Source organism: Staurois parvus, unplaced genomic scaffold, assembly GCF_062004578.1.
Source record: "Staurois parvus isolate SC_StPar_1 unplaced genomic scaffold, SC_StPar_1.0 ptg000717l, whole genome shotgun sequence".
NCBI lineage: Eukaryota > Metazoa > Chordata > Amphibia > Anura > Ranidae > Staurois > Staurois parvus.
Genome location: NW_028318513.1, coordinates 278,306 through 392,837, shown reverse-complemented (window position 1 = coordinate 392,837; position 114,532 = coordinate 278,306). Strand labels below are relative to the sequence as shown.

The 114,532-nt window shown below is 41.8% G+C and overlaps 1 protein-coding gene across 1 annotated transcript; it reads left to right on the top strand.

Moving 5' to 3' along the window:
• The first annotated feature begins 16,903 nt into the window (after positions 1–16,903).
• On the top strand, positions 16,904–105,681 carry IPO9 (importin 9). The gene is made up of 24 exons (XM_089653628.1): positions 16,904–17,229; positions 25,231–25,292; positions 33,856–33,942; positions 34,034–34,235; positions 41,902–41,990; positions 48,897–48,983; positions 49,106–49,225; positions 55,943–56,043; positions 56,163–56,221; positions 58,101–58,249; positions 58,452–58,550; positions 58,781–58,887; positions 62,506–62,645; positions 63,449–63,608; positions 63,683–63,909; positions 64,064–64,212; positions 79,528–79,656; positions 79,807–80,082; positions 80,177–80,343; positions 80,663–80,796; positions 84,505–84,633; positions 101,243–101,335; positions 101,627–101,703; positions 103,646–105,681. Exons 1-24 carry the CDS (start codon positions 17,082–17,084, stop codon positions 103,754–103,756), a joined length of 3,102 nt encoding a protein of 1,033 aa, XP_089509754.1. The 5' UTR covers positions 16,904–17,081; the 3' UTR covers positions 103,757–105,681.
• Positions 105,682–114,532: the final 8,851 nt, after the last annotated feature.

Genomic DNA, 114,532 nt, shown 5'->3' with positions numbered 1-114,532 from the left:
TTCAGAGGGGAGTCAGTGTGTAAAAGAGCCCAAAAGTGTAAACGAGCCCTAAGGCAATGCATCTTTTACCAGAATGCAATACCATGCGTTGTGGCACCTTATGTTAGAAGGATGCTGCATGACAGTTTTGTCGGTTCTCGTGCATTGGCATCCTATACATAAACATGGGGCTGGTCCGGATGGGAAGAAATCAAAGCTGAACCTATCCATTTATGCACTGCCTGGCCATAGCTCTACCTCACACATGCCACTTTGTTAAAGGGAAACTATAGCCAAAGCTTTTTTGACCCTACTTCTCCTGTAGGTTACAGGACTACATTTTGTTCTGCACTCCTGTGACCCATTTTCAGCCAACAGTGGGCTAATGTCCGCTGTCAGCTGATGTCGCTTAGCCCATCCAGGCTCTGAAAAGATCCCATCCAAATGGTCAGGATCTTCCCAGGAGCCTGGACTGGCACCTGGCTCAGCCTCTCAGCGATCCGTCAAAAGCCTGAGCCAGCCCCTCCTGCCCCCTCCACAACTCAGGGCTCCAGTGAGCGGTGGAAAGGCAGAGCAGAGAGCTAGTAGCTAACAATTACAGCTCTCCGCTTAGCGCAGGGTGGAAAACTGAGCGATCAGCGATGTCTGATCACTCATTTCTCACTGCAGGGCCAATAGGGGACAGCTGCAGCATCAGATCAATGCTGCATCCACCTAGGTGAGTATAAATATTTTATTTTTTTATGTACATATTTCTCCTTTAAATTTAATAAGCTTTGTGTATTGTGAATGCTTCTGTGTATTTCCTTGTTTTTTTTGTTTGTTTGTTTTTTTTTAAATTTTCAGTGGTTTTTGGTTTGTTTAAGAAAAAATAAAAATCCCAGAGGTGATTAAATACCACCAAAAGAAAGCTCTATCTGTGTCTAAAAAATGATAAAAATTTCATATAGGTACAGTGTTGCATGACCGCGCAATTGTCATTCAAAGTGCGACAGCGCTGAAAGCTGGAAATTGGCCTGGGCAGGAAGGGGGTATAAGTGCCCTGTAGGCTAGTAGTTAAATAAAACACACTGACACCAATTTTTTTTTTTTTAAATCCTGACCTTTGACCCTGACATTTTGGCCTTGACTTTTGACCCTGACCTTGACCCAAAGACTAACCCTGGCACTGAACTAGATCAAACCTTGATCTAGGTATTTTTTATTTTATTTTTTAATATTTATCTTTTTTTTCTTTTTTACAAACCTTTTTTTCCCTCTATGCCAGGAGTTAGAGAGATACAATGTATCTCTCTCCTCCATTCATAGAGAGAGAAAAAAAACAAGGGGGCCGGGCTGTACAGTGACTGATCACTGTGATAGCCAATCAGAGGCTATCACAGCGATCATGTGACCCGGAATCAGGAGTCCTGGGTCCCGATCGTTAGAACGGGACCCGGTGCTCTCAGTGACACCGCGGTATTTGTGCTGGGAGCTCGCCGTGTGTGGAAGCATTCGGGCAGCTGTGCTGCCGCCTGATTGCTTCCACAGCCGCTGATAACAGTCCCTCCCCCCTGCACACACTGTCCCGCCATGTATCTGGGCCCCGCTTGCCCATCTGCAGGCCTGAGGAGTGGCATGATGGGTGCCTTCTTTCTGTGACCCAGAAAGCGACGTGTGAGACGTCACTTCCAGGTCACCCCTGTCACTTTCTCGACTAGCATAGCTGAGAAGCAAAGTATTGCAAAGTGGTCTGCATTGCAATACATCCAGTGGAGCCCAGAGGAGACATGCAGGGTCTTTTTTTTTACTGCAAAAAAATAAAGTTACACCCAAGCACATAATATCTCCCCACAAAAAAGTTTTGAGGCCCCCCCACCAAAACATATACGCAGGTATGAATGTAAATGCACACGTCAGGGCACCTACGTGTGAAATTGTCGATTGCAAAAAACCTGTTACATATCGCTGAGCGCGCTGAAGTGGGACCAAAATTTCTAGTACAAGACCTCCTCCATAACACTAAATTGATGACCTACAGGGGCTTTGGAAGCGTCACCTATAGAAAATATAGGGTACTGAAGTTTGGTGCCATTTCGTAGGTACGCACAAAGTTAAGGTTTGGCATGTTAGGTACTATCTACTTTCTCAGCGCAACCTCGTCTTTTATGTTTTAGCAAAAATGTGGGTAATCTATTGCGTTTGTTTGCCCTAAAATTCACTTTAGTGTGGTTTTTATTGAAATTTTGCATTTCCTAGACCTTTTGCGGTAATATCGTGTAACATAAAAAATTTAAACTACAGTGAGGAACAGAAGTATTTGAACACCCTGCGGTTTTGCAAGTTCTCCCACTTAGAAATCATGGAGGGGTCTGAAATTCACATTGTAGGTGCAATTTAAAAACAAAATTCAGGAAATCACATTGTATGATTTTTAAAGAATTTATTTGTCTTGCACTGCTGAACATAAGTATTTGAACACCTGAGAAAATCAGTGTTAACCACTTCCAGTCCGGATACTTTTACCCCCTTCCTGACCAGGGCAATTTTCAGCTTTCAGCGCTATCACACTTTGAATGACAATTGCGTGGTCATGCAACACTGTACCCATATGAATTTTTTGAGACAGATAAAACTTTATTTTAGTGGTATTTATTCACTGCTGGGATTTTTATTTTTTTTGCTATGTAAATGAAAATGTCCAAAAATTTTGAAAAAAAGTGTTTTTATTGCAAATAAATAATATTTCATCATAAATCTTGGCCAAAATTTATTCCGTTATCTTTTTAGTAAAAAAAAAAAAAAAAAAAGCCAAATTAGTTTATAACCAAAAATTATAATTTTTAAACATTTTTTTTACATTTTTTTTATATTATTATTTATTTTATTATTTTTTTTTTTTTTACATACTGTCACCCTAGCAGTACAGTGTCACCATGGTGACACTGTACGACTTTTGGGGGGTAATGAAGATTTCTTTTTTTTTTACACTGATTGCTTTTACACCCATATAGGATGTAAAAGCAATCATTTCTCTTTCTCTCTGTCTGCATTCTTGCAGCCATTGAGAACTACTGAGTGAGCTGTGATAGGTCACAGCTTGTCATATGGTACAAGGCTGTTGTGAATAGCCTTGTACCATGTGACCTCTGTGATCATTCACAGATTTCACACATAGTAAGCAATGATGTCAGAAGTGACATCTTGCTTACTACTTTGCATGTGATCACTGATTGGCCAATCAGTGATCATATGATCGGGACCTCGTACAGAGGTACTGTCCAATGATCGGTGTTTCACTCTGTCCGGAGGACACAGCGGGCAGCGGATCGCGGTGCTGCGCACTCCCGGGGAGCGCGCACAAGCAGGGTGCGGGGAGGCCATTTATAAACGGCCACCCGACCCTGCAGTGCCACTGTCTGGCCATTGATATACAACGGCCAGTCGGGAAGTGGTTAATATTTGGTACAGAAGCCTTTGTTTTACAGAGGTCAAACGTTTCCTGTAGTTCTTGACCAGTTTTGCACACACTGCAACGGGATTTTGGCCCACTCCTCCACACAGATCTCCTCTAGATCTGTCAGGTTTCGGGGCTGTCGCTGAGCAACACAGAGTTTCAGCTCCTTCCAAAGATGTTCTATTGGATTTAGGTCTGGAGACTGGCTAGGCCACTCCAGAACCTTGATATGCTTCTTATGGAGCCACTCCTTGGTTATCCTGGCTGTGTGCTTCGGGTCGTTGTCATGTTGGAAGACCCAACCACGACCCATCTTCAATGCTCTGACTGAGGGAAGGAGGTTGTTGCTCAAAATCTCACAATAAATGGCCCCATTCATTCTCTCCTTAATACAGTGCAGTCGCCCTGTCCCCTTCGCAGAAAAGCACCCCCAAAGTATGATGTTACCACCCCCATGCTTCACAGTAGGGATGGTGTTCTTGGGATGCAACTCATCCTTCTTTTTTCTCCAAACACGACGAGTGAAGTTTAGACCAAAAAGTTCTACTTTGGTCTCATCTGACCACATGACTTTCTCCCATGCCACCTCTGGATCATCCAGATGGTCATTGGCAAACTTCAGACGGGCCTGGACATGTGATGACTTGAGCAGGGGAACCTTCCGTGCAATGCATGATTTGAAACCATGACGGTGTAGTGTTCTGCTGACAGTGACCTTTGAAACTGTGGTCCCAGTTCTCTTCATGTCATTGACCAGCTCCTCCCTTGTAGTTCTGGGCTGATTCCTCACATTTCTTATCATCAGTGATATCCCACGAAGTGAGATCTTGCATGGAGCCCCAGTCCGAGGGAGACTGACAGTCGTCTTTAGCCTCTTCCATTTTCTAACAATTGCTCCAACAGTTGATCTATTTTCACCAAGCTGCTTGGCAATTGCCCCATAGCCCTTTCCAGCCTTGTGGAGGTCCACAATTTTGTCTCTGGTGTCTTTTGACAGCTCTTTGGTCTTGCCCATGGTAGTAGTTGGCATCTGACTGACTGTGGGGTGGACAGGTGTCTTTAAAGAGCTCAGACAGGTGCTACTAAGTTAGATTAATGAGTGGAGTAGAGGTGGACTTTTTAAAGGCACAGTAACAGGTCTTTGAGAGACAGAATTCTTGCTGTTTCTTAGGTGTTCAAATACTTATGTTCAGCAGTGCAAGACAAATTCTTTAAAAATCATACAATGTGATTTCCTGAATTTTTTTAAAAAATTCTGTCTCCCAGAGTGGGAATGCACCTACAATGTGAATTTCAGACCCCTCCATGATTTCTAAGTGGGAGAACTTGCAAAATTGCAGGGTGTTCAAATACTTCTGTTCCTCACTGTACCACTATTTTATTCTCTAGGATGTCTGCTTTCAGAAAATATATAATGTTTTGGGGGTTTGTGTAACCTTCAGGCCTAAAATTATTTTTTAATCACTTGCCCTCCAAAGGATCTGGAGCTGCATTACTTTAACTGACAATTGTTCATGCAACACTGTACATAAATAAAATTTATGTCCTTTTTTCCCCACAAATAGAGCTTTCTTTCAGTGGTATTTGATCACCTCTGCAGGTTTTTGTTTTTTGCACTATAAACAAAAAAAGACCGACAATTTTGAAAAAACAAAAATTATATTTTTGTTTTTTGCTATAAAACATATCCAACAAAAAGTTTTTAAAAGTTTCTTCATAAAGTTAGGCCAAAATGTATTCTACTACATGTCTTTGCTAAACAAAAACCCAATAAATGTATATTAATTTGTTTACGTGAAAGTTATAGCATCTACAAATGTATATATACTGGAATTTTAATTTTTATTACATTAGTAATGGTGGCGATCAGCGACTTATAGCGGGACTGCAGCGGGCATTCTGACACTGGTTGGGAACTGACTAACTGCCACTGACATCCCCAGTGACACTAATACAGTGATCAGTGCTAAGAAAAAGCACTGACACTACTTATGACGCTGGGCAGGAAGGGGTTAACACCTGGGGCGATCAAGGAGGTAACAGTGTGCTCTGTGTGTTTTACATTGTGTGCTGTTTTACTTGAGAGACATGATGACAGGAGAGAGATGTGTTGTTTACACACAGATATCTCCTCTCTCATCCCTGCCAACGATCACTGAGTCCCAGCTGGGAATCGCCGGCCGGGACCCGGTGATTGACATCCCCAGCAGCCAATAGTGGAGTGAGTAGGGCAGTGCGTGCGCCCCCCCTACCCAGAAATTAAAATCACATATATATATATATGTGATTTTGCAAGTTGTGCCACCCTGTAGCAGTGCTTCTGCTATAGGGCAGAGGGCAAGTGGTTAACCATTAGCCGCCCGGCCAATGGCCGTTTGGCGGCTTCAAAAGTGTTGCTGCATTCCGGGTGCACGCCATTTGGCGTGCTCCCGCACATGCGGCGTGCTCCCGCACATGCGCAGTTTGCGCTAATGCAGAGCGGTGCAGCAGCGCGATCTGTCACCGGCCGTGCACCTCGGACACGGCCGATGACAGATCCCAATACCGGCTCCCGTTGCTGGTACCATGTGACCTGCTGTGACCAATCACAGCAGGTCACATGACAGTTGTATACAATGGATGGCTTCATTCATGCCATCCATTGTATACTAGTGCCTAGCTGTGAATGGTCACAGCTAATCACATGCACATGTCATGTGATTAGCTGTGACCAAATCACAGCTAAGCACAAAAAAAAAAAAGAAAAAAGCTGATCACTGCCATGCCAGTTATATGATGATGCTGTACTGCACTGGTGACAGTATGTAAAAAAAAAATAGTGAAAATAATTTTTTGAATTTTTTCATTTTCCGAAAAATTATGACAAAAAAAAAAAAAAATACAACTTCAAAAAACTCGCCATGCCTCTTATGAAGTACGCTGGACTGTCTACTCTGCAAAAAGGGGTCATTTGGGGATATCTGTACTATTCTGACATTCTTGGACCTCAAGAAATTAGATTGGCTGTCGGTACTTCAGGATTGATCAATATTCAGATCTATACCATAGTTTGTGAACTCTATAACTTTCCTACAAACTAAATAATACATCCTAATTTGGGTTATTTTCACCATAGACATGTAGCAGAATACATCTCGGCCTAAATTTATGAAGAACAATTATTTATTTGTAAACTTTTATAACAGAAACAAAGAAAAATGTGTTTTTTTTTCAAAATTTTTGGTCTTTTTTTGTTAATTTAGCAAAAAATAAAAACCCCAGCGGTGATTAAATACCACCAAAAGAAAGCTCTAGTTGTGTGAAGAAAATGATTAAATTTTAGTTTGGGTACAGTGTTGTATGACCGCGCAATTGTCATTCAAAGTGTGAGAGCGCTGAAACCTGAAAAATGGCCTGGGCAGGAAGGTGTAAAATTGCACGGTATTGAAATGGTTAAACGTGTGCAAAAATGGCTCTGGCAGTAAAAGGGTTAAAGTCAGGATTAACCCCAGAGCCTGGAGCAGCACCTGCCTCAGCCTATCAGCGATCTACTGAGACCCTGAGCCAGCCGCTCCCCCCACCCCCAGGCAGGCAGAGCAGACAGTGGTGACTGACAGTCGCCACTCTGCTCATAGTGGCAGTAGGAACTCAGCAATCAGTGTTCATATGATTGCTGAGTTCTCACACTTAGAGCCGGCGGGGGACAAATGTAGCATCGGAGCGATGCTGCATCCACTGAGGCAAGTATAATTTTGGGGGGAAAAACCCCCAAACCTCTCTTTTATAAGGATCTGAATAATGGGAGGAGGAGTTCCTCATGTGACCTTTGTCATTTACTGCTACATAATTTGGAGCCCCTCCTGTAGCAATCGTACGTAGAGATGGACTCAGTCATCCATCTTGCTCAAGACCCTCCCTCTTGTATCTCTCTCTCCCTCCAATCCCCCTCCTCTGGAATGTGGTCTGTGTGTGCATGCTGAGTTCAAAAGGCATCAGGCCTCAGCTAGAGCGCTTCATGGTTATAAACCCAAATTAGATGGTGCCCGGGTGTCTGTTAGCTTCTCAATCCGAGATAATCATAAAACCATAAACCAGTCCTTCACTGGGCTTCAAAGACATTCCAGCTAGCCGTAAAACAAACCTCACATTTAAAACCCACTTTTCCATATAATTTTATATCTTAAGGTAGGAAATAATTACATAAACATAAAGCATATATTCGGATAGCTCAGTTTAATGTGAGTCGTCTGATATCTTACACCCTTAGTGGAAGTCTACAGGAGAGCATAAAGCCATATAGTTCTAGCTGGAATAGTCAAATATGGCATGTTTGATATCTAGACGTTCAGCAGATGATTCTGCACATTAATCTACCTGTGGATAGAATGTTATATGTACCTAGGGAAGGTTATTGCCCTGGTATAACTTGTGAGAGATCTGGTTCTAGCCTGAGTCCCCCGCCTACAACACCCCTCCCCAAATGAGGCGATTGGTTCTCTGCTTTAAGGAGACGTCCTGCTGAGTTCCTAGAAAAAGGCTGTTATGCTTGAAGTTAAGTTGAAGAATTCTCCCTTTTTAACATCAGAACCAACTTTGGGAGACAAGGCACCCTTTTGCTCAGGACACTGGAATCTGCTTAACCCAGGACTTTTGGCAAGTACTCTACCTCCCTAAACTTCTTTCTGCTATCTCTTTGCTGTGTTATTGCGCTCTGTATTTATATATATATATTGGCTATATCTTTTTCTGTAAATATTGTTATTGCACCCTTTTGACCTTTTTAGTAATAAATTCTATTATCTGAAAAGTGTTGAACTATTTCTAAAGCTCTTTAATGCAAACTAAGAATCCCTGTCTCTGAAGAGCGCTACTGTGTGTTTTAAAACTCCTTATCTCTCTGCCTGTGGTGACAGTGGTATACAGACGATTATTCAAACATCATAGTTTTATTGCTAATATTGGCAACTTTCCTCCTTTTCTCTACAAAAAGTCGGTGGTGGCAGTGTGAAGGGTTAATTGCGTAATTAACCTGACCCAGTAACAATCGCTCTCAGGCTGCTGGCACATAGATTGTGGTCCATTAGCTGGAAAATCTTTGTGCAGGGTGTAGCTGTGCGTGGCATTGTTATGCACGTGACAGCACGGTTTTAGATTGGCTAGTCCTTTGGTCAGGAGTTGGTGAGAAGGGCTAGGGTCTGACGCCGCGATCGTCACACCTCCTACTGACTCCTTAACAGAAACTGGGAGCTATCACTGACAGCTCCCAGGTGGAGCACACTTTTAGCATCTAAGGGTGGAGCCGCACAGATATTTTGCCGCACTTGGGTGTTGAAGGCCAGTCAACCTACTACCACGACATATGCATGGGCCAGTCGGCAAGAGGTTAAAGAAGACTAATAATGACTGGGCTTGTGTGGGAATCTAAATAATAAATGGTTTATTCATAAGAGAGAGTAGATATCACTATCAACTCTTATATTCTACAGGGTTGTGCACGCCATGGCACCCAGATATGAGCAGTGGTGTGAAGTTCTTTTTGCTTTTCATCCAAGAAAGCTGCCATCTAAAGCCTAGTACACACTATGAGAAAATCGGATGAACGATCGTCCGATTACCCATAAATGTGTGTTTCACGATGTAACTGGCAATGGTATTAACTTGTATGAAAATTTTGGCCCAACAAAGACAATGTAGGCTAACATTCCTTCTTGAGTACGATTTCTATTTTTGTTGCCACCTTCTTCCGGGGTATTATTTGCTTCTGATCATGTATATTTTTTCTATTTGATTATTTCCATATGGTTACTGCACACATTGAATGAAAACTGGATGATGTGTTCACATATAATAAACATTTTCTAGCTTGCACCTTCCTTTTTTTTCGTCCGAACAGTTGGAATCGGCTGCAATCCAAAGACAAACAAACGAAACCAGCGCTCAAATCTTCATGCAAACTAGATGAAATTCGGAATGCCAACCGAGGAGGTGCAGCCCTTCAAAGATCGGGAAATCTGGATACTGTTAAACAAACGTAAACAAGGGCGCACTCTCATCATGCATTATTTATTGTGTAAACAAAAAGATGTATACTCACAAACCAAAGGTAAAATAAAAAGCAGAATATGTAATCCGCAATGGCAGTCCATACAATGCTGTGCCCTAATTAGGGATAAGCTGACACGTTTCGGGAGACGAACCCCCTTCTTCAGAGCTAAAACTTTTTTTGTTTACACAATAAATACGTGGTTTACCACGGTATTGCACTATGAGAGTACGCTCTTGTTTGCTTTTGTTTAACAGTTGGAATTGGCTGTTGAAAGCACTATACTAAGGAACAGATAATTGACCAATCGTTCCTTGTACAGAAATTTTCATTTGATTTTCTTATCATGTGTACGAGCCAGGGGCGGACTGACAACTCATGGGGCCCCCGGGCAATAGGGGATCATGGGGCCCCTGTGTCCTTGCCCAAACTCAAAAAAGCCTATGAAAAAGGTACCAGGGACATCTCATGGGGCCCCCTACTGACCCTGGGCCCTCGGGCAGTGCCCGAGTTTCCAAATGGTCAGTCCGCCCCTGGTACGAACCTTTAGCCTCTGAGCTGCAGTTGCCATGGTGCATCAGTTTTGATGTGAACAGTCATCAGCCATTTTTATGGCTGAAGGGCCAGATCACACTACATGCGTTTCAGTGTGCTTTTTCTCTGCATCCAAAACGCAACAAAAGTAGGTTATATGGTTGTCAATTACATAGTTCACATCAGTGCTTGCAGTTCCAGTGCGTTCTGGTTGCAGAAAAAAAAAATATATACTGCATTTTTTCTGCACAGAACTGCACTGGAACTTGGTAAAACGCATCAAAAATGCACCAACAACGCAAGGAAACGCACATGTCCCTATTTAACTTAAAGAAAAAGAGAGGGGAAATAATTAACTGGAATGCATAAAAAACGCACCAGGACGCTACAAAAAAGCATAAAAAACGCACATGTGGAAGCACATCCAGAACGCATCTGGTCTGCGGTTCTATAGTGTGAACCGGCCCTGAAAGTTTGACTAAGAGCTGACATAAGCATACTAGGATCTAAAACAGTTGTCATCAGAGACATACCTTGAATGTAACTGTTGTGGGAATCCGTAAATCAGTGGGTTTATTACCACTTTACCACAGCAAACAGAGCTCCATGACTGGAAAAGAGCTGCTCATGTAGCATTTTTTTTTGTTCAGGGCTTGTTACCACAATATCCATTGAGCTGCATTTTTTCTGCACGCCACTGCACAGGTATGGTGTGAACAGGGCACATAGAAAACAATTGTTGACTTACTGGCTGCACTACTTATCTTAATTTTGTTGCAGAGCAATAATTGCAGAAAAATCTTATGCATCTGACACGCTTTCAGGTGTGTGGGATGCCCAGATCCCTGCCGAGCACAGCTGTTGCTTCCACTGCACCATATATCACTAATACATTCTGTAATGACATTGGGGCTGGAGGATGCAACCACAGTGCCCAGAGTGGGAAAAGCATCCAACTCATCTGAAAATGTTAAATGCTGAAGATTCTTTAGAAAGCCTATCTATTCTCTGCAACATAGTGACGATCATCACCATGGATGGCAGAACAGGGAAGGATTGGTTGTTTTCTGTACTGGCTGGGCTGTTTAATTTTCTTTAGCTTGCCAGATGCTTAGCCACTTTCCTGCTGCCCTATAGTAGAAGTACTGCTACAGGGTGGCAGGGCTGCACAAAATCACGTGTGTGTGTGTGTGTGTGTGTGTATATATACATGATTTGCATGTTTAGGTAGGGGGCACACGTGCGCACACCCCCGACCCGCGCAGCTATTGGCGGCTAGGGATGTCAATCACCGGATACCGGCCAGCGATTCCCAGCCAGCACTTGACGATCGTCGGGTAAAACTAACGGAACAGACCTGTCTCTCTCCTGTTAGCATGAACATACTGTTTTGTAGCTCTGTGCACAGCAGAGAGGTACAAAGCAACATGTCTCCAAGGTAAACCACAGCACACAGTTAAACGTTTGATCACCCCAGATGTTAACCCCTGTCCTGTGTCATTAGTACAGTGTGCTTTTTATTAGCACTAATCACTGTATTAGTGCCACTGGGGATGTCAGTGGCAGTTATTCAGTTCCCACCCAGTGACAGAATGCCCACCGCAGTCCCGCTATAAGTCGCTGATCACCGCCATTACTAGTATAAAAAAAAACTCCAGTATATATACCGACATTTGTAGACACTATAACTTTCACGTAAACCAATTAATTTACACATTTTGGGATTTTTTTTAGCAAAGACATGTAGCAGAACACATTTTGGCCTAAATTTATGATGAAATTTGATTTTTTACATTTTTTAATTGAATATGTTTTATAGCAAAATTCAAAAATAGATATTTTTTCAAAATTGTCAGTATTTTTTTGGTTATAGCACAATAAATAAAAACTGCAGAGGTGATCAAATACCACCAAAAGAAAGCTCTATTTGTGGGGGGAAAAGGACATAAAGTTAATTTATGTACAGCATTGCATGACCGCGCAATTGTCAGTTAACCTCCCTAGCGGTATGATTATTTCCGATTTTTGGTGCTGAAAGCGGTACCATTATTCTGCATGGAAATATGTAGTTTTTTTATTGTAGGCTGTAATATTTAGGAATAACTCACTGAAATCTGTCCGAACAAGAGTCTATTAAACATCCCGGGTATGATAAAATTTGAAACACAAAATCATAAATTATAATTTAATAAATAATCATAAAAAATAACAATATAATAATGTTACATTTAATTCAAAAAAATAATCAAACCAAAAACACTGAAATTTGAAATATAGCGCCAAGGTCGCACATTGCTGAGCAAAGTCGCAAAATTGTTTTCAGTGTCTGATGACAAATTTCTCCACGAATCATTATCACTCAATTCTGCAAGTGGTTCTGATTTACTATCGCTGTTCTCTAGCTGGTCTAAATCTGCTTTTGACCTAAAGGGACACTTTTTGGACGCCATGGACTTTTCTAAGTTTCCAGGCAGAAAGATCATTCAAAATGCAGACAGGGGACAGGACAGAGCACTCGGGACAAAATGTATGTGAAATGGGTTGAAACAGCAATGTTTTACTATGAAAAATCGTTTTGAAAAAAATTATTTTTTTTTAATTTTCAAATTTCCCGCCGCCGCCGGCGGCGGCGCCCGTACGTCCCGACGTCACATGGACCGGAACACAGGAGACGGATGCCGGCATCTGCCAGAGGAGATGGCCGGGGACACACCGCGGGAGCAAAGGACAAGGTAAGTGCTGCAGGGACCCCCTGAGCAACGCCGCATGGTAAGCCCGAGTGTAGCTCGGGGTTACCGCTTTTGGTATAGAAATTTTACCCCGAGCTACACTCGGGAATACCGTTAGGGAGGTTAAAGTAACGCAGTGCCGTATAGCAAAAAATGGTTATTTTAACTGACAATTGCACGGTCATGCAACACTGCACCCAAATGAAATTTATGTCCTCTTTTCCCCACAAAAAGAGCTTTCTTTTGGTGGTATTTGATCACCTCTGCGGTTTTTACTTTTTGTGCTATAAACAAAAAAAGACCAACAATTTTGAAAAAAAACCTAGTATTTTTTATTTTCTGCTATAAAACATATCCAATAAAAATTTTTTAATCTAATTTCTTCATAAATTTAGACCAAAATGTATTCTGCTACATATTTTTGGTAAAAAAATCCAAATAATTATATATTGATTAGTTTGCGCAAATGTTATAGAGTCTACAAACTATGGTACATATACTGGAATTTTTTTTTTTTGATAGTAATTGTGACAATCAGCGACTTATAATGGGACTGTGATATTGCACAGGGGCGGACTGACCATTTGGAAACTCAGACACTGCCCGAGGGCCCGGGGTCAGTAGGGGGCCCCATGAGATGCCCCTTGTACCCTTTTCACAGGCTTTTTTGAGTTTGGGCAAGGACACAGGGGCCCCATGATTCCCTATTGCCCGGGGGCCCCATGAGTTGTCAGTCCGCCCCTGATATTGCAGCGAACGTTTTGCACTAACCGACAATTTGTGGGAACCAGTGACGCTAACACAGTGAAGTGATTAAAAGAGTGCTAGTGTAGTTGGTATAAACATTGCTGCGGGCCAGCCAAAACGCGTGCGCTAGATGCAAGTGCAAGAAAAGAGTGATGTGAAACTCTATGGGACCCCAAACCCTTAGTGTTTTTCTGGCACCCCTGGGCCACCACCCCAGGGGGCAAATCACTAGGAGCCTCTTGTGCCTCACAGCCCCTGACCAGACAAATGCAGTTACCTTACCAAAAAGGCATTAGAACAGAGGGAGTGCCAGCCTGTGGGTAGGTGTAGTGTGGTGCGGTGGCAGTGAGCACACTGAGTCCGGTTGCAATTAACAAAACTTGTATTAGCCACTTGCCCTCCAGAGGATTTACCCCCCTTCCTGACCAGGTCATTTTTTTGTGTTAAGGTGCTGTGTTACTTCAATGGACAACTGCGCGGTCAAGCAACGCTGCACCCAAATTAAATTTACGTCCTTGTTTTTCCACCAATAGAGCTTTCTTTCAGTGTTATTTGATCACCTGTGCGGTTTTTATTTTTTGTGCTATAAAAAAAAAGACTGGCAATTTTGAGAAAAAAAATATTTTTTGCTTTTTGCTATTAAACATGCCTAGTATAAAAAATGTAAAAAATCTAATTTCGTCATAAATTTAGGGCAAAATATATTCTGTTACATGTCTTTGCTAAAAAAAATCCCAATACGTGTAAATTAATTGGTTTACATGAAAGCTATAGCGTATAGTATAGATACTGAGTTTTTGTTTTTTTATTTTTACTAGTAGTGGCCGCGATATTTGACGTATAAACGCGGCGGACATTCTGACACTTGGGGGAACTGACACTGACATCCCCAGTGACACCAATACAGTGATCAGTGCTAATGAAAAGCACTGAGACTGTACTAATGGCACTGGGCAGGAAGGGGTTAACGTGGGGCGATCAAGGGGTTGACGGTGTGCCGTTTTACTATGTGTGCTGTGTTAGTGCTTCACTGTAAGCACACTGCTTTGCATGGCAGTGTGCAGGAGCTGACATATGTGATTTTGCACACAGCTGCCGACCTGTAGCAGTATAACTGCTATGGGGCGGCGCTAAAGTGGTTAAAGGAAAGGCTCAATTATACAGACAGCCCAGCAGGACAAAACCATGCTGGAAGCCACTCACAGTTCCGTGAAACTTGGGAATGCAGTAGGTTCAAATGCACTAACAGTGTCTGTCTCAGAGGGTTGAGTACAGCCTGGAAGGTCTGGTCTCAAAGGGGGGGTCCCAATGCAGAATGGTGTGTCCCTATTCATCTGGAACCTCTCCCTGCTCTTTTCCTACACTACCCACTTTGCAAAAACATAGGGGCAGGCACTTAAAAAGCCTCTGCTGACCCAAGATGGCCTCCAGGATCTTCTGAATGCTGTGTAGCCAACCTGAAGCACTGCCTCAAGGGACCAGGAAACCATAGAGAAACCAGGTTTCTCCTGACTTCTTCTCCAGCTGTTGCACGACTCTGGTCAAGCGCCACCCACAGTGGAGAAAGTAGACTGCACCTGCCTACAACCGGGGACAATACTACTCAACCAGGCCAAATTCATCACGGGAGGAAGAGATCCCATCCCAGTATCCAACTTGATACATCAAAAATTACTGACCAGTGCCACCAGTCAAAGGGACACCAGTGTTCTGTCCCCAAAAACTGATATCACACTTGATTTTAGCCAAAAGGCAATGTTTACCTATGAGGTAAGCATACCCCCTATGAATAGGTGCGGTTGCACGAAATGCATCAGAGAGGAGCTACAGTGCAGAGACGTCTTGCCGCCGGCACCACGTGGGTCCCGGCGGCCATCTTGGATACCATATACGGTCAGTAGCTGTTATTTCTTGTTCTGCTGAATAAATTCATCATATTGGAAGCAACATTACGCTATTGGGCCTCCTTTTTTTCTGGGGCTCCCTGGGAGCCTCTCACTACCCACATACTATTAAACCAGAGCCATAGCTGAGCAGGCAGAGGACAACAGAAAACCTGACCATATCCTGGAGGGAATTCCTGAGTTAACCTTAAGAGGGGTATCTCTTACATGCGCATACTGATTGAGCATTTGGTGAGTGCGCAATCTTTTATCAGTTTGGACACCATCACCCTCTTATCATACTGCTGGAATCCCTTTTGATTTTCCAATCACCTAACCCACTGGACTATATTTTCACACTTATCACTTGGTCAGTCACAGCAGAGTGACACTAATGATATTTATATATGTGGACTATATATAAATTTTTTGGCACTTTATATGCACTTATATATGTTATGCGTGATAATTGAACACACTAAGTCACGTTTATATCTATACATTTTTCTGAAGCACTTTATTATACTCTTATCATATATCTCCTAGATTGTAAGCTCAAAAGAGTAGGGCCCTCGATCCCCTCATGTTTTGCATTGTATTGGTATTGTTCTGTCCCCCTTTGTAATGTGCAGCGCTGAGCGAACCATTGGCGCTTTATAAATACTGTATAATAATAATAATTTATGTTATATACGTGATTTGTGATATTTTAAGCGCTGCACCTTCCGTTTACATGATTTCCTGAAGGTTTTTTTGTGATACCTTTTGGTGTTCAGCGGCTGTAGTGACCTTTGAGCGCTCACTTACCTATTACGTGCAATGCATTGCTACTGACTTTTATGGGCTTCACAATGCAATAAAGTGAATGAGCTTAAAGCGGAGCTCCAATCAAAATGTAAAAAAACAAAAGTCAGCAGCTACAAAAATTGTAACTTCTGACTTTTAAAAAAACGATATTAGCCTGTCCCGCAATCCAGTGGTATCCACACCGCAGCCGGTTTCACTGGACGTACTCGGTCATTGACGCTGACATTCGAATTGTGGCTTCACAGCCGGGAGCCCAGTGCACTGCACTTTGTGAATGGTGCCGCAGTCTTCTGTGAGTTGGGAGGACAACATTCGCCTCAGGGAGCATGTACCTGTAAAAATTGGGTACCTGCTACCCAAAGGCGTCAATCCTTAATGGAGAGTGGGGGAGGAGGCCTTTAAGTGGAACTTCCCCTTTCGTGTGGGGCTCCGCTGTAAAGACGTGATACAAATGGAATATTATTGTTTCATTACTCTACCAGAATTTTTGTCATGACATTGACCCTTCTATATAGAAGTTAGGTATCATTCTATAGCTATGAGGGTGGACAAAGAAGCGTCTGAACGTTCTCCTCAGAGGAGCCAGGCCGGTCTATTACCCCACAGACCAAGGAAGGGCAAACCACGTGACCCCACACTCGCATGTTCCCCAAGTTCCGCCAGCAACCTGTCGCTGAGGAACTACAAGTTTCATGCTGTCAGCTCGTCACTGCATTGTTGTGAGGGTGGTCGCCATGAGCCCAGGACAAAGCCAGCCATACGTGTGCCCATGAGACCATTTCACCCATGACCCTAGCCTTGAACGTGCGTGTATCCGCCTCTTGTCCCCGGCGTGATCCCTCCCTCTCTCCCTTCGTGTGAAGCTTGGCGGGCGGCGTTGGCGCGCTAGGCTTTGCGGTGTGTCGGCTCTGTCTCGCAGCCTTTACCTCGTTGTTCCCGGTGTCATGGCGCAGAGCACCGCCGGCCCTCTCCCTACCGTTCAGGCAGGCCTAAGGGAGGCCCTGCTGGAGACGCTGAGCGGTATTCTGTCCCCGGGACATGAGGTGCGGGCAGCGGCGGAGGAGCAGCTGAAAGTGCTAGAAGTGACAGAGGGTGAGTGCGGTCCTCGGGTGACGAATGAATGGGATGATGGCAGCCAGGGCTGAATGCGCTCATTATGGGCTCATAGGGTGCCTGGATGGTGCACTACAATCACCACAACTTCCCATACAGGATGTGCACCGGTCCCACAGGGAATAGGAACTGTGGCCATCATAGGGCTGGGCTACACCGATGATCGCTCCTTCTTGAATTATTTCTAAATAAATGACTGTATTAACGAAGGTGCAGGTTTTCCAAAGAATGTTATAAAAGACTTTCCCCCTGTAAAGCTGGCCATACATTACAATCTGATTCTATGATAGTACTGCACTATGGAAGTTAGGAAGCTTGGATTATACACCCCTTGAGGGTTAGGGACTGATGTGAATGTACAATATATATGTAAAGTGCTGCGCAAATTGACAGCGCTATATAAGTACCTGAAATAAATAAATGAGCGTCAGCATATAGGAAAAGACCTTGACGGCCAGTTCACACTACATGCATTTCAGTTGCTTTTTATTCTGCATCCAGAACGCACAGAAAGTAGGTTATATGGTTGTCAGTGTCCGTTCACATCAGTGCTTGCAGTTCCAGTGCGTTCTGGTTGCAGAAAAAAAGTAGAACATGCTGCATTTTTGATGCACTGGAATGTGGTAAAACGCACCAGATATGCGCTGGAAAATACATGTCCCTATTTAAACAAAAAGACGGGAAAAATGAACTGGAATGCATTAAAAACGCTCCGGAATGTTTAAAAAAACGTGCATTCAGAAACGCATCTGGACTGCATTTCTATAGTGTGAACCGAACCCGAGAGCTGATTCACACGTGCGGTGCGGATTGAAGCTCAAGTTTCACAGCTAATTGATACAGTAGTTGTTCATATCAGGTTCAGGACAGGATTAGGTCAGGATTTTATCTAGTGGCGCACCGAAATAAAAATTCTGGTAGCGAAATTGGAAATTCAGGATGTACTTGGCCAAAAACCGAAATGGACAGTTTTTAAAAATTAATATATTTTTCAAAGGCAATTTTTTTGGAAAAAAATACACTTTAATAATGGAAAAAACCAAAACACAATATATACCCCCAATTTTTTTTGTAAAATATGAAAGATGTTACGCCAAGTAAATAGATACCCAACATGTCATGCTTTAAAATTGCGCATGCTCTTGGAATGGCGTCAAACTACGGTGCTTAAAAATCTCCATAGGTGACGCTTTAAAATTTTCTACAGGTTACAGTGTAAAGTTGCAGGGGAGGTCTAGTGCGAGAAATATTGCTCTTGCTCTGACGTTCGTGGCGATACCTCACGTGTGGTTTGAACACCGTTTACATATGTGGTCTCCCTATACGTTCACCACTATGTGCGAGGACAGGGGCACTTAAAACTTTTATGTAATTTTTTTTTTCACACTGTCCCTTTAAAAAAGAAGGTTTAATCACTTTTTTTCCTATCACAAGGAATGCATGCATCCCTTGTGATAGAAATAATTAGTGACAGGTCCTCTTTATCTCTCCTCTACAATGTAAAGCATTAGATCAAAAAAAGCAATGATCTAGTGCTTTAAAAACAAAAAGGGCCTTGTTTATAAGGCGTTGGAGCCGAAAGTGACATCACTCCGGTCTTCCAAGGGCATAGAGATGAGTGGAGGCCATCTTTCCTTCACTTAGCTCTATGCTCAGCGTCGGGATCATTCGGTGGTTTCTCAGGTAAGGCTGAGAACTACCAAGTGGTGGCAGGAGCAGTGAGGGGGCAGGGTTATTTTCATATCGGCCAATGGCTGATAGGGGTGGTTTTGGCCACCGAAATTTCGTTGCATCCCTAATTTTATCCTGTTCACACATATGCGGTTTAGAAACCGTTCCCATAGAAGTCAATAGCCTGTAATCCACACCTGAACCTGAAGGCACTGCTCAGAAATCATACAGGACTCTTTTTCAAACCGCACTGAATCCGCACCGCCAGTGCAACAGACATACAGTGGATATAAAAAGTCTATACACCCCTGTTAAAATGTCAGGTTTCTGTGATGTAAAAAAAATGAGACAAATCATTTCAGAACTTTTTCCACCTTTAATGTGACCTATAAACTGTACAACTCAGTTGAAGAACAAACTGAAATCTTTAAGGTGGAAGGATGAAAAAATAAAAAAATAAAATAATTAGGGTTGCATAAGTGTGCACACCCTTAAACTAATACTTTGTTGAAGCACCTTTTTGATTTTATTCCAGCACTCAGTCTTTTTGGGTATGAGTCTATCAGCATGGGACATCTTGACTTGGCAATATTTGCCCACTCTTCCTTGCAAAAACACTCCAAATCTGTCAGATTGCAAGGGCATCTCCTGTGCACAGCCCTCTTCAGATCACCTCACAGATTTTGGATCGGATTCAGGTCTGGTTTCTGCCTGGGCCTTTCTGAAACTTGAATCTTCTTGTGAAGCCATTGCTTTGTTGATTTGGATGTACGGTATGTTTTGGGCTGTCATGCTGAAAGATGCAGTTCCTCTTCGTGGTCCGCTTTCTAGCAGAAGCCTGATGGTTTTGTGTCAATATTGACTGGTATTTGGAACTGTTCATAATTCCCTCTACCTTGACTAAGGTTCCAGTTGAAGAAAACCAGCCCCAAAGCATGATGCTGCCACCACCATGCTTCACGGTGGGTATGATGATCTTTTGATGATTGGCAGTGTTATTTTGTGCCAAACATCTTTTGGAATTATGGCCAAAATGTCCAACCTTGGTTTCATTAGACCATAACTCTTTTTCCACATGGTTTTGGGAGATTTCAGATTTTTTTTGCAAAATTTAGCCAGGCTTGGATGTTTTTCTTTGTAAGAAAAGGCTTCCATCTTGCCACTCTACCCCATAGCCCAGACATATGAAGAATTGTCACATGTACCACACAGCCAGTACTTGCAAGATATTCCTGCAGCTCCTTTAATGTTGCTGTAGGCCTCTTTGCAGCCCCCCAGACCAGTTTTCTTCTCATCTTTTCATCCATTTTTGAGGGACATCCAGTTCTTGGTAATGTCACTGTTGCGCCATATTTTCACCACTTGATAATGACTGTCTTCACTGTGTTCCATGGTATATCTAATGCCTTGGAAATTCTTTTGTACCCTTCTCCTGAATTATACCTTTTAACAATGAGATCCCTCTGATGCTTTGGAAGCTCTCTGCAGACCATGGCTTTTGCTGTAGGATGCGACTAAGAAAAAGTATTTTGGTTTTTTTTTTACATCCCTCCACCTAAAAAGATTTCAGTTTGCTGTTCAACTGAGTTATACAATTAATAGGTCACATTAAAGATGGAATAAGTTCTGAAATGATTTATCTTTGTCTCATTTTTTTACATCACAGAAACTTGACATTTTAACAGGGTGTGTAGACTTTTTATATCCACTGTATGTGAACAGGCACCATAGGAAGCCATGCTTTTTCACATCATGCAGATTGGATGCGGTCCAAACTGCATCCAATCTGCTTACATGTGAACCAGCACTGAAGGATGAGCACAGGCGTAATCAGATCCTAGTGTGAACCCACCAGGAAGCCGTCAGCGTACCAGGTCAATTAACTGCAGCTAGGGAATTCCCTGAAGTCATACATATACAAGAGGCATATATGCATGCTGCAGATAATTGGCCCAGAACAATGACAGCTTCCTAGTGAGCTCAGTCACAAGGGTTCAGACTGGGATCCAAACACGCCCAAGCTTATCTCCACATGCCGCAGCAAACATGCCAAGTTTGATAGGCGACACCACCTGTCAAACGTATTCATTGGGAACTTTGACAGGTCAGTGGAGCAGCGCTGCAACTGCAAGTCAAACCTTTGGGCAGTAGTTGCAACACAACGGGGTTGATTTACTACCTGGAAAGTGCAAAATCTGGTACAGATATGCATGGCAGCCAATCAGCTTCTAACTTCAGCTTGTTCAGTTAAGCTTTGACAATAAAACCTGGAAGCTGATTGGTTTCTACTCAGAACTGCACCAGATTTTGCACTCTTCAATTTTAGTAAAAGTTTCTATAACAAATTTCCCCATTTGGCTGGGGAAAAAAAACAGCCAGAAAAAAACAAGCATTTCAGAGGTGACAGGCTCTTTTCCTAAACACCTAGAAGCCACTGATCCGCTGATCAAAGTGATCCACTGCCAATAATTTTTTAGGCTGCATTCACACTTGGGCGATTTGTAGCTGGAAGCTTGAAACTCCAAAAATGTTCAAACTTTAAAAAAAAAAAAATCAATTGTTCTCTAGGGTGCCTGTTCACACTTCATCACACGAACAGGCACCAGAGAGAACGATTGATTTTTTTTCTTTTTAAGTTTGAGTGTTTTCCAGCTTTAAGCTGCAAGTTGCTCAAGTGTGAATGCAGACTTATGCAGGCCATAGATGGGTCGAAAACCGGCCGTTTTAAAAAAAAAACAAAACAAAAAACGAAAAATCGGTCGTTCAATAGGCCGACGTTACCACCAACAGTAAAAAAGAATCGGCCAATTTTTGTCCCGTCTACGGCCGGCATTTAATTCTGTCCCTTTAGAGAGCTCCGCTATTATATTTGACATGAAAAAGTATTGCGGTTGCAACATTGTATCTATTTGTATCCATTTTGGATACAGATGGTTTTATTCGGATACAAATAGATACATTGTTGCAACCGCAATGCTTTTTCATGTCAAATATAATAGCGGACTGGAATTCTTCTTCTACTCCTCCCTCCCCCCTCCTATATTTTTCCAACTTTACCGATAAAAAAAAAATGTGCCAAAATCCAGAAAAATGGCCGACCAATTAACCCAATAACGGTGTGAAAATCGGCGGTTTTTTTTTTTCGACCCATCTATGGCCTGCATTAAGAGGTTGATAGAAACTACCACCAGCCTGAAAGAGGCCTAATTAGGAATGCACGATACCAGTTTTTGAAGACTGAGTACAAATACTTTTTCTTAAGTACTTGCTGATACCAATTTTTAGAGTCATGTGACAGTTTTTTTTAGACTAATGAAAAATTATTACCAACTCAAAAGACATTGCCATGGTGATGCAGTGGTATCCCAGCAGTGTATGAATTTATATATTTATTTACAAGTTAAATTTAATTGTTTTTAGTTTTTTTAAGAGATGTATTGCCAGTTTAAAAAAAGACACATAGGTAGTGTAAGGGCATACCCAATTGGATATACAGTGAACTAAATGTTATTGTAGCGTTTTTGCATTACATAGTTAATAAATCAGATTGAAATGTGTGTGACCAGCTTGCATCAGTTTTTGAAGCATCAGGGTACAAAACATTCATTATGTAGAGGCTAAAGTTTTACTGACCCTAATAAGGCTTACCCTAGTATGTGTCCACACAAGACTTTGGCTATTTTAGATACAAGTCCACAGAGCAGGGGTGGCCAATTAATTTTTCCAAAGGGCAAAATGATTAACTGGGAATTTTGTGGAGAGTTGAACTGCCTATCAAATGCCCTCTAAAAAGCACTGTAACTGAAAGGAGAGAGCCAGAGATTGGTGCAGTGGGGATTTCTGCAGATCCTGCCCTGGAGTGAAGAACAAGTGCATGGTTCCAGGGGTTTGGGGCAGCGTGTAGACACTAACATGAGGGTTACCACCTCATCCCTTTAAAACCGAACATATTTATTACACAGGTTCTGTGGCTGAATAAGTAGGTAATTAAATTCACTTAGTGCCCTAAAATAGCCTCAGTACCTGTGTAATTAAAATGTTCAGTTTTAAAGGGATGAGGTGGCAATCCTAACTAACAAAGGAAGAATTTGGCAGAGTAACAAAGTAGCAGAAGAGCGTTGGGACATCTAGGCAATGCTCTCCTGCCAGAACCAAGTCACCCCACTGTACTGATCAGGTCCTAAGGCTCTCTCCTTTCAATTCTTGCAGCGGTCTACATGGACATCTGTCAGTATACCTCCCTGAGCATGATGGAGGAAGCTGACAGGCTCAGAGAGGCATATTGACAGTGGAGGCATCGAGGGCCGGATAGTTGAAGCCAAAGAGCCAGATGTGGCCCTGGGACCACAATTTGCCCAGGTCTGCAATAGAGGATAGTGTTTTTTACTGTCTATATCATCTTTGAAAGCAAATGTAATCAGCCCCAGGGTTAAAGCGTTACTAAGGCTACTTTCACACTGAGGAGTTTTGGAAGCATTTTTGCGGTTAAAAAACAAAACAAAAAAAGAGCTGGAAAAGCTGAACAAGAATGCTTCCCTGTGTATGTGAATGTATATCTATGTATGTTTTCACACTGAGGTGTTGCGGTGTGGTGTAAAAACTCCTGCAGCATCTTTGGGGCATGTTTGGTGAGTTACAAAAAAAAAAACGTCCCCAAAATGTCTTTCCATTGATATCAATGGAAAATGCCTGAAAAGCGCCTCAAAAACACCTTTGGTGCAGTTTTTAAGTCACGCATCCTTTAAAAAATGCTCAGCGCAGTAAAACACCTATGCATTTTTGCTGTTTTTTTATGGCGGATCAGTATGAAAGTAGCCTTAAGGCTTAAAGCGGAGCTCCACCCAAAAGGGGAAGTTCCGCTTTAAGGACTGCTCCCCCGCTCCCCATTAAGGATTGGCACCTTTGGGGAGCGGGGGGTACCTGAATTTGACAGGTACCAGGTACCCGCTCCCGATCCGATTGCCTAGGCGTTTGGAAACGGAAGGTGTACTCTCTCCCTCACTGTAGTCTTGTGGGACACGTGACAGGTCCCAGAAGACTACAGGACTATTCATGAAGTGCAGCGCTACTCGCGCATGCGCAGTGGGTGCCTGGCTGTGAAGCCGCAAGCTATTACAGCTGGGTGCCCACAGTGAAGATGCCGGCCTCCTGGGGGCACACCACGGGACCGAGGGACAGGTAAGTGGCTGTTTTTTAAAAGTCAGCAGCTACAGTTTTTGTAGCTGCTGACTTTTATTTTTTGATAGGTCAAGTGGTACTCTGTTTTAATTTTTTTTTTTTTCCTAAAAAAAAACCCAAACATGTCTATACTTGCTGTGTGTAGTGGTTTTGCACAGAGCAGCCCAGATCTTCCTCTTCTTGGGTCCCCTGCAGGCTCTCCAGGCTCCTCCCTCCAAGAAGCTTGCTATGGAGCACCCGCTGTGCTGTGTGTCCATTCACACACGGACTTGTGGCTTGGCCCTGCCTCTTCTCTCTTCTCATTGGCTCACTGATATGATTGACAGCCAATGAGGAGAGGGAGTCCTGGAATAGCCAAGACTCCAATGCACATGGCTGGATCGAGTTTGGGCTTAGGTGAGTGTTAGGGGTGGCTGGGGGCCCTGCTGCACAGAGAAGGTTTTTTTACCTTCATGCATAGAATGAAGGTAATAAACCTTGAGATTTTACAATCACTTTAATAGAGCTCCATACCCCCTGCCTAAATGATAAAGTAAGCTTACAGCAAAAGTACTTTAGCACAATCATAGGGGATGTGAACATTAAGGTGGTATTAAAGTTTAAAATTAAAAAAAAAAACCCTGACAGGCAGGGTTTTTATGGCAGAAGAGTCTCCTTCAACCTCTTCTGCTATAAATGCTTCCTCCTACTTGTTAGCGGTGATGTACACTGAGCTGTGCATGTGCAGCTCAGAATACATTCTGGCACTCGCTCTACAATGTGACTTGTGTGCTTGTGCAGGAGTGACGTTAATGCATCCTGATCATTCAAGCTGCTGAACAGAGCGAATCCGGAAGGAAGACCAGGTGAAGATGGAAGTGCCCCCGCACTGACAGCGTAGTGCTGGAGGACTTCCTTTGTAGTATGCTTGTATACTGGCACATTATGTCATAAATCTGCAGTGGGCTCAGATTAAAAAAAAAATTACTAGTTCACTACCTCTTTAATTTTTTTGTCATATTGAGGCTATATGCTCACACACTCAGAATCTTTTGTCAAGTGTAGTCAAGTGTAATTGAATTTAAATCTGTAGGTACATAATGCTGCCATGACGTGGTTAGTGTTTGCTCACTGTTTTCTCTCTCTTATCAGAGTTCGGGGTACATTTGGCTGAGCTGACAGTTGACCCACAAGGTGCCCTGGCCATTAGACAGGTAAACCGGTGAATGCGAATTCATCTTAGTTTACAAACTTTCTGTGACTCTATTGCTCTTAAAGTGAATGTCCTGCCAAAATGTTTTTCTTAGTTTCAGACACAGTGCGGCAGGGTTGTTGTAAGCCCTGTGGGTTTTATTGCTATTCAGGGGAGAAACTGTGTTTTTTTTCAGGCAAGTAGGGAAACTGCAACACAGACAGAAATGAAAACATGGTTTTAGCGGATCAGACTGGACCACCTGTTACATTTTTTTTTCTTTGCCTGTGTATCTTTTGTTGATGTTTCTTCATATACTGCCCAGTGAAAGTTCACTGAGACAGAAAGTAAAGAAAATGTCTCTAATAGGCCCCAGACAGCAATAAAATCCCGATATTCTAAATTTTCCCCAACTATGCAGAAAAAAACTTTTTTGGTTTGCCATACACTTGGATGTAGATTGGTGACTGGATGTAGTTGAACCAAGCTGCAAGTTAACATGGCCAGCCACCATGTTAATACACACTGTTGTGATGTGGAAAATTTATACCACAGGTGGCGCTTTGTAGGCAGTATTGCTTGACAACCGTGACCCACTCAAATGAATGGGGCCGCAGCAAACAATAGAAAATCCCCCTATGGCTAAAAAAAAAAGGCATTCCGGAGGCAGCAGTGTCTCTTACATAATGCTGGGCAGCCTCTGCATGAAAAGCAATCTACAACTGATCTCTTTTCAGAGTGGTGGCAGGTAGTGCTACTAATGTAAATAAACCCATGATGTGTGTATTGGGGGGTAGTGGTTGTCATTGTTTTGAAATACAGTAAGGAGAAATGCCACGGATGTAATTTATATGTTTTATTTTGTCATTATGTACAGTATGATGCCCAGTCCATCTCTTTAAAGTAAACTAGATTTTGTTTTGTCAAATCAAATGTTTAAATGTGCACCAGTTGAGCTCGAGTCATTTTAACTTTTCAACTGTAGGCTCCTCTTTTATGGGGGGGGCATTCAAACAGAGTTTTCTATTAGTGGTATTGTCTTTAGAGATTTAGTTTTTTTTTTATGATTAACTTTTTTATTACGGTTATGTCTTCCCAAAATAATGTTTGCAAGCAAAAATCAATTACTATAGTAGGAGACCAGCCTCATTTTCGACAATAAAGTGGAACAAAGAAATTAACTGAATAGGATCAAAGGCTTAAATTGCACATCACAGATTAATTTCACTTTACATAATACAGACAAAATTAAATCAAATAAAACAAACTGCTGCCCCTAGAAAAATAGAAAATTTTGTAATGCAGTGCAGCACAAGGAGGAACATCCCTGAGCTCCAAGCTCACAATAATATAGCAGTCCCCTAGAGCAGTGGTTCTCAACCTTAGTGAGACCAGGGCTTGGTAACTTCTTCCAAATCCCTCCATGCTCCAACAGTAAAGGCCCAATAACTTGTTTTCAGATGCATAATTCACATGCATTAGTGCATGTCATGACTTATTAAAATGGATTGTGTTAACATGGATTACGTGCCTAAAATCATACTTGACCCTTTTTTGTAATGCAACCCACTACTGTGTGTTGTGGTGCCACTCAAATAGATTGGCACCACAAAGCAGTAATGCATGTTGGCGTGCTTTACTTCATGTTGTGGTATAGCATGCTTTACCGTAATGTGGAAGTGTGAATCTGGACTCATGCAAAATATGTACACCGCTATCCAGCTGCAGATAACCGTGCAAGGTGTGTGTCATTCAGTGTAGATCTCCATTTACCCATGCTGCCACTGACTTCCCTGGTCTCTGTACCACTCCTGTAATCTTTGTGATTGCTTTGCTGCCACAGATGGAGTGGGGATGCTGGCGCCATCCTACAGACTGACTTCATGCAACCCCAGCATTGAGATCACAAGGGGAAAGTTTTTTTTTTTTTCAAGGAGTGTCTGCTGGACTGCCACTTACATGCTGTGTGATCAGTCTGAGACAAGGTCCCCTTGAGAAAATTCCAAAGTGTACCCCTTCCCTTGCTCTTCAGCTGAGACAGGTGGAGCTTGCACATACAATGGTGGGGCTGACACAGGGTATAGAAATGACAACTGATGTCTGCTGCTCCTAGGGTTACCTGGAATAGCAGGGGTATTTTATTAAAATTTACCAAAATTCAGTAAAATTCTTTTTCAGCAGAGATCCGAATATCGTGTTTGTGTGATTATTCAGGTCCTTCACATCACAGCCTCCCTCTCCTCTTAAGCTAGGTTCCGGTTTCTGCAGCTGGGGAACACATTCAAAATTGTGTGTGCTTGACCTACAGAGGAACGCTTTTTCACTTTAGCAGAAGTGCCATTAATTGTTAATGGCACCCCCACACGTTGGCACTTGTGCCGCTTTACTGTGTGTGCCCAACTGCATGTGGCTGCAGCACCATGCGGGTTGGTGCAGCGCAATCTTTTAAAAAAAAAAAAGTTTGGGGACTTCTTTCTCCGTATTTTTTGCTGGTAGTGCAGCCCATTAAAACTACCCATGACATGGGCCCCAAATGCACATGCACAGATCTGAACCCATTTTTACATCGGTGTATTCAGTCCCCCCTGCACATCGGTCCCCTCTCCTTTCAAATCAAGATCTCCTCTTGATGAGTGTCCTCAGCTCCCTCTTTACATCCCCCCTCCCCCCCACTCCTTTCATAGTAATGTTCTCACATTTCCTTGACATCAACCCCCCCAACAGTACTATCCTCTGCCCCTTCACATCATCCCCCCACATTACAGTTCTCAGCCCCCTTCCCCCCAACTATAACGGTCTTCAAACCCCACCCCCACATTACTGTTGAGAAAATTGTTGCAATAAAGACAGTAAATTAGTTAGTCTCCTGAGGGGCGGTAATATACATAAGAGCATCGTCAGCAAAAAGAGCACACTTGTGTTCACACTGACCAAAAAGAATACCATGGATTTTGTGATGTGAATAGATCGCCAACAGTAAAGGTTCAATTGCCAAATCAAAGAGCAAGGGAGAAAGAGGACAGCCTTGCCTAGTACCTCATCAAATGCGGAATGCTGACCTCTTTTAAGAAGACCTTTTGCTTCTGGCTTCATACTTTATCAATCACCTGAAACAAATATGCAATTTTAAATGTCATATTGAATTAGGAACTGATGTACATACTTTTTCATGACATTTTCCATAACCATTGGATCAGCATGACAGTTGGGCAGCTAGCATTTTCCAAAATCGAGGTCAGCAATAAACCTTTATTTTTTTTCAGTATAGATTTCATATAAATACAGTGGAGAAAATAATTTTTTGATCCCCGGCAGATTTTGTTAGTTTGCCCACTTACAAAGAATTCAAGGGTCTATAATTTTTACCATAGGTGTATTTAAATAATAGAGACAGAATATCAACCAAAAATCCAGAAGAAAACACGATACAAATGTTATAAATTAAGGTGCAGTTCAGTGAGTAAAATAAGTATTTGCTCCCCAAGCAAAACATGACTTAGTGCTTGGTGGAGGAACCCTTGTTGGCAAGCACAGAGGTAAGACTTTTCTTGTAGTTGGTTACCAGGTTTGCACACATCTCAGGAGGGATTTTGGTCCACTCTTCTTTACAGGTCTTCTCTAAATCCTTATGGTTTCTTGGCTGTCGCTTGGCATCTCGAAGTTTCAGCTCCATCCATAACTATTTTATAGGATTAAGGTCTGGAGACTGGCTAGGCCACTCTGTGACCTTTAATGTGCTTCTTCTTGAGCCACTCCTTTGTTGCCTTGGTGGTATGTTTTGGGTCATTGTCATGTTGAAAGACCCATCTTTAGTGTTCTGGCTGAGGGAAAAAGGTTCTCATCCAAGATTTTACAATACATGGCCCCGTCGATTGGCCCCTCAATGCGGCAAAGTAGGCCTGTACCTTTAGCAGAGAAACATCCCAAAAGCATAATGTTTCCACCTTCCTGATTGACTGTAGGGATGGTCTTCTTAGGGTCGTAGTCAGCATTTTTCTTCCTCCAAACACACTGAGTCGTGTAAATGCCAAAGAGCTCAATTGTGATCTCATCTGACCACAGCATTTTTCTCCGTCCTTCTATAAACCATTTAGATGTTCACTGGCAAACTTCAGATGGGCCTGTACATGTGCCTTCTTGAGGAGGGGGGACCTTGCGGGGGCTGCAGAATTTCAATCCATGACGTCGTATTGTGTTACCAATGGATTTTTTTGGTGACTGTGGTTCCAACTGCCTTGAGATCATTCACAAGCTCCTCCTGTGTAGTTCTGGACTGATCCCTCATTTTTTCATGACCATCCTTACCCCATGAGGCGAAATCTTGCATGGAGCTCCAGGACGAGGGAAATTGATGGTTGCTTTGTATTTCTTCCATTTGCAAATAATTGCTCCAATAGTTGTTTCCTTCTCACCAAGCTTATTGCTGATGGTCTTGTAGCCCATTCCACCCTTGTGCAGGTCTACAATCTTGTCCCTAACGTCCTTTGACAGCTCTTTGACCTTGCCCTGGTGGTGCCCAAGAAAGAGATTCTGTGAATAGTTATATTTTTTGCACATTCAGTAACAAGTTGTTGTTAGGAGCACCTTCTTAAATTGACATGACTAATCTGTGTACCACATGAGCACATAGACAGTCTGTGGGAACCAGAATTATTGTTGGTTGGTGGGGGATCAAATACCTATTTTACTCACTGAACTGCAACTAAATTTATAATATTTGTATCATGTTTTTTCTGTATTTTTGGTTGTTATTCTGCCTCTATTATTTAAAATACGCCTATGATGAAAATTATAGACCCTTAATTTCTTTGCAGGTGGGCAAACTTACAAAATCTGCACGGGATCAAATAATTATTTTCCCCATTGTACTTACATAAACGGCAACGATCTAGTGATCTTCACTTGGAAAGAGGCTGGTTGGGACACACAGCCAAGATAATGTAAGCCCTACCATTTTAGGAAGTACAGTGATCAGCATAAATGGGTACACCCCAACAGATTTGTCAGAAAACCTTTCCTTTCAGAATCAACGTTTTCTATGGAACACTATACTACTAAATACTGCCACAAATGTGGGCCATTGATTGCAAACAAGATTTGTTAATTTGCACACACAAAGTATTTTTCCTAACAAATTCATTCAAGACCATGTTTCAAAAATGAATACACTTCAATGAAAGTCTTGGGAGCAAAGCTAACAAGAATTCAACTTGGAAAATGCAGCCATCTCACAGAGACGTCCAGGCCATCCATGGAAGCTAACACATAGACAGAAGCGTTTTTGGATGAGAAGGGTTGAAGAAAATTGACATGCAAGTTCACTGCAGTTAGCTAAAGAAGTAGAAAGCTAAACTGGGGTGATTGTTTCTCATGACACAATATGGCATACACCGCAGAGGAATGGCATGCATGGGTGTCGACCACGATGGAAGCCTCTCCTAAAGCCCATGCACAAAAAAGCCCACCTAGAATATGACAGGACCCATGCTGAAAAAAGAAGACAACTACTGGGACTCTGTACTCTGGAGTGCTGAGACCAAGATAAATGTTTTTGAAACTGATGGCTTCAAAACTGTGTTGCGTCATAAAGGTGAGGAGTACAAAGAAAAATGCATGGTGCCTACATTGAAACGTGGTGGCAGTGTTTCTTCTGTGGGGCTGCATGAGTACTGCTGGTGTCCGGGACCTGCATTTCATTGATGGTATCATGGATTCACAGATATATTTCTCTATATTGAAAAAGAAGATGCTACTATCACTCCGTGCATTTGGTCGTCATGCACTTTTCCAACATGACAATGATCCAAAACACACATCTAAGGCCACTGTTGCATTTCTGAAGAAGAGGGTGAAAGTAACTCAGTGGCCAAGTATGTCTCCTGGTCTGAACCCACTTGAACCTATGGGGAATACTGAAGAGACAAGTTGAGCCATCACTGTCCATCCAGCGTCCAGGCTTTAAAAGAGGTCGTTCTTGAAGAATGGAAAAAATATAGATGTTGCAATGTGTCACCAGCTTGTTCATTCCGTGCCTAGAAGACTTGGTGCTGTCCTTAGAAATCATGGCGGTCATTCAAAATACTACATGTAGTAGTTTTTGTTGTGGGATGTATTCATTTTTCATCAACTAATTTGAGTAAAACTGAATATTTTGTAATCTAAGTTATATTATTAACCATACTTTCATTTAATGAGCTAAACAAATGTTCTATAAAACTCAGTGTTGTCAAAATTTTGTAAATTGTTCTTGTATTTAATTGAGAGATTGATTAAAATCTTACTTTTCAAAAGGGGTGTACTCATTTATACTGAGCACTGTATATACTATTGATAAAATGATCAGCCCCCTTCCCCACCACCTAAGGATAACTGATTTTAATATTTAGGCCATTCACACCAGTGTTTGGAGCTGACCATGATTTCCTGTAGCTATGTTTCTTGCGAACAACTGTGGGCTGGAAGCCTCCATCAAAGCAAAAAGTGGCTGACCGCACCCATTGCAATTCGCATGTAATGGAACAAAACAGCGATTACCTGGGGATGATCATCTCCAGGTGATCGCTGCATGTTCAGTTACATAACTGTGGGTCCTGTCAGCTTCTCATTGCTTTGAATGATTCTTCCCACCCGCAGCTGCTCTCAGGACACACCAAGAGTCTCGCACAGGAAATCGTAGTTGGCCCAGAACACAGGTGTGAATGAGGCCTGAAGGCATAGAGCACACTGCCATTGTTTAACCGCTTGCCGCCCTGCCACTGTATATATACGTGTGCAGGGCGGCACTCAGGCGCAAAACCACGTTTTAAAACGGGTTCCTCGCTCCCGCCGTTCTCGCCGGCAGGGGGCGCACGCTCCCGCCGACCCGCGGGTGACACCATTCGATCCCGGAGGGATCAATCATTAGATTTCAGCCAGTGATGTCTGCCTGAAATCAGATGATCGGTCCCTGTCCTATCCTGTGTTGACATTTACACAGGACAGGATATGATGTCATTCTTCTCTGCCTGGACACATTCCGTTCCAGACAGAGAACGGTATCCGTGTCGCTGGCGACTTCCGTTAGAGTTAGCGCCCCTCCCAGATAGCGCCAGTTTGCCCGCCAGTACACCAGTAATCCCGTTTAACCCCTTGATCGCCCCCCCCAGTTAACCCCTTCACTGCCCTGTCGCCAGTGTCACTGATCAGTGAACCAATTTTTACTGCTCACTGTATCAGTGTCGCTGGCGACTTCCGATCGTGTTAGCGCCCCTCCCAGATAGCGCCAGTTTGCCCGCTAGTGCACCAGAAATCCCATTTAACCCCCTGATCGCCCCCCCCAGTTAACCCCTTCACTGCCCTGTCACTAGTGTCATTGATTACAGTGAACAGATTTTTACTGATCACTGTATTAGTGTCACTGGTGACTTCCGATAGTGTTAGCGCCCCTCCCAGATAGCGCCAGTTTGCCCGCTAATGCACGGGATTTTTTTTACCAAAAACATGTAGCAGAATACATTTTGGCTTAAATTTATGACTAACTTTGAGTTTACGATATATTTTTTATAGCTGAAAGTAGAAAATATTGTTTTTTTAAAAAAATTTCATGTTTTTTTTGATTATAGCGCAAAAAATAAAAAGCGCACAGGTGATCAAATACCACCAAAAGAAAGCTCTATTTGTGTGAAAAAAAGGACGTAAATTTTGTTTGGGTGCAGCATTGCATGACCGCGCAATTATCATTTGAATTAATGCAGCGCTGTATAGCAAAAAAAGGCATAAATTACAGTATCTATACCATAGTTTGTAGACGCTATAACTTTCACACAAAGCAATCAATATACACTTATTGGGATTTTTTTTTACCAAAAACGTAGCAGAATACATTTTGGCTTAAATTTATGACTAACTTTGAGTTTACGATATATATTTTTTATAGCTGAAAGTAGAAAATATTGGGGTTTTTTTCAAAATTTTCGTGGGTTTTTTTGTTTATAGCGCAAAAAATAAAAAGTGCACAGGTGATAAAATACCACTAAAAGAAAGCTCTATTTGTGTGAAAAAAAGGACGTAAATTTCGTTTGGGTACAGCATTGCATGACCGCGCAATTATCATTTGAATTAGTGCAGCGCCAAACAGCAAAAAAAGGCCTGGTCATTAAGGGGGGTAAATCCTCAGGAGCTCAAGTGGTTAAACTTGCCATGTGAATGCTGACCTAAAGAAAATGAGATTCAGAAAACAACTATCCTAATACTTTATGGGCTTTAAGCAGCTTTTTAGAATCTTTTTAACCAATCCCAGTTTTGCATGTCTTGAAAGGTTGAGGGTTACTTACAAACATTGGATTGATGTTTGAGCCATCTCTAACCAGCTTGATTGGTCAAAGTTGATCTTATGTTTTAGATGCCATTTAGATAACTAAACTCAAGAAGAAAAATTAAATATTACAGTTTACAGGTCCTTATGTCTGGTGTTTGCCTATATTTTTTTATTGCTAGTCATGGGGAGCTTCAAAATTTTTAAGGGTATCTGAGTTCTGGAGACGGTGAAAAAGAAATCAATACGTTTTTGCTTTTTCTGTTACTTTACTGACTTTGTGTGCTTTCAGCTGGCATCTGTGGTTTTGAAGCAGTATGTTGAAAATCATTGGTGTGCTCAGTCAGAGAAGTTCAGATTGCCCGAGACTACTGAAAGGGTTAGTAACTTTGAATTGTAATCTTTGTAGCCTTGAATATATATAGCCACATCTGGATTTTTAAGTTGCTTTTATTTTATTCTTTATTTAGGCAAAGGCAGCAATCCGTTTGTTGCTTCCTCGAGGTCTGCGGGAGTCAATAAGTAAAGTACGTTCCAGCGTTGCATATGCTGTGTCTGCAATAGCACACTGGGATTGGCCTGAAGCCTGGCCACAGCTTTTCAATTTGCTCATGGAAATGCTAGTGAGTGGTGAAGTCAGTGCTGTTCATGGTGCTATGAGAGTTTTGACAGGTATGTAGTATATTACGTATAAATACATTTATATAGACTGAGTATGTTTATAGCTGTGTTAAAGCAGGTGCAAATTAATAAAAGGCACACTTTAATATGTAATTGCATTAAATATTCAAAGCCCAACTCCATGAAAAAAAACTAAATTCAGTAGTGCATTTTGCTTTACTTACCTTACGCTTTACTTGCCAAACACATCTTTGCAGTTCATTCCACAGTGTAATCACTGACAGTCATGTTCTATGGGGAATCGTGATATCCTGCTCTGGTAACCAGCCACTGTACTTCACTTGTTATCCCCTTGGGCAGAGAACGACAAATTCAAGGTCGCTATGGCAACTAGAAATTGCATCCTGGCGCCTGGGGTCTGCCTGCAGTCCGCTGGCAGGCACCGGAACGCCGCTTCAGAGATCCAGGGATATCCGTGTGGCTTAATCGCCTAGATCTCCCTCTCCAGCCAATCACACCTTAGGGATAACACAGGGGCACGCACAGCCACCTCCTCCCCTCCATCCAATCCCTGGCTGGCGCTGTGTGTTAAATATTCTGGCTCCGCCCTCTGTCTCTGGCAGACAGTGATGGCGGCTTCGGGGATGTGTTCCGGGACTCCAGCAGCTCTGAACAGTGCGGTGGTGAAGGTTCACCTGGTCCTGGTCTCCATAGTTAACCACTATGGGCAGAGGAACGAGGGGCTGGCCAGGGTGAGCGGGACTCTGCTAGGGGGGGGGGGGGTGTCTGGCGGCAGAGGGTCTCACTGATCATATATGGGGCCCCTGTATTATACCTATTGGGGGGGGCACACTGTTTCTCTTTGCTCTAATCACATATTGAGCATGTGCGAGGCCCCTATGTTGTGCTGATCATATGGGAGGCCCCTGTACTGTACTGATCATATTTGATGTGTGATATGGGGGAGGGGGTGGCTTTGCTGTGTGATATGGAGTGGGCTGTAATGCGTGATATGGGTGGGCAGCTGTACTTTGTGAAATGTTGGGGGGCTGAATTGTGTGATATGAGGGGGGCTGTACTGTGTGGCATGGGGGGGGGGGTTGTACTGCGTGCTATGGGGGGGGGGTGTGTTGTACTGCGTGCTATGGGTGGGAGCTGTATTGTGCGATATGGCGGGGGGATTTGTACTGCGTGGTATGGGGGGCTGTGCTGCTTGACAAATCCCAGGTCGCCATGAAAAATTGCTTCCTGCGCCTGTGTTTTTGTCAGCCGTCCGCTGTCGGACACAAGGACGCCGCTTCACTGCTCCAGGGATTTGAAATCTCTACAGCTTAATCTCCTATCCGTACCTCTCAGTGTACGGACAAGAGGCATTCTAATTGGTCAGCACCATCACATGGATAGCGCTGACCAATCAGAATCAGTCTAGCCCGTCCTGTCAGTGCTGGGAGGAGAGAACGCTGCGAGGATTTTAAATCCCTGAACCAGTGAAGCAGCGACTTGATGTCTTTCCTTTCTTTTTGTTCATTTTTTTAAAAAACTGGCTCCCAACTTTTTTAGCTGGCTCCTAGATTCAAAGAAAATTTGTCAAGCCCTGCCCTCGGGGACCAGTTCCCCCACTGCCCCTCTCTACCTCTTCTGAAGCTGATAGCTTGGTCACTGCCTTTAGTAAGCGTCCAAGTCAAGCAGGCAAAGACGTGGACTTCCTGAAGAAGGACCAGTCAAAAGTAAACAATCAGAGGAGATACTCTGGGTGGCAGATCACAGCTATGAAGTGTAGGCCAGCGGTCCTGTGGGTCTGAGTGTAGTTGGCTGAGCAGGAATTGTATTTTTTTTTTCTGGTTTCCTCAGTGTCATGTTGTAGTGGGGTTTCTCATTCCTTATTTGGAAAGCATGTTATCTGCGGTTTCTTCCATGGATGCTCTATTATCAGTGCTGCGTGATCTGTTGATGTGTCCAGATCTACCTTTTTCATAGAGAGTTCTGGCATTAATGATTTGGCCATGGTATATGGTCCAGATTGATGTCTGGTGTTCTTATTTTGTACTGTAAAGTTTGGCCATCACTGTGGAGAGATGTAATGCAAAGGAATGCTGTCAGAGAAGACATGCAGCATGAGCTGTTCAGAGAATGCAGACATACTATATGAGTAGTTTGAGACTGAGTACATGCTTCAGAAAACAGACATATACTACTAGGTACACTTTACATAAGACTGCAGATTCTTTACAAGTCAATGCTTTCACATCTGTGTTCCTCAAAGCCTTGTTAATGTTGTTGTGCCACATTTGATATTTCTCTCAGAAAGATCCAGTGTGAAAGATGAGATAAAAAAAGAATGGACAGAACAGAAAAAGTAAGATGGCATGAAAGAAATAACACAAACCATTAAAGAAAACCTATGACCACAGCAAACGCGTTTATACCATCAGCATTGTAATAGCAATAGTAACAGTAGTTATTTTGACAATGCAGTCTAAGCTTACTTGATAAATTTCCTATTTAGCTGTGAGTTCTGTCTTTGCTGGTAATCTCTTTCCACAACCTCCTGGATTCCCTGCATGCTTTGCAGCCTCTCCTCTACTATGGACTACATATCCCATGATACCTTGCTGCCTGCAAGACGTGATTCCTGTACTGACTATACTTTCTGAAACCCCTCCATCCAGCACCTCTGTTCAAAAGGCAGGCTCTGTGAAATGTATGACAGCAGTGCCTACTCACAGGGCATAGTGAATATGTACCACGAAATTAAAGGAAATAAAATGTGTGATGACCTTCACAAGGTTTACAAATGTCAAGATCATTCACATTAATAGGAGTAGGCTAGAAATATCTGAAATCCAATGTGGAAATTTAATACAATTTTAAATATTGACCATATATACACTCTTAACTACTAGAAGTCAAGTCTAAAGTATATTTTCCTACACTGGCTTTCATAAGCACCAAAACGGTTTACTGTCTGGAGTCCACAAGCCACACAGTAAATGCCAAAGGGTCATAGGATGAGCACCAACTCTGGGTCCTTTCTAACATCGTCATTATTCAGTTTTCAGTGTACCAGTATGGCCTTTCACGTAGAATAATATGCAATCTTCTATAAGAAAGTACATTGCTGTGCTTTGTCTTCTTTCAGAAATTGTGATTTCAGTGTGGATCATTTTAGCCAGCAAATTTAGTGACCTTCAAGCCTTGGATGCTGTAACAACTTTTTCAGATGAAGTGGTGTGCGAAGTAGATATGTATTTCTACCTAGAGTAGTAGCTATATTCCATAGTACCCAAGGAAATGCTTTTCAGCCTTAATCTTTCCTTTAGCATTAAAAGAAGTTTCATGGTTTGCACTTTAGAAGATGATTGCTTAAATGTCTAGAAATACTTAACTATGTAGGAAGACCACAAAGAAATGGATGGAGACCCCACTGAATATTGACATTTAAAGTATATCAAAAGCCAAAACTTTTGTTTCTACTTTTGCTAGAGTAGGGAGTTGTGCTGCCTTTGAAGATTCTGGTAAACCTATCCATTAACTTCGATTTTCTACTTTACTTATAAAATTATCCAGTCCTCCATAGACAAAGGATAGGAACATTGAGGATATTGGCTTTACATAAATATACCTCCCCCTGCTTCTTTTGAACATCCTATGAAGATGCTGGGTTTAAGAGATTTGTGTTTGTCTTAAGTTTTTAATGAATTTGTGATTTAACTTCATATTCGTCAAAATTACAGTCATGTAAAAGTAGGTGCTTCTTTACTTACAAATCTCTAATACTGTCTGATAAAGGACGTTATTTGGGCAGCATCAGTCACTTGGCTCCAAGACTGTAGATAACACTAGATGGATTGCTGGTTTGAAGTTAATCTTGTCATTATGTAATTTAACCACTTGCCCTCCAGAGGATTTACCCTCCTTGCTGACTAGGCCATTTATTTGTGCGGTCATGCAATGCTGCACCCAAATTAAATTTACGTCCTTTTTTTCCCCACGAATAAAGCTTTCTTTCAGTGGTATTTGATCACCTGTGCTTTTTTTTATTTTTTGCGCTATATAAAAAAAAGACAGAATTTTGAGAGAAAAAAAAAAATATTTTGGACTTTTTGCTATTAAACATGTCCAGTAAAAAAATTTAAATCAAATTTTGTCATAAAATTAAGGCAGAATGTATTCTGCTACATGTCTTTGCTACAACAAAATCCCAATACATGTAAATGAATTGGTTTACGTGAAAGCTATATCATTTACTAATGACGGAATATATACTGGGATTTTTAATTGTTTTTTCACTACTAATGGCAGCTATCGGCGACTTATAGCGGGACTGCGGTGGCATGCTGACACTGGGGGGAACTGACTTGGTGTCACTGACATCCCCAGTGACACCAATACAGTGATCAGTGCTAATAAGTACTGACACTGTACTAATGGCACTGGGCAGGAAGGGGTTAACATGTGGGGCGATCAAAGGGTTAACTGTGTGCTGTGTTAGTGCTTTCAACTGTAAGTACACAGCTTTGCATAAATATGAATATAACAGCGCAACACATTTTTAAAAATAATGCATAATATCAATAATAAAACATTGTCAGTGAAAAAATGAATATTTCATTGGTGAAATAAATAAAAGTGAAAATATATGAAAAATATCCACTGTCCCAAATCATTGGTGAAGAAAAAGTGTTCCAATCAAAAAAACGGTGCTAAAGGAAATCCAACGTGCCCACACCATCAGTGACTTCCAATATGGCCCGCACTCACCAAATAGAATGGACTCCTAGCTGATAAGGCTTAAGAGTCAAACAAGCTTTTGAGGTATGATGTGTCCTTCAAATGAATCCCAATCAGGGAGAGAAAATTCCTGCTTGACAATCTCCAAATGACCACCCAAGGGTAATGGTGATCAATAATCTCATCAGTGAAGTCTATGCGAGGCTTTGGGATGGGGTACCATCTGACATCACCAAATTTGTGGCCTACTGTAACAAACTCCTAGCAACTCAAATTTCACTTATGGAGCCTTCCAGACAACATGCAGGTCTCCTCACCGATAGCAAAATCAGTGGTGAGGAGACCTGAATGTTGTCTGGAAGGGAGTAATTGGGAGTAACTGTGCCTCATTGTTGGTGTTATTGGGAGGAATTCTGCCCTTTTATTGGTGTCAGTGGGGGGGAATTATGCTCCATTTTTGGTATTCGTAGATGAAAATAGTGCCCCAAGGACTGGATAAAAGCAAGCATAGGGCCGCAGTTTGGAAACCACAGCATTACAACATCCACAAGGTCAAGCAAGCAACAGGACCATGAAACTGGAAAAACTGGAGCATGCAAGATCTGGTGCAGCTCTGCATAGAAACCAATCAGCTTCTAACTTCAGCTTATTAATTTACGCTTTGACAAAACCTGGAAGCTGATTGGTTTGTGTGCAGAACTGCACCAGATCTTGCATGCTCCAGTTTTAGTAAATCAACCCCACATATACTCATCTTTATGACAGTGAGGAGAACATTTTGGAAAGAGGACAACTCTCAAGAGATGTAAAAGAGGCCACCTATGTCAGTCTGGAACAACAGTTTTTAACAAGTTGGGGGCCTTCAGCACAGTTTGTCTTCAATATAATTCTATTTTAACATCTCTGCCCTGGGGAATTGGCAATATTTCACACCTTTATAAATTTTATAAGAACTTTGAGTTCAGTAACAATCAATAAATCACTTCAAACATAAATAGGAAGATTAACGAAAACTTGATGAATTCAAAACGCATAAATAAACGAAAATGGGAAAGCAGCACTCATTCATACCCGAATACAAGGTAATAGATGGAAAACATTAATGTTGCGCTACCTATTTAAATTATATATCAATCACCAATATACAGTAATAAATTGACACACTAACATTGTAGTGAATAATCCAAAATACAATAAGCAAAATGATATAATCTGGAGTGGAAAAAAGTCCAATGAGCATGTGTGAAGTGGGAAAAAATGAAAAAACTTGTGCAGATCTGCTTTTCAAATGTGGCAAACTCAATGCACCATCACCACAGGTTAAAAGCGATAATAAAGGCTCAATTTATTAGAAATAAAAAAAGGATGGCTCCCGCTCCTGTCTCTAATCCAGTGAGGAGGCAGAGAGCCAGGAAAGCAGACGCTTTCGTGCATATCGCTGGATCGAGCTCAGGTAATTATCAGGAGGGGCTGGGGAGGAGAGCTGCATAGTGAAGGTTTTTTTACCTTCATGCATAGAATGCATGAAATTAACCACTTCAAGTCCAGAGACTTTTACCCCCTTCCTGTCCAGGCCAATTTTCAGCTTTCAGTGCCATCACACTTTGAATGACAATTGCGCGGTTATGCAACATTGTACCCATATGAATTTTTTAGCATTTTTTTGTGACAGATACAAATTTATTTTGCTGGTATTTATTCACAACTGGGATTTTTATTTTTCTTGTTCTATAAATGAAAAAGTGCAAAAATTTTGAAAAAAGTGTTTTTTTTTGCAAATCATTTTTCTTCATAAATCTTGCCCAAAATATATTCAGCTATCTTTTTAGTGAAAAAAAAATAACCCAAATTAGTTTATAACCAAAAAGTATAATTTTTCAAATTTTTTTTTACATTTTTATTTTATGTTTTTATATTATTTATCTTTTTTTTTAACATTCTGTCACCGTAGCAGTACAGTGTTGCCATTCTTGCAGCGATTGAGAAATGCTGTGTGAGCTGTGATTGGTCACAGCTTGTCACATGGTACAAGGCTGTTATGAATAGCCTTGTACCATGTGACCTCTGTGATCATTCACAGATTTCACACGTAGTAAGCAATGATGTCAGAAGTTAAGCTCCAACCAATGTTTTGCACTGTGCGCTGCCAGCACAAAGACCGCAGTGCCACTGAGAGCCCCGGGTCCCGTTCTAACAATCGGGACCCGGGACTCCTGATTCCAGGTCACATGATCGCTGTGATAGCCTCTGATTAGCTATCACAGTGATCATTCACTGTGCAGCCCTGCCCCCTTGTTTTTTTCTCTCTCTATGAATGGAGAAGAGAGATACATTGTATCTCTCAAACTCCTGGCATAGAGAGAAAAAAAAATGTTTGTAAAAAAAAAAAGATAAGGTTTAAAAAATAAAGAAAAAATACCTAGATCAAGGTTTGATCTAGTATAGTGCCAGGGTTATTGTTTGGTCAAGGTCAAAAGGTAAAAGTCAGGTAAAAAAAAAAAAATTGGTGTCAGTGTCAATGTCAGTGTGTTGTAGGTAAAAAAAAAAAAAAGACAAAAACAAAATGTGCACAATTGTTTCTGGGCTGTACTACAGGTACAAACAACAAATAACATACACATATATGGTAACGCTGTGATCGTCAAGAGCTGGAGAATTTTTTGGGTTGTTCTTTGGTGGTAGAAACAGGAAACACACAGCTAAATAAAAAAAATGATTTTTTTCTTTTACTATTTTGGACCAGTTTTTCTTTGATAAAAAAAAAAATCAGGAGATATCCATTACCATTTACCACCAAATGAAAGCCCAATTTGTCCTGAAAAAAACACGGTATAATTCACCTCAAAGTACAAAGTAGTGGTGATGATATGTACGGTTTTACTAACACATGTCAACGTTGAAAAATTGTGCTTGGGCATTTCGATTTGTTTTACCCTTAGGCGTGAAGGGGTTAAACATGCACTAATGTTGTTACTTTTTCCCCCAGAGTTCACTAGAGAAGTGACAGATACACAGATGCCCTTGGTTGCTCCTGTCATCCTGCCAGAGATGTATAAGATCTTCACTATGAGTGATGTATGTATTTTTATGTTATCACCTACTGCCAATTGAAGACAAGTTCAGTATTCATGGTGAATGTATTTGAATTAAAGGGACTCATGAAGCAAAGCACTCACGTGATTCAGTTAAAATGGAAACAGCCACTTTCTGACTGTTTCTTAACTATGCGGTTATGCAACACTGTACCCATATGAATTTTTTTGCATTTTTTGAGACCAATAAAACTTTATTTTGGTGGTATTTTTCACCACTGGGATTTTTTTTTTATTTTGCTATATAAATGACAAAGTCCAAAAATTTGGAAAAAAAGTGTTTTTCTTATAAATTTTGCAAATAAACCTTTCTTCATAAATCTTGGCCAAAATTTATTCAGTTATCTTTTTAGTAAAAAAAAAACTCAAATTAGTTTATAACCAAACATTTCTAATTTTTTAAAAAATTTTTTACATTTTTATTTTTTTTTATATATTTGGTTTTTTTTGTTTTTTTAACATACTGGCACCCTAGCAGTACAGTGTCACCATAGTGATACTACTACTTGTGGGGGGTGATGATTTATTTTTTTCATTTACACTGATTGCTTTTACATCCATAAAGGCTATAAAAACAATCATTTCTCCTTCTCTCTGGCTACATTCTTGCAGCCATTGAGAAATACTGCGTGAGCTGTGATTGGTCACAGCTTGTCACATGGTACAAGGCTGTTTTGAATAGCCTTGTACCATGTGACCTCTGTGATCACAGATTTCACACGTAAGCAATGATGTCAGAAGTGACATCTTTATATAAAACAAGCATGCAGCGCTCCTATATGATATAAAACATTCGTGACATCAAATGGTGAAGAAAAGAGAATAATATGCACTAACCAGATAGCGCTATATAAAACGCATGTAGATGATGAGATCATCTAGGTGTGAGCATCTGGACCCAGGTGTTCTGATTATGGCAACATCTATCGCAGCATTGCAGCAGGATTTCCAAATGGCAGGGGTATGATTGAAGACCACCGGAGGGAGCCAGCAACCAGGATCACTTCAGACCAGGTATCCCAAAGCATATAGTATGTTCGCCGACCACCAGGGGGAAAAAGAGCTCAGGAGAGTATCCAATAGTTTCCTTGGGGAAAATTGGCTCAAGCAAAAATGAGCCAGAGGACAAAAATATCTAAGTGCAGCATTACTTTATTTAGAATTTGCAGTAAAATGATAAAATATAACTCACATAATATGCAAAAAAGGGGCCCATTGGCCAGGCAAGAAGAGGTCCACGTGGATAGAAAGTCACTGAGGGCAGCTATCTGACATGTTTCGTGCCACGCACGTTCTCAAAGAAAGCTGGCCCCCTCAGTGACTGAACAAGTATATATATAGTAGCACATTCAAATGTAACCGGCGTTCCCGCCGTTCGCGCATGCGCAGTTCGCGCTTGCCGGTTCGCGCCCGCGGCGGCCATTTTGTTGAAGCTCAATGAGTATTGAAGCTTCTATTTACAGACATGGGAAGTGAACAGACAGAGTGTATGAATAGACACTCTACTTTCACCTCTCTCTCATGCTGAAGGCACAATATTACAGTGCTAATAGCATATAACAATGTGCATGTTTGGTAACAGGAGGCAATAAATACATCCTAAAAATGGATGATCGGGGAAATATGAGCTTATAACAGGGATCTCATACAAAGTAATCACCTGTTTGTTTAGTAAGGAGATCTATTATTTTTGCAGTTCCGTAGAACTACAGGTACCAGCTTTATCTTCCCAAACATGTATATATTCCTACAAATAGTCAATATTACACACCACAACAATGTAAAACATGATACAAAACATACTAAATTCATAATACTGGTTAAAAATGTGGACCGAGGATTATATTTGATAAAACACATGTAAGATATGGGCATAAAATAGTTAAATAATAATCATAAAATATAAAAATTCGATCTATAAGATTAATAATAATTTCATAAGAATAAATTGTGTGTACCAACCCAAATAGACCTGATGGAGTAGTGTACATCAAATTAGTGATAGAAAGTATCATATAGCAAAGAGGACCTGTCAAGACTTAGTCCTGGCCATACTCGCGTTTCGTTACTCTTCAATAATAAATACGTGATATAATAATTAACCCCCAGTAATCACCCCTAGAGGTCAAATAAAGTGTTGCACTCCATTATTACTATTCAGGATATATTGTAAAAATTAGCAATATATAACGTGACATAATAAAATATGTATTAAAACTGTATATTGTGGCTCTATGCTGGATCCTGTATAATACCCTTGTTCTCAGCTAGTGTCTATAAAGCCGTTAATATCCCATTCTATGTTGAGGCCTGATGGTGCTGAGGTTCGCAGTAGGTATATCCATTTCGTTTCTAACCTTGATACTGTTCGTCTTTTAAAAATGCCTCTCCAGTGACTGTTGACCATGTCGATTCCCATAAATTTAAGATTGTGTGGATTTTTATTGTGTACATTATGGAAATGCATAGACACAGAATGGTCTTTATATCCTTTTTTAATATTCGTTAGGTGTTCCCTAAGTCTGTCTCGTAAGCGTCTGGTGGTCCTACCGATGTATTGTTTTCCACAGCTACATTCGAGTAGGTAGACAACATGAGTACTATAGCATGTTATAACCGTTTGGACCTCATAGGTTTTCCCAGTGGCGTTTGATCTAAAACTTTTAATTGGTTTTTTGTGAATCCCATTGTGTGTGCATAGCATACAGCGATTGCAAGGATAAAAGCCTTTTCGATTTTGGTTAAAATTAAAAGAAGGTTGTCTTGGGGAGTCGACGACATTTGGTGCTAACATATTTCTCAACTGGGGGGCTTTGCGGAACGTAATTTCCGGATGTTCCGGTAAAACCTCTCCCAGTATGGGGTCATTTTTGAGTATAGGCCAGTGTTTTTTGATGATTCTGGAGACCTTCTTATACTGGACAGAAAATTGAGTGATGAAAGGACAGAATCTATTGTTATACTGTTTATCTTTGGGAATGAAGAGATTCTTTCTATCTAGCTTACCCACCTCTTCAATTTCTTTCTCTAGGATACCGCTATCGTAGCCTTTTTCCACAAACCGTAATTTGAGTATATTGGCTTGTGCGTTATAGTCCTCCAATTTATTGCAATTTCTGCGTATCCGCAGAAACTGGCCTTTCGGAATCCCATTCAGCCATCTTGGATGATGGCAGCTGTTTTTTGGAATGAAACCATTCCGATCTGTTTTTTTAAAAAAACTTTTAGTTAAAATAGTATTGTCTTCAATAAAAAGTGTTAGATCTAGAAAATTGATTTCCGAATAACTATATTCATATGTCAGCTTAATGTTAAGATTATTAAAATTTAAAGTTTTAAAAAAGTTTTTTAAGGAATATTCATCGCCCTTCCATAACAATAGAATGTCGTCAATATAGCGTCTGTAGAACACAAGGTCCGGCCAGTCTCTGGAATAGATAATTTCTTCCTCCCAGTTTGCCATAAACAGGTTAGCTAGGCTGGGGGCAAACTTTGCCCCCATAGCCACGCCCGTAATCTGCAGGTAGTATTGTTCTCCAAACCAAAAATAATTGCGCTTCATAGCGAAGTCCAGAAGTTCTAGTAAGAAGTCCTTTTGTAGCGGTGGGATATCTCGTGCTATATTTAAATATGATTTGGCCGCTAGCATTCCATCAGAATGTTTGATGTTGCTATACAATGAAGCCACATCGGCCGTTACAAGATAAGTGGGTTGTTGGATCCTGATGGTTTTCAGGTCTGTTATTACTTGTTTTGTATCTTTCAGAAAGGCCGGTGTGTTAACTACCAATGGCTGCAGGAAAAAATCTATATATTGTCCTATTCGTGAGGTCAATGAGCCTATGCCACTTATTATAGGTCTACCTGGGGGTTTAACTGGGTTCTTGTGTATTTTTGGTAAACTGTAAAAAAACGGTAGCCTCGGTGCTATAGGGCACAGGTAATCCTTCTCCTTTTTATTCAAAATTCCCGTTTCATGCCCTCTTTTTAAAAGACTTTTGAGCTCCTTTTTATAGGGTATGAGGGGGTTACCTTGTAATATTTTGTAAGTAGTATCATCATTCAGGATATCATATGCCTGCGTGAGATAATCTTTTTTATCCAGAATAACCACTCCTCCACCCTTGTCTGCTGATCGAATCACTAGATCTTTCTCCTTTAGTAAATCCTCTCTCATTTTTTCAGTTTCTTTAAGGCCTTTCATATTCCAATTCTTTATTTTTAAATGATCTAGGTCTTTAAGGACCATGTTTTTTTCCTGAATAGTAATAATGGAGTGCAACACTTTATTTGACCTCTAGGGGTGATTACTGGGGGTTAATTATTATATCACGTATTTATTATTGAAGAGTAACGAAACGCGAGTATGGCCAGGACTAAGTCTTGACAGGTCCTCTTTGCTATATGATACTTTCTATCACTAATTTGATGTACACTACTCCATCAGGTCTATTTGGGTTGGTACACACAATTTATTCTTATGAAATTATTATTAATCTTATAGATCGAATTTTTATATTTTATGATTATTATTTAACTATTTTATGCCCATATCTTACATGTGTTTTATCAAATATAATCCTCGGTCCACATTTTTAACCAGTATTATGAATTTAGTATGTTTTGTATCATGTTTTACATTGTTGTGGTGTGTAATATTGACTATTTGTAGGAATATATACATGTTTGGGAAGATAAAGCTGGTACCTGTAGTTCTACGGAACTGCAAAAATAATAGATCTCCTTACTAAACAAACAGGTGATTACTTTGTATGAGATCCCTGTTATAAGCTCATATTTCCCCAATCATCCATTTTTAGGATGTATTTATTGCCTCCTGTTACCAAACATGCACATTGCTATAGGCTATTAGCACTGTAATATTGTGCCTTCAGCATGAGAGAGAGGTGAAAGTAGAGTGTCTATTCATACACTCTGTCTGTTCACTTCCCATGTCTGTAAATAGAAGCTTCAATACTCATTGAGCTTCAACAAAATGGCCGCCGCAGGCGCGAACTGCGCATGCGCGAACCGGCAAGCGCGAACTGCGCATGCGCGAACGGCGGGAACGCCGGTTACATTTGAATGTGCTACTATATATATACTTGTTCAGTCACTGAGGGGGCCAGCTTTCTTTGAGAACGTGCGTGGCACGAAACATGTCAGATAGCTGCCCTCAGTGACTTTCTATCCACGTGGACCTCTTCTTGCCTGGCCAATGGGCCCCTTTTTTGCATATTATGTGAGTTATATTTTATCATTTTACTGCAAATTCTAAATAAAGTAATGCTGCACTTAGATATTTTTGTCCTCTGGCTCATTTTTGCTTGAGCCAATTTTCCCAAAGGAAACTATTGGATACTCTCCTGAGCTCTTTTTCCCCCTGGTGGTCGGCGAACATACTATATGCTTTGGGATACCTGGTCTGAAGTGATCCTGTTTGCTGGCTCCCTCCGGTGGTCTTCAATCATACCCCTGCCATTTGGAAATCCTGCTGCAATGCTGCGATAGATGTTGCCATAATCAGAACACCTGGGTCCAGATGCTCACACCTAGATGATCTCATCATCTACATGCGTTTTATATAGCGCTATCTGGTTAGTGCATATTATTCTCTTTTCTTCACCATTTGATGTCACGAATATATTGAAGTTTGCTACAAACAGACTGTCACTCATCCTCATGTTTGAACTTGGGAAATCCACTCATGAACTTATCCATGCTTGGCGATATATAGCCATGTGCGTTATGCACCATTTTGCACATATATAAGCATATTTCTCAAATTCGAAGTAATATACATGCGTTTGGTATTTTGTTTGTTTTATATCATATAGGAGCGCTGCATGCTTGTTTTATATATTGATGTCATCCTAAGAGGTTTTTTGAGGTTTTACCCTTTTATGCCAAGCTGCTCCACTATATAGATCTAGCGCTCGTTTTTCTTAGATATGTGTTAGAAGTGACATCTTGCTTACTACTATTCATTTGATAACTGATTGGCAAATCAGTGATCACATGATCGGGACCTCACACAGAGGTCCCGTACAACTATCAGGGGGCACCGGATCGCAGTGCTGCGTGATCCCAGGGAGCGCACACAAGCAGGGAAGTGGGGAGGACGTTTATAAACGGCCACCTGCCTCTGCACTGCTTGGTTAGAAAGTGGTTAAGAAAATAAGTCCTGCTAGATCACTTCAGGTTGACCCCTTTTGGAGGTATAGCTATGTAAAACATAAATAATAGGTGCCTATACTCATAAAATACAGTAATATACTGTCTCACCATGCTCTGCACATGCTCAGTTGTTTTTTATTTTTTTTCAGCACTGTGCCTATAATGCAGAGGCTGATCTGCTAACAGCCTAGAGATTTACTGCTGCTCAAGGGCTCTGGGCTTCAGCAAAATGGCAGCTTTCAGCAAGAGGCAATTTTCAGCATACGCTAATTGTGGTAGCCTACTTATTCATACAGAATGTACATTCCTTGCTAAAGAACACATTTTTTTATCAAGTTATGGGTAATGTCCCACTTTAAGTGCAAAGCAGATAACCTATTTTAAGTGTAGACTTGTTATTGTACAGAGCTGTTAGGGTTAGGCCTCATATTCTCTCCCCTCCCTCAGCTGACTTGGAAGTCAGTTTTTTTAGGCCCACCTTCTTATAGGTATGTAAAGTTTTAGGTTTTTCCGGAAGGTTACCTGTTTAGTCACACTTCATAGTAATGGTTTAAATAATCCTTTCCTGACAAAAATGTGGCGGCTGACCCCCAACAGCTAAAAGCATATTTTAGGTTAGAGAAGGAAAGTAAAGCTACTTTTAAACTTGGATCCAATGCTTGTGATATCAAATGTACTGTGCAGCTTTGTTTCTCAAGCCCTAATATTACAGGTTTATAGCATTCGAACTCGAGCCCGAGCTGTTGAGATCTTCACTACGTGCGCACATATGATCTGTACTATGGAAGAACTGGAAAAGGTTAGAAATATTTTAAATTGCAAACATATTTTATTTAACAAGGTTTGTGTATGATTATCTAAAACAAAATAATTATTATTATATTTTTTTATTTTCTTCCCTACCATATATTCTATTTGCAGGGTGTTGCGCATGCTTTGATCTTTCCTGTAGTGCAGCAGTTTACAGAGGCATTTGTGCAGGCTCTGCAATTGCCTGATGGTCCTACCTCTGACAGCGGCTTAAAGATGGAAGTATTAAAGGTATGATTTACTGTGATGTATTGGGATACTTCTGAGGTATCTATACAGTAGAGAAAAAGGGAGTTTGACAGCAGTATTTGCAATATGAAAATGTCAAATGCCCTGAAAACATTTTCTTATATTGTTCTTTGGGACAGAGCATGACCGTTGGGCGTATGCTCTTGCCTGTTGGTGGTTAGCCACTACAAAAAAACTCCTGGGATGGACTTTTCCAATGGCTCTTCAGTTTTTGAATGTTTTTTTCTGGGAGATGGGTGTTTGTAGAACTCACATTGCTTCTTTTAATGCATTTTTAATTTTGTTTTTTAAATCATAAGATAACCTGGTGTCATCTTGCCTTTTGGCATTTCTGTATTCAAACCAGAAAAAAGGATCTTGCTTTAACAGCATGTTATCCCATCCTCTTTATTCCCCCTACTAGTCATTTTATGTTTTGGTTGGTCTCACCGACCCCAAGGACGACTTGGAAGAGAAAGGACAGGAACTCAACTTTTATAGGAAAATTTATAATTTGCATATAACTTATATGTAGTATATACCTCTGAATATTGTTTACACATGTGTGTTTCACTGAGAGTCGCTGAAATCTGTCATTGTTTAAAGTGATTGTAAACCCTTACATATACCCAGTGAAGTGACTGGCCTCAGATGATAAACAGGTGAAAAAAAATCCTCATACATGACATGCACCTGTCTATCTGCAGTCTTCTCTTCTCTACAACCATTCAAAGTGTAAAATATATAAAGCTTGTCTGAGAGTTCTGAAAAAGGGGGCTGTGAGCTGAAATTACACACTGCAGAGCTCAGTGAGGAGAGTTCTGAGAGCTGATTAGAGGGAAGAGACAGTTCTGAGAGCTGATTAGAGGGAAGAGAGACACCCCCCTCCACACAGCTCACGGGAACAGAGCTGAGGCTGTCTTATCTGTTGCAGGTCCATTCCCTGTCACCATTTTTCTCAGTTTCAGGAAAACTTGTCAGAAGTGATTCATGCTGATAGCAGAGGGATGAGGCTGCAGAAAGAAATGACACTGTCAATCACCGTTTTCTGCTCTTCCCCTTCAGCACTCACCAAAGTGCCAGACTGGGGAGGAAGCGGGAGCTGCTGACCCAGGCTATTAGTGGTGAACTGAGAAGCTAAGCCATCTGCCGATCAGGCATCTGGGTGGATCCTGCCAATATGGTCAAAATCCTTCCAGAGGCTGGAATGGCTCAGTGCCATCAGCCAACAGCTGCCTCTAGCTTGCTGTTCACTGACTGTGGGTCACAGGAGAGCACAAGTAAGTGCACAACTGTGACCCACAGGAGAATTATGGCCTAAAAAGCTTTGATTTTACTTCTCTTTTAAGTCAGTTTGTACATACTAAGGCTACATTTAGATACATTGTCACCTTGGCCTTTCAAGACACATTGCTAGTGTTGTAAATTACCAAGCACCGTCATGTGACCAGGAGAACGTCTCCCCTTGTTGTCCAACATTGGATGTGATGGAGTCACTAGTGGCTAAAGAACACTGCCAAGGCTACTATTGAGGAACCAGTGCTTTTACAAACAATCTGCTTCTTTGCCCTTAGTGAGCAAAGTGATAGTGTGACTCACACTTTCTCACTCTTTCATCATTATATTGTGATACACGGAGACTAAAGAATCTATTTGCCAGTTGTTGCACTAATATCTCACATTTAGGAATGGTAGCAATGCAGGGCAATGTTATTATAATGGAGGATTTCAACTACCCAGATATTGACTGGGCAGAAGGCACTGCTTGCTTATCTAAGACTATTTTATGTGTCAATTGGTGGACACACTCTACTAGAAAGAACGCATTGCTAGGTGTACCTATTACATATAACACAGATCTGGTCACAGAGGTGGAAATGGGGGACAGCTTGGGTAGCAGCGATCACAGGGTAATCACATTCAAAGTAAGCCATGGTAAATGGAGGCATGAGGGTAGTACGAAAAATGGCCTTTAAGAAGGGATCATTGTCAGCATTTTAACACTACAAGGAATGCAATAAGAAGTGTAAGAACACAATTAGGGGGGCTAAAATAGACCACAAGAGACACACAGCAGAGGAGAGTACAATAAATTCCAAGAATTTTTTTCTTTATATATTAACAGTAAGAACATAAGGTCAGAGCCAGGACCCGATGATTGACATCTCTAGCCGCCAATAGCAGCGCGGGCGTGCGCGCCCCCTACCCAGAAATACAAATCACATGTATATATACACGTGATTTTGCGCAGCCCTGCCACCCTGTAGCAGTACCTCTGCTATTGGGCAGAGGGCAAGTGGTTAAAAGGGTGATTTAATTGGTTTATAAACTAAGCAGGGCAATAACTTCTCAGCAGGATATAGAACCCTTACAAGCAGATCTCAAAATCTCAGAAAAATGAGGTTTAATGTTGAAATATTTAAAGTACTGCATTTGGGGACCAAGAATATGAATGCATATTACTCACTAGGAGCAGAGCCATTGGGGGATTCAAGGATGGAAAAAGATCTGGGGGTCTTTGTAGATCACAGGCTCAGCAATGGCATGCAATGCAAGCTACAGCAAGCAAAGCTAGCAGAATATTAGAATGCATAAAAAGGGGGATTTACTCAAAAGAAAACTGTAATTCAACCAGCTTACAAAATTCTAGTTCAGCCTCATATTGAATATGCTGTCCAGTTTTGGTCACAAGTCCTTAGGAAAGATGTGCAGGAACTGGAGAGAGTCCAGATAAAGGCAGCAAAGCTAAAAAAAAAAAAAAAAAAAAAAAAGAGACTGGATGACTTCAGTTATGAGGAACGACTACAAACATTAAACGTATTCTCTCTAGAGAAGAGATATGATAGCGATATAAAAGTACCTCAATGGGTGATCCCAGCATTGGTAGAAAACTATTCTGCTGCAGGAAGCTTAAGAAGACACATGGCCACTCCATGAAATTTGGAGGGAAAGCTGTAACACACACTCACACTCTATCTCTACCCCCCCTCTCTCTCCCCTCTACCCCCCCTCTCTCTCCCCTCTACCCCCCCTCTCTCTCCCCTCTACCCCCCCTCTCTCTCCCCTCTTACCCCCCTCTCTCTCCCCTCTACCCCCCTCTCTCTCCCCTCTACCCCCCCTCTCTCCCTCTACCCCCCTCTCTCTCCTATCCCCCCTCTCTCTCCTACCCCCCTCTCTCTCCTACCCCCCTCTCTCTCCTATCCCCCTCTCTCTCCTATCCCCCTCTCTCTCCTATCCCCCTCTCTCTCCTATCCCCTTCTCTCTGTCCCACCCCCCCCTCTCTGTCCCACCCCCCCTCTCTCTCCCACCCCCCCTCTCTCTCCCACCCCCCCTCTCTCTCCCACCCCCCCTCTCTCTCCCACCCCCCCTCTCTCTCCCACCCCCCCTCTCTCTCCCCCCCCTCTCTCTCCCCCCCTCTCTCTCCCCCCCCCTCTCTCTCCCCCCCCTCTCTCCCACCCCCCCTCTCTCTCCCCTATCCCCCCCTCTCTCTCCCCTATCCCCCCCCTCTCTCTCCCCTATCCCCCCCCTCTCTCTCCCCTATCCCCCCCCTCTCTCCCCTATCCCCCCCCTCTCTCCCCTATCCCCCCCTCCTCTCCCTATCCCCCCCTCTCTCTCCCCTATCCCTCCCTCTCTCTCCCCTATCCCACCCTCTCTCTCCCCTATCCCACCCTCTCTCTCCCCTATCCCACCATCTCTCTCCCCTATCCCACCATCTCTCTCCCCTATCCCACCATCTCTCTCCCCTATCCCCCCATCTCTCTCTCCTACCCCCCCCCTCTCTCCTACCCCCCCTCTCCATCCCCCCCTCTCCATCCCCCCTCTCCACCCCCCCTCTCTCTCCCCCCTCTCTTCCCCCTCTCTCTCTTTCTTCCCTCTCTCCCCCTTTCTTCCCTATCTTCCCCCCCTCTCTCTTTCTTCCCCCTCTCTCTTTCTTCCCCCTCTCTCTTTCTTCCCCCTCTCTCTTTCTTCCCCCTCTCTCTTTCTTCCCCCTCTCTCTCTTTCTTCCCTCTCTCCCCCTTTCTTCCCTATCTCCCCCCCTCTCTCTTTCTTCCCCCTCCCCCCCCCCCTCTCCTCTCTCTCCCTCCTCTTCTCTCTCTCCCTCCTCTTCTCTCTCTCCCTCCTCCCCCCCTCTTCTCTCTCTCCCCTCCTTCTCTCTCTCTCTCCTTCTCTCTCTCTCTCCCTCTTCTCTCTCTCTCTCCCTCTTCTTCTCTCTCTCCCTCTTCTCTCTCTCCCTCTTCTCTCCCCCCCTCCTCTCCCCCCCTCCTCTCTCCCCCTCTCCCCCTCCTCTCTCCCTCTCTCCCCCTCTCCCCCTCTCCCCCTCCTCTCCCCCTCTCCCCCTCCTCTCCCCCTCCTCTCTCCCCCCCTCTCCCCCTCCTCTCCCCCTCCTCTCTCCCCCTCTCTCCCCCTCTCCCCCTCCTCTCTCCCCCTCCTCTCTCCCCCCTCCCCCCTCCTCTCTCCCCCCTTCTCCCCCTCTCCCCCTTCTCCCCCCTCTCTCCCTCTCCCCCCTCTCTCCCTTCTCCCCCCTCTCCCCCCTCTCTCCCCCTCTCTCTCCCCTCTCTCTCCCTTCTCTCCCCCCCCCTCTCTCCCTTCTCTCCCCCCTCTCTCCCTTCTCTCCCCCCTCTCTCTCCCCCCTCCTCTCTCCCCCCCTCCTCTCTCCCCCTCCTCTCTCCCCCCTCTTCTCTCCTCTCTCTCTCTCCCCCCTCCTCTCTCCCCCCTCCTCTCTCCCCCCTCCTCTCTCCCCCTCTTCTCTCCTCTCTCTCTCTCCCTCTTCTCTCTCTCCCCCCTCTCTCCCCCCCTCTTCTCTCCCCCCTCTTCTCCCCCCCCTCTTCTCTCCCCCCCTCTTCTCTCCCCCCCTCTTCTCTCCCCCCTCTTCTCTCCTCTGTCCTCTTCTCTCCTCTGTCCCTCTTCTCTCCTCTGTCCCTCTTCTCTCTCCCCCCCCCCTCCCCCTCCTCTCCCCCCCTCCCCTCCTCTCCCCCCCCCCCCTCCCCCTCCTCTCCCCCTCCTCTCCCCCCCCTCCCCCTCCTCTCCCCCCCCCTCCCCCTCCTCTCTCTCTCTCCCCCTCTCCCCCTCCTCTCTCTCCCCCCTCTCCCCCCCCTCTCCCCCTCCTCTCCCCCCCCCTCCTCTCTCTCCCCCTCTCCCCCTCCTCTCCCCTTCTCTCCCCCCTCTCCCCTCCTCTCCCCCCTCTCCCCCTCCCTCCCCCTCTCCCCCTCCTCTCCCCCTCTCCCCTTCTCTCCCCCCTCTCCCCCTCCTCTCCCCTTCTCTCCCCCCTCTCTCTTTCCCCTCTCTCTTTCTTCCCTCTCCCCTCTTTCCCCCCTCTCCCTCTCCCCCTCTTTCCCCCCTCTCCCTCTCCCCCTCCCCCTCTCCCCCTCCCCCTCTTTTCTCTCTCTCTCTCCCTCTCTCCCCTCCTCTCCCCCCCTCTCCCCCCTCTCCCCCCCCCCTCCCCCCCTCTCCCCCTCTCTCCCCCCTCTCCCCCTCTCTCCCCCCCTCTCCCCCTCTCTCCCCCCCCTCCCCCTCTCTCCCCCCCCCCTCTCTCACATCAGGAGACACATGGCCACTCCATGAAATTTGGAGGGGAAGCTGTTTAACTTACAGACACAGACTCTCCCCCCCCCCTTCTCTCTCTATCCCCCCTTCTCTCTCTATCTCCCCTTTCTCTATCCCCCCTCTCTCTCCCCCCTCTTTCTCCCTCCCTCTCCCCCTTTACCCCCTCCTTCTCTGTCTCTCTCCCCTCCTCTCTCTCTCTCTCCTCCTCTCTCCCCTCTCCTTCTTCTCTCCCTTCCTCCTTCTCACCCCCCCCTTCTCTCTCTCTCTCCTCTCTCCCCCTCCTCTCTCTCCCACCCTCCTCTCTCTCCCCCCCCCTTCTCTCTCGCCCCCTTCTCTCTCTCCCCTCCCCCTTCTCTCTCCCCCCCCTCCCCCCTTCTCTCTCCCCCCCTCCCCCCTTCTCTCTCCCCCCCCTCCCCCCTTCTCTCTCCCCCCCTCCCCCCTTCTCTCTCCCCCTTCTCTCTCCCCCTCCCCCTTCTCTCTCCCCCTCCCCCCTTCTCTCCCCCCTTCTCTCTCCCCCCCTTCTCTCTCCCCCCTTCTCTCTCCCCCCTTCTCTCTCCCCCCTTCCTCTCCCCCTTCTCTCTCCCCCCTTCCCTCCCCCCCCTTCTCTCTCCCCCTTCTCCCCCTCCCCCCGCCCCCTCTCTCTCCCCCCTTCTCTCTCTCTCCCCCCCTTCTCTCTCCCCCCCCTTCCCCTTCTCTCTCCCCCCCCCTCTCTCCCCCTCTTCCCCCCTCTTTCTCTCTCTCTCTCCCTCCCTCTCTCTCTCTCATCAGGTTTGAGTAGACTGGAATTCTGGAATTAGTACAACATTGCTGTTTTCATTGGTTAGTGATGGCTAAAATGCAAAGTCGCAGAGCACTGGTTTCTAGGTACCTGCGTCTTAGGGCCACTGCAGCTTTATATAATTGCTATGACATGCAAATACATTTGCAGTACTGTGTTTTAATGTTACCATTAGTATGTGAATGTTGACCCACTTTAAATGTCTTTTAATTGAGGATTTTTTTGTGGTGAAGCTACAAATGTGTGAACTATTCAAATCTGTCTTTGCATTAGACGCTATAGATTTTATCTATACCGTATTTAAAAAAATCTTTTAATTCCATCCCATATCTTGGCATGACATTTATGTGCTCTAATTCTGCTTAAAATTGTTTCTTTCATGTCCCTTTTTATCTCAGGCTGTAACTGCGCTAGTAAAGAATTTTCCTAAGCACATGGTGTCATCAATGCAGCAGATTCTACCTATTGTATGGAATACGCTGACTGAGAGTGCTGCTTTATATCCTTTATTCCTGATAATTTTCCCATTGTGATTAATTTGCAAGTCTACACAAATGCTATTGTGGCAAATTCCTGTTTGTTATATAATAGAATTACCTTCCTTAATTATCCTTCCACTTATGTCAGAACTGAAGTAAATGATACAGAAGATATAGAGGACCCTGTGGATTCTGATGGTTTGTTTTGTTTTATTTGTGAATTTAGGTCACAATATTCCTATATTTAGGTATTTTTTGTGATCAAAAACTTGTTGATGGTGGACAAATCCCTATAAAATTGCAAAAGTGTGTGGAACGCATTTGGCTATCCAGTAACCTAAGACTGTGTGCAGGACTTAAACGTATATTTATTAAAGCATCTTTAAAATTATTGTGAAACTTAAAGCAGTATTAAACCCAAAAGAAAACATTCATTATGTTGCAGCTTACCAATTCTAAGATGTGGTGGCTGCCTTAGTTTTTTTTTTTCCTTTATTTTCATCCAGTGATCCAGCCAGTAGTTGTTGTTTTTCAGCAGAAAAAGCTCTCCTGCAAATGTAACAGTTAAAGGGTTGAGACAAACCAAATTACCAGTGACAGAGGTGCTTACAATGGTCAGCTTTATTTATCCATGTAAAACCTTTACAAATATAAATCTTAGTCCATCTAACACTCCCCTCCCCCCAAGACTGACAATGCTGCTCTTCAAAGGTGTTGCCTGTATTCCTTCATCCAGAGTGGGGGCAATACAGAAGGTGTGTTACTGGCCAGATTACCAGGTAAGGGAGGGAAAAAAAGAACCTAAAAATGAATTAATGCAACCACCACATGTATGGAATGGTTAGCAGCAATATATTACATTTATGGTTTATTATCATATTCAATTATTGGTTTACTGTCTATAGAATTAACAATTACATTAAATTTTAATGTTACAAATTATGTAATGATGTGACTAGCTATATATTGTTTAGGCCCCTTTCACACGGGACGGTTCTGGTTTTGCTCAGCAGGTGATCCATGAACTGATACCCCGCTGAGCTGGCGGATGGCAGGTCTGTGTCTGCTCTGCTTATGCAGAGTGGACACTGACATATCCTGCTCTCTTCAGTGGGCAGATGGATGTAAACGGACAGGCTGTCCATTTACAACTGACTGCCCACCGATCTGGCCAGACAGAGGAGAGCGGATCCCCCTTCCTTTTTGTTTTTGCCGGATCAGAAGTAGCTGGGTGTAAACGGACATAAGTCAGTTTACATCTGAATGCCCATGGAGGAGAATGTAGGGGGTCTGGTCGTGTCCGTCAGAAAAACAGACAGGCGGACCCGACAAGACCACCCGTGTGAAAGGGGCCTTAAGTGTATCTAATGGCGAAACTATGGACAGTGGGAAAGAGTTTTATAGTTACACAGGTTAAAAAAGGATGCAAGCACATCTAGTTCAACCAGTCGAAAAAGTAACTAAATAGAAAACCTCCAGAATCCTACATCCACAGGATTCTGATGGACTTGGAGGAAGGTAAACCTCTATAAATCATGCACCAATTTACTGCAGCGGAGGAAAAATATTTTCCTTCCTGATATCCCAAAGACAATTGGATGTTCTTTGGATCAGCAATCCCTGGTGTTGTCTTTTGATATACAGCAATATTTTAATCATTTAGAAATGCATCCAGCCCTTTTTTCAAATTTCTCTATAAAGTTATCATTACTGTCTGTGTCCCCAGTGTGGGTATTCATCTTATTGATTTGTCTTGGTGACCATTGTTGCAGTGACAGAAGTGAGAAGAATTCCAATACTGGATTTTCTACAGAAAAAAAGAGGCAAGGGGAAATCCTCCAATTGGGACACTTGTTCTGGTGACAAGGTGGAATCCACTCACTTTGCAGAGATTTTGTCTTACTGTTGCATCACGAGAACAGGAGATTTTCAACAGGACAAAAAAAGCCCTTTAACCTTAGCCCTTAACCCTTTCCTACTCCATCCAAACTAAAAACAAATGTATTGGCTGTACTTACACTTTAAATACTTTTGCGTCTGTTGAATTAATTTTTGTTCTTGCTTTTCATCCTACCAGGTGAAGTTTTAGGATTTGAAAATCTGGTGTTTAGTATCTTTGAGTTTGTGCACACCTTGCTAGAGAACAAGTTTAAAGGGACAGTGAAAAAAGCTCTTCCAGAGTTGTTCTACTACATTATACTCTACATGCAAATCACAGAAGAACAGGTAAGAAGCTAGATACAGTAGATATGATGTACAGCTTTTGGATGTCCACTGCTAAGCTTAGTGACTTCTTTAGACATTGAATATGTATAGCTGTGTAACAGGAGAGAAAACAGACCTTGGAATGAGCAGGTTATGAAGCATGGGTCTTGTGCTAGCTTTGTTGCTAAGATCATAACTAAAATATCCTTATTTTGTTTTCTAGATAAAGGTGTGGACTGCAAATCCTCAGCAGTTTGTTGAAGATGAAGACGACGACACATTTTCATACACTGTTCGAATAGCTGCCCAGGATCTTTTGCTAGTGAGTGAAACGCATTGCAAATAATGTATTAAGTAGAGAGTGCTTAAGAGAAGTTTGTTAGAAAAGACTGCAGCCGTAAAGTCCAGCAAGAAAGAAACTTACTATATTTGTGATTTGTTTTTATGGTATTGTGGACAGACTACTTAAAACCTGTGCAATTACACCACTGTGTTATAATGACTGCACTATTATGACTGCACATAATATTTCTGTTTTCCCGTTGTTTATAGGCAGTATCCAGTGAGTTTCAAAATGAGAGTGCAGTCGCACTTGCTGCTGCTGCTACACGTCATCTGCAGGAGGCCGAACAGATAAAGAGCCAAGGGGCAGAGCACTGGTTAATATAGCTTATATTTTTTGAAAACACAGTTAAAGGGAAACAATAATTTTTTCGGATGGTATTTATTTGCTTTGCACAATGAAATATTTGTAGAGAAAGCCCAGCAAGTAGCATATTTTGTCTACCTAAAACCTTGGGCAGAGCTATGCAGACAGGAAGTGACAGAGGGGTTACTCTGACAGATTTACTATGTTTGTAAATTACAGTTTGAAATTTTGAGCTCTGTGAACAGGTTTATAAGAACAGAAGCTTAAGAGAAAATGTAAAACATGAATGGAAGACTAGAACTCCCCTTACTGGCTAAATAGAATACAAAATATGTATGTGATATTTCAGATTTACCTGATGATAAAGTTTAATTATATTTTTAGTTCTGACCATAAGGAAAAAAGAAAATGTGTAAAAAAAAAAAACTACAAAATATTTGTATTAAATTGTAATGTTGGGCATAATGTCCCACACCTGACTCCAGAAAAGTGCCTATGACAATAGGGACAATAGTGAGATTATCCTATATTTTTATAACTTTTGAACTCCTATATGATATTCAACAATACTTATGTTATGTGTATATGTATGAAGCTGTCGGCACTAATTATGCATAGTTGCCAACCAAAACTACCTACAGCAGGTAAAATAAGTATTGAACCCATCACCATTTTTCTCAATAAATATATTTCTAAAGGTGCTATTGACATGAACATTTCACCACATGTTGGTAACAACCCATGCAATCCATACATACTAAGAAACCAAAACAAATATGTTCAGAAATTAAGTTATGTGTAATAAAATGGAATGACACAGGGAAAAAGTATTGCACACATGAAGAAAGGGAGTTGCAAAAAGGCATGGAAAGCCAAGACACCATTCGAAATATATCAGTAATTAGAAAGCAATCCTGCCTCTTCTCAGTGCAATTTAATATCAGCTGGTTCAGTCTCAACTGATTGCCTATAAATAGGTGTCTAATTACCAAGGTGTCACACAAGAAACATCTCCTGATGGGTAAAAGTAGAGATGCACCGATACCGGTATCGGTGCCAATACTGAGTATTTTCATGAGTAGTCATGAAAATATTCCTAATACCTTAATTGATACTTTGTGGTGCGATTTGCGTTAATGGGTGCAAATTGCACCACAAAGATTAGCATGCGATTTGAACAGGAATGCTATTACTGTCCAATTTGCATGCGGTTTCCCCACTGCTCCTGTGTGAACCCAGGCGTGTCATAGCCCAAGTTCACACAGAAGTGGTACGGGAAACCTCCCTGCAGGTATTCCATGCTGAGTTTCAGTGGTAGGAGAGAAAGCGACAGGGATTTGACATTGAAGAGGAAATAAATCGGCGGGGATTTCAAATCCTTGGCGTTTTCTCTCCTCTCTTACCACAGACATTCAGCATGGGATGCCTGCTGGGAGGTTTCCCACACTGCTCTGAGTGTGAACTCGGGCTATGACAAGTCTGGGTTAACACAGGAGCAGCAGGGAAACCGCATGCGATTTGGATAGGAATCGCATTCCTATTCAAATTCCATGAAATTTTTTGTGCTGCAATTTGCGTCCAGTAATGCAAATCACACTGCAAAGTATCGGTACTCAGTATTGGCAAGTACTTGACTGAAAGTATCGGCACTTGTACTCACCAGTAAAAAAAAAAAAATATCAGTGCATCCCTAGGTAAAAGCAAAGCGCTTTCTCAAGACCCTCTCAACCTTATTGTTGCAAAACATACTGATGCCATTGGTTACAGAAGGATTTCTAAACTGAATGTTACAGTAAACACTGTTGAGACCATAATCCTGAAGTGGAAAGAACATCATTTCACCATAAACCGGCCACGACCAAGTGCTCCTCGCAAGATTTCTGACAGAGGAGTGAAAAGAATTGCCAAAAGAGTAGTCCAAGTGACAAGGACCACTGGTGGAGAGCTTCAGAAAGACCTGGAATTAGCAGGTACAATTGTTTCAAAGAAAACAAAACAATACGTAATGCATTCAACCGCCATGGCTGACCTGTACGCGCAATCACCACGCAAGACTCCATTGCTGAAGAAAAAGCATGTTAGAGCTTGTTTAAAGTTTGCTGTACAACATTTGGACAAGCCTATGAAATACTGGGATAATATAGTCTGGTCAGATGAGACTAAAATTTAACTCTTTGGATGCCATAATACACACCAAATGGCACTGCACATCACCCCAAAAACACCATACCAATAGTGATGTTTGGAGGTGGAAACATCATGGTGCGGGGCTATTTATAATACGGTACTGACAAACTTCATGTCATTGAAGGAAGGATGAATGGGAAAATGTACCAAGGCATTCTTGATAAAAATCTGCCAGAATGAAGATGAAACGAGGGTATGCATTTCAGCAAGACAATGATCCCAAACACAAAGCCAAGGAAACTCTCAATTGGTTTCAAAGAGAGAAAATAAAGCTGCTAGAATGGTCTAGCCAATCTCCTGACTTGAATCCAACAGATAATCTATGGGAAGAACCAAAAGATCAGAGTTCATAGAAGAGGCCCACGGAACTTTCAAGATCTGAAGACTGTGTGGAAGAATGGGCCAAAATCACACCTGAGAAATTTATGTAACTAGTTTCCACATACAGAAGGCATATTCAAGCTGTCATTACCAAGAAGGATTTTGTACAAAGTATCAAGTAAATTTCGGTTAGCGTGTTCAATACTATTTCCCTGTGTCAATCCATTTTATTACACATAACTTAATTTCTGAACTTATTTGTTTTTGTTTCTTTGTACGTATGGATTGCATGGTTTGTTACCGACATGTGGTGAAATGTTCATGTCAATAGCACCTTTTAGAAATATATTTATTGAGAAAAATGGTGATGGGTTCAATACTTATTTTACCTGCTGTAGGTAGTTTTGGTTGGTAACTATGCATAATTTAGTGCTGACAGCTTCATACATATACACATAACATAAGTATTGTTGAATATCATATAGGAGTTCAAAAGTTATAAATATATAGGATAATCTTACTATTGTCCCTATTGTCATAGGCACTTTTCTGGAGTCAGGTGTGGGACATTATGCCCAACATTACAATTTAATAGAAATATTTCGTAGTTTTTTTTACACATTTTCTTTTTTTTTCCTTGTGAAAATGCTGAAAATGTAATGTCAATAGCACCTTTAGAAATTTATATTTGCCGAGAAAAATAGTGGTGGGTTCAATACTTTTTACCCACTGTATAACAGATTGTGCGATAAGTGTCCAACTATGGTGATTGGCATTCTAGTGGCTAAGCCAAGATATGGAAAAATGTTATTTTGGTGAGGTGGGAAACATACTGCCATTGCTAAAAAGGTTTATACATAATCTTGCATCATTGAAGGCTTTCTGTCAGTTGAATATGTAACTGAAATTCAGCTTTAGTGTTAGGGCTAAGGCTTGTAAGATGCTAATCACACTACACACTACTGCACAGCAGATGCTATTTGGGCTGACATAGTGTATATCTGTGTGTGTGTGTGTAATATGCAATTTTAGTTGTAGTAAAAAAGTAAATTAACTGAATATGATTATATGTTTACTATGCTTGAGTTTGGTATAAACAGAACATGCTGTGATTGTGCAGGTGGAAGATACACGAGGCTTGCATGCTGGCCTTGGGCTCAGTGAAGTCTGTAATTATAGATGGTGTGCAAAGTGGACGAGTTCAGTTTGACATGCCTGGCTTCTTAACTGGTGTCATTCTTGCAGACCTTAATCTTTCAGGTATGTAATTTGCAGGTGGAAAAAATATAGCAAAATAAATACTTAACCATGTATGTTTTTTCACCTCTGTGTCATGTGCCAGCTTTGCTTTTAGCAGTGTTTCTCATTTGGTCCTCATATCCCTCTGTCATTGCATGTTTACAAAGAGTGCTGTACTTTTGCATAGCACCAGAACTCAGAAAACTCAATTGCATAAGTTGGAGCAATATTGGAAGATCAATGTAAATGTTTATAGCATAATCAGTGTTATTGTTCAGAACTATTCAATTGCCTGCTGTCATGGAGGATGTTAAAGTACAACTAAAGGCAAAACTTGTGGGTTTTTTTTTTCGTTTTGGATGGAGTCGAAAGGGAATAGAACACCAGTCAGTTTTTATTGCTCTGTACCCTCGTTAGGGAGATTCACCCTCTATATTTGATCTGTTTACCATTATCATTGAACGTAAAAGAGAACCCCAAATTTGGGTTGTCCCCAGACAACTAAGAGGGGCAATCTTCCAATGGAGATACTAGTTCTGGTGACCTGGGAGTCCCCTTAGGAATCCCTTTAATTTGATGGGATTTTCTCTCACTCCGTTTGGCTATGGGACAGGAAGTGAAGGGACGTCTCCCCAATGGGACAAAGATGGAAAAAAGTAAACTGACAGGGTTTTGACAACCTGCCCTTCCCCCTTACTCTAACCAAAATGAAAAAAAAAAATTGTCTATTTCTACCTTAAGGAATGTATAATGGTTATATGAGGAATAATAAACATTAAAGTGTGGGTTACCAGTTTGTTTGTTTTTTTCTGTCTCCCTGTCAGTTTCTCCTTTTCTCTTGGGACGTTCGCTTTGGGCTGCCAGTAGATTTACAGCTGCAATGTCACCAGAGCTGATACAGCAATTTCTTCAAGCCACAGTCAGTGGGCTGCATGATAACCAGCCACCCTCAGTAAGAATATCTGCCGTCCGAGCTATCTGGGGGTAAGAGAATGAAATTTTATTTCAGTTAAAAGATTTTGACTTTTCTTTGCTTAGTTGTCCATTGTTGGTTTTAGATACTGTGATCAGCTGAAGATCTCTGAAAGCACTCATGTGCTCCAGCCATTCTTGCCCAGTGTGGTTGATGGACTTATCCACCTGGCAGCACAATTCACTTCTGAAGTTCTTAATCTGGTAATGGAAACACTCTGCATTGTCTGCAGTGTGGATCCAGTGTTTACAGCCAATGCTGAATCCAAAATCTGCCCTTTCACGATCGCTATTTTCCTCAAGTATAGCAATGGTAAGTAATGTGAATGAGTGGGTTTAATTTCAATAACATTTGTCAACTGTCATTTCTTGTAACTTACATGTGTGTGTTGTTTATGTTTTGTGTGGGGTTTTTTTTGTTTTTGTTTGTGTTTATTTTTTGTTTTTAACTTCATTTTGCTTTTCAGATCCTGTTGTCGCTTCTTTGGCTCAAGACATTTTTAAAGAGCTTGCTCAGATAGAGGGATGTCAGAGTGCCATGCAGATGAGGCTTATTCCCACTTTGGTCAGCATAATGCAGGCTCCTTCTGAGAAGATCCCAAGTGGTCTCTGTGCGGTGAGTTCTTGGTTCTTACAATAACCAAAATGCATGCCTATTAGGGTAATTTATAATCCTTTTTCAATGTTTTTTATTTATAAAACTGTTTTGTTGTGAAATTATCATGGGTTCTTGGTTATATAAAAAAGTACATGCAGCTATAAGATCATGAATTAATAAATGACACATGCATACAAATTAGAGTAGTGCAATTTATTTTCTCTAGTATTCATTAATCATCTTTTTTGTTTAAATCGGATCATTTTTTTAATTAAAAGTTGAGTCTCCACGTACTCGCACTTGTTCATAGAGAAACACCAATGTGGAGATCGTACAGTATACAGACAGGACCTTTAACCGCTTCCCGACCGCCCTATAGTACTGCTATAGGGAGGCAGGGATGCACAAGATCATTTATATATATATATATATATATATATATATATATATATATATATATGATTTTGTATTTCCAGGTAGGGAGTGTGCGCACGCTTCCTGCGCTGCTATTGGCTCCTCGGCATGTCAGTCACCGGGTCCTGGACGCCAATTCTCGGTCGGGACTTGGTGATCGTCGGCGGAGCTGACGGGAGAGTTCTGTATGTAAACAATACAGATCTCTCCCCTATCAGCACAAACATTCACACACAGCAGAGCAATACAAAGCAGCTTGTTTTCCTTGTAAAACACACACAGCACACTTAGTAAAACAAACACCGCACTCAGTTAACCCTTTGATCGCCCCAGATGTTAACCCCTTCCTGCCCAGTGTCATTAGTATAGTGTCAGTTCTTTTTATTCACACTGATCACTGTATAAGTGGCAGTGGCAGTTAGTCACTTCCCTCCCAGTGTCACAATGCCTGCCGTAGTCCTGCAGTAAGTTGCTGATCGCTGCCATTACTAGTAGAAAAAAAAATTAAACTTCCAGTATATATACCGCCATTTGTAGATGCTATAACTTTCATGTAAACCAATTAATTTACACGTATTGGAAATTTTTTTTTTTTTTTTTAGCAAAGTCGTAGCAGAATATATTTTGGCCTAAATTTATGACGAAATTATATTTTTTTAAATTTTTTTATTAGACATGTTTAATAGCAAAAAGTAAAAAAAAGTTTTTTTGTTTTTTTTCCCCAAAATTGTCGGTCTTTTTTTGTTTATAGCGCACAAAATAAAAAACTGCATAGGTGATCAAATATCACCAAAAGAAAGCTGTTTGTGGGGAAAAAAAGGACATAAATTTAATTTATGTACAATGTTGCATGACCTTGCAATTGTCAGTTAAAGTAATGCAGTGCTGTTTCACAAAAAATGGTCTGGACAGGAAGGGGGGTAAGTGGTTAAAAGGAGAGTTAAACTCAATATCCTGCTTCCAGATGGTGTAGATATCTGACGATACATAGGTGCTCCCAAATAGATTTAAAGAAGATGGCATGTGTGTAGACCACAACATACATAAAAAGTTAGAAAAAAGAAAAAACCCATATAAAAATAGACTAAACTTTTGTAAACAAGCTGTCTTGATGTGTCCATCTGCATTGAGTAATATGTAAGTTTTTGGTTTCAAATGGGTAGACTCGACATACAGTTGTGTTCAAAATAATAGCAGTGTGTTGAAAAAAGTGAATAAAGCTCAAAATCTTTCTAATAGCTTTTATTTTCATACACACAAATGCATTGGGAACACTATACATTCTATTCCAAATCAAAACATGAAGAAAAATATATCAAATTTGTGTTGTTCCTCTAAAGAAATTGAAGAAAAGTGAATATTAGACTGTTCAAAAAAATAGCAGTGTTTGTATTCTTCTTTACAAACTCAAACATTCACTATATAAGCTGAAAAATGTTTGAAGATTTTGCTTTCCTTTGAATCAATTAATATTTAGTTGTATAAGCACTGTTTCTGAGAACTGCTGTACATCTGTGTTGCATGGAGTCAACCAACTTCTGACACCTGTGAACAGGTATTCCAGCCCAGGATGATTGGACTACATTCCACAGTTCTTCTCTATTTCATGGTTTTGCCTCAGAAACTGCATTTTTGATGTCACCCCACAAGTTTTCTATCAGATTAAGATCCGGGGATTGGGCTGGCCACTCCATAACGTCAATCTTGTTGGTCTGGAACCCAGATGTTGCACGTTTACTGGTGTGTTTGGGGTCGTTGTCTTGTTGGAACACCCATTTCAAGGGCATTTCCTCTTCAGCATAAGGCAGTATGACCTCTTCAAGTATTCTGATGTATTCAAACTGATCCATGATCCCTGGTATGCGATAAATAGGCCCAACACCGTAGTATGAGAAACATCCCCATATCATGATGCTTGCGCAACCATGCTTCACTGTCTTCACAGTGTATTGTGGCTTGAATTCAGTGTTTGGGGGTCGTCTGACAAACTGCCTCCGGCCACTAGACCCAAAAAGAACAATCTTACTTTCATCAGTCCACAAAATGTTGCACCATTTCTCTTTAGGCCAGTCAATGTGCTCTTTGGCAAATTGTAACCTCTTCAGCATGTCTTTTTTTCAACAGTGGAACTTTGCAGGGGCTTCTTGCAGATAGCTTGGCTTCACATAGGCGTCTTCTAATTGTAACAGTACTCACAGGTAACTTTAGACCTTCTTTGATCTTCTTGGAGCTGATTGTTGGCTGAGTCCTTGCCATTTTGGCTATTCTTCTATCCATTCCAATGGTAGTTTTTCGCTTTCTTCCACGTCTTTCAGGTTTTGGTTGCCATTTTAAAGCATTTGCAATCATTTTAGCTGAGCAGCCTATCATTTTCTGCACTTCTTCATATGTTTTTCCCTCTCCAATCAACTTTTTAATCAAGGTACGCTGTTCTTCTGAACAATGCCTGGAACGACCCATTTTCCTCAGAATTTCAGAGAGAAATGCACTGTAACCAGCATGTACAACATTTGCTGCCCTCCTTCCTTAAATAAGGGCAATAATTGCCACCTGTTTTTCAAAGAATGAATGACCTCACTAATAGAACTCCACACTGCTATTATTTTGAACGTTCCCCTTTCAATTAGTGATTTAATTACACAGAATCAGCAGCATGCATGTCATGACTGTTGGGTCTGTTGGATTTCTATTACTCTACTACACCTGCTAGTAAATTATTTGCCATGTAGAAATATCCTTTCTACCTAATACCGTGATTGATCAGGTTAGTGATGTCTGACTGCTATTATTTTGAACACAACTGTATATGAGGTGCCCCAATTCATTATCTCTGTGAAGGTTCCTCATAATGAACTGAATAATTGTTAAACAATTTTCAAAAGAAGTGGCTTTAAAAGGGACTTATTTTTAAATATACCTGTATATTTATTCAGTCACCACTTGATAATTAAAGAATGTGCTTACAATTTACCCAGAATTCGGCTTATGGTGCTATGTCATCTTTGCAACTGTTCCCCTACTTGTATTTATATAATGCTTTTTCTGAAAACCTGAAATAAAACGTCAGTATCATAATAACTTAAGGCCCAGCAGCAATAAAAATGTCTAGGTGCTGTGGTTTATTGCTCTGGAAAGGCTCATAGCTGATAGATGGTAGTGAATGCCTTGAGGACCATTACAGATGAGTGATTGTAAAGTCCGTATTTTTTTTGTTGTTGTTTTAATAACGAACATGTTTACCTGCTCTGTGCAATAGAATTGCACAGTGTCCCCAAACTTCTCTTTGTAGGTTTCCTGCTGGAGCCCCTGGCAACTCCCCTTCTTTCTGTGCCCCCCATAGCAAGCTACTTGCTTTGGGGGCACACCTGTGGGCTTGATCGTGAGCTCCGTGCCTGCATCCATAGACAGCGTGGCTCGGCCCTGCACCCTCGTCGCAGGACTTGACTAACAGCAGCGGGAGCCAATGGCTTCCGCTGCCTCAGCAAAGCCTGTGAGAGCTAGAAGAAGTAGAGAGAGCCACTACAAATGGGCACAGTGTTGGATTGGGTGAGGTAATTATTGGGAAGGGGGGGCGATATTGCTACCTAAACATTTTTACCTTAATTCTGGGAATGCATTAAGGTAAAAAAAAATTCGGCTTTAAAACCTCTTTAATACCGTGTTTCCCTGAAAATAAGACAAGCCCTAGTGGTACTTTTTGACGTACCGCTAATATAAGCCCTCCCCCGAAAATAAAATCTACCTCCACCAGGGGAGAACTGACCATTCGGGCAGTGCCCGAGGACCCGGGGTCACTGCAGGGCCCCATGAGAGGCTCAGTTTGTCCCTGTATGTGCCGCTTCTGATATAAGCAGGCATTGAGGGGATGGACAGTGAGGCAGGCACTGCAGACACCTCTCCTCGGAGTTTCAGTAGAGGGACGGGTCCACAACCCTGCCACGGTGCTGAAGATGGAGTGCTGGAGGGGCGGGCAGAGTATGCAGCAGGTCAGTGTAATCCCCCAACCCTGGTGACAGTACTACAGCTTCATGTAGGAGGAGAAAGAGGGCAGAGAGAGAGAAGGCAGAGAGAGAGAGGGCAGAGGGGGGGGCTTGCTTTGAAACATACTTTTTTGTAGAGCTGGTTAGGTTGCAAGCCGACGATCCCCGCAGGATGGATCGGATCTGCGGATTGGGGAGGATAATGGATCGGACTCCGATCCATTATGCTCAATCCGCAGATCCGATCCATCCTGCGGGGATCATTAGAGGGGGTGTCAATAAAAATAAGACCTACCCGAAAATAAGCCCTAGTGCATTTTTGTAACCTAAAATTAATATAAGACAGTGTCTTATTTTCGGGGAAGCACGGTAGTATAATTCATGTTACATATTTTTACAGCTTAATGGTTTCCAATACCATTTCTATGCTGATAACACACAAATCTATCTCTCTGCTCCTCAGCTCACCCCATCAGTTTGCACACGTATCACCGATTTACTAACAGACATATCAGACTGGATGTCACACCACTTCCTAAAACTCATATCAAAAACTGAGCTCATAATTATTCCTCCCCCACATGCCTCTTCCCCTGATTTCGCAGTCAGGATCAATAGCACCACTAGCAACCCATCCCTGCATGCCAGGGTGCTAGGTGTAACCTTGGATTTTGAACTATCCTTTCAGGCCCACATCCAATCCCTGTCCAAATCATGCCACCTCAACCTCAGCAACATCTCAGAATACGCCCCTTTTTAACCAATGATACCACAAAGCTCCTAATTCACTCCCTGGTAATCTTTCCTCGAATACTGCAACTCCCTCCTCATTGGCCTACCTTTTACATAGGCTATCCCCCCTCCAGTCCATCGTGAATACTGCTGCCAGGCTCATTCACCTTATCAACCGTTCAGTGTCTGCTACCCCTCTCATCCACCTTACCAACCGTTCAGTGTCTGCTACCCCTCTCTTCCAATCCCTCCACTGGCTTCCACTTGCTCAACTAATAAAATTAAAAATACTAACAACAACTTACAAAAGCCATCCACAACTCTGCCCCCAGCTACAATCACCAATCTGGTCTAAAAAATATCAACCAAACCGCTCTCTTCAATCCTCCCAAGACCTTCTGCTCTCTAGTTCCCATGTCGCCTCCTCCCATGCTTGCCTCCAGGACTTCTCCCGAGCTTCTCCCATCCTATGGAACTTCCTACCCCAATCTGTCCGGCTGTCTCCTAATCTATCCACCCTTAGACGATCCCTGAAAACCTTTCTCTTTAAAGAAGTCTATCCTGCTTCTACCTAGTAAACCACCATTTATTTCCTCCATCAGCTCATCCCCCCACAACTATTGTCTTTTGTATCACTCAACCCTTCCTCCTGGATTGTAAGCTCTAACGAGCAGGGCCCTCTATTTCCTCTTGTACCAAATTGTATTGCATAAATTGCATAAAAGGAATTGGGATGTCTCGCAAAAAAAATATATAAAATATTATGTAATAAGGTCCAACACGGAAAGTTCTAATTATTACATGGAAAATTCTGCCGACTCGCCAAGTACAATGGTGGTGTCCTCAGAACCATATCATATAAAGTAAAAGAGAAGAAAACCAGGGGAAAGAGATCCACTGGCATAGAGGTCCTAATGAGAACAAACCGCGGCTAGAAAAAATATTAGTTTATTCCAAAGTCAGAATCAAAAATTACAAAAATAGGACAACCTCCACCTCACATAGACAAATAAAATGACAACGTTGTCACGTGCCGGAATCCCAGCTCCACTGACATGCACACATAAATGCACTGGTGGGTGAAATTTAGATAAAGATGTAAATAAAAGGTGGACACTAAGAAGGAGACAGGAATGAGGTCAGAAAAGGAAAAGGAAATAATTAGACAAGATATGGCCAGATATGGAGACAATCAATTATAGCAATGTCCATACGCAGTAATAGCACTGAAAACAGATATAATAAACGTATAGATAAGGCAACAAAATTTGATTGATGAGATGGTATAAGCCGGCTCCGCTTTGAGGGGTAAGGTCACTCAAATCTGCCTCATTCTCCCACCTTGAAGATGACCTCATTCAGAGGTAATTTATGCATCATATTGAGTGCTATGTGTATAATAAGGAGGAGTAGAGAGTGACTTGAAGTGGATCACCGTGATTAAAGGCAATTGGTTTTGCAAGTCATTTAAACAGTGCTGGTATGGTACAATAATTGGATGATGATTTTGAAAAAAAGTCCAATCAAATATTTGACAAATATCCTGTAAATGTCCAATCAATTTCCCAGTTAGTGAAATATAAAATAGAGAGGATAATGCTTCAACTGCCACTTTGTTCAAACAGTATGGTGATCACCCAAGTACAGAGCATATCCGTGACAACTAGTATGATGCACCATTCAATATTGGAATGGCAGTATAGAGATAACAGATCGTTATTCCTGTATCAGCAATTAGTTGTGTATGGAACCCAAATAGGATGGGTATAGATGCACATCCATATGATGAATAGAAGGCTAACAAAAATAGGGACAAAATTCAAGCCCGCTGAATTAAATAGCACTATATATGGCACGCCCGGTATGCAAAGGTGAAGAGCAATATATAGTGCAATTAACCAGAACACACTAAATGAACAGTTCCCATAGATGATGCAGTGCAAGCGCAATCAATATGGATACAGTTCTACTGTTGGTGGCTCATGATACTCTCACCGCTTCCAGTCAGCATGCCTGGGTAATGTGTCCATATCTAAGGCTTCAGAGGGGTCCGGTATTTGTAGCCTCATAATGTAGGAGTCCCTCCACCTTGAGCAGTGTATGCAGCCAAAGGCTCAATGGAATGAGCGAGTGAAAAAGTGTGGCAGGCAGGGAGGCCAGCTGGACGGCCTGGCCGGGATGCCGGGAACGTGGGCATCACCAGACTCTGACGTCAACGCGTTTCGCCCACCGGGTCACCTGGGCTTCTTCAGGAACCTGATGCCTAATTGCATTGAGTTGCTGCCATGTGATTGGCTGATTAGCAATTTGTGTTACCAATAAAGTGTCCGATGAGTGTATATTTAAGCATAAAATGTGTATAATTACAACTTCAGCGCAACAAAAATCAACCTCCTTTGTATGCTAGTGCTGCTGACACTTACAAGCGTTTCCACACACAAAAAGATTTATCATATATCTTATGCATGGCACTAATATATGATATATATTTGAGCATAAACCTTTGGATTTGTTTAACCATTTGCCCTCCAGAGGATTTACCCCCTTTCCTGACCAGGCCATTTTTTGCATTACGGCATTGCGTTACTTAAACTGACAATTGCGCGCAGTCATGCAACGCCGCACCCAGATGAAACTTACGTCCTTTTTTTTCCCCATGAATTGAGCTTTCTTTTTGTGGTGAAAACCTGTGCATTTTTTATTTTTACGTTTTAAAACGTGGTTTTGCAAAACACATCGCGCGGGTGTCAGCAGCGGGTCTCAGCCGCCAGGTCACGGCCGGTCATTACCGGTCGTTTCCCCGCGATTAACGGTAATCGCTAACACAGAGCAGGGCTGCATTGTTTACACACAGCCCTGCTATTTGTCAGTTGCCTGTCAGCTCCTGACAAGCTGAACAGGGAGAGAAGAGTTTCTCTCTCCCGATCAGCCTGTCCCCGTCCAGCACACACCCCCGCCCCCTAGTAAAACACTCCCCTCACACAGTTAACCCTAAAAATGTTAACCCCTTCCTCCCCAGTGCCATTAGTACAGTGTCAGTGGGTTTTTTTTTCACTGATCACTGCATTGGTGTCACTGGGGATGTCAGTGACCCCAAGTCAGTTCCCCCCCAGTGTCAAAATGTCCGCCGCAGTCCTGCCATAAGTCACTGATCGCCGCCATTATTAGTATAAAAAAATTCAAAATCCTTGTATCTTTCCAGCCATTTGTAAACGCTATAACTTTCATGTAAACCAATTAATTTACACGTATTCTGATTTTTTTTTTTTTTTTAGCAGACATGTCGCAGAATGCATTTTGGATGAAATTTGTGACAAAATTAGATTTTTTAATTTTTTTTACTGGACATGTTTAATAGCAAAAAGTCCAAAATATATTTTTTTTTCTCAAAATTGTCACCCTTTTTTTTATAGCGCAAAAAATTAAAACCGCACAGGCGATCAAATACCACCGAAAGAAAGCTCAATTTGTGGGAAAAAAGGATGTAAATTTAATTTAATTTGGGTGCAGTGTTGCATGACCGCGCAATTGTCAGTTAAAGTAACGCAGCGCCGTTACACAAACCTCTTCTGTAACCGCTTCCTGACCACCCTACAGCAGAAATACTGCTACAGGGCGGCATGGGTACGCAAAATCACACACACACACACACACACACACACACACACACACACATATATATATATATATATATATATATATATATATATATATATATATATATATACATACACGTGATTCGCGCTCCCGTGGCTTTCACACCCCTCCCAGATAGCGTCAGATTGCCCGTCAGTACACCAGTCATCACATTTAACCCCTTGATTGCCAGGAGCACGCTCATGTACAATAAACCTCCATTGCTAGTATAGTGTCTGAACGGGTCAATATCTTTGATCAGGTCAGCACTATACCAGCGTTCACATTAGTATAGCGTCCCCAAAAACGCAGCGGTAGCGGGATCAGCCCCGGCACCTGCCAACACCTGCGTTTAGCCCCTACGCTTACCCCCCCCTTCTCCCCCAGCAAGTGCAGTGTCAGTAGGTCACTGTCACTTGATACATTGCACACAAAACTGCAGTGTTCGCAGGATCAGGCCTGATCTCTGTTAGCACTTGCCGGCAAATTTTGATGACTCTCATATGCAGCAGAGTGCCAGTACTAGTGCCGCTCTACCTTTTGGTGAACTGGTAAGTACCAGCGGTCTAGTACATCCTGGTCTTTCACATACCTCCTTGATTTGTGGAGCTGTTTTTCACGGAATATCTGTATGCGTTGATTGTGGATCAAAGCAGTTTATATGCACAACAATTTATTGCCGCCAACCCAAATTCAAACCTTGCCAGACCATTCGCATGGAAACTCATTACGGTTTTCAAATGTACATTTTTTTTGGACCTAACCCTCAACATGGGCATTACTAAAAGAAATGAATTTCGGTTGTATTGGTCCGCAGACCCGATTCATCATATGCCGTGTTCTCTGCTGCCATTGCCAGGCATAGATATGAGAGTATAATGTGTTTTATGCATTTCAGTGACAATGCAGTCTGTCATCCTCGAGGTAACCCTCAATTTGACCGGCTTCACAAAATTCAGCCCCTCGCAAATCACCTTAACCTAAAATTTGCAGATGTCTATACTCCCCAGCAAAACATCTGTGTTGAGGAGTCCCTTATTAATTTTTCTGGCCGCCTTGCATTCAAACAATTTCTCCCCTGCAAGCGTGCCAGATATGGGGTCAAGATGTAGAAGACCTGTGAGAGGACAACAAGCTATACTTATAAGTTTCGGATTTACGAGGGAAAAGATAGTCACGTGGAGCCCGCCCGGATGCCCAGACTACATGGGGAGCAGTGGCAAGATAGTTTGGGACTTGGTGTCATCATTTCTCCATATGGGGTACCACTTATACGTGGACAATTTTTATTCAAGCGTGCCACTATTTAGACATTTATTCAATCTTGGAACTGGCACTTGTGGCAAAGTGTGACCTAATGTGTGCCCACCATTAGAAGTGGGTGGATGAAGGGCGGTATATTCTAATGGTGGGCATACCACACAATTTTTCTGGCAGAGATTTCTTCTCATTTTTTCATTCAGTCCACAGGCTGCATACAAAAAAAAAAGAACATAGCATATATAACCTACAAGGACCAGCGATGTACTGGTACATCACTGGATTTGAATGGTTATACCAGGATGATGCCTACAGCGTTTTTTTCAGCCGGTGATCGGCTTTCATGTAAAAGCAATCCTAGTGGCTAATTAGCTGCAAGATTGCTTTTACAAGCAGTGGGAGATGATGTCCCCCCTCCCCCGCTGCCTTCCACGGCCTTCTCTGGCAGTCCCGTGCCATCAGGGGAACCTGAGAATGCAGCCGGTGTTTCTGCCAGCTGACCATAGAGCTGATTGGAGACCAGAATAGTCTAAGAATTCGGAAGCTACAAGCATTTCATCACTTCAGTTTCGCAGGATATAAACAGCGCCATTTGTAAATTGGGAAAGCATCTGATCACACCGATTTTGGTTTGATTAGATAATGTAAGGGCAGAGGAGATATCTAGAGTCTGATAGACCCCACATTTCTCAAAAAAGAATATGACAATGCCCATTGAAGTTATAGGGGTTATTTGCATTTCCTGTTATAGCATTAAAAGTGATTTAAAAAAAAAAAAAATTAAAGGTACAATGTAAAAATAATAAAAAAAGAAATCAAAATAACTAAAGAAAAAAATTGCCCCTCCTATGCGCGCACACCTGTGTGCACATGCCTTGACCCTGTGCCGTTATGTATACAGCGGTTGCACCATGCATGTGAGGTATTGCTGTGAACGTCTGATCAAGGGCAGTAATTCTAACACTAGACCTTCTCTGTAAATCTAAAATGGTGGCTTTTAAAGCGCTGCCTATGGATATTAAAAATGTTCGCAGTTTGTCGCCATTACAAGGGGCATGCGCAGTTTTAAAACATGTCATGTTTGGTATCTATTTACTCGGCATACCATTATCTTTTATATTTTACCAAACAATTGGCCAATATATTGTGTTTTTTGTGCATTAAAAGTAAAAAAAAGTGTGTTTTTTTTTTTTTTTTTAAATTGCTTTTGAAAAATCGCTGCGCAAGTACTATGTGCCATTTTATTCACTAGGGTGTCTGCTTTAAAAAAATATATAATGTTTGGGGGTTTAAATTAATTTCCTAGCAAAAAATACTGATTTTTTTCATGTGAACAAAAAGGCTTGGTCTTTAGGTGGTTAGAAGAGTGAATGATGTGTGGCATAAACTTCTAATGGTGGGCATAAAACGCCCCCACCCCCTAAAATGACCCCTTTTTGGAAAGTAGTCACCCCAAACTATTTGCTGAGAGGAATGTTGAATCAATAGAAGAATTTATTTTTTTACCACAAGTTTTTGGAAAATAACAAAAATAAATATTTTTTTTTTTTACACAAAATTGTCACTTAAATGATTTACTGCTCACACATGCCATGGGTATATGTGGAATTACTCCCAAAAATACATTCTGCTACTTCTCCTGAGTATGGGGCTACCACATCTGAGAGACTTTTTGGCAGTCTAGCTAAGTACAGGACCCCAAAATCCAATAAGCACCTTCAGGCTTTTAAAGGGCTTTATTTCCTCATTGCACTTCCAGACTACCTATCACAGTTTCGGAGGCCCTGAAATGCCAGGATAGCACCTAACCCCCCCAAATTACCCCTTTTTGGAAAGTAGACGCCCCAAGGAATTTGATAAAAAGCACGGTAAGTATTTTGAAGATCTCATTTGTTGCCACTAGTTTTTGAAAAATGAAGAAAAAAACAAAAACATATTTTTTCTATTTTTTTTCTATTTCAAAACCTTGTGAGAAAAAATGAGATCTGCAAAATACTCACCATGCCTCTTTTTAAATTCCTTGGGGTGTCTACTTTCCAGAAAGGGGTCATTTGGGGGGGTTTGGGGCTATCCTGGCATGTCAGGGCCTTCGAAACTGTGATAGGTAGTGAGGAAGTGTAATGAGGAAGTTACACACCTTCAGGCTTTCAAAGTGGTAATTGGATTTCAGGCTCCTGTATGTAGCTAGGCTCCCAAAAAGTCTCACACGTGGTATCCCCATACTTGGTAGAAGTAGCAGAATGTATTTTGGGGTATAATTCCACATATACCCAGGGCTTGTGCGAGAAATAAATCATTTAAATGACAACTTTGTGTAAAAAAAAAAAAAGTTTTTGTCATTTTCCAGAAACTTGTAGAAAAAAAAAAAAATATTCCATGGACTCAATATGCCTCTCAGCAGATAGCTTAGGGTGTCTGATTTCCGAAAAGGGGTCATTTGAGGGTGTTTGTACTGTCCTGGTATTTTAGCACCTCAAGAAATGTGATGGGCAGTCAGAAAGTAAAAGCTATGTAAATTGCATTATCTATACCATAGTTTGTAGACGCTATAACGTTCACAAAAAGCAATCAATATAAACTTATTGGGATTTTTTTAACCAAAAACATGTAGCAGAATACAGTTTGGCCTAAATTTATGATGAAAGTTTAGTTTTTTTAGATATATTTTATGACCAAAATGAGAAAATATTGTTTTTTTCAAAAAAAAATTTTTTTTCTTCAAAACTTTTTTCTGGTCATAGCGCCAAAAATAAAAAGTGCACAAGTGATCAAATACCACCAAAAGAATGCTCTATTTGTGTTAAAAAAAAGGACATAAATTTCCTTTATGTACCGTATTGCATGACCGCGCAATTGTCCGTTAAACTAGCGCAGCGCTGTATAGCAAAAAAATGTCGTAAATTGCAGTATCTAACCATAGTTTGTAGACGCTGTAACTTTCACACAAAGCAATCAATATACACTTATTGGGATTTTTTTTTACCAAAAACATGTAGCAGAATACATTTTGGCCTAAATTTTTAACTAACTTTGAGTTTACTATATGTTTTTTATAGCTGAAAGTAAAAAATATCGTTTTTCTTCAAAATATTTGGTATTTTTTTGTTTAAAGCAGGAAAAATAAAACTTATATCAATAAATACCAGCGCAAACCCACATAATAAATTGCATCACCCAACCTAATTAGACAAACTAAAAAAAGTGACCACTTATATGCTAATGAAATAATAAAAAATATATATATAAATAAATACATAAATAAATAAATAATTATTGAATTAATAAGTCCAGTGACAAAAAAATCCCAAAATAACAGTCCCGTGACAAAAATTGTAATTATACTGTAATTTTCATTGGATTCTTCCGTGCTTTTGATCCCTTCCCCATCCACCAGTGCAAAAACCAACATTAACCGCACTCACCAGATATTAGTGAGTCACACGCCTTTCAGGAATATTAAGGGCTCCTGGACCCCCTTTACTTTATATAGGACCTCCAAATAATACCTCCTTTCAGATCTGGGTACCTCTTCTGGTTACTCCTCTCACCGAATCCCCCAAGGAAAATCAGGAAGAAGAAAAAACCATAGCGTAATACCGTAGTGATTTCTCATCAAAAAAAAAATCTCTCCAGACCACTCACATTTTAGCAGGATATAACCCACATTTTATTTGAAACAACAACGATCTTTCTTTAAAACGATCCTCTTTCCATGTACAGCGACTCTTGCATAAAAGACCCCACAGCCTAGTATACAGCAGGATGGCAGACCTCAGATGCAGACTCATACACTATTCAAAAATGGCCCCTTGCGTTCCACTCACCGGAAATGACGTCAGACGCCGGAACAGACGGTCTGTTCCGGCGTCTGACGTCATTTCCGGTGAGTGGAACGCACGCCGAGCGGTGCGTTCCAAGGGGCCATTTTTGAATAGTGTATGAGTCTGCATCTGAGGTCTGCCATCCTGCTGTATACTATGGTTTTTTCTTCTTCCTGATTTTTTTTGTCACGGGACTGTTATTTTGGGATTTTTTTGTCACTGGACTTATTAATTCAATATTTATTTATTTATGTATTTATATATATTTTTTTTATTATTTCATTAGCATATAAGTGGTCACGTTTTTTTAGTTTGTCTAATTAGGTTGGGTGATGCAATTTATTATGTGGGTTTGCGCTGGTATTTATTGATATAAGTTTTTTTGGTTTTTGCACCTGTGTACAGCAGCATCTCACGGGGAATTGTGTGTCTAATAAGAGAATCCTGGGCGCTGATGTTTTTTCTTTTTGTCTACATATTTGAGGAAAAATAAAAAGCGCACAGGTGATCAATTACCACCGAAAGAAAACTCTATTTGTGTGAAAAAAAGGACGTAAATTTCGTTTAGGTGCAGCATTGCAAATTTTGTCATACATTTTGGCTAAAATGTATTCTGCCACGTCTTTGCTAAAAAAAAAAAATCCCAATATGTGTAAATTAATTGGTTTACGTGAACGTTTTAGCATTTACAAATGGCAATACAGATACTGTGATTTTTTTTTTTTTTTCCTACCAGTAATGGCATTCTGACACTGTGAGGAAACAGTGACACCAATACAGTGATCAGTGCTAAAAAACAGTACTGACGCTGTACTAATGACACTAGGCAGGAAGGGGTTAATGTGAGGGGCGATCAAAGGGTTAACTGAGTGTAGTGAGAGTTTTACTAGGGGGCAGGGGGATGTGCCTCACTGTAAGTACACTGCTTGGGACCGAGCAGTGTGCCTGAGCTGACAGAGAGGAAAACTGTTTGTAAACAAAACAGTCTCCCTTCGCGTTGGTGATTGTCGGTAATCACCGGGCCCCAGCGGGTAATCACCGGCCAGGACCCAATGATTGACATCCGCGGGCGCGAATGGTGGCGTAGGTAGGGCGCGTGTGCCCCCTAACCAGAAACGCAAAATCACATATATATGCGTGATTTTGCACGCACGTGCCGCCGTGTAGCAGTATATCTGCTATACCGCGGTGGGTAAGTGGTTAAAACACATTGAATAATTATTATTATTATAAACAACTAGAGCTCTGCTGGTAATTTTCAATTGTGATAAAGGGCATCTCAGAATAGCCCCCGTTTATATGACATTTGAAGCGTATGTAACTCTGACCTGCTATAAAGCAGTTTTTAAAAGGTATTTGGTACTGATTGCAGGTAACTAGTAACACCTGGTTTACATTGATATTTTATATATAAAAACTGTGACAAATGTTGACTTTTTACAAAGACATATACTTTATCTCACCACTTTTTGTTTTAATTTCTTCTGCAGACTTCAATTGATATTTTGACCACAGTTGTGAGGAACACAAAGCCACCTCTCTCAGAGCTTCTAATCTGTCAGGCCTTTCCTGCCGTGGCCCAGTGTACCCTACGTACGGATGACAATACCACCATGCAGGTACCCCTTTTAATATTGAGGTTACCATTTCTTGAGAACAAACATATGGTATCTAGAGGCTGTGGGGTAGGATGGCTATAACTATATTAGGAACATTGGCTGTGGTGTATGGTGTTCAAACCTAGGATTTATTGCATCTTCTGTTTTCAGAATGGTGGCGAATGTCTTCGAGCCTACGTTTCTGTTGCATTGGAACAGATTGCACAGTGGCAGGATGAACAAGGACATAGTGGTCTTTGGTATGTTATGCAAGTAGTTAGCCAACTATTGGATCCTCGCACGTCTGAATTCACTGCAGCATTTGTGGGGCGCCTTGTCTCTACCCTAATTTCTAAGGCTGGACGTGAACTGGGAGAAAATCTAGACCAAATTTTGCGAGCTATCCTTAGCAAGATGCAGCAAGCAGAAACACTTAGTGTCATGCAGGTATTACATAAACATATCTTTGTCAGTGCACTATAGCCATTGTATGTAGTTCTGGGAATTGTCGAAATTTTTTTTATTTTTTGTTTTTTTTCAGTCATTAATTATGGTGTTTGCACATCTAGCAAACTCTCAACTGGAGCCTTTGCTTGAGTTCCTTTGTAGTCTGCCTGGCCCAACTGGTAAACCAGCCCTAGAGTTTGTAATGACAGAGTGGATGAGTCGACAACATTTGTTCTATGGGCAATATGAAGGCAAAGTCAGGTGAGCGAGATTTTGTTTTAGAGCACCCGAGTTGTGATTTTATTCACCTATACTCTGTATTGTATTTTTCAATGGTAGAATGTTAGGCAGTCTGTTTTGACACTTTTATTTAGGAAATACTTTTTTTTTTCATCTTTTAACATCTCAGTGGGTTAATTGTGATCTTTAGCTATTATTAATTTTCAGCCTTTGCTTGATATGGTTTTCTAGTTCCTACTGTTTGGAGATGTGGTTATTTTTTAAGCTGGTTGACATACAAATGCTGTCTGTGACTTGCAGCTTGTTTTCTCTCCATAATTTGCATTTCTCGCCCTCATAGTTCAGTCGCTTTGTGCAAGATTCTCCAATATGGTATTACAATGGATGACAAGAGACTACAGGATATTAAAGTAAAGGGAGATGAAATATTTGATATGGAAGAAGGAATTCGCACCAGATCTAAAAGTTCCAGAAGTATGTTCCGACCTTTAAAGCTTGAAAACTCCTAATTTCTGTTACATAGGGAGAAGGGGTTTGTAGTTCACTAAAGATGGCTGTAATTCTGGCAAAATCAACAGGGCATCTTCATATCCATTATGGTAGGGTTATGCTGCCACCTTTAGGTGATTGGACAGTGGCAAAAAAAAGGCAAGTATCCCCTCCCAGGCATAATCCCTTCCTGCTCAGCACAGCCTCTAGTTTTTTTTTCTAGTGTCTTTAGGCGAGTGTTTTTGCCTTTGCAGTCTCAGCCCAAATACTCAATTTCCCATCGATCTTTGAAATAAAGGCAATGGTACCTGGACCCTGCGATGGGCATGCAGGGACAGCTTGTAATGTTGCTGGATCCTATACAATTATGCACTGTCTGGTGGATTAACACAGTGCGTTATATGTCCAAGGTAGAGATCTCCAGCTGGGAAGTTGTGTTACTGAAGGCACTAGTGTGTGCACCGGCATTGATGGACAAAGTTGCAACTCGCTTTGGGATTTTGCAGTGTAAAATGGTTGAGTGCCTTTGATCGGTGGTCACTCTGGAAACTGTACCCTGGGGAAGGGGGGGTTCTGCATATCTCCTGTGGTTTCTGTTGGTGCTCTTGCCCTGTTTTCCCAATCTCTTGTGCCATGCCACAGTTTTGGTCTTTGTCTGTCTCCTCTTGTGTCTCTTGTTTCGCAGTTTTGTTTTGTTTTTTGTTTTTTTACTGTTCCAACCTGGCATCGACAGATCAGGCAGAGTGTTCTATCCTCTACCTGCAACACAAAAACACTGTTTTCAAAGAGGAGGAGCACTGGGAAATGGGACCGGAACCTTGACCTTGGGTACAGTGTACATCCATTGGAGACCGGCCAATTGCGTGCCTTTGTGGAAATTTAGTCTGGGGAGATTGCGAAAGATTGGGTCTACAGTGTGGTGGCGTAGGGTTGCAAACAAATTTCAGCGCTAGCCCCCCTTTATGCATACAAGGATTGATCGCTCTGGTTCTAGATGGAGAGATGTTTCATGGATTCTACTCGAACCTCTTCATGGCTCCCAAGCCAAACAGCAATGTTTGTCCAATTCTAGACCCTACAAGTTCCTTTTAGATGCAAATATTGCGGATAGTCTGTCCATTTGGTAGTCACCTCCCTACAGCTGATAGACTTTCTGGTGTCTGGATATCCAGGAGGCCTATCTGCACATGCTGATTTCCCAGCCTCACCAAAGGGTCCTGCGGAGGGCTGATACTATGTTTGCAGCAGGGCTATGCATTGCTCCCTTGAAGTTCAGCAAGGTGTTGGCTCCGGTCATGGGTCTCCTGCAAACCCTGGGTATTTCATTGTAGGATCAATCTGGTCAATCTTCTGCTCAGGGAGCAGTCTGTTCAGTCCTAGATTCCAATGTTCCTTGGACAGTACAGATTTTGGCAATGTCTCAGTGGGTCCTAAACTTCCAAAAACCAGCCTTGCCTCCAAATCAATGTCTGGAATATGTTGGCCTGGTCGTGGAGATGGCCCACCCTTGAGTGCTCATGCAGATACTGCAGCACAGTAACTCTCCGTAGTGCTTCTGACACATACGGTTGTCTTTCTAATAGCCATTACATTGACTTGTAGGGTATCAAATTCCTATTCATTCGTTGGCATAAAGTTGTCTTTACAACACAGTCTTTCTTACCCAAGGTGGTTTCCCTTCTGCATCTCAACCAGGATATAATATCCTTGTTCTGCCCTAATCCTCAGACACCAGGGGACAAGGCCTTATATACTTTGGGTGTGTTTTGTCCAGTGAAGGTTTATAGCTCCATTTGTGCTTCCTGAAGGATCAAGGAAGAGTCAGGCAACTTCAAAATCTATTATTCCTAGATGGATCTAATTTCTCAAGGTTATTACATTAAAGGAAAGGCTCCTTCATTCTTTGTGACAGTTCATTCTACCAATAGTGTTGGTCTATCCTGGGCTATTCAACATCAAGCCTCTGTGTAAGGCTGCTACCTGGTCCTCATTTCATACATTTACTAAGTTCTGCCAGGTAGTTTTTCAGGCCTCTGTGGACACAACATTTGGTCTGAGGGCCTTGCACATTGCTGTGTAAGGTTCTAACCCATTCTGAAATTTTTTTTTTTTTTTGAGGCATGTTTGCCTTCTCCTTTTATGCAGTGCTTTGGAACATCCTTATTGTAATAGATATTAAGATGTCCTGCATCCTTTGGCTTACAATAGTGAAAATTGGATTTTTAGTTTACCTGTAAAATCCTTTTCTTGGAGTACAGCACAATTCACAGGGGATATAATAAAAAATGATGATGATGTATTTGACCTATTTATTGCAATATTTTACAGACCACCTCGTGGTTCACCTCTACACAGGCACCTAACCATTTAAAGTCTAAAGCCACATTTACTGTCCTTTTTTAAATAGCTTCTTTGATCCAAGTTGGCCGAAACAACTACTTTACTGCTAGGTGCACTTGGTAGGTGACCTGTATTAATTTTAAGGTATGTAGCTTCAGCTCTGCGCAGTGTATATATAGAGCAGCATTTTGGCAGTGGGAGAACTTCCCTCACATCTGGAACAAAATAGTCGGGCTAAGTGCTGCTCAGCCATTCACAGGCAGCTTTGTATTTTATAGACAATTAAAAACAGTGTTAACCCACAAACCCCACATTATTACATTTTTACTTTTTTTTGTCTGTTTTTTTGGGTTTACCAAAAAGGAATAGCAGCTTCCCTGAGGTATCAGGACCCCCAATTTTTTTTTCTTTTTGGTGGCGTTTTGTTTTTTTGCATTTTTGTGGGCCAGTCTGACACCTAATTGTTAGTTTTGTATTTTATGAATGAATACAAACCTTCCTCTTTTAGCTGAGGTGGAAATTGCGACGTTATCCACCCACATCTCCATGTGAGCCAATCATAGAATACAAAACTTCCTGTGAAGCTCAGCCTGACTGTTTTGTTCCAAGAGTGAAACGGAAAGAGCTTCCACTGCTGGAACACTTAGAGCATTAAGGTGAAAAACACTTTTTTTATCCCTCTGTCTTCCCCCCTTCCCCATGTGAAGGGGAAGAGAGGGGAGAATAGATCCAGTGCTGTGCATGGCTGCATCTCTTCTCCCCTCTCTTCCTCTTCACACAGGGACTCGAATAGCTGTCGATCATATGCAGTTAGGAGGGAAAAGGGGGCTAAGGGCTAAGTCCAGCTGTGTGTCTCTGTGGAGCATGGTTCCATAGATACACCACTCAGGAGCGAACAGACATTGTGTGGCTCCATAATAAATGGCTTGCTATGGAGACACATGAAGAAAAGAAGAGCAGGAACCAAATTCGCCGCCAGGGGACCCGAGAAGAGGAGGACACGTTTTTGTTATTTTAATTAAAAAAATGTAAAAAAGGTTGCTATTTCACAGGCTGCGCCACTTGACTGTTACTTTACAGTGTGTGTGTTTTGATGTACAAAGGTACTGTTGTGTTCTCATAAACTTTAATAAAAATTTGACTTTACTTATACTTTAACTTTAATATTCTGCAGTTGCATCGCTGTCATGCAGTAAGATATATGATTTTTTTTCATAGTCATGTCAATATGAAGGATGAATGTCTTTGGCAAATGTGACTTTTTTTTTAATAGATTATAAAATCAGACATAGATGTTTTTGTACTGTACATTTTTTGTTAGTCTTCATCACATTGTTTATGTATTTCTCATAGCTCCACAACGTTTTACAACCATACCCCTACTGGTTAAGATCTATAAACTGATAATTAATGAGCTGTCAAGTGTAATTGAAGCTAATGCTACAAGGCAGACTGAAGATGAATGGGCCCAGGGTAATGGAGGTAAGATTTCCTCAGTTGCCGCGATGGGGGAATTTGTCAATATTTGCTAAAGGTGTTCCCTGTAATTTTTCTTAACTGCTAATGCAAGTTTTAGAGGTAATATTTCTGTGGGAACTGATTTGGGGCAAAAATTAAGGCTTTCAGTTTTACTGTGTTTACTTTTCACTTTGAAAAGATAAATCATATTCAGTTAAATAAAAGGTCAATAGGAGGTCAATTGCAGGTTAATTTCACCTTTCGATAAAATCTGATTAGTGATGTTTGGCAAAAAATCTGCAAATCCTGAACATAGCAACTGGACCCTATTAAAGTCTATGGGAGACTAATTTTATCTTTTTTAAATAAGGGCACTGCCATGGGGGACATGTACCAATGCAAAAAAATATATTGTTCAGTAGGGAGCTGTTTTTTTTAATGTGATCTTAAAGGAGAAGTATGGGTTAAATTATTAGCAAATATTACCATCATTACAAATCGGTTGTTTTCTTTCCTACCTCCTTTTGGTTTTCCACCAGGTGCACTCTATCTTTCCGGTAGCTTGCAGTAATGGTCCATTTTCTGTTTAGAAGAGGGTGGATATAACTTCAGCAATCCACCCCTTCTCTCTGTCCCTTCTTCCCTGGGAGATGTGGCCAGGCTTTCTGCACTGGTACACATCCAATCAGCAAACTTGAGCGAACATGTTGGTCACATGGCTGCTTCCATGGTAATATATACCTTTCTCTGTTGGGGTACCCCAAGGTTCTGTCCTTGGGCCCCTCCTTTTCTCTCTCTATACCTCCTCCCTGGCCAACTGATAACCTCCCATGGCTTCCAATACCACCTCTATGCTGATGACACCCAGATCTATCTCTCCACTATCCAGCTCACCCCCTCAATCTCCTCACGTATCACACATCTACTAAGTGACATATCAGCATGGATGTCACATCACTACCTTAAACTCAATCTTTCAAAAACTGAGCTTGTAATATTTCCTCCTCCCCGATCCCCCACTCATGACTTTAGCATTAAGATCAACAGCCCAACCATTGGTCCTTCCTCCTCTTGCCAGGGTGCTAGGCGTAATCCTAGACTCTGACCTCTCCTTTGGGACCCACATCCACTTACTGGCTAAATCCTGCTGCCTCAACCTCCGGAACGTTTCCAAAATCCACCCCTTCCTGATCAATGACACCACAAAACAACTTATCCACGCCTTGGTTATATCCCGGCTTGATTACTGCAACTCCCTCCTCACTGGCCTACCGTTACACAGGCTATCCCCCCATCAGTCTATTATGAATGCTGCTGCTAGACTCATACACCTTACCAACCGATCAACGATTGCTGCCCCTCTCTGCCAATCCCTTCACTGGCTTCCACTAACCTAAAGTATATAATTCAAAATACTAACCACAGCTTACAAAGCCATCCACAACACTGCCCCTAGCTACATCGCCAAACTCATCCACAGATACCGCCCAAATTGCCCACTCTGCTCCTCCCAAGATATCTTCCTCTCTAGCTCCCTGATCGCCTCCTCCCACGCTCGCCACCAGGACTTCTCCAGAGCCTCTTCCATCCTCTGGAACTCCCTACCACAGCATGTCCGGTCAGCCCCCACCCTGTCTGCCTTTAGGCGATCTTTGAAAACCCACTTATTCAGGGAAGCCTACCCCACCTACTCCTAAGAACTGTACTTGAGTCACCTCCACCAGATCATCCCCCACAGCTATCAGCTTTTGTATCACCTCCCCCTTCCTTTAGATTGTAAGCTCCATGATCAGGGCCCTCACATTCCTTCTGTACTGAAATGTATTGTAATTGTACTGTCTCCCTTATATTGTAAAGTGCTGCGCAAACTGTTGGCGCTATTTAAAACCTGTATTATAATATGACATCACACAGAAAACTGAGGCTGCTTGGCAAGATAGTAAAAATTGTTCAGTCTAATTCACTGCTTGTAATTTGCCTGCAAATCATTTGTGGTCATAACCCCACCTTTGCTTCACCTTTACATTAAAGCTCTGACCATGTACGCCTCTCCAGTTTGCGTATCTCATCCTCCATGTCCCGCCATGCTCTAGAAACTCAGGCCTCAAAAGAGAGGTAGGAGCGGAGGGAGAAAAAGAAAAAAAAAAAAAAGAGGAGCACAAGGGACAGACCAAAAATTAATCTCTCCCACTTCCCCCTCTCCCTAGTCCCACACAGGGGAAAGATAAAAAAGAAATAAAGAAAAAAAAACCCTCCCTCTCCTCCTATTCCTCTTTACTGTTCCTCCTTAGAGCTACCTGCCACCCCTCTTTTCCATAACCCACATCTCCCCTCCTTCTTCCTCCCAACCAGGAATAACTATTTCCTGCAAATCAAGTGTCTTACAAAAGTCTATCAAATCTTCAGGGAATCTCAATCTTGCTGAGCGACCATTTTTCCATCCGATTAAACACGCTGGGAATCCCCAACTATATTGAATGTTCTGCTTTCTCATTTGCTCCAGTAACTGCTTCAAAATTCTCCTTCTTATTAATGTTTCCGCTGCTAAATCAGCAAAGATCTGTATATTTATTTCTCCATATTTTATTACTGCTTTTCCTTTTATCTTCTTCCAGAGCTCTTCTTTATCCTGATAGTTATGGAATTGTACAATCACATCTCTTGAGTTTTCCTTCCTGCCTTGTTGGAGTCTTCCAATTCTATATGCTCCATCAATTCTAACCACTAGTCTACAGGGCACTTATACCCCCTTCCTGCCCAGGCCAATTTCCAGCTTTCAGCGCTGTCGCACTTTGAGTGACAATTGCGCGGTCTTACAACACTGTACCCATATGAAATTTTTATCATTTTGTTGTGACATAGAGCTTCATTTTGGTGGTATTTAATCACCTCTGGGTTTTTTATTTTTTCTTAAACCAAAAACCACTGAAAATTTTGACAAAAAAATGTTTTTTTCTTTGTTTTTGTTATGAAATTTTGTAAATAAGTGATTTTTCTCCTTCACTAATGTGCGCTAATGAGGCTGCACTGATGGACACTGATAGGTGGCACTGATGGGCACTGAGGAGGCACTGATGGGCATTGACAGGCATCACTGATGGGCACTGAAAGGCAACACTGATACATGGCACTGTTAGGCGGCACTGACTGGCACTGTTAGGCGGCACTGACTGGCACTGTTAGGCGGCACTGATGGGTGACACTAAAAGATGGCACTGATGGGTGACACTGAAAGGCAGCTCAGATGGGCACTGATATGTGGCATTGATGTGCACTGGTAGGCACTGATTGAAAGTAGGTAGGTGGTCTTTTTCCTGTTCCTTGGGGGCCCCCTCAAGATACCAACGGTCACACCTGGACACAGCTACGAGATCTCGGAAAGTGAATGCACTCAAATCACCTCAGTTGCGATTGCAAACACTTCAGTTTTATTGGCATAACATCGGGTTATTATACTGTAGTCTTTAGGCAAACACACCCTCAGATCTTCCAATCAAATACATGTACATTATTTTACCTTAACTCAACAATTATTTGTATGAGGTTTGCATTTTCACTCTTCTGCTTTATCTATCATACCATATCTCCTCTAAAGCCCAGACCATGGCTTTAATCTGACCTAACACCCAATTTGTGGTTAAAACTTTTCAGAAGTGAGAGTAAACCTTATCTGCTTTTTTGTAAGGGTTTGCAAAAACACTCATTTCTACATGAAGCTGACATAGACAGTTTTGTTAGTGTGCACATATCTCATATATGTATATTAAACTAGCATCTTGTATTAGTGTATACAAAATGGATTCAGTTATATTCCATTTAATCCTTTCAGTCCCCTCTTTTATCACATAGTGATAACACTTTTCATTGACTTACTCTCCCTATCGTCTCAATCCCATGCATTTCCTCATATTGTTGAAGCAAAAACATTTCCTCCCTTTCCTTCTCATTAATTCTTATTTTGATACAGATGATCATTCAGTTGTGATGAGGTAACCCCTCACCCATCCTGAACTCCCAGAGGGTTTCTGAACCACTGGCTCCTTTCTATCATATGAAATCTCCAATAGAAACCATAGTGGGACGATGATAATAGTCACTATTGATAAGATAATAATCAGGTTCATCCAGTCCTCACGGGGATCCAATAGGTTGGGTAGCAAAGTTCTTGGCTCCTTCTTCTGTTGGTTGATCAGCTTGATTGTGTCTCTCATCTTGGGAAATCCTTTTGACTCTTGATGCATGGATCCAGGTGCCTGATCCTTCAGTAAGAACAGCTGTACGTGTAATGGCCACAATCGCTGTAGGTTCTCCAAACCGGGGTCTCACTTTTGGATCCAGTCTTCGGATCACCACTTGATCACCTACCTCAAAGGGGTGGGTTGGTTGATCTGCGGATAAAAGAAAAAAACAGCAGCATCACCATGCTCACTATTCAACTTTTCACACAATGCTCTTACATATTCTGCCTGTATCACCTCTAAATCTCCTTTCTACCACAGAGGGGGTTGCTGTCTAGTCCAAGGGGTAGGGAATGGTCTGCCCATTAGTATCTCAAAGGGAGACAACTTACTCCGTTTATGAGGTGTCATCCTTATTTCAGCTAGTATAGCAGGTAACACAGCTGGCCAATTCTTCAGAGTCCCTCCCGTGGCTTTTCTTTCCACTACTCCAGAACTCTGAGGGTGATAAGGAATATGGAGCTTCCATTGAATACTCAAAGCCTTTGAGACTCCCTGAGTCACTGCTGCAGTAAAAGCTGGTCCCTGATCGCTTTCTATGAACAAAGGACAACCCCATCTAGGGATGATTTCCTTACACAAAACCTTGACCACTGTCTCTGCTGTTTCATTCGTACATGGGAAAGCTTCTGGCCAACCTGAAAATCTGTCTACTACCACCAACAGCTTATCTCCTTCTTTTGATTTAGGGAGATGTGTAAAATCTATCTGTAGATGTGTGAATGGTGCCTCAGGGGGTGTTAAATGTTCATGTTTCCCATGCTGGCCATGCCCAGGGTTGTTTTGTAAACAAGTAAGGCACCTTCCCAATGTTTCCTCCACCAAATCATGGAGAAACCATACACAAAATCGTTTGCACATTTCTTTCTCCACTAACTGTTTTCCCTTATGACCTACACCATGAAAATTTTGAATGAATAATACAGCAGCTGCCTGTGGAAGTCCTACAATCCCCTCTTTTGACATAAGACCATGTTTGTCTTGTGTCAAGCCTCTGCTAGCCCAAAAATCAACTTCACTCTCAGAGGCTTGTGCCTGCAGTGTACCTAAAAGCTCATTTGACAGTAGGGATGGAGTGGACAACATTACCATAGATAGATCTGCTCGATTATGCAGTTGCCCTGCAGTTTTTTCAGCTGCATCTGCCATAGCATTGCCTTTTGTGACTGGGTCTTTGGCATTAGTATGTGCCCGCACTTTAATGACCGCTATCCTTCTTGGAAGTTGGAGTGCAGCAAGCAAATCCTGGATCAAAGAATGATGGGATATTGACTTGCCATCGGCCGTAGTAAAACCACGGCGTTGCCAAATACGGCCAAAATCATGTACAACCCCAAAGACATATTTAGAATCTGTGTATATGTTAACATCTCGATCTTGATAAAGAGTGCAAGCTCGTGTTAGGGCCACTAATTCAGCTGCTTGTGCACTGGGGTAGGGGATGGAACCTGTTTCAATAATAAGAGGTGGTTCTACTACTGCATAGCCTATGATGTATGTAGCATCACTAGGGCGTGTACAAGATCCATCGACAAACACATCAGGGGCTCCAGGAATCGGAGTCTCCAACATATCTAGTCGCGGAGAAGTGTCAGCTTGGATAACATCCAGGCAATTGTGTTCCTCCTGCAATTCTGGTGACCTTGTGTTGTGAAGATTAAACAGGGAGGACAATAAAAGAGATGGTCCTGATGTAGATGGGCTGTATTTAACTGTGAGATTATTGGTGGATGTCAAAATTACTTCACATCCCGCTAGGCGTTGTGCTGACATGTGTTGAGTGTTAATGTTTTTCAGTACATGTAGGACATGATGAGATGTGTGTAATATCAATGGGTTTCCCAAAACTATGATAGATGCCATTTCCACAGCCAAGGCATACACAGACAAAGCTTGGAGACACCCCGGCATGCCCTGGACCGGGATGGGCATTGTTTTTGATAAATATGCTACCGGCCTCATGGCACCTCCGTGCTCTTGAGCTAGTACTGCAGCCATGGTTTTACATGCAGATTGACAATACAAATGAAAGGATTTAGTATAATCCGGTAACCCTCATGCGGGAGACGAGACCAGTGCTGTCTTCAAATATTCAAATGCCTGCACCAATGGCAGCGTCCATTCAATACGGTCTGGTTGATCTTTCAGTGTCACTTGACGTAATACATTGTCATAATAAGAACAGTCAGGAATCCACTGTCTACAATAGTTTACCATACCTAGGAAGGATTGCATCTGAACCTTAGTTTCTGGTTTTGGTTGTTGACATATTGCTGCCACTCTCCTTGGGCTCAGCCCCCTCTGGCCCTCAGACAATACAAATCCTAGGTACTCAACTTGTGGTGCCACAAACTGCATCTTTTTGCGAGAGACTTTCTGTCCCTGATCAGCCAGAAACCGTAACAATGATAATGAATCAGCCTGACACGCCTTCTCGCTCACAGAACTAATCAGTAAATCATCCACATATTGGATAAGTACTGAACCATGGGTGGGTACTCAGTCATTGAGCATGGATCTACTGGCCATGGTATATGCTACATAACTCTGAGGGAGATGGGTCCAGGTTAGCCTCTCCCCTTGAAAACAAAAAGTAAACAATACCTGTGTCTCCGGGTCAACTGGGACACTAAAAAATGCATTTGACAGATCAATTACTGTAAAATGTGTGGCGTTGGCAGGTATAGCATTTACCAAAGTTGTTATATCTGGGACTACAGCGGCAATGCAGGAGCACATGAAATTTATGATACCAGACCTGTCCATCTTTTGCTTGTACCAGGAGGGGAGGTGTAATGCAAGTAGGGATTTCCTTGGATTAGGGCATCCCTGTACTATAGCATCCAGCTCCTTGGGATCTATTGCCTTTAAAATCAGCTGCTCCCCAATCATCATGAATGGAAAGGCTGAATTCATCATATCTAGCTCAGCTGTCTCATCTTTAACTTCCCCCTTGTTACTTTCTGCTGACCTAAGAATTCTATCACTCTTTTCTACCTTCTTTATCTTCCTCTTTACTTTCCCTTTACCCCTCTCAGTATCCCTTTGACTAACACTCCCAGTTTCCCCATCTAAGCTAGATTCTTCTGACTCCCCTGTATATATCTGGGAAGCAGCAATAAGAACCTCTTCATCTTCATCTACTTGTTTTACCTGTGGGAGTGCTGGGTATAATGTGGCTGCATGTGGAGCTGTAGGGGCAGGACGTCTCACTGTGTTTGTATGGCGGTGGTGGTGTGAAATCATTTGCTACAATTAGTCTTATAGCCTGGTGCATACTTCAACCAATTCTTACCCCCTTCATACATATAATTCTTGTCCCAATCTGGATTTCCAGTCCCCCAGATACCTACCTGAGGCTGTTCCTGCAAACACATTCCTCTAATCATATCCATACACATAGTGTCATTTCCCCCTTCACAAGGAAAACTAGCTCCACCCAGTCTTTTTGACCATCTCACTAAATTATCCACCCAGGGATTAACATAATAAATATCATAAGGAGATACCCTTGCTACATATTCTTTACAAGTTTCATTTAAGGTAGATGTGTTCTTTCCCCTCAGCTTTCTAGTTTTTCTAAACAACTTAATCAACTTTTGTGGCGGCACATGACGAGGTCCTTCCTCCTTACCTGAGGACTTACCCATAGCAGTAAATTAGTAAACTAACAAACAAGACAAAAACAACAACAATAACACACTTTTTACAAATTATACAAAGTGCTGTGCCAGGTGTGTCCTGGTATTATTCCCCGAGCCGAGAATCCCTTAGTCTCGCTCCTAAAACTCCAACCACCAAATTTCCCTGAAGTTCAGAATAATTACCTCGGTAAAGAAAGCATTAAAAAATAAAACTCTCACTTACCTTGGCAATTATCCCACTTCCTGACACCAATGAAAGTAGGTAGGTGGTCTTTTTCCTGTTCCTTGGGGGCCCCCTCAAGATACCAACGGTCACACCTGGACACAGCTACGAGATCTCGGAAAGTGAATGCACTCAAATCACCTCAGTTGCGATTGCAAACACTTCAGTTTTATTGGCATAACATCGGGTTATTATACTGTAGTCTTTAGGCAAACACAACCTCAGATCTTCCAATCAAATACATGTACATTATTTTACCGTAACTCAACAATTATTTGTATGAGGTTTGCATTTTCACTCTTCTGCTTTATCTATCATACCATATCTCCTCTAAAGCCCAGACCATGGCTTTAATCTGACCTAACACCCAATTTGTGGTTAAAACTTTTCAGAAGTGAGAGTAAACCTTATCTGCTTTTTTGTAAGGGTTTGCAAAAACACTCATTTCTACATGAAGCTGACATAGACAGTTTTGTTAGTGTGCACATATCTCATATATGTATATTAAACTAGCATCTTGTATTAGTGTATACAAAATGGATTCAGTTATATTCCATTTAATCCTTTCACTGATATGTGGCACTGATGGGCACTGGCATAAGGCACTGATGGACACTGACAGTGCTGTGGCTACACTGATCATCAGTGCCCTGATGATCAGTGTACATGTCCCCTCCACGGAAAGCCGATTACTGGCTCTCCTCTCGAGCTGTCAGCGTGACCACTCGAGAGGAGAGAAATGCCGATAACACTGTTCAACAAATTTTTATTTTTTGCCAGTTTTGGAAACAAAAGGATCCATTTCTTAATGAATTTCACATTCTGAGTTCAAATATAACAATGAAATTTGTCAATTGGCTCTAGTTTTTCTGTAAACGGAAAGTTTTCTACTAATGGCGTAATGACTACATAATGCACAATAATTATATAGATAGATGTCTTTCCACAAATATAAAGCAAGTGATATTGACTACATAACAAAGCCTAAATGGCATAATATATTGCATAGGATTACCAAGAAAAATTATAGCCATAAGCTAAGTTGAATCATTTTAATACTTAGGATTCTCACTAGTTTTGTCTTCAGTTTGTGTCGGTTTTGCTTCTCTTGGCTTTTCTCTTGTATTCGAGGAAAGGGCTATCTCTTACAACTGCACGTGACTACACGCTTCAGGTTCTTCCTCACTTGACTCAACCACGAAGGATTCTGGTGCTTTAGGAATTGGTAGCCCCTCTCCATGAGGAACTGGACGTATTGCCGATGGAATATTTGGATAGTGCACAGATAACTTTTTCTTCTTATTTAGCCCTTTTACAATTGGAGGCACCATACAAAAGTAACAATTACTAACATGATCTGTTGGCTCTCTCCAAATCATTGGCACAGCGAAAGGCATAGATGCCTTTTTTCCATTCAACCATTGCTCCAGTGCCGTCCCACAAGAATTGCAGCATATATGTGGTGCCCAGCTCTTGTCCTGGTCTCCTATCTTGCAGCCAAAATACAAGTTGTAGGCTTTCTTAATCATTCCTGTTATCCTCCTTTTTTGTGAGATAAAAGTTATTTCACCGCAGATATAGCAGAAATTATCTGCTTTATTCACACAAGTTCGAGGCATTACTGAGTAGCCTATATAAGCATAAAACGAAATGTAAAGACGAACTCCAATCAGCTACAGATACTGCAGCTTTTATGCAGTGAAGTGATGCAATTAAAGGCTAATATTGCATCATCTCAGTATACATGCAATTTTCTATTGGTCACCAGTATCAATTGTGCAATATGCAGCTGAAGTTGCATCATAATTTTGAATGGCTTACGTCATTAGATGGGTGAATATATCATGGAAACTAGAGCCAATCAACATTTTTTAGGGTCATTTTCGTTTTCAGCACCCCAAAATTATGTAAGATTAGCTAATTTTATGCCCAAAACTTTTTACCTGTTGAACAGTGTAACCGGCATTTCCCTGATTACATGTGATCAGCTGTGATTGGACACAGCTGATCACATGACCCAGCTCTTTCCGTGATCGATGATCTGCTGTGTCCGAGGGACACAGCGCACCGGCGATCGCCGCGCTGCGCGCTCACTGAGTGAGAATGGGAGGACGTCATATGACTTCCTCCCAGAACGAGAGAACCACCTTGCGCCCGCCATATTACTATATGGCGGGCGGGAGGTGGTTAAGAGACTCTGTTGTAGATCTATCCATTACAGTATTCCGCTCAGATCTTCTCCTTTAGGATTTCTCTGGAAGACCTCGTATCCTTAGGTACATTTTCTATCCCTATTCTCCTGGTCTTCGAATTTATATAGCAGATTCCTTTGTTCTTTTCTCGTTTCCATCATTCGTTTTTCTAATTTCTGTATAACTTGGGCATGTTTATCTAGTTTTTCTTCCGACTCCTTCACCCTTAATATTTGCCCCAGATCTTTATATAATTTCACCATTTCTTGTTTTATAGATCTTTCAAGACCTTTAAACATTCCTGCTATTTCTGTTTTAGTGGGCATTTCTGAGCTCTTCTCTTGTTCTTCTGAATTTTACATGTCCACTTCTATTAGTTGACTACTGTTAGCCATTCCCAGGGATAGTCTGGAACCTTCTCCAACACTATTTTCCATCTCACATCTTCCACTTATTCCCTTTTGTCTCTCAGGGGTCTGTTTCTCCTGTGAGGGTATATATTTTTAATTGAACTTGTTTGGGAAGCCTTAGGCCCTCCTCCCTTTGACACTTTGTCTTACATACTGTCAGTGACTGTATGTAAGACATACAGTCAATATATATTTTTATATTAATATAAAAATTATAATCCTTCAAAGATGTTATCCTTTAAATTCTTCTTTTCCTCTCCCCCCCTCTACTGAGCTCATCTGCCAGAGTCCACTGATCTTCTGGATCTTTATCTGCCTTAAATTGTCCTCCTTCCACTCTTTTTCCTTCTAAGACCCTCTGGGTGAGCCCCCCTTCAACTTTAAAACACAGTTCAATTCCCCATTCAATACACCGATCACAGTACGCTTGCCGCTCACCCTCACCCTCTTGTCTCCTTATTCCTTCACTCCGAGTGAGTTGACTTCAGATGCTCTCTCCTGGGGATTGTTGCCTTCAGTAGTCCCACCACATGGCAGGCAACTTCAAGGGGGGCTCCCACAGCCTGTTTTCGATGGTTCCTGGCAGCAGCAGTCCTGTATAAGAGAGGCAAAAGCTGCCGTCTCCCTCATTCAAAAAATGCCGGCCGGCTTTTCCACCTCCCAGCGCTCCCTTGCGGAGGATCACATGACCGCCTAACATCCACTGAGCTCCGGCTGAGTCTTTTGTTTGTGTTGCTGGTATGGTGGTCCTCGGGAAAATGCTGCTCGTCCATACATGTGGGCTCCGGGAAAATGGCGCCCGCTGACACGTGCATGCGCGTGGTTCAGTATTTTGTCTTATCATTGGAAGCTATACTATGAGAGCATATCTAGTACATATCCTTTCCCATTCTATGCAAAAGGTTTCGGGTATTGCTTCTCCCTCCACTGAGGAGTGTCTGCTTTCTGTTGCTGGTATGTTGGTCCCTGGGAAAATGGAGCCGTCCACACATGTGGGCTCCGGGAAAATGGCACCCACTGACGAACACATGCTCTGGACTATAAATAAGTTTGCATAGACGTCAATTAGCAGGCATATCCCTTTTGAAAACGTGCATGCGCACAAAACACGTCAGGGAAGGAACCTGTGCATTGACGTCACGCCGCTGGGGCTGCACAAAGGTCCGGCGGCCATCTTACTAACTCCTCAGGACTTCTCATCACGGTTTGCATGCTGCTTGGTGTCATCATCCCTGTCTAAGATCATCCTGGCCTTCATGGTCCTATGACTGATGGGTGTGCTGCCTGACTTACCTAGGGAAGAAACCAACTGTTCATGCGCATTTTATATGTGCTTCTGATGAGTGCATATAAAGGAATACTTTTCACGGATTCACCAGCACTGGATATCACCTGTTCACGGATTTATTTTCTGGACTTTTTTTAATAACTGTTGTTAATCGCAATTGTGTCATTTGATATATGTTCACCATCAATCACTATTCATTTTATATCGCCCAACGCTGACCACTCAGTGTCAAGGATACCATCATCAAAGTTCTCAGTATATTAATTATTGCTATACCAATAACTCATGAACTCTCGCACTTTAGACTGGTAGCGCTGATCAGAGCGCCTCACTGTGTCTGCCTTTTAATATTGCTGCTATTCGTTCTATTGCTGCTTCTATTCACCTTATTATTTATTTATGTATATGCACATGTTTTAGAAGTATTTCATTTGATTCAACTTTTATATTCATTTACCCATCACTTGGATGCGATTGACAGGTAGATCTCGGTGGGATCTACCAGTCACCTGCCTGTGATTGACTGGTAGATAGTGGCGCAACCCCTGAGGACTAGTTTTGGAACCATGGTTGAGAAACCTTGGCCTATTATTATATAGGATTTATATAGTGCCAACAGTTTGCGCAGCGCTTTACGTGAGGGCAAACAGTACAGTTACAGTACAATTGAATATATGGGGAATCAGAGGGCCCTACTTGTTAGAGCTTACGTTCTTATTACACTGTATTCACTATTTTATTTATATGTAGGTGTGAACTTTGATCTGCATGTTCATATCAATCAAAAACCCTGCAAGGAAAAAGCTTTTTAAAAAAAGCATATAGGGGGGGGGGGGAGGTTACAAGAACCAATGACCTAGCTCACACAGGGTGGGTTGCTGCTATTGCAACACATACTGAATTTGACATCAAGAACCCTTTCGTCAATGGCTCCCGAACCAGTCTATAACAGATATTTTACTTTTTTTTTTTTTTTTTCTCCGTTTTCATTTATTTTGGTTTTTTTTTTTTTTTTTTTGCATTAAAAAAATTTGCAAAAATGTTTATATAATTTTTATGTAGGTAAAATATAGAGTTGAAAGTATAAATACAGTAAAACTACTTCAAATAAAAAAAAAAAACAACTTTTTACACTTATTTTTGCAAAAGATAAATAGAAGAGGAAATACATTTTGCAAAAAAAAAAAAGCCCTAGTTTGTCCCCCTGAAAAACAATGTATATATTTTGTTGTCTTAATAAGCCTAAAGTAACTGCTGAATAATTAGGCCTATAAGGAGGAATAAGTACAATAGCTGAAGTGTTTATCCTCTGGAAGGTTTTATCCCCTTTCATGACCAGGGCATTTTTTGCTATTCCGCACTTTACTGCTTGCACTGGCACACCTTTTTCTTAGTTTCTATTTTAAAATTTCACAAATAAATGATCTTTCTTCATAAATGTAGGCCAAAATGTATTTTACTACCTTTCTTTAGTAAAAAATAATGTATATTATTTAGTCTGTGTGAAAGTTAGAGCCTACAAATTATGGTATTATATACAGTATCTCACAGAAGTGTGTCCACCCCTCACATTTTTACGTATGTACATATTTTATATCTTTTCATGTTAAGAAATGACACTTTGCTACGATGTAAAGTAGTGAGTGTACAGCTTGTATAACAGTGTAAATTTGCTGTCCTCTCAAAATAACTCAACACACAGCCATTAATGTCTAAACCGCTGGCAACAAAAGTGAGTACACCCCTAAGTGAAAATGTCCAAATTGGGCCCAAAAGTCAATATTTTGTGTGACCACCATTATTTTCCAGCACTGCCTTAACCCTCTTGGGCATGGAGTTCACCAGAGCTTCACAGGTTGCCACTGGAGTCCTCTTCCACTCCTCCATGACGATATCACGGAGCTGGTGGATGTTAGAGACCTTGCGTTCCTCCATCTTCCGTTTGAGGATGCCCCACAGATGCTCAATAGGGTTTAGGTCTGGAGACATGCTTGGCCAGTCCACCACCTTTATACTCAGCTTCTTTAGCAAGGCAGTGGTTGTCTTGGAGGTGTGTTTGGGGTCGTCATGTTGGAATACTGCCCTGTGGACCAGTCTCAGAAAGGAGGGGGATCATGCTCTGCTTCAGTATGTCACAGTACATGTTGGCATTCATGGTTCCCTCAATGAACTGCAGTTCCCTAGTGCAGGCAGCCCCAGACCATGACACTCCCACCACCATGCTTGACTGTAGGCAAGAAACACTTATATTTGTACTCACCTGGTTGCCGCCACACACGCTTGACACCATCTGAACCAAATATGTTTATCTTGGTCTCATCATCCACAGGACATGGTTCCAGTAATCCATGTCCTTAGTCTGCTTTGGTCAACCATGGCGAGGCCTGTTCTGCGTGGAACCTGTCCTATTAAACGGCTGTAGCTCCCCAGTGCCGATAGCATTCCTGCAGCCCCAGACCATGACACTCCCACCACCATTCTTGAATGTTGGTAAGGCACACTTGTCTTTGTACTCCTCACCTTGTTGCCGCCACACACGCTTGACACCATCTGAACCAAATATGTTTATCTTGGTCTCATCAGACCACAGGACATGGTTCCAGTAATCCATGTCTTTAGTCTGCTTGTCTTCAGCAAACTGAGGACTTTCTTGTGCATCATCTTTAGAAGAGTCATTCTTCTGGGACGACAGCCATGCGGACTAATTTGATGTAGTGTGCGGTGTTTAATCTGAGCACTGACAGGCTGACTCCCACCCCTTCAACCTCTGCAGCAATGCTGGTAGCACTCATACGTATACCTCCCAAAGACAACCTCTCGATATGACGCTGAGCACGTGCACTCAGCCTGTTTGGTCAATCATGGCGAGGCCTGTTCTGAGTGGAACCTGTCTTGTTAACCCTCTGTATGGTCTTGGCCACCGTGTTGCAGTTCAGTTTCAGGGTCTTGGTAATCTTCTTGTAGCCTAGGCCATCTTTATGTAGAGCAACAATTCTTTTTTTTCAGATCCTCAGAGAGTTCTTTGCCATGTTGAACTCCCAATGACCAGTATATGAGAGTGAGAGCGATAACACCAAATTTAACACACCTGCTCCCCATTCACACCTGAGACCTTGTAATCACCTTTGTTGCCAGCGTTTTATACATTAATGGCTGTGTGTTGAGTTATTTTGAGGGGACAGCAAATTTACACTGTTATACAAGCTGTACACTCACTACTTTACATTGTAGCAAAGTGTCATTTCTTCAGTGTTGTCACATGAAAAGATATAATAAAATATTTACAAAAATGTGAGGGCTGTGAGATACTGTATTTAGTAAGAGGCATGGCGAGTTTTTTAAAGTTGTAATTTTTGCCACAATTTTTTGAAAAATGAAGAAATTAAATAGTTTGGGGGGGGGGTTCTCATTTTTAATTTTTTTTTTTTTTAACATACTGTCACCAGTGCAGTACAGCATCCCAATGTGACTGCTGTGGCGTTGATCCAGGATACCAGCTGATAACAGAATATAAATTAAAAAATCAAATCTTTTTTAATTAATTTTATTAAACTTTTTTAAACTTTTTTCTTCTTTCTATTTTACTGTTTTTTTGGTAAATTATTATTATTATACATACTCTCATCAGAGTGGTTCGCTATCACCATAGTGACACTGTACTTCTCTATGGGGGGGATGTTAAGATATTTATTTATTTGAATTTCATTTTTATAAGCAATAGTTAACGATAATGAATGGCTTTCCATTCATGACAGCTTTCTTTCTGTTGACATTCTGTGATTGGCTACAGCTAATCACAGGGTGTCAGGTACCAGGTGATGTCTGTGGATCATCAGTGCCGACCTGTCCTCTGACAATTGCCGGTTATAGGCCGTACTTTCCTCGCGCTGTGACAGTGCAAGGAAAGTGCAGCCGATAACCGTCAACTGCATTTTCCGGTGTTCCGCTGTGTCATTGGACACTTGGTAAAAGGCCGCTGTGATTGGCTTTTTACCACATCACGTGATCAGCTGTGTCAGTAGGACACAACGATCATGGAGATCACCAGGTGCGTGCCCCCGAGAGGGCGTGTTCTCCCAGGACTTTCTCCCAGGACTGGACAACCGCTCTGCAGCTACAGTGCGGTTGGCAAGTGGTTAAAGGGAGACCATACATTATACTGGTTTTTTTTTTTTGTTCAACCAGTGGGTTGAATGAAAAAAAAAATGTGCTCTTTCTTCCATTCACATAATATGTGGGAATTACTCTGCAGCACTGTTATGTTACAGTGATCAGTGTTGGCTATAGCTGGCATCACTGATCAGGCAACAAAAATAAAAAACGACACAGGCTGGGTTATACAGACATCCATCAAGTCCATCAGACTTCTGTATGACCAGCTTGCCCATAGATGGATCAAAATTCAGCTGGTCCCTGCTGTACCTGGGCAAATTTCCATCTATCTACGTCTGGCACATGGTTATTTGCATTTCTGCTGTTGTGATCTCCTTGTACTTCCAATATGCCATTTTTTTAACCTGCCCTAACCATGCAAAAATTTGGATGCTTAGGTTTACAATACAAACTTTTCTCAGCCATTTAAACAAACAAAATGACAAAAGTTTCAGTGTGTTATTATTTCATGATTTTTTGTTTCAGATGATACAAATGATATGTGGGAAGATGAAGAAGATGAAGATGAAGGTTTGGCCGGACAACTGTTATCAGATATTATATCCAGCAATAAATATGGTAACTCCATTTGTTCTGTAAATTGTTTCCAGAGTCAAACCACGCAGTGTTTCATGAGTTAATAAAACATTATAAATTTGCCTTTTGGTTGTTCCAAAAATATCCTGTATTTGTGCGCTGACAAAATGCTATGTAAAAAGAATTGAAAATTAATGTACATTATATTTCTACATAATTTCTTCAAATATTTGAAGCCACAAAATGCATTTAGGGACAAACTCCTAACTCTTTGAATACAGTTTCAGACCACTTAAATAAATGTTTTTTTTTTTTTAAATAATTGTTTGGCAGATGATGATTATTATGAAGATGATGAGGAAGATGACCCTGATGTTCTCAAAGACCCATTGTACCAAATAGATTTACAGGTACAACTATGCTGATGGATTTTTAGAAATTAGCCTGCGATAATATCTGCTTATGTTTGTTTTTGTTTTTTATTTTAGAAATAAACTTTTCAGAATCATTATCGTCCATGTTGGTTACACTGGGCATAGTTTAATGTGGCCCTACACAGTACTGCAATACATGCACAGTTTTGGTGCAGTCATGCAGATAACCCTCGCTAATATGGTTAGATGAAGACTGCCAGCTAGATTAGAACAATTTTGCTGATGTGCTGCAGTTTTTTGCTGAAACATCAGCAATAACCCAGCATAGCATTTATGAAGTTAAATGCGGGAGCTTGTACAACGTTCAATTAATACAAATTAAAATCCATGTACTGTCATCATAAATCTTTTTTTTTTTTTTTTTAACATAATACAAAACTAGAGAAAAAGGGAGTAATAATCCGCTTCAAAAAAGGATACTGTTTGTACCATGAAGTGTTCACTGGACCCAGTGCAATACCACTTCTCGAAGCTAGAACACTTTACTAATGGCTTTTTTTGCAGGCCCCCTGCAGCTGCACTGTTCTATGAATCAAGGGCTTAAAAGGAAGAATTGTGACTGTTAGTGGCTGTCTTCTGCCTTATGGTATGTCAGCAAAGTGTAGCCCTTTGGCAGAGGACAGATGACCTTTGACACGAAAGAGTAATCATGGTCATCTATGGTTTAGAGTACTTTTATATGATTTGTCATGAGGGTCTATAGGATTAGGATATTGCTTATGTTTTGTAGTAGTAGGTCTGTAATAAAGGAAACCTATTTTGAAAAGTACAGTAGCTGCCTCTGTTGATCTCCTTGTAAAAATACCAGTTGCCTGGCTGCCTGCCTGTGGTTACAGTACCTTCTCACTGAACAAGTATGCAGATTAGAAAGTCCATGTGATGACTCTATATTTTCTCAAGAAAACCTGCTCTGGAAAAAATGGAGGCTACATAATCTTTGAAAATGTTTCCTGGCTGCAATGTTGATCCAACGTCCTTCAGTACTTGGTTCACAGCACAGTTTGCAGATAAGTTCTGATTTCAGTCTGACTTTTGTACATGCCTGGAAGGGCAGTTATTCAGATATTGTTGAAGAAACATGGGCTAATTTACTAAAACAGAAGAGTGCAAAATTAGGTGCACCTCTGCTTAGAAACCAATCAGTTTCCATTTTTTTTTCTTTTTTTTTGTCAAAGCGTAATTAAACAAGCTGAAGCTAGAAGTTGATTGGCTACCATGTACAGCTGCATCAGATTCTGCACTCTCCAGTTTTAATAAGTCAACCCCGCAGAGACAGTCCTAAACCCAATATTTATATCCCAAAACTTTATCCTTCATTAGAAGTGTGCCATTATGGCATATTTGAAGCTAAATTTCAGGCACAAAAAAATTACAATTAAATGTTCCTTAATGGCCACAAATCTTTTTGTGTACGAAATGCCTTTGCAAACCCACATATAATCTTGTAAAAGCAGCAGTGACATCACTGTGCTGCACATAGTTCAGAAAGCAGAGCAGTGTGAGGGATCTATCAGGCCCTCCTACTACAGGCTGCCTGCAGAAAATCAGAGGGGGCAAATACAAGATCAGTCACTTTGCACAAGGAAAGTGAGCAGCAGTGACCAGTCTTCACAGGAGGCTTATGCACAGAGATCAAAGTTTAACACTGGATTACTGCACAGATCAGGAAGTACACAAAGATTCAAGCAAGAATACACATTCATTACGAGAATACACTTGTCTTTACACAATATTTGCTTATCTCAGAATTCAGATTTATTTTGCTATGCCAGTTCCATTAATTGCACTGCTGCAACCTATTTAAGTTGTAGTGCGTATCTGGAGTGATTTTGTAACCTTAATCTCCCTTTTGGGTTGAGTGAATAGTTCTTTGAATGAAGCACAACTGACTGATTTAATTTTTTTTTTCATTTTATAGACAAATCTGACAGAGTTTCTGCAGCAATTTGCCCAACAACCATGTTTTTCCGCATTCTCTGAACACTTAAATGCCAACGAACGTCGAATCCTTCAATCAATAGGCATATGAGGATACAGGACTAAAGTATAATGAAATAATTCATTCTATGAAGTTGCAGCCCAGCACAAGGTTTACCCTGGGACTTGAAAGCACTTGCTGGTTGTATTTTTTTGACAGACTGACCCCAGTGATGTTTGACAAGGTCTGTTTTCCATTGACATTACTTGGGGCACAATTTCACGCCGTTGCCATTCATCAATAATTGATCTTGTTGGCATATAGTGAGTGGTACACAGTAAGACGGGGTTAGCTGTCATCTGAAAAGCTGTTACACATTTTGCCGTGTAAACTAAACTGATTTTATTCTTAACCCCTACGAAGCGTCAGTCCTCAGAATTTAGCGGTCTTGGTTTTAGTATATTAGTATTCTAATTCATGTGGGTGATATCCCACTTTCCACACAACTTCCATATTCAGACCTTAAAAACACGGTGCCTTGTATGATGATGCAGAGAGTAGTTATGCACAATTGTTCAGGGCCAAGTCAACCTCTGCACTATACTGCTGTGTCCTTGTCTTATTTCGTCAGGAGGCAAGACAGGGAAAGCACAAATGGCAGAATTATCCAACTGTAGCTGTAGTTTTCTAGTGCTGCTAATTTAAATAAAATGATGCCTTTAAGGGCATATAGAAAAAGAAATCTGGGTGTAAATAAGAGCCATGTAAATCTCATCTTGAAACCTGCTGAGGAACGTGCATTTGTTCTATTAGGATGTTTTTATAGGTACAAATCTATTCACCACTGCATCCAATATTATGAAAAGTATTTGAGAGAACGTTTAGTCAGAGTTAATGTAAGGCTATGCTTAGACATTCAATGAATTTCAGCCTATACCACCAGTGCTGGGAAAACACATTCCTGAGGATTATCTGATCATATCTGCTGTGGAAAACTTTCAAAACTATCATGCTCAGAAAAATGTACAATCAAATGAATGAAGGAGCTATTAGGAGATATCCAAGCCTCAACTCTAACTCGATCTTTCACTTATAACATGGACAATTGTGAAGACATCTAGTGTGGCGTTTTTTTTTTTCTTATCTTTTGCAAAAAGACTCTGATAGAAGTCAATTAAGAAAAATAAAATATGTGAATTTATAACGCATCAATTTCAAGACCTGGTATTGTGTTGTCTGAGCTAACAACTTTCAGTAAGAGTCATGGTTCAAAGCCAGTTACATTCAAATGCCATGTCCATGCTGTGCTCCATATGTAGTGTGTGTGTGTAATATATATTATGTGTATATATATAATTTTTTTTTCCCCCCTAGCAATTTCAGTACAAATTATAATTTTCTATAGCCCCAAATCTGCAGTGTTGAATTCTTCAGTGGAATGTCCACCTGTTTGCCTACAGGATGGGTTTTCCAGTGAGGTAAATAGAAGCCATTCAACTCCTCGCTGGGTACAGCTCTGAAGATTTCTGGCCATTTTGGGCAAAACCTATGTGATTCCAAGAAGGCTAACCAATGAAGATCAATGACTGACTTCTGTACAGGGTTTCGTTTTTAAATTTACTGGTGAAACCATTGTCAGCAGAACAGGAAATATTCTACCTAACACATTACCACGGAAAGAAAATTGCTTCTGTAGCATTTTATTTTTATTTTTTAGTTGGTTTTCGAAAAGATCTTGCTGATCAATTTGTTCTTCTGTTACCTAGCTTGTTTTTTGTACAAGTTAGCAGATGTAGTGAGAGTGTTTCATGTACTTTCAGTTGTAATTTTACATCAAAAACATTGGATTATAAAGTGTATATTAACTGTATTATAGTTATGATTGTATAGGAGGTGTGTGTATATTGCCACTCATATTATTTTATTTTTGCAGATCGAGCACCGTAGAGGTTATGGCTACTTTTTTATGGGTTTCTTTAATGCTACGGAGCAACTAAATAAAACCCTACATTAAAATATCCTGATTTTTGACAGGCGACCAGAGTGAGAGTTGCATATGGCATTCATGATTTATCTTAAAAACTAGAGCTCATAAGGAGAGCAGGTCTAACATTTGAGGCACCAAAATGTGTGTTGGCCTATGTTATTTATAGCTGCCTGATAAAAGGGATCTTTCCATAGTGTCTCTTCTTTCATAGCCTTGTTAAGGAAGGCCCAGCAACATTCTCTAGGTCTTTCATGCTGGTGTGTGAGTGTGAACTTTGAAGAATGGCACCTTAAAGGGGTTCAAGATTTTTTCTGACTTTATCATGACCATCTTGACCTTGAGGAGGGTCCAATTCTCTAAACCCCGCAATGATCTCTGGATGGCCAACTCAGATAAGCAGACTTGGCAGAGCTGAGCAGACAAAGCACATCAACCTCCTAAAAATGCATTTTGGAAACATTTTGTGATGTTATACAAGGGATTCTTTGCAGTAAGTGTGATCAAAGCAAACCTGAAGTAAAAATACATGCTATGTGAGGATGTTCTGTAACTTTTCTTTTTTATTTTCAGTGGACCTTTTGATTTCCAGTCTGCTCTGGTATTTATATATCATCACATCATTCTGATTTAAGAGACTGGCATGTCTATTGAAAGCATATCTAAACACCAAAACAAACATTTTATATTTTTATCTTACCAATTGTTAGATGTGGTGGCTACATTTGTTTTTTCTTCAGGCAAAGAATATTTACAAAAAAAAACAAAACCTCCTTTTCCAGGAGTCTATCAGGACAGCACCCATGAGAGACCCCGGCTCCTCCCCACTTGAGGAAACATCATCTCCACCTACATTTAGGAGCAGCCTCCCCACTAGACCCCCAGTTCATGGATTAGCACCTCTGGTCACCTACGGAAACACAAAGCAGGCGACAGCTGCCAGTCAGCAAGCTCGGAAAACACACCAATGGGTGGGTAACTGGCGCTTTCCTGAAAGACTCCTGGAAAAGGCATTACGGGCAAGTGTAACTTTGACTTTCCCACTAACGTCTTTCAGGACCGCACCCATGAGAGGATATGCCAGCACTTACCACTAAGGCAGGACAACTGCCTGCGGGACCTTACGCCCGAAGGCCTGCTCCTTTACTGCAGGACAACTGCCTGCAGGACCTTACTCCCAAAGGCCTGCTCCTTTATTGCAGGACAACTGCCTGCAGGACCTTACTCCGGAAGGCCTGCTCCTTTATTGCAGGACCTTATGCCCGAAGGCCTGCTCCTTTACTGCAGGGCAACTGCCTGCAGGACCTTACTCCCAAAGGCCTGCTCCTATATTGCAGGACAACTGCCTGCAGGACCTTACTCCAGAAGGCCTGCTCCTTTATTGCAGGACCTTATGCCCGAAGGCCTGCTCCTTTACTGCAGGACAACTGCCTGCAGGACCTTACTCCCGAAGGCCTGCTCCTTTATTGCAGGACCTTACTCCCGAAGGCCTGCTCCTTTATTGCAGGACAACTGCCTGCAGGACCTTATGCCCGAAGGCCTGCTACTTTACTGCAGGACAACTGCCTGCAGGACCTTGCTCCCAAAGGCCTGCTCCTTTATTGCAGGACAACATGTCCGAAAGGCCTGGTCTTTACCGCAATCAGATCAAGTCTGTAATGCTTTACGAAGGTGTTGAAATTTTACCAAGTCGTGGCTCTGCATATCTGTCCAGGCATAGCACCAGCCAGTTCTGCATACGTAGCTGCCATTGCCTGCGTAGAATTTGCCACAATGCCCTCTGGAACCTTCAGCCCTTCTACCAGATATGCCTGTCTAATGGCAAGCTTCAGCCACCTTTTCTCACCCCAGATAATAACACAGAAAGGGAATCAGACTTTCTTATATCCTTTTGTCCTATCTAAATAATGGAGAATATACCTTTTAACATCTAACGTGTTAAATTGCCTTTCCTGGTCACACAAGGGGTTAGAACAAAACGTAGGTGAGGTAATTTCCTGGCTATGATGAAAACTTGATACCACCTTGGGTAAAAGAAAAAAGAAGCCAGATCCATTCTGAATCTTATTTGGTCCAAAAAAAATCTGAAGGAAGGGAGTTCTAACTGATAAGTCTTCCAACTCACTCTGTGTTGTCTTCCAACTCCTTGCTGTGTTAATAGCTACCAAAAAAAACTTTTAAGGGTCAAGGCTCTCAGGGAACCTGACTCCAATGGCTCAAAAGGGATACCTGTCAATGTATTGAGCACGGTCATACGACCCTAGGCTTTTGCCTGGCCAAAAATCTAAAGAACCTGACTAAGTGCGGCTCTAGTCAAGGAAGACACCAGAAAGACACTTAAGCGCCTAGACCTGACTCTTTAACGTATTCAACACTAGTCCTTTGTCTGTCCCACACTGAAGGAATTCTAGGACAGACACTAAGCTATGCACTTCCAATTAATTTTCGGCACACCACTTATTGAAGAGTTTCCTTAAGGTGGATTGAATGAGTCTCCTTTTTACTATTTAAGAGGGTCGATACTACTCTGGCAGAAAACCCCTTCCTCCTAAGGAGCTGTTCCTCAGAAATCAAGCCGCTAGATTCACCCTGTCTACCTGGGGCCACAGGACAGGACCCCGCAAGAGAAGATCCTCCAGGCACAGCAACATCCAAGGAGGGCATGTCACTTGGACCTGCATTTTCTTGGAATCACTGGCAGCAAAGCCAGGGGGGGGAAAGCGTAACATGGGAAAGTCCCACCGTTGCATCAGCGCATCCAACTCCCCATCCCCAACGATTCATGGAAAAGAATACTGGAGCTTTCGTGTTCTCCCTCAGATGCAAATAAGTCTGCATGGTGTTCCCCGTTCCTGTGTGATGACTTGATAGACCTCCTATTTGAGCACCCACTCCCAACTCCTTCAGCTGTCTCCTGCTCAGGAAGTCTGCCACCTGTTTCAGCTCCCCCATCAGGTGGACAGTGGATAGTGAAGCTACATTGGCCTCAGCCCAATTGAGCAGCTCCAAGGACAGTGACCAAAGGGCCCTGCTTCAGGTTCCTCCCTGTCTGTCGACGTACGCCACCATAGAGGATTTGACCAAGTGCACCCATACGTGCTGCCCCCTGCAGCTGCTCCCAGAAAGCTGAGAGGGCCAGCACCACCGCTTTTAGCTCTCTAGGTTGAGGATCTGCCTGACTCCTCTGGCTTCCAAGACCCTTGTACTACATATTTGTCCAAGTGAGCTCCCTATACTCGGGCACTTACGGCTGTTGTTACTGCCCTGGAGATGGGGAAGATCTATAGAAGCCCCTGGGCCGTGTTGGCTGACCTGCTCCACCACCAGAGTGTTCTCTTCACCCGGGGAGGAACCTGCACCAAGGAATCCAGCAACTCCTGGTGCCGATCCCAGATGTCGAGAATGAACAGCTGCAGGGGCTGCAAATGTAACCCTGCCCACTGCACTGCCAGCATGGATGAGGTTAGAAGGCCCAATACTGGCATGGCCTCTAGGGATAGAGCCTGGTTCCCCTGCAACCGCCTGACTCCCCTCTCTACCTTCATTATTTTTTCCTGAGGTAGAAACACTTTGTGGAGGGTGGAATCCAAGTCGTAACCCAAGTATACGGTCCTCTGGGCCAGAACTAAATTTGACTTAGCCAGGTTTAGGAGCCAACCTAAGCCATCCAGGTGCCTTATCGCTAGACTTAATTCCTGCGCCAACCGGTCCTCCGAATCTGCAAAACACGAGGAGATCGTCCAGGTATGCCACCAGTGACGCCTCGTAGACATAGAAAAAAAAGGGCAATTAACACCAAAAAGCAGCTAAAATCGGAATCCCCAAACACTGAAAGATATTAATGAACAATAAATTTATAGATGATACAGACTCACCCAAAATTGGAAGATGGTGCTCTCAGGACCAGATGCATGTAATAGAAAAAACACCAGTGGGTATAGTCCCACTGAAAAAAGAGGTCCTCAGGAGAACAGTCTGCGGCTAAAACATCATGTTTATTGACACTGTAATAACAAATGACATACAGTTAGAGCACCCTCCACCTGAGACTTGTAAAAACAATGACAACGTTGCCATGAAATAAATCACCCGTATCGGGATCCTGGTCAGACCATACATGCACTTGCCATGCAAAGAACAGAGATGCCAGATAGCATATCAAATACCAGGTAGTCATACATGCATGATCATATATAGTAAAATTATCTGATATATCATGAATTGGCCTGATAATAAGTATATCATGTCATAAAAAAAATCACCAACAGGTGTCAGAGATCATCTAAAAATCACAGCTGAGGATGTCCTAAGTATGAGCATATAGAGATTGCTAGATACATATGAAGAGAGCATAGGCCTTATTAAAGTGTGCATAGATAATGATGCCATATAGCTTTATATTGTAGTATGACAGTCCCATCAGGTATTGCAATAGTACCGCCCATATAGGGCTTTAAGGGCAAAATAAGAGATAGTCAATATCCTGTTACTTCTGATTTGTAGACAGAGTTATGGCCCGTTAACCAGCCTTATGCAGGAATGTGCAAGCCCTGTATTGGTAAGCATGAACAATGATGCCATATAACTATATGTTGTAGTATGACAGTCCCGTCAAGTATTGCAATAGTACTGCCCGTATAGGGCCTTCACAGCAAGATGAAAGGGATTCAATATCCTTATTACTTATAGCTTGTAGACATAGGGCCCGTTGACCAACCTAGTACAGGAGTGTACATGGCCCTATAGAATAATCTTTTATTGCAGTATGGAATTCCGGTATGGTAATAGGAGCCCAATATAGGCCAGAGAATCAAAAAAAGACAATTACTGTCCTGTATATAATGATATAATATGTAGAATCAAATCTGAATCGATAGGTATAGATGCAAATGTCTCAGATGACCGTGATAGGATTTAAAACTTATTACGGCATAGGTTGTATCCTCAATAGGAATTGTAAGTGTATATTCCAAAATAAAACTGAAGCAGATAGGTATAATGGTATCAAAGTCCCGACAGTAGTGGGTGCACTGGTGATAGAGGAAGTGTAATGACCATAGTAACCTCATCTAGCAAAGAAACGGTGATCTAAATAGAAGTCAGAATGGCTCAGCTGAGTCGATATCCCCTCACCCAACCCGATTCTGGTATCCAGGATTGTCCGCTCCCACTCAGTATTCAGTGATGCCAAGCCAGGAATGTGCTATGGAGATGGGTCAGCATGTCCTCTGCAGTCCTGCCCGATGGTATATGGGGAGTGCGTGGCGGTGAGATGGTATTCACTGTAGGAAGAGACCGGGATTCCGGAAGCGCAGGTGTCACCACGCTCTGACGTGAATGCGTTTCACTCACCAAGTCACGTGAGCTTCTTCAGGAAACGGTGGCCATATTGTTGTGGACTTATATAGCAGACAAAGTCACTTCTGGAAACCACAAGAAAGATAGCCACCATCAAATGTGCGATCATTCCAGCAATCCATAGAAGCTACAACCATCATATACATATATTTTAATGTGCATAGAGGGGAGATAGAATCAAGGGATTAATTGTAATGAATATTCATATTGGCTTGAATCAAAAATTACATGTGCAGTAGGAGACCCACAAAAAAAAAATTAATGCCCAAAGGGTAAGGCCTGGAACTGCAGGTGGACTGTTCTCTTAGGGCACCACTGCCAAGCTGAGGAACGTTTGAAAAGGTTCCGTAATGGGAATGTTTAAGTTAATGTAGCACTCACCCATGAAGGAGCCGCTGGAATTAATGGGCACTTCTGTCCTTACTTCAGTGATGAACTATATATATATATATATATATACAGTCGTGTTCAAAATAATAGCAGTCAGACATCACTAACCTGACTGTTTTTGGTAGAAATTATATTTCTACATGGCAAATAATTTACTAGCAGGTGTAGTAAAGTAATAGAAATCCAACAGATCCAACAGTCATGACATGCATGCTGCTGATTCTGTGTAATTGAATCACTAACTGAAAGGGGCACATTCAAAATAATACCAGTGTGGAGTTCTATTAGTGAGGTCATTCATTCTTTGAAAAACAGGTGGCAATTATTGCCCTTATTTAAGGAAGGAAGGCAGCAAATGTTGTACATGCTGGTTACAGCGCATTTCTCTCTGAAATTCTGAGGAAAATGGGTCGTTCCAGACATTGTTCAGAAGACCAGGGTACCTTGATTAAAGAGTTGATTGGAGAGGGGAAAACATATAAAGAAATGCAGAAAATGATAGGCTGGTCAGCTAAAATGATCGCAAATGCTTTAAAATAGCAACCAAAACCTGAAAGATGTGGAAGAAAGCGAAAAACTACCATTCGAATGGATAGAAGAATAGCCAAAATGGCAAGGACTCAGCCTACAAACAGCTCCAAGAAGATCAAAGAAGGTCTAAAGTTACCTGTGAGTACTGTTACAATTAGAAGATGCCTATGTGAAGCCAAGCTATCTGCAAGAAGCCCCCGCAAAGTCCCACTGTTGAAAAAAAGACGTGCTGAAGAGGTTACAATTAGTCAAGGAGCACATTGACTGGCCTAAAGAGAAATGGCGCAACATTTTGTGCACTGATGAAAGTAAGATAGATCTTTTTGGGTCTAGTGGCCGGAGACAGTTTGTTAGACGACCCCCAAACACTGAATTCAAGCCACAGTACACTGTGAAGACAGTGAAGCATGGTTGCGCAAGCATCATGATATGGGGATGTTTCTCATCCTACGGTGTTGGGCCTATTTATCGCATACCAGGGATCATGGATCAGTTTGAATACATCAGAATACTTGAAGAGGTCACGCTGCCTTATGCTGAAGAGGAAATGCCCTTGAAATGGGTGTTCCAACAAGACAACGACCCCAAACACACCAGTAAACGTGCAACATCTTGGTTCCAGACCAACAAGATTGATGTTATGGAGTGGCCAGCCCAATCCCCGGATCTTAATCCAATTGAAACTTTGTGGGGTGACATCAAAAATGCTGTTTCTGAGGCAAAACCAAGAAATAGAGAAGAACTATGGAATGTAGTCCAATCATCCTGGGCTGGAATACCTGTTCACAGGTGCCAGACGTTGGATGACTCCATGCAATACAGATGTACAGCAGTTCTCAGAAACAGTGTTTATACAACTAAATATTAATTGATTCAAAGGAAAGCAAAATCTTCAAACATTTTTCAGTTTATATAGTGAATGTTTGAGTTTGTAAAGAAGAATACAAACACTGCTATTTTTTTGAACAGTCTAATAGTCACTTTTCTTCAATTTTTTTAGAGGAACAACACAAATTTGATATATTTTTCTTCATGTTTTGATTTGGAATAGAATGTGTAGTGTTCCCAATGCATTTCTGTGTATGTAAATAAAAGCTATTAGAAGGATTTTGAGCTTTATTCACTTTTGTCAACACACTACTATTATTTTGAACACAACTGTGTGTGTATATATATATATATATATATATATATACAGTCATGGCCGAAATTGTTGGCACCCTTGATATTTCTCCAGGAAATCATGTACAGTATTTCTCACGAAACGTATTGCATTAACACATGTTTTGCTATACACATGTTTATTCCCTTTGTGTGTATTGGGACAAAACAAAAAAAGGGAGGAAAGAAAGCAAATTCGACATAATGTCACACAAACCTCCAAAAATGGGCTGGACAAAAGTATTGGCACCCTTTCACAACTGCGGATAAATAAGAATGTTACAAGCATGTGATGCTCCTGTAAACCTCCTGTAAACCTGGGGCAAGTAACAGGTGTGGGCAATATAGAAATCACACCTGAAAGCAGATAAAAAGGAGAGACGTTCACTTAACCTTTGCATTGTGTGTCTGTCTGTGCCACACTAAGCATGGACAACAGAAAGAGGAGACGAGAACTGTCTGAGGACCTGAGAACCAAAATTGTGGCAAAATATCAACAATCTCAAGGTTACAAGTCCATCTCCAGAGAACTAGATTTGCCTTTGTCCACAGTGCGCAACATTATCAAGAAGTTTGCAACCCATGGCACTGTAGCTAATCTCCCTGGTCGTGGACGGATGAGGAAAATTGATGAAAGATTGCAACGCAGAATAGTCCGGATGGTGGATAAGCAGCCCCAAACATGTTCCAAAGACATTCAAGCTGTCCTGCAGGCTCAGGGAGCATCAGTGTCAGCGCGAACTATCCGTCGACATTTAAATGAAATGAAACGCTATGGCAGGAGACCCAGGAGGACCCCACTGCTGACACAGAGACATAAAAAAGCAAGACTACAGTTTGCCAAAATGTACTTGAGTAAGCCAAAAGCCTTCTGGGAAAACGTCTTGTGGACAGATGAGACCAAGATAGAGCTTTTCGGTAAAGCACATCATTCTACTGTTTACCGAAAACGGAATGAGGCCTACAAAGAACAAAACACAGTACCTACGGTAAAATATGGTGGAGGTTCAATGATGTTTTGGGGTTGTTTTGCTGCCTCTGGCACTGGGTGCCTTGACTGTGTGCAAGGCATCATGAAATCTGAGGATTACCAAAGGATTTTGGGTCGCACTGTAGGGCCCAGTGTCAGAAAGCTGGGTTTGCGTCCAAGATCCTGGGTCTTCCAGCAGGACAATGACCCCAAACATACGTCAAAAAGCACTCAGAAATGGATGGCAAAGAAGCGCTGGAGAGTTCTGAAGTGGCCAGCAATGAGCCCAGATCTAAATCCCATTGAACACCTGTGGAGAGATCTTAAAATTGCTGTTGGGAAAAGGTGTCCTTCCAATAAGAGAGACCTGGAGCTGTTTGCAAAGGAAGAGTGGTCCAAAATTCCGGGTGAGAGGTGTCAGAAGCTTATTGATGGTTATAGGAAGCGACTGATTTCAGTTATGTTTTCCAAAGGGTGTGCAACCAAATATTAA

Excerpts from the sequence above, each read along its gene's own strand:
- IPO9 (XM_089653628.1), top strand. The coding sequence starts at position 17,082 with ATGGCGCAGAGCACCGCCGGCCCTCTCCCTACCGTTCAGGCAGGCCTA. Across the intron at positions 33,943-34,033 it reads TGCCCGAGACTACTGAAAGG|GCAAAGGCAGCAATCCGTTT; the intron begins GTTAGTAACTTT and ends TTCTTTATTTAG. Across the intron at positions 64,213-79,527 it reads TCCCAAGTGGTCTCTGTGCG|ACTTCAATTGATATTTTGAC; the intron begins GTGAGTTCTTGG and ends TTTCTTCTGCAG.